The sequence below is a fragment of the Phyllostomus discolor genome, chromosome 4 (assembly GCF_004126475.2).
Source record: "Phyllostomus discolor isolate MPI-MPIP mPhyDis1 chromosome 4, mPhyDis1.pri.v3, whole genome shotgun sequence".
Taxonomy (NCBI): domain Eukaryota; kingdom Metazoa; phylum Chordata; class Mammalia; order Chiroptera; family Phyllostomidae; genus Phyllostomus; species Phyllostomus discolor.
In genome coordinates this window covers 114183056-114304081 of record NC_040906.2, presented here as the reverse complement: position 1 = coordinate 114304081, position 121026 = coordinate 114183056, and the positions used below count along the sequence as shown (strand labels likewise).

General features: G+C 42.2%; 6 protein-coding genes across 22 annotated transcripts; 2 read left to right on the top strand and 4 right to left on the bottom strand.

The window, feature by feature from the left end:
- Window positions 1-5739: 5739 nt before the first annotated feature.
- Window positions 5740-51623, bottom strand: LOC114495487 (adenylate cyclase type 10-like). 4 transcript variants are annotated; one of them, XM_028510780.2, is made up of 32 exons: window positions 49875-51623; window positions 48886-48990; window positions 46181-46219; window positions 45107-45250; window positions 40876-41081; window positions 40497-40587; window positions 40316-40404; window positions 39497-39688; window positions 38695-38816; window positions 34778-34854; window positions 34485-34674; window positions 33958-34013; window positions 33051-33204; window positions 32699-32888; window positions 31472-31558; window positions 29886-30157; window positions 29276-29412; window positions 28472-28600; window positions 25663-25932; window positions 24492-24821; window positions 22069-22132; window positions 20034-20253; window positions 19508-19633; window positions 12460-12632; window positions 11711-11867; window positions 9309-9513; window positions 9133-9229; window positions 8552-8670; window positions 8170-8287; window positions 7591-7789; window positions 6867-7072; window positions 5740-6360 (listed from the first exon to the last, which is right to left on the bottom strand). In XM_028510780.2, exons 1-32 carry the CDS (start codon window positions 50083-50085, stop codon window positions 6354-6356), a joined length of 4782 nt encoding a protein of 1593 aa, XP_028366581.2. In that variant the 5' UTR covers window positions 50086-51623; the 3' UTR covers window positions 5740-6353. The 4 variants fall into 4 exon arrangements, 3 of the variants coding, with proteins under 3 accessions (XP_028366581.2, XP_028366582.2, XP_028366583.2); XM_028510781.2 differs by lacking the exon at window positions 33958-34013 and having other exon boundaries at window positions 34489-34674; XM_028510782.2 differs by lacking the exon at window positions 48886-48990.
- Window positions 51624-52133: 510 nt separating this feature from the next.
- Window positions 52134-77679, bottom strand: NFYA (nuclear transcription factor Y subunit alpha). 9 transcript variants are annotated; one of them, XM_028509637.2, is made up of 10 exons: window positions 77528-77643; window positions 71135-71282; window positions 69498-69578; window positions 66587-66733; window positions 62348-62479; window positions 62042-62147; window positions 60537-60703; window positions 59270-59443; window positions 58369-58470; window positions 52134-53788 (listed from the first exon to the last, which is right to left on the bottom strand). In XM_028509637.2, exons 2-10 carry the CDS (start codon window positions 71207-71209, stop codon window positions 53735-53737), a joined length of 1038 nt encoding a protein of 345 aa, XP_028365438.1. In that variant the 5' UTR covers window positions 71210-71282; window positions 77528-77643; the 3' UTR covers window positions 52134-53734. The 9 variants fall into 9 exon arrangements, with proteins under 9 accessions (XP_028365438.1, XP_028365437.1, XP_035879971.1 ...); XM_028509636.2 differs by having other exon boundaries at window positions 52759-53788; window positions 69495-69581; window positions 77528-77679; XM_036024078.1 differs by having other exon boundaries at window positions 52759-53788; window positions 60537-60685; window positions 69495-69581; window positions 77528-77679.
- Window positions 77680-77846: 167 nt separating this feature from the next.
- OARD1 (O-acyl-ADP-ribose deacylase 1) lies at window positions 77847-83765 on the top strand. 5 transcript variants are annotated; one of them, XM_036024083.1, is made up of 6 exons: window positions 77847-78049; window positions 78862-78941; window positions 79255-79399; window positions 80304-80362; window positions 81377-81489; window positions 83060-83765. In XM_036024083.1, the coding sequence occupies exons 2-6, from the start codon at window positions 78903-78905 to the stop codon at window positions 83160-83162; spliced, it is 459 nt and encodes a 152-aa protein (XP_035879976.1). In that variant the 5' UTR covers window positions 77847-78049; window positions 78862-78902; the 3' UTR covers window positions 83163-83765. The 5 variants fall into 5 exon arrangements, with proteins under 5 accessions (XP_035879976.1, XP_028366671.1, XP_028366673.1 ...); XM_028510870.2 differs by having other exon boundaries at window positions 78047-78158; XM_028510872.2 differs by lacking the exon at window positions 77847-78049 and adding an exon at window positions 78141-78284.
- Window positions 83766-84743: 978 nt separating this feature from the next.
- APOBEC2 (apolipoprotein B mRNA editing enzyme catalytic subunit 2) lies at window positions 84744-95911 on the bottom strand. Its single transcript, XM_028510269.2, has 3 exons — window positions 95618-95911; window positions 88292-88855; window positions 84744-85956 (listed from the first exon to the last, which is right to left on the bottom strand). Exons 1-2 carry the CDS (start codon window positions 95746-95748, stop codon window positions 88312-88314), a joined length of 675 nt encoding a protein of 224 aa, XP_028366070.1. The 5' UTR covers window positions 95749-95911; the 3' UTR covers window positions 84744-85956; window positions 88292-88311.
- Window positions 95912-105845: 9934 nt separating this feature from the next.
- TSPO2 (translocator protein 2) lies at window positions 105846-108505 on the bottom strand. Of its 2 annotated transcripts, XM_036024073.1 has the most exons (4): window positions 108470-108505; window positions 107052-107244; window positions 106531-106672; window positions 105846-106293 (listed from the first exon to the last, which is right to left on the bottom strand). In XM_036024073.1, the coding sequence occupies exons 2-4, from the start codon at window positions 107222-107224 to the stop codon at window positions 106093-106095; spliced, it is 516 nt and encodes a 171-aa protein (XP_035879966.1). In that variant the 5' UTR covers window positions 107225-107244; window positions 108470-108505; the 3' UTR covers window positions 105846-106092. The 2 variants fall into 2 exon arrangements, with proteins under 2 accessions (XP_035879966.1, XP_028365990.2); XM_028510189.2 differs by lacking the exon at window positions 108470-108505 and having other exon boundaries at window positions 107052-107358.
- Window positions 108506-114163: 5658 nt separating this feature from the next.
- UNC5CL (unc-5 family C-terminal like) lies at window positions 114164-120656 on the top strand. The gene is made up of 8 exons (XM_028510188.2): window positions 114164-114953; window positions 115444-115744; window positions 116489-116751; window positions 117429-117530; window positions 117795-117862; window positions 118637-118737; window positions 118879-118992; window positions 120383-120656. The coding sequence occupies exons 1-8, from the start codon at window positions 114569-114571 to the stop codon at window positions 120612-120614; spliced, it is 1566 nt and encodes a 521-aa protein (XP_028365989.1). The 5' UTR covers window positions 114164-114568; the 3' UTR covers window positions 120615-120656.
- Window positions 120657-121026: the final 370 nt, after the last annotated feature.

Sequence of the window (121026 nt, the reverse complement as noted above, 5' to 3'; positions counted from 1 at the left end):
CAGCAACCGCACATTGATGTTTCTCTCTCTCTCCCTCTCCCTCTCCCTCCCTCCCTTCCCTCTCTAAAAATAAATAAATAAAAAATCTTAAAAAAAAATTCTCTCATCCATAAAAGCAACAAGAAAATTGGTTAAAATAGTCAGATTCAACTTTTTCAGAATTCTGGAAATTAAGCAATGGCTTGCATCAATTCAATGTGTATTTACTCAAGAAAAATGTGTTTTCCTCCTCTTATATGATTTTAAAACACAACTTCATAAAGCACAACTGATGCAAACACCAATTATTAAGATGTAACTTTTATGGCAGTAACAATATAAAATGGAGGGAGGGAATGGGCTATATAAGAGAAAAGTTTTTGTATGTTACTGAAATTAAGTTGGTATTAATCTGAACTAGATTGTTTTAAATTAGAATGCTAATTGTAATCTCCACAGCAACCACTAAGAAAATAACTCAAAATTATATATTAAAAAAACAATAAAGAAATTAAAAATAAAATAAAGCAAAAATTACCTATTTAATACAGGGTCTGGCACAAATAATGCCCCACTTTTGTTACAAAATCATAAGCATGTAATTCTGTAACATAACAATATCACAGTCAAGCACACCATATGACATTTCAGGTAAAATGTTCAAATTAAAAGTATGAATTATTACACTCATATTATTGCCCAGCAACCACACTTAGGCAGGTGTTACTTCTGCCAGGACACTGTATAATAAAAGATAGCAGTGGAATAGAGGGAAAAACATTAGATAAGTAGAAAACAAGATGGCAGACATTAATCCTATGTTATCAGTAATTACATTGAATGTAAATAGATTAAAGGCAGAGATTGGCAGAACGGATTAAAAAAATGCACAATCCAACTATATGCTGCTTATATGAGACAAACTTCAGATTCAAAACACAAGTTATGTTGAAAGTAAAAGGATGGCAAAATATGTATCATGCAAACTAGCTAAAGAGAGTTGCAGTGGCTACATTATTATCAGACAAAATAGATTTTAAGATGAAAACTTAACCATGACCCCCCCTCAAAAAAAAGGACAGTTTCTAATGATTAAAGAGTCAATCCATCAAGAAGCTATAACAATCATAAATACATGTGTACCTAACAATACAGTTTCAAAATACATGAAGCAAAAACCGACAGAAGGGAGGGGAAAATAAACACTTAAACAGTAATAGTTGTAGACTTCAATATCCTATTTTCAAGAATGGATAGAACAAGTAGACAGAATATCAATAAGGAACTAGTACACATTATAACATTATAACAACATTATAAATCAACTAGACCTGACAGATATCTGTAGAACACTCTGCCCAACAAGAGCATGTATGCACAACATTCTCCAACCAAATCTCAATAAATTTAAAAACAACTGAAATCATACAAAGTATGTTTTCTGACCATAATGGAATGAAATTATAAATGACAGAAGTAAATTTTGAAAACTCACAAATATATGGAAATTAAACAACACACTACTAAATAACAAATGGGTCAAAGAAGAAATACAAGAGAAATTAGACATACATTGAGATGAATACAAAAACATGATATATCAACACACAGAGGATGCAGCAAAGTCAGAGCCTAGAGGGAAATTCATAGCTGTAAACACCTCTATTAAGAAAGAAGAAAGATCTCAAATCAATAACCTAAACTTCCACTTGAAGAAACTAGAAACAGAAGAAAAAGCTAAACCCAAAACAAGCAGAAGGAAGAAAAGAATAAAGATTAGAGCAGAAATTAATGTACTAGAGACTAGAAAATGAATGAAATAGAAAGCAATAGAAAAAAAATAAACAAAACCAAGATTTGGTTCTTTGAAAAGATCAACAAAATTGATCACTTCTGCCCAAGATGGAGGCATAGGTGGACACACTTTGCCTCCTCGCACAACCAAAATGGGAACGACAACAATTTAGAAACAGAATAACAATCAGAACTGACAGAAAATTGATCTGAATGGGAGTCAGACAACCAAGAAGTTGAAATTGACCCATTCACTCAGACCAGTAGGAGGGGCAGAGTCGGGCAGCTGGGAGTGGGTCACGGTGCAGAGAGCATTGGGACCGGCGCATGAGGCATCCGGGGGTGCAGCGGGTGGACCCTGAGTGAGCAACCAGCAGCTGGCAGACCCCAGCTGAGGGGTGGCAACTGGCAGACCCAGTGAGGCAGCAACTGTGAAGCAAGTCACTGCGTGAAACCCAGGATCCCAGCACTGGGAAATAGAGCCTTGGGACACTGACTGAGGACACCTGTAGGTGTTGAGGCACACAAAGAGGAGACACCTCGCCTCACAGGAGAGGTCCTTAGAGGGTCCCACGGAGTGCACAAGCCCACCCACATGGGAATTGGCACCAGAGGGGATCACTTTGTGCAGGGGAAGCAGCAGAAGGGACTGAGGTCCCACGGAGAACGGAGAAAGCACCATTGCTCCCTCTTGGACCCCTGCCCCACATACAGTGTTACAACCCAATGACTGGGGTGCCCAGCCCTAGTGAGCACCTAAGGCTCCGCCCCTCACCATAACAGGTGCGACCAGACCCTCCCCCCCCAAAAGAAGAGAGATAGCTCAAACAGAAGACCAAATAAAAGCCCCAGAATCCATCCTTTTAAGCGACTGAGAGATAGCTAACCTATTAGATGCACAGCTCAAAACACTGGTGATCAGGAAGCTCACAGAATTGGTTGATTTTGGTCACAAATTAGATAAACAAATGCAGGCTACAATAAGTGAAATTAAGATAAATACACAGGCAGCCCTGGCTGGTGTATTGGCGTAGCTCATTGGATTGAGCGTGGACTGGGAACCAAAGTGTCCCAGGTTCGATTCCCAGCCAGGGTACATGCCTGGGTTGCAGGCCATAACCCCCAGCAACTGCACATTGATGTTTCTCTCTCTCTCTCTGTCTATCTCCTTCCCTTCCCCTCTAAAAATAAACAAATAAAATCTTTAAAAAAAAGATAAATACACAGGGAACTAATACTGATGGAAAGACAGCTGGGTCTCACATCAATGGAGTGGACCAGAAGGAAGAAAGACACAACCACACAGAAAAGAATGAAGAAATAAGAATTCAAAAAAAGGAGGAGGGGCTTAGGAACCTCCAGGACATCTTTAAACGTTCCAACATCCGAATTATAGGGGTACCAGAAGGAAAAGAAGAAGAGCAACAAGTGGAAAAGTTATTTGAACAAATAATAAAGGAGAACTTCCCCAATCTGGCAAAGGGAATAGACTTCCAGGAAGTCCAGGAAGCTCAGAGAGTCCCAAAGAAGTTGGACCCAAGGAGGAACACGCCAAGGCACATCATAATTACACTACCCAAGATTAAAGATAAAGAGAGAATCCTAGAATCAGTAAGAGAAAAGGAGGCAGTTACCTACAAAGGAGTTCCCATCAGATTGTCAGCTGATTTCTCAAAAGAGACCTTGCAGGCAAGAAGGGGCTGGAAAGAAGTATTCCAAGTCATGAAAGGCAAGGACCTCCATCCAAGATTGCTCTATCCAGCAAACCTTTCATTTAGAATGGAAAGGCAGATAAAGGGCTTCTCAGATAAGGTCAAGTTAAAGGAGTACATCATCACCAAGCCCTTATTATATGAAGTGTTAAAGGGACTTATCTAAGAAAAAGAAGATAAAAAATATAAACGGTAAAATGACAGCAAACTCACAGTTAATAACAACCACACCTAAAACAAAAGCAAAAGCAAACTAAGCAAACAACTAGAACAGGAACAGAATCACAGAAATGGAGATCACATGGAGGGTTGGCAACAGGGGAGTGAGAGGAGAGAAGGGGAAAAGGTACAGAGAATAAGTAGCATAGATGGTAGGTAGAAAATAGACAGGGGGAAGGCAAGAATAGTATGGGAAATGTAGAAGCTGAAGAACTTATGACACATGGACATGAACTAAAGGGGGAGAATGTGGGTGGGAGAGGGTGTCCAGGGTGGAGGGGAATGAAGGGGGGAAAATGGGACAACTGTAATAACATAATCAATAAAATAAAATAAAATTCAAAAAGTTTTAAAAAGAAAGTTAATAAGATTTAAAAAAAGAATGCTCTGGAGGTAGTGGTGATGCTTGCACAACTTTGTGATATACAAAAAGCCACTGAATTGCTGCTCACCATAGAAGGGTGAATTTTATCTCAATAAAATTCTTTAAAAATTGCCCAAAGGAAAATAAATGCAATAAGGGAGCAACACAGTATGTCTTATTAGTACCATTCTGGGAAAAGAAAGGTACAGTGAACGCTCATATTACAGCTTGCAGGTGCACAGAATAATTTTGCAGGGACACACAAGGAAGTGGTAACATGGATTGACTCTGACGAGGGAAACTGGTGGCTGGAAGACAGAAATGGGAAAGACTTTCATTGTTATACACTTTTGCACTTTGAATTTTGTACCACATAAATGTATTATCTATTTTTAAATATAAAAATTCAATTGATAATAACAGCTAACATTTACTAAGTGCTTACTGTGTGCCAGGTACTGCTCTAGCACTTTATATTTATTATTCTTCACAATGACAATCTTTTGTTCTATTTGTAATCCTCATTTACAGAAAAAGGAAAGTGAAGTATAAAGATATATTATATAATGAAAGTAACACAGCTAATACATAGCGGAATTAGAATTTGAGCCCCAGCTGGCTGGCCCTGAGTCCTTGCTCCTGATCACTACTCTATATGGCCTCTCAGAAATTTAAAGGAGTAGAGGAGGAGAAAGGAGGGCTTAAGAAATGGAGGAATGGAAGGGAGACAAGAGGGGAGTGGAGGAGGAGGAAAAAGGATTACAAGAGGTGGGATAAAAGGGGGTTGGGGGGAGAGGGGAGGAGGGAATGTGCAAACCAAACAGGATGATTTAAATGGCAAGTACAGGCCTCCCTTTCCCAAATATCTCCCTGCAGGCCCTTCAAAGTCTGATCTTGGTTGTTTGAACAAAATATTGAAGATGGGGTAAGGGATAGCCTATTATAGGCTAGGTCCCACGAAAGCCTGCATAGCCTAGTGGTTAAGAGCATAAGCTCTAGAATTAAATTGGAGTTGGAATCCCAGCTCCATTTTGTGGCTGTGTTTCTTGGAAAACCTTTCTAAGCTTCAGCTTCTTCATCTGTAATATAAGGATAATAAAAATACTTGCTTCACAGAGTTGACCTAAGGATTTAAAGGATGTATTTCAAGCATGGAGTGAAGGTTAAATGATATGGCTATCATAACATTAGTTAACTGACTTTATGAACACTAAATGAGTTATAAAGTGTAAAAATCAGTGGGAAGGTCATACTACATGTAAGAAAGACCATCAAACAGATAAAGGCCAAAGACAGCAGCTCCAAAAGGGGGAGATAAAGAAGAGAGCTGGAGTCATACACTCTGGCAATTTCAGTTTTACATGGAAATGTCAAAATCACATACTGCAAAGGAGAAACCAATTCCCACTATGTACCTCTCAAAAGATTCCTTGACTTTTTAAATAAATTTAAAAATTTTTTTATTGTGGCCCTGGCCAGTTAGCTAGGTTGGTTAGAGCGTTGTCCCAATATGCCAAGGTTGTGGGTTCAATCACTGGTCAGGGCACATGCAAAAATCAACCAATGAATGCATAAATAAGTGGAACAACAAATTGATGTTTCGCTCTCTGTGTTCCTCCCTCCCTTCCTCTCTGTCTCAAATCTATAAATAGAAAGAAAAAATTAAAAAAATTATTGTTTATTCTATTACAGTTGTCCCAATTCTTTTCCCTTTTGTCCCCCTCCACCCTGCCCATCCCTCTCTCCCATAGTCAATACTCTCTCCATTGTCCCTGCCCATGGGTCATTCACACATGTTCTTTGACTAAGCAGTCCGTTTCCACATCTGTGCCAAAAGAGAGCAATGCCAAAGTGCTTGCACTGTCAGCCTGCCTTTATCTGATAACAACCTCTTTATGGGGATCTTGTTTCCTGTCTGCTAATGGATCCCACCTTATATAAGATGGAATCAGTTCACCTCAAACTCCCCCAGATCTCTGGTCAACCCCTGGTTTTAATTTTTCTACAGTTGTGCAAATGATAGCACAGAGTTAAGAAAGATCTAAGTATCATGCTTCACAAACATAGGCTTTTATTTTGACAAAGATATAGACAGTTGTGACTGTAAAAGGCTAGTATATTAAATATGTAAACTACACAGTATCTTAAGAAGGAGAACTTGGGGTATTTCTTTGTGTTATATACAATAAGAGAATCATGATCCCGTCAGATGATTTTTTTTGTTTTAACATTTACATTCTTGAATTTCTTCTTTATCCCTATTCTCCTTGACATCAGCCACTCTGTCAAATTCTGAAAACAGGAACATAAAAGATATCACAAACACAAAGAATATGCTCAGCCATTACAGAGTTAACTTGAGACCCTGAAAAGGGAGATTTGCTGGGTCCTGAGGCAAGAAACTAGATCCTTTCCTTTCTTTTTCTTGCCTGCATCTTAATTTACCTTTGTAGACATTACGTTGTTATTTTAAGGCTCTTTCTCACTTAATGGTTATCCAGCTACTTAGAGGGAATGATCTAGTTATTTAAACTTGGACCAAGTGGGAACTTTCTACACTTAAGGATTCTACATAGTGAAATGAGGGTCTGGCAGAGGCTCTTGCAATATTTAGCATTCTGTCTAGGCTGGATCCAGTACTAGTGAGGGGGGAGTAATTATCTCTGGAGCAAGGACTAACTCCTTATATCTGTGTGTCCCTTCTTACTTTGGAGGTGAAGCCTTTGGCTGCTTCTGAGTAAGAATCTGAGACTGTTCTTAATGTCTCTCAGACAATGGTTCCAGGAAGGAATGCTTACTCCGTATTTCCTTCAAAGGACTTGTTTTCCTCCAGGAATTCTCCATCTATCCAAATCCTGGTCAAGCAGGTGTCAAAAGGCCTGATGATGTTAGTCAAAGACATGAATTCTCTCTTTCCATATCTCATTACAGATGCTTTAAGCTCAGAAACCCACTGGTGATAGACAGGGCAGGTCACACATCGAGAGAAAAACTCCTTAAAGTACTGAAAGGAAAGGAAGGTCCATTAGTTCATGGGTTAGTGTACTTTTTTCCTTCCACTTGACTCTATCAGAACTTATAACAGTTCTCACTCAGCACACTCACTCAGGGTTAGGGGAACAAGGAGGAGTTACTGGTGGCAAAGTAGGGCGAGAAAGTTGTTTTGAAATACACAGGAACTAGAATGTATTAGACTCAAAAGACAAGACTGTAGAGAGATTTATCAAATTATAGACTTGCCAGAGTGGGTCTAAATGTTAACGTTTTAATGGTACTGGGTGGTAGCTGTGCAGAGGCTTCTGCTGTCTTTGGATACAGTCCTGACTTACATGCAAGAATATCTGGGAGGGCACGTGAGTTCGGTGGAAAGAATGCCTAGATGGGAAAAAAAAGATTCAAGGGGTAAAAAGAGACAGAGGCTACAAAGAGAAGAGTAAGGGACAGATGCAGGTGGCAGAAAGAGTACCACAGGGTCAAACTGCAACTTAGGTGTTAGCTGAAGGACAGTAGAGAAACAGCTACCTTTATGACTTGACCCTGAGTCTCTGGGCGAATGTGCATGAAGACACCCTCTGGCATTTTCTGCAACATTAGCACGTGACACTCCAGGAAGCGGACAAAGCCATGTGAACCAAAAAGTGAGGCATTGGTTCTTTTCACCAACTGGCGAGCCTTGGAGAAGTGGTGCTCAAACAGGTTCCATTGTGAGTCCTGGGCAAACCTGGAAGAAAAAAAATCACAGCTCTCAGCCCTGTCTCCTGCTCACCAACCATGGCTCTTCCATAGACACATTATTTCTTTAAGGCTCTAAAATCTCCCTGATAGTGAGAATTGTGATGCCAGAAAGCAGCCAAGGCTACTAACTTGCATGCAAGGAGACAAATGATATTCAGCCTTGCCATGGGTTATCTAGCACTGAAATGTAACCCTAAACTTAATCTTCAACCTATAGGCTTAACACTGTTAATGAAAAAGAAGAAAAGAGCCCTTCTAATAAGATGGGGGTGGGAAGTGAATGGTATTTAGAAGTAGGTTAGAGATGTGAAATAATGCCTTCATGATGTCCTTAAATTCTACCCTTTTTCATAGTCCCCACATTACCACATGGCCAGAGAGGAGTGGATCCCCAGCATGACATTGCTCTGAGAAGTTAGAATGCAGCTATGCTCATAGTATTGAAAGAAACGCAGACACTCTTCGAAGGGCCGATACAGTAGTCCTGTGGACAGAGAAGGTAACCAGGCTACTAGAAGTTGTCCATGTAGGAACTGGTTTCGAAGGTGTGTGGTGCAAGGGAGGAGACAATATCTGAAAGGCAGACCCCCCTGAATCACAATGTGGTTCCTAGACTTTATGGAGCCAGGGAATGGGAGCAGAGGCCATGCCAGAAGGACAGGTTCATGACTGCCTGTGTTCCAAACCTAGGGCCCCATCTAAGGTCTGAATCCTGCAGGAGTACAACAGGTCCCTGCACAAGATTTACCTTTTCCGTAGAGCAGCAGATCTAAGCAAGCAGAATAGAAGCAAGCCAGGCCAAGGATATCATGACCCTGGGAAATGAGTGCCCACTGATTGTCCAGCACACGGACACATAGATCAAATCTGCCAAGAGACAGAGCCACTGGGTTCAGCTAGGAAGAGGGGACCATGGTACAGGACAGCAGGGGATCTTACAACTTCAAAGTAGCCTAACATCCATTACACCTCTTCTCCACAGCTCTATTTATAGAGAGAGCATCTATGCTTGGGATCAGAGCTGTCTCTAAGCAAAGGAAGTAGGAAAATACCTCTAAGAGAGTTTCCAGGGTCTATACCTACTACAATTCTCTATCTCCCTAAAGAAAAATGCAAAAAAAAAAAATAAAAGAGTATGTAGCAGCCCAGAATCTATACTTTCCATTCCTGACCCCCACACTTAAGATGATGCTTTCTGCAGTGACTAGAGAAGAGGCAGCCCTGGCTGTGGAAACGAACATCATCTCCCTCTCCTCTATAAACTTCTCTGGGAGATCATACCCTCCCTTCTCAGGAACAAATAAAAATGGCAAAAAATGATCTTAATACTTCTTTTTCAGAAATGCAGATCTGAAGAGAACTGAGAGAACCAGATTCTCCAGAGCTGGTTTCTTGAGATGTCTGCATATCTCATGAGCTTGAAAACCTAAGGAGGTAAAAGAACATTGTGTGAGGTCTAGTTGTGAACCTGGCCTCTAAAGTCTTAGGCCCACCAACCCAATTACCCAGCTTGATGGAGAAGTCAAGATGGCCGAGGCAGAGCTTGGTGAAGGCCAAGGCCTGCATGAGCTGGGCTGTGGCCAACAATCCCTCCCTGGAGAACCAACATAGGCTGCTTTTCTGAATGGCCATTCGTTCACAGTGCAGCCACTTCTCCCTGTCACCCACGTTCTGGGAGAACTGGGATAGGGCCACATAGGTGGAGACAACCTGCAGGGCAACAAACACAGGGAAAAATATTCTGACTGTACATTCACACTACATTTCTATCTTGTTCCTCTTCTGCACGAGTGCCCTGCTGCTCATTCTATCCAGATTCTACTCTCCCTACCACTCACCTCCACTCTAGCTATGAAAACATACTTACACTTCTAATGTGATTATTCTCACTGCCTGTTCTTAAAACAAACCACTTTCTCAACCTACCCCTCTTCTTTTCCTCTAATCCAAGACTTTCCCTTTTAAAACAGTGGCCAAACCTTATCTGTGTTTCCTCTAATTAAGGTCTCTGATTTTTATTCTTCACAGCTCTTCAGAATTGCTACTAGATCTGTCATAAATATGTGCACTTTTGACATAGTTGATGAGTCACTTCTCAGAATCATCTTTACTAGGTTCCTAGGACATCATGATCTCTTGGTTTTTCTCCTGCTTCTCTGGCAACTTCTCAGGTTCTTGTGCTGGTTTTTCCTTATGACCCTGAACCCTTAAGGCTGGAGCTGTTAACTCAGTCTTTGGACCTTTTCTCATTCTCTTGGTGATCTCACTAAGTTTTATGGTTTTAAATCCCATTTACACACTGATTATTCCATATTTCTATTTCCAGGCCAGAACTCTCTCATGAACCTCCAGACCTCTCTCATGAACCCCACACTTGTATATTCAACTGCCCACTCAGCATCTCCACCTGGATGTCTAATGCGTACCTCAAATTAAATCTGTCCTTGTGACCAATCTTCCCCTAAATCTGTTCCTTCTACAGACTTCCCCATCCCATTTAAGAGCATTTCTAGCCCTTTAGTAGTCCGCATTGAAAATCTTGGATTATCCTTTACTCTTTTCTTTCTTTCACATCCTGGAATTAATCCATGAGTGAAACCTGCTGGCTCTCTCTTGACAAAAACCACTTCTCCTCTCTTCCTCTGCCACCACAATCCAAGCCAACTATAGCTTGCCTGCATTATTATAATAGCCTCCTAACTGGTCTCCCTGCTTCCTCTCTTGCCCCCTTCAGTTTATTCTAAATATAGTCACCAGAATAATCTTTTTTAAAAAGATTTTATTTGTTTATTTTTAGAGAGAGGGGAAGGGAAGGGAGAAAGAGAGGGAGAGAAACATCAAAGTATGGTTGCCTCTTGCATGCCCCCTACTGGGGACCTGGCCTGCAACACAGGCATGTGCCCTGACTGGGAATCAAACCTGCAACCCTTTGGTTCACAGCTGGCACTGAATCCACTGAGCCTCACCAGCCAGGGCAAGAATAATCTTATTGAAATGTAAGTAGACACTGTCATTCTCTTCTAAGAAGCCACCAAAGGCTTCCAATATTTAGAGAAAAGGATGAACCCCCTACAGTGGTCTACAAGGCCTGTATAATCTGCCATCCCCCCAATCCCAGTCCCTCTGACTTGTCTCCTGCCTCTCTCCTCCCCTTCTTCCCATCTAGTCACACTGGTTTCCTCTCTGTTCCTCAAACACAGAGGGCATGCCTTATGTATTCACTGTGCCCTCTGCCTGTACACTCTTCAACCAGTTAGCCATGTGGCTTACTTTCTCACCTTCTTCAGATATTCATCCAAATGTCACATGCTCAGTGAGGCTTTCTCTGACCACCTTGGAACCCATCAGCTCCTAGAACCCCATGTTCCGCTGCCTCCATTTAGTTTTTCTCTATGGCATTTATTATCACCTAACATACTATATATTTCACTTATTTATTTTCTATTTCCCTGAAACTGAGATCAGTGCCTGGCATATAATAGGTATTCATTAGTTATTATTTGTTGAACAAATGGACGAGACAGACAAACAGACTAAAATTAGGAAGACACGTTTCTCTTCTTTCTGTTTTTATAAGTCAGCAATTTGAATTCTATTTTTAGATCATGAACATCTTTGAGAATCTGATGAAAGCTATGACTCCTTCCTGACCTCCCACCAGTCCCAGATGCTCTTGTAAACACACACATAAAGTTCCACATTTAATTCAGGGAGTTCACAAGTAGCCTCATGCCTGGAAAACCCATCTATAAACTATAAGCTGAGAAACCCCTGCTCAAACCCATGGTGTGTTGTTAAATCTGGTGATTGTGGAAGCATGGGAACCAGGAAGTTGGCAGTGTTTCTCTCCCTAGCATTTTAGGTTTCTGAGTGAGGTCTGGAGGTAAATAAGAACTTTTTTTTTTACCTGGGCTTCATTTGCAAACTCCTCAGCTGAATTCTTCTGCATCAGAGTGGCCAGGCAGGCAAACCTGCGGCTGCTGGCTGTGGCCTCCAGGTTATAGAGCTGCCAGAGCAGGGAGAGGCAGTGTACCTGCTGTTGCAGGACTGCCAACCTCTTCTTGCTGTTGTGAACGCAGGGTGGTTAGCATACTTTGTTCTTTAACAATGCCCAACTATCCCTCCCCACAGGAAATCCAAGTCTACTCATTGGTGGGCCATGTACAGACTTCCAAACTTAGAAATATTTCTGGGATACCACTACTTTAAATCCCATTGACCTTTTTAACTCATCCCTCTTGACCAGGAAAAGTTCAAAGAGGTTTTTATAAAGGTTCATTCTTTGAATTGTTCTTTTGGTTAAATATATTTCCTATAAATTATTAGAGCTCAATAACTAGGAAGAAATTTAATATTTTTATATCAGAGAAATAACATTAAATTGCTACCTAGTTATATATCTATGTATGTACACACACACACACACACACACACCCCTATCTTTATTTGAAAGAGGCAGGGTAACACCACATTCCAAACACACAAGTCCTCATTCTGTTACATGTAACTGGCTGGGTCAGTAAGGCACACTAGAACTGTCTGTGATATGCTTGGACAGAGCAGTCTCAGGTCAATGTGGCAAAACTTTAGGCTGGGGCCTACTTTAGTCCTCTGTGGCCCTAAAGGGGACCAGGGCAACTTGGCCAATCTTCTCACTTCTCACTAGGGTTGTTTGGATGTTGGTTCAGGGAGCAGGAATGCCAATATTTTTCCAGGAATGTTTGGAAAAGAACACCAAACCAGGTCCAAGGGAAATTCCTTTTTAGCAGTCGAAGGGCTTGCCTAGCCAGTTTTTTGGCCAAGGTGATCTGTCCCATGTTGAAACAGACCTGGACATAAGAAAATAAGAAAGAGTAATGTAAATATGGGTAGAATACTATGGATATAGCACACTGACTCTTTCATTTTGGGATGTGTACTTGGGGCCAATGAGGTGCTTGAGTGAGCAGAGCTGGAGCAGAGCCTGGCCACACTAACAAGCATGGGTAGGGCCATGAACAAGTAAAGGAGTGATTAAGGAGAAAGCACCCTCATTTCTCATCTCCCATACACTTGTCAGTGAGCAGTAGAGAAAGACTGTGATTTAGAAACGGATGCTGCCACACTGAGGTGGGATTGTCATTTAGGCAGGGATTCAGATGCTTCACATGCATCTGGGATGCATCACCACATCCCATATCTCTTTTCCTAAACAGATTGCACCACCATAGTCACTGTGGAGTAGGAACTGGGGACCTCCCTGAAATTATCATATACCTTCATGTTCTAAGGCTAAACCCTTCAAAAAAGAGATCAAATCTATGGTGATTCTAGAATAATTGTGGGAAGACTGAACAATAACTTCTTATAAAGGAAAGAAATAATTATTTCACTTTGCTCCCAAGACACCTTGGTTAAAACACAAATAATGCAATACCATGGACAACTCTAACATTTTCTTTGGCGTTCAAAGGCGTTATACACATTAGCTTTATTCTCCTAACCAGATTATCTTAAGGTTCACACGAAAATTTGTTTTTATATTTTCTTTTTTTTACTTTTTAAAAATATATTTTATTGATTATGCTATTACAGTTGTCCCATTTCCCCCTTCACTTCCCTCCACCCTGTACACCCTCTACCATGTCCATGTCCATGAGTCATACTTATAAGTTCTTTAGCTTCTACATTTCCCATACTATTCTTACCCTCCCCCTATCTATTTTCAACCTACAATCTATGCTACTTATTCTCTGTACCTTTTCCCCGTCTCTCCTCCTCCCATTCCCCTGTTGCTAATCCTCCATGTGATTTCCATTTCCGTGATTCTATTCCTGTTCTAGTTGTTTGCTTAGTTTCTTTTGGTTTTGCTTTAGGTGTGGTTGTTAATAATTGTGAGTTTGCTGTCCTTTTACTATACATGTTTTTTCTTTATCTTCTTTTCTTAGATAAGTCCCTTTAACATTTCATAAAATAAGGGCTTGGTGAGGATGAACTCCTTTAACTTGACCTTATCTGAAAAGCACTTTATTTGTCCTTCCATTCTAAATGAAAGATTTGCTGGATAGAGTAATCTGGGATATAGGTCCTTGTCTTTCATGACTTGGAATATTTCTTTCCAGCCCCTTCTTGTCTGTAAGGTCTCTTTTGAGAAATCAGCTGACAGTATGATGGGAACTCCTTTGTAGGTTACTGTCCCCTTATCTCTTGCTGCTTCTAGGATTCTCTCCTTCATTTTTACCTTGGCTAATGTAATTATGATGTGCCTTGGTGTGTTTCTTCTTGGGTCCAACTTCTTTGGGGCTCTCTGAGCTTCCTGGATTTCCTGGAAGTCTATTTACTTTGCCAGGATGGGGAAGTTCTCCTTTATTATTTGTTCATATACATGTTCAATCTGTTGCTTTTCCTCTTCCCCTTCTGGTGCCCCTATAATTTGGATGTTGGAACGTTTAAAGATGTCCTGGAGGTTCCTAAGCTTCTCCTCGTTTTTTTGAATTCTTATTTCTTCATTATTTCCTGTTTGGTTTTTTTTTTTCCTTCCTTCTGGTCCACTCTATTGTTTTGAGTCCCAGTTTCCTTCCCATCACTGTTGGTTCTCTGTGCATCTTCCTTCATCTCTTTTATGGTAACCTGCATTTTTTCATGTAATTTGTGCCCAAAATCAACCAATTCTGTGAACTTCCTGATCACCAGTGTTTTGAACTGTGCATCTGATAGATTGGCTATTTCTTGGTCACTCAAAAGGATGCGTTCTGGGGCACTGATTTGTTTTCTATTTGAGCCATCGCTCTTTTTTTCCCGGTCTGGTCGCTCTCGTTATGGTGAGGGGCGGAGCCTTAGGTGTTCACCGGGGCTGGGCACCCCAGTCGCTAGATTATGACGTGGTATGTGGGGGTGGGAGGGAACAATGGCGGCAGCCCCACTCTCCTGGGATCTCAGTCCCTTCCCTGGGATCCTGGGCTGTGTGCTCTGCCCTGGTCAACAATTGCAGCCTCACTGGGTCCGCCAGTTGCTGCTGCGTACTCAGGGTCCACCCGCTGCGCGCCCCGGATGGCTCACTTGCTTCCGGTTGCCTTAGGTGCCCAGCTCTCCCTGCACTCCTTGCAGTGTGACCCGCGCTTGTCTCTGCCCCTCCTACCGGTCTGGATGAATGGGTCTACTTCAACTTCTTGGCTGTCCGACTTCCATTCAGATAAATTCTTTGTCAGTTCTGGGTGTTATTCTGCCTCTAAATTGTTGTTGTTCTAATCTTGGTTGTGCGTGGAGGTACAGTGTGTCCACCTATGCCTCCATCTTGCCGGAAGTCTGTTTTTATATTTTTAACTTAAAAAAAATTTAAAGCTCAGCTCTCTAACAAAACATCTCCTATGGTTTTATGGAGCCATTATTTATAAACTGTTAAATAATTATCCCAACACATTATATTCTGTTCAGTTTCACAGTAATAAGGCTGTGAGAAGTTGCTGAGCTGTCCTAAGTTACTTGTATACAATGAACAAGTTTACTCCTATGTGTCCTTTAAAGATGGAGTATCTCATAGTGTGCTTTCCACAGAGTTTCTTTTTGTTACAAAGTCTCATTCCCAGGTGAAATTTGTAATACTATAGAATGATAAAACTTTTTTTAAAAAGCAAGATAAAAAAAGAAGGGGAAGCCTATATATATTTATGTATGCTGAGCCCCTCTGATGGAACACGTAAAGACACATAGCACTTGGGAAGGGACACAGACTGAGTGACAGGGTTGGGGAGACTTTCAACTGTATGGTTCTTTTCTTCTAGCTTTACTTATATTTTTGACATATAATATTGTAACATCAGTTTAATGTGGGCAATGTGACTTTTAAACTGAGATATAATTGGCATATAACACTTTTTTTTAAGATTTTATTTATTTATTTTCAGAGAGGGAAGGGAGGGGGAGAGAGAGAGAGAGAGAGAGAGAGAGAGAGAGAAATATCAATGTGCGGTTGCTGGGGGTCATGGCCTGCAACCCAGGCATGTACCCTGACTGGGAATCGAACCTGCGACACTTTGGTTCGCAGCCCACGCTCAATCCACTGAGCTACGCCAGCCAGGGCCCGGCATATAACACTTTTAATTTTAGTTGTACAACATAATGATTTGTTATATTTATATATTGTAAAATACTCACCACAATAAGTTTAGTTAACATCCATCACCTCGCATAGTTACAATTTTTTTCTTGTGATGAGAACTTTTAAGATCTACTCTTTTCACAACTTTCAAATACACACTATAGTTTTATTAACTATACTCATTATACTATACATTACATCCCCATGACTTACTTATCTTATAACTTGAAGTTTATATCTTTTTACCACCCTTACTCATTTTTTCCCACTCCACCCCAACACATATATGCCATATATATTAGTTTATGTATACGGCAATGAGCAAAGGGCATTACTAGGTAATTCATGGAAAAATAAAGGACCATTAAACATATAAAAATAATGCATCATACTAATAAAAATAGATACTAAAATATAAATTTCATCTATGTATTAGCAAGTTTTAAAAAGGCTAATATCTGATGTTGGTAAGGATGTAAAGAAATGGAAAATACTTGAATTGATACATTTTTGGTGGACAATTTGGCAGTATATTTACTAAATGTAAAATCATTCATATTTCCTGCCTTATTATTTCCACATCTGGAAATGTCTCTCCATTTGTGAGAGTGTTATAGAAACACTCTCACAAAAAAAGAAAGAGATATTTATAAGGATATTCACTGTAGCAATGTTTATAATAATAAAAAAATTAGAGACAACCTAAATGCACATGAAGAAGGGAATGGCTGATACATGCATACAATGTAGTACCTGGCAGCAGTAACTATAATTAGATGTATATCAATGTGCACATACATTCAATCTGCACTATTAAGAATCAAAGCCAGCTACAGAAGAGAGTAAGCAATAGGACTCTATTTTAAAAATAGCAAAACAGGACTTCCTGTCAAGATGGCAGCAGAGGCAGATATAGCTCACTTCTTTGCACAACTACATCAAAATTACAATGAAAATAGAGAACAACCATCACCCAGAACCATCAAAAATTGAGTTGAATGGAAGTCTGACAATTATGGAATTAAAGAAACCACATCCATCCACACTGGTAGAAGGGGTGCAGACATGGAACGGTCTGATCCCACACCTATGTGTGATAGATAAAAATCTCGGAGGGCTGTCTTGGGAGCAAGGAGTCCCATTCCCACACCAGGGCCCCCAACCCAGGGTTTCCAGTGCCAGGATGATAAGTCCCCACAACTTCTGGCTACAAAACCCAGCAGGGATTGAATCAGTGGAAAAATCTTCTGGAGCCCCAAGCAGTTCCTCTTAAAGAACCTGCACATGGACTCAACTATGCAGGCTCACTCCCTCTGAGCGCCAGCACTGGAGTAACAGCTTGAAAGGCACCAGTGGTATACAGGGAGGAACTAAAGTGTCTAGCATCAAGGTAAGCAGAGGCCATTGTCCCTTTTTAAACCTTTCCCCAACACAGCTGGCAAGCTGGTGCCATATCTGAGACTCCACCAAACCTGGCTAACACTGTTTGACCTGCCTTGGAGATCCTCAGAGACTCCACCCCATCCAACTTATGAGCCCACTGAAGCTGTTTTTCCATATGAATGGCTGGTCTTGGCTCATGCTTCACAACTTCCTAAATCCTATCAAATAAACAACAGCTGGCTTCAGTAAGCCCCAGGTCAGGCACTAGTAGTAGCCAGCCTACATTCACAGCTTGGCTTCCCCTAGGAATCTCCAAGCCCAGGACAAATAGTAGTCATCTCAGATTGCTTTGTAGCTTAGGCAGGGCGCCTCAGGCAAAACCTTGGCCTGCACCACCATGGAAACCCCAGGACCAGCACACCCAATGGACAGCTACAGATCACACTTCAGTGATCCTCCATGGAGGTCCTCCACAGAGGACAGAGGTTGGTGGTCAGTGGTCACAGCCAGTCTTTGCAGCTGACTGACCTGGGTAAATCTCTCCCATTGACATGCCAACAGCAACCAAGGCTCAATTACAAGAGGGTGTACTCAGCCCACATGAAGGGCACACTTCGAGTACCCAGTCTGGGTGATAGGGGAGGATGTGTACTGGACCCTACAGGACATCTACTACATTAGGCCACACTACCAATTCATGGAGTCAAAGCAGCTCTACCTAACACATAGAAACAAATACAGGGAGGCTACCAAAATAAGGAGACAGAGAAACATGGACCATATGAAAGAACAGATCAAAACTCCAGAAAAAGAACTAAACAAAATGGAGAAAAACAATCTATCAGATGCAGAGTTCAAAACACTGTTATAAGGATGCTCAAGGAACTCAGTGAGGACCTCAGCAGCATAAAAAAGATCCAGTCAGAAACAAAGGATACACTAGCTGAAATAAAGAAAAATTTACAGGGAAACAACAGTAGAGTAGATGAAGCTGAGAATCAAACCAATGATTTGGACATAAGGAAGCAAAAAACAACCAATTAGAACAACAAGAAGAAAAAAGAATCCAAAAACATGGGGATAGTATAAGCAACCTCTAGGATAACTTCAAGAGGTCCAACATTCACATCATAGGGGTGCCTAAAGGAGAAGAGAAAGGGCAAGAAATTGGAAATCTGTTTGAAAAAAATAATGGAAGAAACCTTAGCTCATATGGTGAAGGAAATAGACATGCAAGTCCAGGAAGCAGAGAGAGTCCCAAACAAGATGGATGCAAAGAGGCCCACTCCAAGACATATCATAATTAAAAAGCCAAAGGTTAAAGATAAAGAGAATCTTAAAAGCAGCAAGAGAAAAGAAGTTACCTACAGGGGGGTTCCTTTAAGATCGCCATATGATTTCTCAAAAGAAACTTTGCAGGAAATAGAAGGGACTGGCAAGAAATACTCTAAGTCATGAAATGCAGGGACCTGCAGCCAACATTGCTCTACCCAGCATTGAAGGACAGATAAAGAGCTTCCCAGTCAGGAAACAACTAAAGGAGTTTATCATCACCAAACCATTATTATATGAAATGTTAAAGGGACTTATTTAAGAAAAATATGATCAAAACTATAAGCAATAAAATGGAAAAAATATGTGTCTATCAACAATTGAATCTTAAAAACAAATGAAACAAACAAGAAGAGCAGAGACAGAATCACGGATATGGAGAATGTTTTGATGGTTGCCAGATGGGAGGGGGATGGGAGAGAATCGGTGAAGAGGTGAGGGGATTAAGAAGCACAAATAGGTAGTTACAGAATAGCCACGGGGATGTAAAGTACAGTATAGGAAATGGAGTAGTCAAAGAATTTATATAAGACCCATTGACATGAACAATGGTGGAGGGATTGCCTGAGGGAGTGGGGAGAGCTGGGAGGAAGGGGGAAAAGGGGGAAAAATCAGAACAACTGTAATAGCATAATCAATATAATATAATTAAAAAATAACAAAACAATCATGATCTGACTATATGTATATAGCCAGTGGAATCTGCACCAGATTATTAACTATGCTGGGGGTAGCATGAGATTAGTGAGGGCTGTTTCACTTTCAACATATGTATTTTTATGTTTTGAATCTGTATACCTTTTATCACATTATCACATTTATAACTGCACACACAAAAGGGATTTTTAAAAGAAATACTAGGGTAACCCTAAATGAGAAATAATCTGGACTTCAAGATCACCCTGTCCTCACCTCTGATCGAAGACAGCAGAAAGTGGCCTCCTCAAACTGACAGATCTTCACTTTGTGCTTTTTAAAAAATGAGAGTGCTGAGGGCTGGCCCAGAAGACTGCTTGCCTTCCTCAAATAAAAGAAGGCCTCCAAATGAGACAAGAGATAGAGAAACTGGATTAGGACTCAGATGACGCTAGCTGTACGATAAGGGTGAATGAAGGCTGCAGTAAGGTTATAATGAGGGTCAAGATTTGCACTCGACTCTGGTTGGATTTCAAGTTAGAAACGATGAGCTGGACTGCATGTGCGAGGCAGAGGCAGGGCCGCCAGTTGGTGCTCTTTCACTGCCTCATCCCCACTCATGTTTTCTGCTAGCTCCTTTCTCTCCTTCTAGCTCCTTTCTAGCTCCTTCTCTCCTTCTAGCTCCTTTCTCCCTCCCACTTTCTTTCACTCTTCTCTCCAGGTAACTTGATAGTAAGAAATTCCAGTTGAACTCCCCAAGTGAAAGGGCTCAGCTCAGGGACAGACAGCAGAGCCTGCTCACCATGTAATTATCTGACAGGTCCAAGGAGGCCGCAGCAGCCTCCAGCAGGTAATAAAATGCACAAGTGTTTTCTCCGATGACCAGGCAGTGCTGGGTAAGGGGCAGGAGCACTAACTTCAGAATTTCCTCACAGTGACAGGGCTTCATGGTCAGCATGTCTTTCTCTGGGCTGGTCTGAGCCAGCTTCCTGCTCACTTGATCCAGGAACTCTTCCTCTGTTCTTTGTGGAGAGAAGATGAAGAAATGAGAGTGATTAGGCAGCAGCCACTTTTGTTGGGGCATTACCAGGTCCCTGACCTGCTTTTTCCAGGATGTTTTCCTTTATAATTTATTAATTCTATGCCTACCCTTTTCCTCCATCACTCCATAACTTTTTGAAAGTCAGGGACCTGATCTTACAATGGTCAAGTCCTATTTCAGATTTTTAAAAAACCTAAAGCCAATCTAGGTACCTCACAAACTAAATGGATAAATGACCACACCTGGAGAGTAAACTAACAATGTGTGAATAAAAATGTAAAAGTAATACAAAGCAACAACCATACCTTTATCTATTAATATATCTGAACTTTGTCACAGCATAATTGAATATTAGTTTATATACCACCATTAACTTATCCTGCAACAACCCTGTCCTTCTGGCAGGCAAAAGTCACTGCCCTTTTGTAGAGAAAAAAATTGAGGCTCAGAGAGCTTAAGTAACATATTTGGCCTCACAGCTACTGAATAAAACCAAAACTAGAGCTCACCTCTCAGATTACTAGTCCAATGAACTTTCCACAGGTACCATGAGTTCAAAAGAGGTCAGATCTCTCTGAGATAGAATAATCGAAAAAAGTGAGCACTGAGGAGGGCTTTGAAGGATGGTGAACATTCTGGTAAGTGGAAGGATATGGAGGTTACTTAGTATTTTAAAAAGGGAGAATTATGTGAGCCATACACATAGATGAATTTGAAGGTGAATCGTGCCAAGTATAGACAGATTTCTGCTTGAAAAGTAGGATAGCCCTGGCTGGTGTGGCTCAGTGGATTGAGTGTCAGCCTGCAAACTGAAAGGTTGTTGGTTTGATTCCCAGTCAGGGCATATGCCTGGATTGTGGGCCAGGTCCCCGGTTGGGGGTGTGCGAGAGGCAACCAATGGATGTATCTCTCACACATTACTGTTTCTCTCCTTCTCTTTCTCTATCCTTTCCCCTCTCTGTAAAAGTAAATAAGTAAAGTGTTTTTTTTAAAGAAAGAAAAATAGGATATCAAGTTGGATAAGAGATAGGAAACTATAGCGTGTCTGGTGAACTCAAAGTAGGGACATTTAAAATTGATGGGATAGGCATTCGAAAACCAGAAGGTACATGACTGGGAAGTGTAAGTTCATTTTAATACCAGTTGGGATAAAAAATAACTGAGAAGGCAAATTTATATCTGAAAAAAATCCTGCTATGTGTACAATACACTTGAGAGCTATTAAAGCTTTTCTTAGCCACTAAGAAATAATTTCTCCAAACACCATATGATCTCACCTATAAGTGGAGCCTTATGAACAAAACAAACAAGTAAGCAAAATAGAACCAGAGACACGGAAATAAAGAACTGACAGTGACCAGAGGGGCAAGGGGAGAGGGGTAATGGAGGAAAGAAGGGGAAGGGTCAAGCCGAGAAACATGTACAAAGGACTCATGGACAAGGACAATGGGGTAGGGTTGGATGGGGCAGAGGAGAGCAACAGGGGGGAAATGGGGACAACTGTAACTGAATAACAATAAAAAATATATAAAACTAGGATGAGAACTAAAGCCACTTTATGGAACATAAAAGTATTTTTATCATTTGACCAAAAAAATAATTTCTCTACAAAGTATTGGAATTGCCTTTAAAAATCTCTATATAAACTTGAATTTTAGGCTGACTACAAGAGTCACTACTTCTGGGTGGTCAGATGCTTTCCTGTTCTGCAGATGAGGAGAGTGCCCCAGTTGGACAGTCGGCTGTGCCTCACTTTCTGGGCCCCTGCATGCCTGCTCCAAGCATCTCCACCTACCTGCAGTGTTCACCTGTGAAGGCCTCCTGACTTCTGGATGGTTTTGTTTGGAACTGAAAATAATCTGTAGGGAGAAAAAGATGATTATCTTTATTTATCCATGTTTATTTAACTGAGGACATTTTAAATCCCTAAGTACCTTTCCTTTGCAGCTTAGTTTATGACATTATTGCCTCTCCCACTATAATAATGATAAATTTAGATTTAGTATTTGCCTACACCCAAAATTAGTATGGTAGCTTGCAAATTTCTTAATGGCATCTATTTGTGATTCAAATAGTAACTCCTTTTAATCTCATTCCCCCCAAACCAGTTCCTAATTTGCAGAAGGCAACTAGATATTTGGTAAATAACTAACTAAATAAATAAATATGTCCATTTGGTCTAATGGCTATTTCTAATAGTAGAAATCCCTGGAAATGTACAAATCAGATTTGTGAACAGATCAGAGTGAACCACAGAACCTAAGACCTAGTGAAGAAAATCATGAGAGCACAGAATGCCACAGTCCAATAGAGTGCTGCTGGCCGGCAGGGGTTTTCAACTTTACCTAGTTGGCCTTAAATAGCCCTATCCTCTACAGCTGCCTTCTCAAAGATCAAAAAGCAAAACCGGGAATAAGGTTGACATGTTACCTATTAGGGCTCAGAAGCATGGGTGGGTGGATTGAAAAAGAGTCTAAGAGAACTGCCATAGGGAGGACTTGTGTTCAGGACTGGCTCTCTGATAATTTAATGATGTCAAATGAGGTCAGGTAAGGATAAAATAAAGACACTGGAGATTGGCAGCACAATTGCAATGCACAATTCCTAGAGCACCATAACATCACGGCCTATGTGAATAGCACCCTCTAGATTGTGCAGTACCTGTTGTGTATATCTAAGCACAGAGATCCTGGATCTGAGAAGCCTCCTCAGGTTTCAGCTTTGTTGGGAAGGTCTTGAGCCTGTCTCAGACAGATTGATCAGGCTGTCTGATCTAAAGCTGACACTGACCTCTTAGAAACAAAGGCCATATAGGAAATGTGAATGATAGCACAATTGCATCACAGTAACAGACTAGGACATTCACTGTTATCGTCAGAAAGTGCAAAAGTACAAATGCTCACAATGTTCCTCAATCAATGACCAATTCTCCAAGTTACTAGTCTACTTTCACAGAGTCATCAGACTGTTACAGCTAGAAGAGGTATTAGGATCATAGATCAGATCTTTCATTTTAGTCCTTTACCACCAATCTTCATCATCTCTCTCATATCCCTTTCCCCTGCCAACACCAATACCAACTTCTCTTCTATTTTGACAGCTGTCTTCAGCTATAGAGGAAGGCTCAACTCTGAAAAAATAGGTGATGTTGTAAGAAGGTAGATTTCATACTGATAAAAAGATGAAAGAAGAAACTTTCTAATAGTTGTTTGCAATGAAATGGGATGTTCTGTAAGGTAAACTAACTAAAAAAGTTAAAACAAAGGTGAATAAACTCCTATATGGGATGTGGTAGAAGGGTTATCAGCTTTGGGGACCACCCATCCACTAATCCAACCTTTTTCAAGTAGCCAAATCCTACTTACCCTTCAAGTCTAACTCCTGGCAGTATCCTCTTAAAGGGAGAATCCTTTCCTACTCATCCCTCAGGATGACTTAATGGACCCTTCTCGAGATACCCACCCTCCATGTATGCCATTTTCATAAACTTTTCCATGTTATACTGGAATTCTCTATGTCTCTGTATCACCCCGTAAAACTGATCATTTTAGGCACCAAGGCTCATTCATTTTGTATTTTTTGTTTATTTATTTAGAGAGAGAGGAAAGTGGGGAGAGAGGGAGAGAAACATTGATGTGAGAGAGAAACATCAGTTGCCTCCTGCACGTGCCCCAACTGGGGACCAGGCCTGCGGCCCAGGCATGCGCCCTGACTAGGAACTGAATTGGTGACCTTCTGCTTTGCGGGAGGATGCCCAACCAAATGAGATGCACCAGCCAGAGCTGATTTTGTATTCTTAACACATAGTTGCAGCATCTGAAACACACAAATTCCATATATTTGTGCTGAGTGGAATAATTATAATAAAAAACAATAACTAAAATGGATTGTGTATTAACCATGTGCCTAGCACTATTCAAAGCACGTTATATATTTTAACTCATTTAATCCTCACAACGACCCTATCAAGGTGATATTGTCATTTTTCTCAATGAATTGAGGTTAAGGAATTTGCCTAAGATTGCCAACCAAAACAAGTATGACTTCTAAAGTTCCTTTTAACTCGGAGATTACATTTTTTTTTTAAACCTCAGGGCTAGATGGCTCTTTCTACCTATTTTTTTTCTCAAATGTGATTTCACTTTTTGGATGAAGAGCTCCAAATTAATGACTAAAGAGAAGTGCTGTCCACATGCCTTTCTGCCTCACTGGGTTTACCTTGGGGAGAAGGCAGCAGCAATTTGTCTGTGATCACTTGTGTTAGCACCGAGCCAGTATCTTTGTAACTACAGAATCGGGATGTCCCTCTGGAGCTCTTAATAGAACAGATGGCAAAACGATGGAAGGGGACAAAGTCCCCACCATGGCAGCTCCCACAGCGGCAGGCCAAATCTCGGAGAAAGCAGGCACATTCAAGATGCAGGGCTATTTGCTGTGCCTTGGGCCACAACTCCCAAGCAGCTTCCCGTAATAAAGGCACTCCAAATTCTAGCACTTCAGGTTGAGGTAGAAATGGTTCCTGTTTTAGCCTGAGAGGAAAGCCAGCATCTGAAATATAGAAAAATCCAAGTGAGAGTCACCCTTAAAGCCTTTGGACGCTACTATGTAGCAAACTCCCAAGCACATGCTGCTAGTTTTTAAGAAATTTCATTTATAATTCCAGTTTATATTATTGCCTACTTTATAGAAAGAATTTTACACCAACCTGAGAGTGATACTGACTATATCTAGTACAAAGTACCAGGGAGAAGGAATGATCATGGGTACAAAAGTACACTTGGATAGATTTCTTAGTTCCTTCTAAAATGAGCTTTTGTACTACAATCATAAATGTTAAACCATCAGAAATGCTCTACTCAAATATAAGACCCAAACATATTTCAAAGTCAAAAGGAAATTATTTGTGGACTACATGCACTTTGGGTATTCTATGCTCAATTTTATTCTTCCATGTGGAGAATTTGAGATTGCAAACTCTTTAATGTATACCTTGCTTTCTTCATGTCTATTTCAGTACCACATGTATTTATCTGCTTGTGAATTTCTAAAATTAGAAATAGTTTATCCTTATTTCTTATTATTTATACATAGACACCAATAAAGGATTATGGCAGTATTTTATGAACCAAAAATCAAAACACAAATACTTAACAAAGAGCTAGAATTCTTGAAATTAATACAATTCTGAAAAATACAAGTTATTCATTCAATATAACCATGGTTCCTTCATGATAAAATAACTGTTTTTCCTGATTTCTTAGCTATAAGCTTTAAGGGACTGAGGCCCTTGATGTATGATATTGATGCTCTTTCTCAACACAGATTCCTTCCAATCCTCACTCAAAGCTCTCCATTTGGGCCTGAGAACAAGGGAGCAGCTCTTCCTTACCTGATTTTTTCTTTTCCTCTTTTGATTTTTCAATAATATCAATAGAAGAAGGCACTAGTATTGGCTTAGCAAGCTCCTGGGTCTTGTTACACCAGCAGAGCACGTGTATATCTACAAGAGCCCTCAGCACCCGAAGTAGCATACGTTTATCCCAGCCAGGCAGCAGGTGCTGCAGCAGATCTATGTGGAAGGAGTGACCAATGACTGCGGCACACTTAACCAGCAACTGTTCTTCTGGGCTCAACTGATCCAGTTGGTTTATTGCTATTTCTGGAGAAAAAAATCAGTAGTGAACAAGCATTCTATAAACACAGAATACACTGTGTTGATAATCTGTTCATTTAAAAAATATATGTAAAGGCTTGCTTTGTTCCCACCCCTTCTTCACTCAGCCAACCCTCTTCAAAGAGACTTATCTCCATGTCCTCATTCCTCATTCATCGTTTAACCAACAACAATCAGATTTTCACATCACTGAAACTCTTCATCCTTGTCACCAAAACCTTTTGTTTGTAAACCCAAAACTATGCTCTGAATCATTTAGCTGTACTAACAATTCTTCCCATTGACTAGTAAGTACTCAGACTTCTTCCCAATTCATGACTAGTAAGTACTCAGACTCTTTGCTTCAGACTAAACAGGGAGGGCCAGGCTCCTGGTCCTGGAACTCTAATAATTATAAAGATCTCAATAACTTCTAAGCATTATAGTAAACCTCTCCATATTATGACACATACATTAAAGCAGTCTGTATTGAACCAGTAAATCACCAAGCCCAAAATCTTGGAATAATTCTAAACCTTTTCCTTTCCCTGACAACCACTGGTTACCTCACTCACTCATCCTTCTTCTAAATTCTCTTGCATATATTCCCTCCTCATAAGCAGTCATTTTCACCAGGACCACTATACCACCCTGTTTTGAACATCTTAAATTTCCTCTCATTCTTATCCCAATAACATATTAGCTATTGGCAGAATTATATACTAAAAGTACAAGTATAATCATGTCAGTCTCCTTCTTAAATACTTTTATAACTTATGTGGCCTTTCACAATCTAACTTTGGCCTTTCATTTAGACCAAGGGTTTGCAGACTGAGCCATTAATTTTAGCTTTGAGTTAACATAACTTTTTTCCTTCTCTGTGGACTATGCTGAACTTGGGTTAACCTTCTAGTGCTTTCTCAGGATCCTGATGAAATGAGAATGCCAGCTGAGTTACCAGGTAATAGTACTTACACTAAAAATGATCTCTCATTGGAAACTGAACTTGGATTAAGAAACTGTGAATAAGCTATAAACACCTAGGGGTAAGCCACAGCTTTGGGATTCCTTGGGTATAGTAAATCCTATAACAGGTCATGTCCCTTGCAGGGCCTGGAAGTTATGCTGTTATAAGAGACACAACTTTTTATCTGGGTCATGGGGCTTCTATGTACCTATCCATCATTGTCTCATTCTATCACACCTAAGCTATTCCTTGAAGCTCCAGAGAAGAGCAGTAGAAACTGTTGTGAGGACACCCATTGAAGAAAACCAGCAGCTGCTGTTCTGCTATCATGCTGTATTTCCTGGCTTATGTCCTTCTAAGTTAATAAAGCCATTGCCAAGTGTGGCCTGTCATAGTTGTAGGAGTATGCACTGTCTAGATGGACTTAAAATGCCCAGAATGAATAGCTTTTAAAAGTTAATATTCACTGAATATTTACTATGTATCATGATTTATTTCATTTAATCTTTAGCTAACTCTATGAATTAGGAGCTATCATTACCTTCACTTGAATGATGAGAAGACTAAAACTTACATAAGTTAATCAATTTATCTAAGGTTCCACAGCCAGTAAGTAGAGAAGCCAACAGTCTCCTCCACTGAGTCTAACTCCAGAGCCCTGGCTTTTTTTTCTTTCTTTTTTTTTTTTTTTTTTTTTTTTAGAGAGGGGGAAAAGGGGAGAGCGGGAAAAAAAGAGAGAGAAAGAAACATTGATGTGAAAAAGAAACATCAATGGCTGCTTCCCATATGTGCCCCAACTGGGGATGGAACTTGCAACCTAGGCATGTTCCTTGACTGGGAATTGAACCAGTGACTCTTTCAGTACAGGGGACAAGACTCCAATCAACAGAGCCATACCAGTCATGGTCAGAGACCTGGCTCTTAACTACCATGGTGTCTGTACTGCTATTTTATATGTATGTCACATATTTTCAGCAAGACCATCTGTGACTTGAAGTATGCTTATTCATCATCATATCCCTCCCAAGGGCTTAATATAGTACACTGCCCACTTGAATATTTAAAAAAACTCATCTCTAAAAAGAAGAACATCCCTGATCAATTATGCCTACATAATTCTAATGGCTTCTTTATCTCACAAATCATTATAAACTTACTTTGCACTCTTTTTATTAAACTACTGCTATATGCATAACACTGCCCCTTTACTAGTACCATGAATTTTCTTAAGTTTCACCAACATTATCTCCTTTGCTTACTGTTTCCTCCAGTACAGGAATATGTACAAAAGGAAGCACAGGATGTAATTTTTATTAAACAACTAAAAACTTTCCCAGGTCACCAGTCAGCCCCAAAGAGAACAGTGTGCTCACTTAAGTAAACCATTACTCGAGTAACATTACAAGTCTTTAAAGGGTCCTCTGGGTAGTACCTGAACTTATTTCTGGAGGGCAGGTTTCTTTTTTAAAAGAAAATGAAGCTGGCATGATAATAAGAGAGCTATATTCAATCACCCACCAAATGCCTAATCACAATGACATCTGTCATCGGTTCATTTGAGTCTTTCAAGGGACCTGCCTTTTAACAGTGGTGGGAGAAGCACTGTATCCAAGTTCACATCATCCTTGATGATGCAGACGTAAAGTTCCTCGTCTTCTTCAGAGCTGGCGGGAGAAATATTATGCATCGTGGATTTCATGGCACTGGCTGTAGAGAAAGAAAACAATGACTGAGGAAAACACCATGCTCAGTGACTATAGTTTTAAAGGAACAAAAATACAAGAATTTAGTCAAGAAACAAATGATGAAGAGGCATGGAACAAATCCCATTTAAAGTGGTTAAACCCACCTATCCTGCCTGTTCTCTAATTTTTTCCTAGAAACTAACATTTTCTGTACCATATGGTATGACATTTTTACTCTTCCTATTTACCTTCCAATAGCCCTCACTTCTATTATATTACAACTCTAGGATGCCTTTCTAGATTTACACATACTTCCTTTCTCCTCTTCCACTCTCCTTCCTTCTCCCATTTCAGCCATCCAAATAAATCTTCAAGTCATCCTTCTCTTAAGCAATGTGACATGCTCTATTGAGTTTTCATGTTTATAAATCCCCTCTAGTGACTGTCATGTTTCTAGGTCCTATTTTCCCATTCTCACCTTTTGCACTGCCCAAAAAGGAATTATAATAGGTTAATAGGCTCAAGTTATCTGAGGCAGGTATTTAGTATTTTCACCATAGCTGTGAATTATTTATATAGTTTCCTTAGCTAGGAAAGTGTAATCCTACCTATAATGTCAGAAGAGAATAGGCATGTACTTTATAAGGGTGGGGTGATGCAGCTGGACCAGGGTAGAACCCTGGGAAGCTAGGCTTACCTGAGAGGTTCTCCCACTTGCTGTTCTCATCCTCCTCCTTTTGTAGGTCATAAAAGAGCAGTATGTCCTTTGAGAGAAGGTCCTGGCATAGGACCTCACAGTAGAGAGGGTTCCCCAAGCACCTGCGGAGAAGGTAGCTGTAGAGACATAAGTATGGGAGCACTGACTATAGACACCCACTTGAAGAGAGCCCAGCATAAGGGTATTTCACAGTAGGACTTTCTTCTTTTGTTGAAGTCAGCTTTTGATATACACTAACAGAGAGAAGCAGCAACGCAGAAATATAAAAAAAAATTCTGATTGGCTTTAAAATGTATTTTGGCAGTAACTTTTCTTTATTAACTATTTTGCTTCTATTGATGTTAAAACAACCTAACATCTACTTGCTAAATGGCCTGGAAAAAACTGGCCTGATTACATATAACTGACATATTAAATAAGCCATCCAAGTCCTAACTGCCCTGTGAAAGCCTGGTGGATAGCCCAGAGAAGTAGCCCCTTGTTGGTTTAGTGGGACACTGTCTACCCTTACATCTAGTCTTGGGTCTCACCATGGTTACTAATGCCATTTCTCCCTTAATGAAGTGTCCAGCTAGCCCTAGCCACTCACATTTGCAGCTCTTGGGGGATGCTCACCACCCCCAGTTCCCAACATGCCATTCTCAACAGTGAGTTCGCTGCTAACTTCGAAATGGGCATCAGTGTAGCCTGAGGGCTCTGCAGGAAGTGCTGGGCCCCACCACACAGGGAGAAGGTAGGCGTCAATGTCATCACCATGATGATAGGCACGCTGGAGAGCAATGTTCCCAAAAACTCCCAGGAAGCTGTATCCATATGCTGTGCCTCGTCAATGAGGAAAATCAGTGGTGTTTCCCTTACTGCCTGGAAATAATAGAAAAGAGGCAATGACAACCTCTGATTAGAGCTGAAGTCACCCAATTTGCAAATCCACTGTGAATTTCCCATCAACAATTTAAATAAAATGTCAACACAGGCTGGGATTTTCAGAGTAAAATGTATCAAGTCCAGGTAATATTTTACTTTATAAATATAAAATATAGCCTGTATAATTAATTCCTAAAGAAATGTACTGAGTTCCTTGGACAAGAAAATACTCTAACAAAAAAGTAAAATAAGCATCAAAATATTCTCCAAATCAAACTTAAAGCTTTCAAATATTTCATTTGCAAAGGCTTCAAACTGTGTGGGAATTCACACTTTAAATCAGTAATTTCCAAAGCAGGCTGCAAATCAGAATTTCCTGGGAGTGCTTGCTAAAACTACCAATTACCAGGCCCTACTCATGCAGACTTCTAAAAAATGTATTTACTTTTATCCACATTCCCCATTTAATGAAGTGTCCATTTTCCAGACTGCCACAGGTAACCATTTTAATGTGTTTATCATTTAACCTTATGTTTGTATTTTGTTCTTATAAGTGTGCATGGTTGTTTTGTCAAGAATATTGTTTTTATATAAATGGTAGTGTTACAGATCCCATTATTTGTCTCTCTTTGTTAAGGACTGTATGATCACCCTGTGTTACTATGTTATCAGCTATTCCCTTACTTCTAACTTCCACATTTAGTCCACAGTGTTCATCCATGAGTTCATGCCAATGCCTCCCTAGCCACCACAAGCATTGTAATAAACAGACTTCCTGGAATATATATCTAGGAATGGAACTGCTGGATCTAGAGAATGTGTGTTCTTAAAAATTGACTTATTACTTCTACGTTGCTTTCCAGAATGGCTAAATCAGTTTCTGCTCTTATAGATTCTGCAATCCTCAGCTGGGAGCCTGAGTACCTGCATTTTTAATAGCTATCAATCTGTATTTAGAAACTACTGTTTTAAATTATTAGAATTTCATTAAGAAGCAGGGTAAAAAACCAAAGGGGGGTAGGATCAAGGGTGGGAAATAGGGATGGCTAGGGTCGGGGGAAAATGGAGACAACTGTACTTGAACAACAATAAAAAAAAGTTAAAAAGAAAAAAGAAATGGTCAGAAAATAGCAAAGACCTTTATTGTATGCTATGCTATATGATAGAGTCAAGGTTAAAGACAGAAACAATGAAGAAGATATCAAAAATAGGTGAAGAAATGCCTAAATCCAGTGTGATATGGATAGATTAAAATAAGCATAAACCATTTCCATATATTAAGAGTTAATGGTAAGTAACAAAAGTACCCACCTTCTGTAGCACTTGAAAAAAACATGCTTTAATTTTCTTCTCTTTGGCCAGGTCATCCATGTGTGAAACTTTGAAGGATAAGGAAAACTGACCAGGAAAATTATTCATATATTAGCATTCAAAATGGCAATCTAATAAAAATATACAGGTTCCCCAAAGAGAATAGAAAATGATTATATTTTGAGTGAGAATGGGTTTCAATAGTACTAGGCATAGTGTTACAAACACCAATATGTATTTCAGAGGGTAAGACTGGAAGTCCACTGGTGATGAGAGACAGATGGCTCCTTTCCATATCAGACTGGCAAACCCTTTAAGGTCATGACTAATGAATGAAATAATAGGTGGGACTTAGCAATGTCACTTTGGACAGCTCCAGTACCCCAATTATTCCAAGTAAACCAGGATGAATGTGTAGATGAGACTTGTCAGAAACAACTGCAATGGACATCACCTAACATTGTTTCATGTACTAGGCCGAGGCACAGTGGCTACCATGAACCTGAGAGCCAATGTAGGACTACTCCTTAACCACTTTGGCCAGGGCCAGAGCCCTAGGCAAGGCCTATGTTAAAACAGGGCTATGCTGAGGGATTGGAAAGATTTTAGTTTTCTCTATTTGCTATTAAATATAGTGCCTTGCAGCCTGGGTAGATCAGGAGAAGTGATGGAGGATGAAAAAATGAAAATTGTGGACCAGGGAGCTCTTAGCCTACTCTCTAATGGGTTCCACATACACTCTAGACCACTGGAAGCTTTTGAGATTCAGCTGCCAGTTTAAGTGCCATACTCCATGGCTAGGGAAAGTAAAGGTAGATTTAAAGAACAAACATTGCAAACTGACTAGAGAATGCATGGACACAATTGCTGGGGATGCTTGACTGGTCAGGATCATCTTGATGGATTTAGCACTTTCACCTTTACAATGCAATCTCTCATATACCATCTTCTTTAAAATCCATGCAAAAACCATATAAATACTATACTTGTCATTTCCACAGGTGAAAAAAATTGAGGCTCAGAGAGGCAAAGTGATTTGTGCCAAGACATACAACTAGCAAGTGTCAGAGTCAGTCCTGGAATTTACTCTCCTCAAAAAAGAGAAAGCCTAGACTTGGGTGTCTAGGGAATTTCAAATCTCACTCCTGCCACTGCTAACCATGTGTTTTTAGGCCATATACACATCAACATCAGTAATCCAATTCAGAAAGCCACTGCTTTCATTACCTTTACAAAGAAGAGCTCATTGAAAAGGCAGTGAAGTGGTTCCTCCACTATCCCATGGAGCTGTTTGTGTAGGCACTCTTGCCGGTAGTAGGCTGGGCATATGTCGATCTCAAAGAAGATGGCCATGAGGGTCTGGATGGCATAGAAGCGCTGCTTGGAATCTGCCTCCTTCAGCTTCAATGACAACACCCTGGTGAATGTTACTACAGTCACAGAGAGTCTGCTGACCCATAAAGAGGTTACTCACTCTACCAGCCCAAGGATGCTAAATCTAATGATACAAGGGTCTCACCAACAAAGGAAAGAAGCCCCAAGAGAAGCACTTGTTAAATGAGAAAGCAGGAGTCTTTACCTGTGCCCTTCCTTCTGGGCCAGTAAGTTTATTTCAGCCAATAGCTGGCTTTTTCCATAGCCCTTTCCACCTTCATACAGAACTGCTTGTCCCTTCTTCTGGTGCAAGCATCCCTGCTGTGCAATTCGGAAGGCTTCCAGTTCTTTCTCCCGGTCTGTACAGAGACAGGCAGCACCTAACACTCCAGTGCTTTTTTTAGTAGACACTCTATTTATTTAAATTAATTTGAAAAAATTAGCCTCAGAATGTGTTCCTGCCCCCCACTGAATCCTTGGCAAAGAATCCCATTCTTTGGTGAGGCTTCAGATATCTTTCTAGAAAATTAACTCTGATCTATACAGACATGCGTGGTGGGCTTGGTGGTTTGCTACAGAGCCTAAGTAATGACATTCCAGATAGTTAGGTACCACACGGACATATGGCTACTCTATCTTCTTAGCTTTTCATAAAAGTTTCTGTATTAACAATTTTTAGTCGAAGTCCATTATTGCCATATACAGATAGTTAATGATCTAATAGATATAGGTAAATAAATATAAAGGTAGAAAATTTATAGTGTAAGTGGCAACAATTTCGGTTCTATCTTCACTATCTAAGGGCAAAGAATTTTGTCTAAAGGTGCGCCACAACAAGCTGGTCGGATCTCAATAGCTGAACTCTGACTCACAAAGATTCTCACTAAATGCTGGTACTTCTCAGGCAAAGTGATTGGGATCTACCTAATATTTAAAGAGTCATTATGGAAAATAAATGGCAAGTCCTCTTCAAAATGACCATGAATTCACTAAGAAGGCTGCTTTCTATTTTTAATACAGTTTAGAAGCATTCAGTCTTGAATTTTGTTTTTTAATCACATTAATCATCTATAGCTGAAAAAATACAATTTAAGGTAGAAAAGAAAACGCACCTAACAAAGGGTGATTTTTATTTCTCTCTCTGACCAAATGTCTCTTCCCAAACATTCTAGGGAAAAAGACAAAGGGAAATGTATCTATTAAAAATAGACTGGAATAAATAGATAATACTCATATCTCTAAATAGACAGAGGAAAAATTGTCCTTATATGCAAATACTTTCAGATCACTCAAGAGGTGCAGAATTCTGTATAAAAGGGTTTTTAAAAACTAAAAAATTTTGGGATAAGGGAAGAAGTATTATTGATTGTTCTAGGTTCAGGGAAGTATGAAGTACACAAAGAAAAAACAACATCTAGATTAATGAACTATTGTTATTCTCTTCCTATTGGATAGCAAGAAGTTCACTAGTTGAGGAACTAGCTAAAAGCTAAACATAAATGAAGATCTCAGACACAAAGCTCTCCTCTTATGTCTCTTATTTCAGCAGGCTAGTACTAGAAGCATCTTTCTAATTTCATACCATCACTGATTACTCCTATGCCCTGATCTGAATGAACTATCACACAATGACACTCACATACATCTTCTATGGCCAAGATATTCATACATCTTCCCAGGGTTGGAGATGTTTTTCATCATCTTCTCTGGGAGTTTCTTGAAGTTGTAAGCAGGTAGCATGGATCTTAGGTAAGTTACTTCATCACAAGACACCAAACCTGGATAAGCAGTTATCATTCTGGCCACAAGGCTTACTTTTGGGCCAATAACTGTGTCAAGGAGACAGAAAAGAAAAGGATGCAGAATTTTGGATCGCCTCCCCCATCTTTACCCCCTAAGTCATGGCACTAATAGTCCAGTGTCCTGTTCTACCTGTATATTCATGTCTTGCTATTGCCCCAACCATGCCACAGAACACTGGTCCATTGGTGATACTGATGGAAACAAGCCTGGGGATCAGAAAAGCAATAATGGGTAAATACACAGTCAGATGCCTACAGGTCAGGCACTAGATCTGCCACTATCTAGATCCTGAAGACTAGTTTTAGAGCCCAGAATGGAAAAGGCCAGAGGATGCTGTTAGTCTTCAGCACATCATGGGTACGAAGTACTGAATATTAGGGAGATAACCAAAAGGAACAAAATGGTCCCTCTATTCCAGGAGTTCTAGTTGGGGAGTAATTATTAGTAAGAAAAAAAAACCCTAAAAATACTTTATATCTGTCAGATATTTTATATGCTTTTTGAAGTACTTTCAAATTGATTACTTCATCTGATTCTTTAAGGGATAATGAGCAACAAACATATGAGTTGTGTAAGGCACATATTTGAACCCCATTTGACAAAAAAGAAAAAAAGAACCCACAGGAGCAACAAGAAGCTAATTTACTTTCCCAGAGTTACACAGCAAAAGTCGAGAGTAGAATCAGAATGAGAATCCAGGCCTCCTGACTCCTGGACCAATGTTATTTCTACTATACCACACTGCCTCAGATAAAACCCCCAAATTAAATAGATCAACAAATGTTAGAACAAGGTTAATGTATTGAATAATGTTAGAATGTCAGAGTAAGGAATAGCCAGAAGGTCACACTTCTGATGGAAGGCTTCCTAAAGCAAATTAGACATTAAAATTAATTAAAAAAATTAAGTAATCATTTTTAATCCATTCATACATGCATACATTCATTCATTTAACAAGCATTGAGAAGTATGTACAGTACCAAGCACTGGGCTGGGTGTGTAAACAATGAGACCTACACAAAAATATGCTTCCCTGGAGAAGTTCAGTCGGGTGAGGAGGGTGGTAGGGAATGAGGAAAATGAAAAGGTATATTTATAGTTTAACAAGACAAATACTACAAGTTAGTGACCAGTACAGCAAATTAACGGAGCAAATAGGAGGGAAGCATTACCTGCAGAGTAAAAAAAGTATTTCATAAAGGAGAGGATGTGATCAGACCTTGAAAGTGCCAAAGTGGGGCAACAGCATTCTGTCTAGTGGAAAAAGGCATAGGCTTTTGAAGAGTCTGGCATGCTTCTGCAAAACTAAATACTGTATTTTGCTTTGTATAATGAGCTCCCATGTACAATGTGCACCCTCATTTTTGGCCCAAAATTTCAAGAAAAAAATCTTTTATTTTAAGTTTTAAATTCAATTATTTATTTATTTATATTTAGAAACAAAATCGATGATCATATTCTAGGGTATTATTTTTGCATACAGATATCATTTTTGCTTACTAGAATTATACTTTTAATGCATAAGCATATGTAAAAGAATTAAAAACATTTATATAGATTCACAATTAGCACTACCCATGTATAATGCGCATCCTTATTTTTCACTCAAAAATTTGGGCAAAAATGTGTGCATTATACATGGCTAAATACAGTAGTTCAATAAGGCAAGAGCACAAAAGGTGTTTAGAGTAGGGAAACAGAATGGAGAGGTGGTTCTATATCAGCCATGGACGGAAAAGCACTGGAAATATGTGAATTATTTTTAAAAAGGGCATATACAGTTCTAGGTGAGGCAAAGGCTCAAAAGTGGCAATGGACAGAGAATAGATTTACTTGACTGATGTGAAAATTTCCTGTGACAGATAACAAGATATATGGATGGAGAATGAGGGTGCAGTGAGCAATTTGAAGTTAAATCTACAAATAAACAATTTTCAGTTGTTCATAAAGCATGAATAGTGACAACAATCCTAGCATTACTGTTTTCTGAGACATTAAAATTCTCTTGCAGAATTTACAAGAAAGATAGGATTGAAGACTCTTACCATTCATTCACTGGGCCCATTGCCCAGGATGACTACAAGAGATACTCAAGACAAGAACCAGGCAGTTGGTTCTGCTACCATACCAAAGACAAGACTAAAAATCTTCTAAAGTTTCATCATGCTTCCTTTGTCTAAAACACCTTTTCCTACTTTCTCCACCTACTGAACTCATTTTCTTCTCAACCTGGCTCAAAAGTTATTTCTATAGTCAAGACATTTCTGGCATCTCTGGTGAGAATTAACTATTTCTTCCCATAGCAGTTTGTTGCAGCTCCTACAGCATTTTATTCCTGCAGTTCTATTTCTTTTTTCCTTTTAAATTAAATTTATTGGGGTAACATTGGTTGATAACATTATGCAAGTTTCACATGCGCATCATCATCTGCATATTCCACTGTGTGCTCACTGCAGTTATATTTCAATGTATTAAAGGTAGTTGTTTACTTGGCTGAGGTAGTGTCTCATTTTTCTATGTCCATGAAACCTAGCACAATAAATGGTTCATAGTTGTGCTCAACCAATGTTTGTTGAATGAATATAGTTATGCATGCAAGAACCTCAGCTATTCACAGGACGCTGATAATGAAACAAATAATACTTTTGTCACTTGGTTACTTATTTCTTTTTTTGTATTTTATAATCCCTCTGGCAGTCCATGTTCCTTCCTTTTTTAAAAAAATGTTCTTCATTGATGAAGAATATATTCTTTCTTCATTATATATAAATATACAAGTCAATGCAAAATTTAATAGCAGAATAGCCCATCACTGGATGGGATGGCCCAGCACACCCACAGTGGAGATAAGATTTGAAAGTAGGCTGTAGTAGCATCTGCAGATCCCACATGCCTGAAAGAAGTGCCAACACATATCTGTCTTGGGCTAAGAGTCTGAGTATATAGAAGCAACTGTAGCATCTCTTTTATCTGTAAAATAAGGAGTTGGATCAGATAATCTAAATTTTTTCAGTTCTAACATTCTATGAGTATGTCTTTACAATTATATCACATTGGTAATATATGTTATCCTTTTGGGGGAGTATATGCATTTTATAAGAGGCAGTTGTGGGATAATGAAAATGACAGAACTGGAGAACAGAAGATCTGGGTCTCATTACCAGCTCTGCTACATGCTAGTAATTTCTCTTCTGTGGTCTTAGTTTCCTCATGTGTAAAAGAGGAATAAAAATTTTCATGTGAGTAGTATATATAAAAGCATTCTGTAAATTTTAAAGCACTATATAAATGTGTGATATAATTTTATTTATCTTAAATAAGTATGACAAGCAAATAAATCTTTAACTCAATGTTAACAGTAGAAATAACTGTTTTTCAAATCCATTCATGTTACACTTTCCCCATAGTTTTCTGGTGGGGGAAAAAAGTTATTTGAGAAATTTCAACCAACCTTGTCATTGTGCAACTAGTGGGAAAATGGAATTTTCTCTACCTTTATTAGGACTAGGAGTTTATAGAAGGTGGGAGGGTGAGGTAGATGCAGAGGAGGGTGATCAAATCAGTTTGAATTCCAGAAAAGTTAATGGGTCTGGAAAAGACCAAGAGTGAAAGCCAGAAGGAGAGCATTAGCCAGCTGGTTCCTTCCTACCTGGGTAATTGCCCCTCCCTCCCCTCCCTAGTAGGTAGACTAGCAGCCTTTGTCCTACATTCCCTCCACATAGATATATTTTTTATATTATATTAATTTACACATTTGCTTATTCCTTTGCAGTGCTCTTGAATCTTGCTATGTGTATTCTGTTCCTCCACCTCTCCCACCCCAGTGGATGGAAACTAATCTTCATTTACCGTGGATTTCTAGTATACTGTTCTGTAACTAGTGATTTCTTAATAGATCTTGTTTTCTGACTTCCCTTGGCAGATTCTCTCCCCTTTAGGAAGATTCTGGATATCCTCAAACCCTGCTACTTGTTACTGCCTCCTACCCTGACTGAAGAGCCCCCTGGGACCTAAGAAGCTCCCCTCTGCCCCACCTTCCTCCTCACTTGGTCTCAGCAAGATTCTCCCAGCAGAAGCTAAAGATGCTGAAGGAGCTCTCCAGAGCATGTGCACACTCATCTGGCTTCTTATCTCCAGGAAGGCCAAAAACACAGAGGAACATGCAGCCCTGGGACAGAGGACAAAGAAAGAAAAGAGAGTTTACCTGGGGAAGGAATATGGCTTGCCACAAATGAATCATCTCCTCTGAATGAAGCCAGACCCTTTCTTCACTGGTCTTCTGTTAGGAATGTAGGATTCTATAAGATTCATGAAATGACCACTCTAGGTCACACCAACATGGAGACTTTAAGAAATAAAATCTTAATTTAACTATTCAAAAATTTAAAATTTAAAACACAAGAAAAATTAATGCCAAGAACCTTTTCAAAACTTCAATCTCTAGTGTATACTTTAAGCTAAATCAATGTGCCCACATTGTCTTCATTCATTCTATAATGTCAAATACTGATACTGCCCGTTTTCAAGCTCTTTAATTAACTTAGAAAGAGCTGATTATATTTACTCTACTATTAGAGCCAGAAAAACATTCTTTATGCTTTCACAATGATTTTCAACAAGAATTGAATAAAAAAGATGCAGAGAACAGCCCTCGATTACCCTGACAATTAACTAGAATATCCCATTCCTTAGCTATTATTAGTTATATTCTTAATGTAAAATAGCTTGTCACAAAATAAGTACCAGGGAATCTGACTTATGCCTGTGTTATGTGAGAGGTAAACTGGTTATATAAGACTATTCTTCACTCACCATTACTGTTGATGGGTCAGGTTCCCTTATACTTACTTTCTCAAACATAAAGATCCGGCACAGCTGGCCACCCCCTTTTTCTATGACTTTGGAGATGTATAATGTAGCCTTCTGGATAAGATGACACAAATACAACATCCGTGCTGTCTTGTGGAACTGTAGGCTGACCAAAACCACAGTCACAGTACGAAATTCGGATATATACTCCACAGGTTGGCCTTCATCAATCTATAAAGACAGTGAGTTACCTTGCCTGTATCTTCAACTGTCAGTATTGTGTTTAGGAATTTTAATTCTATATTCCATGGTGAGTATGAAAAGATAGGTTAGGGGTGTCAGACCAAATCTTAAAAGAAAATTCAGGTTTGAGAGATATAGAAGATATACAAACCAGTGCACAGAATGAAAACTGCTTGACTTTAAACCTAATTCACTGAGGAAACTTGTCAATATTTTATATTTTCTAAGAGTTAGTTTGATAACTCTTAGAAAAGCATCTCCATTAGTCATTACATCACTTACAAAGGGATTCACATATGTTTATATATAAACAATCAATCAACACATATTTACCAAGCATATATGTACTCTATACCCTACTATACAGTATACTAGTTTCTTGAGGGACAAACTGAAAAACAAATACAGCTTTTACTTTCTAGGATTGAGAAATCTAACTAAAATTATGAGAGATGTCATCACAGTAATTGGTACAGATGGGGAAATCTGTTTGTACACACTGGGGTGCAGGAGACAAACTGGATCAATATAAATAAGGTCATCACATATAAATGTACACCTGTTTACATAAATACATGCACAGTTTACACAATGACTCAAGAACTAGGAAATAACCTTCTTCAAAAGATTTTTCATTATGTGCTTCCGCAGAGTTTGCTCAAGTGCAGAGTCTGGATCCAGTTCCAGGGCATTTCTTAGAGTGTCTGAGAAAAGGAAAACAAACAAAATGTCTCCAGTCATGTTGAAAATTAATCTTTAAATTTTGAGCTTGGGTAGAAAGGACAAAGTAACTTACCAGAATTTGTCTGGTAATGTGGCAGATAATCGAGGCACTTGTCAAAATGCTCATCAAAATCAAATGGGTCAATGATCCGCATATCTCTTAACTATGAAAAGAAAACTATTCAATTCTGTGCCTACCCACCAACAGGATTACCTTTGTTTTTTTTAACAGAGGGGCTGAGGATGTCATCCCTGATTATAATTTATCTTTCCAGCCTTACTGTTCTGCCTTGTCTATCTTTCTGGGAGAATATCCCCCACCTCCTTCCAAAATAGAGTTCCAATGGTTGTTGTTTCAGTCAGGCAATATATGACCACCACCAGAGCACTGACTGCCGTGTGTAATAGAATGGCCTTTTCAGAATGGGCAATGGATGGGACCAGGCCCCTACCTTTACAGCTTCATCCTCCTTCATGATTTCCACTTCAAACATATACTGCTCACAGAGCATCCAACAGTGCCAGGACAAGACAATCTCATTTGCTTGAGCCAAACGCTGAGCTAACTGGACATCATCTACATCCCTCCCAATCACCAAGAGGTACTGTCGCTGCTCATCTCCAACAATAACCTGGGAAATCCGACCTGCAGACAGACCTATCCAGAAAAAAGGGGAGAAGTGGTGAATAGCCAAACTCAATTAACTATGCAAAGGAAGGGGTCTGGAGTCTTCATATTGCTCTCTGTATTATGCCAATCTTGTTATTTGCCCACAGTTGCAGAAGTATTTGGTGAATTCACCTTGGAAAATAATATCTTGCCTCAGATTTCCTTCTGTCTCAAACACACCTAGAGATAGATATTCAAACAAGTCTGGGTTGTATAGAGGAAGAAACAAGAGATTCTAGGCTTCTAAGAGTATTGTCTCTAAGCTGCTCTTTTAATGGACAGCTAGGTGCTGCTGGCAGAGACCTAATGGTTATGCTCAGAAACTGTCGTCATGGTGATCACACCATCCCTTCTTACATGTAACCAAGGCCGATGAGCAGAAAATCAGTATTTTAATGGACATGGTCTAAGTCACCCAATCCAAGCTAAAAACAAGGGAAGAAAGTTTTAAGAGAATGGCAGAGACATCCTTGGCCAAGATAGAAAACAGATAATGAGTTTTCCATAAGGCTTGGAACAATGCATAAACTGATAAATACACAAAATAATTTTCAAGATATTGGCATGTCTAGCAATGGAGCACAATAATGCCTGAGAAACGGAAAAAACAAGGTGAATCCTCTGATACCCCAGCTACTGTCTGGAGAGTTTCCAGGACACATCTCAGGGAGTAGACACCCAGGCACAACCCAGAAGACTTCCTGAGTTGAAAACACAAAGCTAGGAGTGAGTCTGAGGAGGCCAAGGTGTCTAGGGGTCACAGGGAACTGTGAATACTGAAGAGAAGTATATACAGGCAGGACTCCAGCAATCTGTACAAGACCCCCCTCAAGTTTTTAGCTGAATACTAATAAGTGCATAGATGTGAGGAAACTACCTCAGTCCAGGGGGGAAAAAACGTGTGAAAAGATTAGAAGGGACAATCCCCAATATCACACAAGGCTAGAAATTGTTCCTGTTCCCACTGGCCAGAGTGTCAAACTTAATAATTCACAGAACTTTGAAGGGGTTTGCCTCAGGAATGGGCCAGAATAGCCTTAGATTAAACACACTCTTGTCTCATACAAGAAAGTTTAAGAGCAAAACCTGAAAGGATCAAGATGCCCAGATCTCAGAATGAAGTTCAAGAGTATCATGACAATATTTTATAAATCTGGCACTCAGCAACATAGAATGCATAATGCCTAGCACCCACCAAAAGTTACCAGGCATGTAAAGAATAAAGAAAATGTGATCCACAGTGAGGAGAAAAACAATCAATGAAACCAGCCCAGAATAATACAAATGATAAAATTAGTAGACAAGAACATTAAAAAAGTAGTAACCACATTCCATATATTCAAGAACCTAGAGAAAACACTGAACAGATAGAGATATGGGAGATTAAAAAAAAAAGACCCAAATCAACCTTCCAAGGGTAAAAATCACAAGGCTTGAGGTGAAAAACACACTAAACAGGAATGAAGCTAACTACAAAAGCAAAGGTTTGTAAAAATGAAAAAGTACAGTAAGAGAAACTATCCAAAATGAAAAACAGAAAGAAAAAAAAACAGTGAATATTGCACCAGTCAGTCATGGGACAATTTCAAGCAGCCTAATGTGCGCAACTGGATGGAGGAAGAGGAATATAGAAAAAATTGTTTGAAGAAGTAATGGTAGAACATTTCTTAAATTTGATTAAAAAAACCTAGAAACCTAGAGATCAAAGAAGATACCTAAGCACAAGAAAAATGAAAAATACAAACAACAAAAAACAAAAAAACAAACCCAAACAAACTGTACCTAGGCACATCATAAACAGATGACCTAAAACCACTGATAAAGAAAAAATTCTTAATAAGAAAACTCCCAGCACACAAAAGCCCTGGACTGGATGGCTTTGCAGGTGAATTTTACCAAACATTTAAAGAAGAAATAACTCCTATTCTTTTTTAACTATTCCAAAAATTCAACAGGAGGGAAGACTCGCAAACTCTTTTTATGACGCCAGTATTATCCTAATTCCAAAACTAAGTAAAGACACAAGAAAGAAAGAAAATTACAGACCAATATCTGATAAACATAGATGTTAAAATCCTCAAAAAATATTGGCAATCTGCATCCAGCAATACATTAAAAGGATAATATACCACGATCAAGTGGGACTTATCTCAGGGATGTAATCCTGGGTTGCCCTACCCTGGCGAATACCCAGGGCTCCTCCTCTTACTATGTAACAGGCATACTGAGATGCAAAAATATGGCCCAAATGAAAGAACAGATCAAAGCTCCAGAAAAAATACAACTAAGTGATTAAGAGATAGCCAACCTATCAGATGCACAGTTCAAAACACTGGTAATCAGGAAGCTCACAGAATTCGTTGAGTATGGTTGCAAAGTAGAGGAAAAAGTGAAGGCAATGCAAAGTGAAATAAAGGGAACCAACAGTGAAGGGAAGGAAACCAGGACTTAAATCAACAATTTGGAGCAGAAAGAAGAAAGAAACATTCGACCAGAACAGAATGGAAAAACAAGAATTCAAAAAAAAAAATGTGGAGAGGCTTAGGAACCTCTAGGACTTCCTTAAATGTTGCAACATCCAAATCATAGGAATGCCAGAAGGAGAAGAACAGCAAGAAATTGAAAACTTATTTGAAAAATAATGGAGAACTTCCCCAATCTGGCAAAGGAAATAGACTTCCAGGAAGTCTAGGAAGCTCAGAGAGTCCTAAAGAAGTTGGACCCAAAGAGAAACACACCAAGGCACATCATAATTATAATACCCAAGATGAAAGATAAGGAAAGAATACTAAAAGCAGCAAGAGAAAAGGACAGAGTTACCTACAAAGGAGTTTCCATAAGACTATCAGCTGATTTCTCCAAAGAAACCTTGCAGGCAAGAAGGGGCTGGAAAGAAATATTCCAAGTCATGAAAGGCAAGGACCTACATCCAAGATGACTCTATCCAGCAAAGCTATCATTTAGAATGGGAGGGCAGATAAAGTGCTTCCCAGATAAGGTCAACTTAAAGGAGTTCATCATCACCAAGCCCTTATTATATGAAATATTAAAGGGACTTATCTAAGAAAAAGATCAAAACTAGGAACAGTAAAATGACAATAATCTTTATTAATAACTGAACCTAAAATAAAAAAAAAAAACAAAAATAAAAACAAACTAAGCAAACAACCACAACAGGAACAGAATCACAGAAATGGAGATCACATGGAGGTTTATCAGTGGGGTAGTGGGAGGGGGAGAGAGAGGGAAAAGTGCAGAGAATAAGTAGCATAAATGGTAGTTACAAAACAGACAGGGGTGGGGGGTTAAGAATAGTATAGGAAATGTAGAAGCCAAAGAACTTATATGTACCATCCATGGACATGAACTAAAGTGGGGGGGAGGATGCTGATGGGGGGGGGTGTGCACAAGGAGGGGAATAAAGGGGGGACAATGGGACAACTGTAATAGCATAATCAATAAAGTATATTTAAAAAATAATCTTGTACATATGACATTTCATATATCCTCAGGTATAGCAATAGGATAAATGTTCAGAAGTGGGATTGCTGGGATAAAGAATAAATGCTTTTGTAATCTTCATAGAAATTACTGAATTACCCTCCATAAAAGTTGTATCATTATTGATTCTCATCAGTACCCCATGAGGAGGCTTACTCTTCACAGCCTCAGCATCTTTAATATGTTTAGCAACTGAGTATTTGGGTTATCTATAGGTAAGAAATTATCTCAGTTGTCATTTTTCTTATTATGAAGTTGACAATCTGATAAATTTCTTTGTGTATTATTTATTCATGTCCTTTGCCCATTTTTCTTAGAATGTTAGTCTTTTCTTGATTTCTTTGTGTTTCTAAAATATTTCTGTATATTCTTTCTATATTAGAAAAATTCAGCCTTTGTCTACGTGATATAAGCTGTGAATTTTTTACCCATTTTGTCATTTATCTTTTGAAAATTGTTATAGTGTTTTTTTGTTTTTGCTATTAAATTGGATCTCTTTTAGTAGTTACTACCTATCTTTAGCTGCAGGTCTTGGCCTTCTCTGGTATGGTAGATCCCAAATTTCTCCTGTATCTCCAGACTGCATTTTGCCACCAGGGTAATGATGTCCCTCAGTTGATTCTGTTCTACTGTCCACAGTGCCAGGAGCACATTCCCTGCAAAAACAAAGACAGGCTGACAGACGTCAAATATCTGGAATCACTTGGCCAGCGTAAGGTTCCCAATAAAGCAGAAGATATGCAAGGTGTCAGGCAAGGTTTCTTGGCCTTACACATTATCATAGGTTAAAATATTGCTTTAGGTTCTCAAAACTGTTGAGCATATAAAAACATGACTAGGTAGCTCTGTTGGTGTGGCTCAGTGGATTGAGCACTGGCCTTTGGACCAAAAGGTTGCTGGTTCGATTCCCAGTCAGGGCATGTGTCTGGGCTGCAGGCCAGTTCCCCAGTTGGGGGCGTGTGAAAGGCAACTGATCTCATTCTCTCGCTCATTGATACATTCTCTTGCACTTCGTTTTTCTCCCTCTCTTTTTCCCTCCCCTCTCTCTAAAAATAAGTAAATAAAATATTTTTTAAAAGTGAAAAAACATGACTAGGTAGAAGCTGTCATATTACTAAGGTTTAAGAGTTGTTTTGGTAATCTTCCAGTATCCTCCACCAGTATACTAAAAGAAGGGCAGGGGTACTAGCAAAGAGGTTTGTGTTCAAATCTAATTTTATGGCTAGTTTAAGTTTAAATAAAAATATGAGCCAACTCTGTGGCATAAAGCTGTTAATGATCCTCTGAGTTTTCCAGATAGGAGACTTTTGATTCCTCCCTATCTTATATTTAGCTCCTGCTACTAATGACCAAGTTTCTCATTAGTTTTCTCATGAATGCTTCAATGTGAGCTTAATATGGGCAATGCTTTTCCATTAGACCAGGAGACCTTTTGAGGCAGAGACTGGTCTTCCTCATCTTTGTTTCCTCAGGCCCAGAACATATTAATAGCCAAACAATGCTGAATAAACAAGTATGTCAAACTCCACCTAATATAGTTTTTCTCACTTATAGTCCTTTAAATATTGAGAAAAACTGAAACATACCTGTAATATTTAGGATATCCCCTCCAAAACAGAGTACGTCTGAAATTGAGTAAGGGAGAGAGAAGAAAACAAGTCAAAATCAGAAGTATACCAGATCACAGAAGAATCATAGATGATAAAAAAAAGTGACCTACTGAGTTTTCCTCATATCTTTTCTGGTCTATTTGTACACTCTAAGGCTTAGGTTCCTTCTTCCTTCCTTCTAACTTCTTCCCAGATTGGTTTGTACTTAGATCATCTCTAAAATGGCAGAATCTGTTCTCATCAAAGCCACCCCCTGACTTGTGCTCTGGATCCTAGGCCTACTCACCCCCTCAAGAACTTCACTCCCTCCCTTATCTTCTTCCTATAAATATTTTAAAAAACAAAAACAAAACACAACAAAATTAACCTACCTATTCTTAACTTTACCTTCTTCTTATTTTTTTTCCTACATTTCCAGCAAAAAAATTCTCAAGAGTTGATTATATACAATTTTCTCCTCAAAACCTATTCACTCAAATATTTTCTCTACCATTCTCTTCTCAGGTTACTGACTTCCATCTCTGCCAGTTCACTAAAATTATCATGATAATCAACAGCATTCATCTTGCTAACTTCAGTATTTTCTGACTTCACTCTATGACATCTTTCATTTTCAACCCAGCAAGCTACCATCCTCTTCTAGACGGACTACTTTCCCTTTGGTGTTATGAACACCACAATATCCTACCTCATTGGCTGTCTTACAGTCTCTTTTGTAGGTTATTTCTCCCTAATCATAATCCTCCCTTAGTATTCCTCAAGCCTTAGTCTTAGGCTCTCTTTATTTATACTCTTTCCATCGGCTCACACTTTCATTCCTCCATTTGGATGCTTATTGATACCTCAAGCTCAAAATATTCAAAACAGAATCTGATTTTCATTCTCAAAGCTCAGACTTTCCCATTTTGGTAAGTGATGCCACCATCAATTCACTTATGAAAGCTGAAAACTTGAGCGTCCGTTTCCTTACCACTTTCTACTGAAATTCAATACATTAGCAAATCCTGTCTTAAACCTGAAAAATATATTTCAAATCAATCCATCTCCATACAGATCCACTGCCATATCTTGAGACCAATGGTTCCCATCTTGACTGCACACTGGAGTTGCCTGTAAAACTTTTAAAAATCCAATTCCTGAGCATGCCTCAAAATATTCTGATTTCATTGGTCTGGACATCAGGATTTTTAAAAGCTCTCCAAGTGGTTATCTAATGTGCTGCCAAGGTGAGAACCATAACCCTAGACCAAATCTCTATCATCTTTCCACAACTGTTCCAGTGATCTCTTCCAGCTTCCATTCTTACTACCTACACTTCATCAGCTCCTTATAACCCAATCTCCATGAGGCAGCTAAAATGAGCTTTTAAAAAATGTAAGTCAATCACACCACTGCCTTACTAGAACCCTTCCACAGTTTCCTTCTGTACAAACATGTCTAATCCAAACTCCTTACTATGGCCTATATAGCTGATATTCTCTAACCTCGCCTCCAACCTCTCTTCCTCCACTAGCTATGCTCTCGCCACTCTGGCTTCTCAGTTCCTAAAACATGTCAAGCTTTCTCTCACTTCAGAACCTTTGTACTTGGCATACTTCCATCTGAAATGCCTTACCCTTGGCTCTTCACAAGGTGTTCCTCTTATCATTTACATCTCAGCTTAAATACCACCTATGACAACCCTAATATAGAAACTACCACCCTACAATTTTCCTTTTTTTAGCAACACATCCTATGTACTTCCTTTGTAGAATGTATAATTGATAATCATCTTATCTATTGTCTTTCCCACTAAAATGAAAACTCTACAAAGGCAGGAACTGTGTCTTATTTCCCCTTGTATTTCTAATATATAGCAGTTCCCGGTGTTACAATTCCTACCTAGTACATAATTTCTATCACCCCCTTTCATCTAAACTTGGTGAGAAAAATGGAAAGATCATTTATACTTGTTCCTCAGGGGTAAGGGGTGAGTCTAATAATTGTTTCTAAAGGAGGATGCTACAAAGTAAGTATTCTGATGAATCTAAGAATGATGGACAAAACCGTATGAGGCACTGTCAGTAAAGAATGGGAATGTTCTGTAAGTACTACAGAGTATAAGGCCAGAGTGATTTCTGTTGGGTGGTCCCAACTAGACTGAAAGGTACCAAAGAGTAGGTTTTTGCATTCTCTGCACTATTACAGTGCATGTCACAGAGTAGGTACTTAAAACATGTTTACTGCACAAATAAGGAGCTTCTTTTCCAGATTACACAAATATGCACAAGCTTGATACATGGCAGAAAATAAAGGAAATACTTATTCCTACTCAGAGGATCAAAATGCAATACCAGTGTGGAGAGATATTTTGTAAATTATATCTAATACACACACATGAGGCACATTACATCTTTGTTAGAAGAGACACCCCGAGGAATACTTTATTTTGAAATACAAACATACAAAGTTAAAATTAACTTTTTCCCTATTTCTGGACATTGAGTCAACAGGATGTGAGACTGGGTAGAATGGCAGCTACAGGCAAAGATTGAGCTCGTCAGTGGCAACCTGAAGAACGAAGATGAGTAACACTGAAAGAATGACCCTTTCGTATCCCTTTTAAAGGACCTCAGGCCCTGTTCTGCTGCAAACCCTCAGGAGCCCAGACCACACCTTCCTTGCCCTCTATGGTCACTCACGCTCCACGATGTCACTAATGTAATAACTGAAGATGTGGGCCAGTTTGTCCATGTCATGTTCCGACTTGCAGGTCAGGCTGAACCTGTCCATTAATGCTGTAAACCCTGACCAACAAAGCAGAAATTACTAAATTAGCTGTGCATCCCACTTTTAGGCCCTCTTCCCTCCATGTATCAATCCGACTAGGGTAAAAGAAGCACATCTCCTGGGCGAGCAATTCCATTATCCTTTAGCATGGTTGGGGGGCCAGGCTGGTTGCTGCTGCCTCTGGCAGAATTCAGAGGGCCACACTGTCCATGTTTCCAGGGGGTGCAGGTGGTGGAGCTCCCCACAAGCCCCTTTTCACCTGAAGCCAGCTACCTTTTTCCCATCACCCTCTGAGGCTCCCTGGCCAAGGGAACCGTAGGATTTCTCCCCATGTGATTGATAGAGACACCGCTGACAAGGGGAACAGATTAATGCTTTTTAGAGAACACATATTTTGAGCTCCTTGAGGAAGGCACCTTGTATCACTCGTCTTCGTATCCATGACACATAGACTTCATAACTATTTGTTAAACGACTCTCAACTAGCTGCTAATTCTCTAACTTCTGGAACAATGGCGGGCTCTTAATTGTAGACCCAAAGAATGAATTAACTGAACGAATACAATAAGCAGATGAGGAAAAATACTTATTGGAAAATGCTCGGTTTGGGGACAAACTTGGATTCAAAGTCTGCCGTGTGGTCCGGGAGTTCTTTCCCGTTTATGAGTCACAATTTCATCATTTCTGAGGGAACTCGAGGGCTTAGCCAGATTACTCCTAAAGGCGTCCTCCTGCTCTGAAAACGGCTCTCAAAGTTTCCTGTGGCCGGAGGCCTAGAGTCAAACAGCGTCTTAGCTTGCCCGGGGCCACGACGGTAAACGCCACGGCCTCCCGGAGCTGAGGCTCAACAGCCGCCCCGCTCGGCAGGTGCGGGCAGCGACGCACCTCCCCTCGCCCTCACCCGTCACGTGGACGCTAAGGAGGACGCCTGGGGTCGTGGCCAGCTCGGGTTCCGATGCCTGGGGCGTCCTGAAGACCAGCAGGTCGGGAAGCAGCGCCGCCAACCGGGCTCCCACAGGCCACAGAAGCGGTGCCGTGACCGAATCGCCGGACGCCATGACGGTGGCGGGGCTGCCCGCCCGTGCGCCCTCAGTGTAGTAGCCAATCCGCATCCAGGGCCCTCCCGCGAACCAATGAGTGTAGGCTTCCTTGTGGTATCACTAATTGAAAGCGGACTTAGGCCCTGCCCCACCTGCTTCTGCCCACCATCATCCTGGCCCTGGACTCCGGGGCGGGGGCAGACGTGGCAAGGAAGCGCTGGGCGTTCAGAGGTGAAGTTCACGTTTTTCTCATCTTGAAATGTGATAGTGAAGATGCTTTCAGGACAAAACGGATCACCTGCGATAAATATCAATAGGGCGGTTTTTGTGCCCTATTGTGGGTAAAAACGGGTCATATCTGAATTTCTAAGGACAAACTCTACTTGCATCCGGCGAAACTCAGGATGGTCTTATTTAAACAGACTAAGACTATTTTATCGTAAGTCCGTTTCAGTTGTTAGGGTAGAATTTCTTGTTTCTGTTGTCTGCCAGGACAGATCTATTGGGTTGCCTATGCGAGGGTGCCATGTGGCTGGTTTTCTCTCAATTTCTGGTTCTGACTTTTGTATATCGGCACACTTTAGGTTGCCAGCTTGTTCCTCAGATTCAGGAAGAAATAAAAAATCTGAAAACTTGATCTTCACTGCCTGTGAGTATACACCACCTAGTAAGTCAATGCCGTTTTGGTGGGCTGATTTTACTAAAGGAATTACTTCTTTGCATTTTGATTAACACTTCCCATAGTAAGACCAAATATATGATAAGCCCACAGGTGGCAGACACCACTTTGTTAGTCGGGTGGGAGGGCCCAACAGAAAGGAAGAGATTAAGAGGCAAGATAACTAGGGTCTGGGTACTGCAAGTTTGACACTACACAGAGTTCACATGTCTACAGAGAACACAATTTCAACATTATAAACAACTAAAACCCAGGGGATGTAGACTTCTCAAAATTCAAATGAACTTTTTAGTATTTTAATAAATTTATTTAAAAAAATAACAATTGCAATGACATCAATGATCAAATCACCTGTAGTCCCCCTGCCGCTGAGGGTAAAAGATATATAATTGGAGTCCCAAAGGAAAAGCAAGACATTATCATCAGGCACTCAATAGCCATAAAATGTTGGTCCAGTGGTATAGACACTGACCTGTTCAATGTACCAGTACAATGAAAATATATTCATTTACAATTATCCTGGGGAAAAAAAAGCACTCAAGAAGTGGAATAACTATTCATTAAACCAATTATTCACGCATCCATTCACTCTTTCTGCATCTAGAAGTCATCACTACAGTCACAAGGACAAACGAATATAAGAACTTGTAGCAACAAATAAAGAAAAAACCCAAAGCTCAACCCCCCACTACATGGGATATTATGGTGCACTAAATTGACAATAAAAGGGCCAAGAGTTAGCCGAAATGCAATGACAAAATAACAACTGAAGCATTTGATTTTAAACAAAACTCAAATGCATGAAAAAGTAATTCTGCAACATTGAAGCTGGCATCACTATGTACAAACTTACAAAACACAAATAAATAGCATTTTAGAATTGCTATTGGCCTAAGTACTAGAAATTAAATCCGAGGAATTTCCTTCTGAACTCTGCATCTTAAAGATTCCTAAACACAAAGTATATAAATTCTCCATTTTTTTTTTTTTACTATTTTATTTTTTTAAAAAGAGGGGAAGGGAAAAAGAGAAACAATGTGTGGTTGCCTTTTGACCTCCCCCTACTGGGGACCTGTCCTGCAACCCAGGCATGTGCCCTCACTGGGGAACAAACTGGCAACCCCTTGGTTTGCAGCCCCCACTCAATCCACTGAGCTACACCAGTGAGGAAATTCCATATTGTTGTTAGTAATCTATCATCTGAAAAATTTGGGGCTTACTGACTAAAGTTAACATCCGAAACTCATATAAAGAGCCAGATATTTCTAGTGAGCCTACTAAAGAATCATGTCCCCAACCCCCACTGGAAGCCAAGAGATAATTTGATTCCAGAAACCAGAAATACTTCACTTCCTGCTTCCTTTGCATAGCTCTGTACCTCTTTTCTACCATTACAATAATTTCCCTTTGTGATGGTTTCTTCAGAGTTAAATTTATCTTTTCTCTTAATATAGAGTAAAATAGAAAAGCCAATCTTTACTCTTGGTATTTAAATCAAACCCAAATATTCCTCAAAAGAATTAAGTTTTCCTTCTTTGTTTCCAGAGTAGGCAGAAACTCTTCTGAAACATCTTATTTCTATCAGGGTATAATGTCTAGAAAAGAAGCGAGGCACATAACTCATCACAGAAATCGTGGCCCAGTTTCTTATACTGCAGGCATCTCTATTTCCAGTATGTAACCTGTCCCCAGGATGTGTGGATGCAATGTGAAAACCTTCTTGCACAAGGCCTGTGAAGGAGGCGGGGGGTGAACAAATAAAAACTGGAACCAAAGAGTCAGCTGCCATGGGAAGAATGAGAATGTCTGTTTTCTGGGGCCAGCACAAAGTGCTGCAGGACTGAAGTCGACATCCACCTCAAGTTCTAGCAGGTAACCTGGAGAACACCCAGAACAGCTTGACTGAATAGTGCTTTCCAGAAATTGTCAAGGACAAAATCTCATAGTTCTCCCTTTCTGTTCTTAGTAAAATGCTATAGTGTCAATGTAAATTATTCTCTTCATCTTAATGAATCCATCCCAGGCATCCATCCACTGAAAAATCACGCCAAATGACAACACATGGATATATATACTACTCTCTTCCTCTAGACTGAAACACACACAAACCCTTCTGTTTTCCAAATGCTGTCACCAAGCCTATGATTGAAAAATCTCTAGTTTGTCTCTCTGCTTAGGAGTTACAACCATTGTCTTCAGCACTTCAGCACACAAGATGTTATTGTTTTGTTCTCTACTTAGTTAGGAAAGGAAGTTTTCAGTTCCAAAACCTTCTAAATTGTCTTAAAAGTAGCTATAGTAGGAACTATAGTCCAGATGACCTGTCAACAGATGGACAAGAAGACAACAACTGGTCAAAGCTAAAAAGGATTCAGCAATTATTACTTTTAGTGCTTGATTTTTTTTATCATTCTATCCCCAGAATTAGCTTTTTCTTGGCTGGAGTCCAAAAATACCAACCTATCATCTGGGCAGACAGAAATTCTTATTATTACCACAGATTAGATGAATGTATCTCAGAATTTATTATTTCCACATTATGAGATAGAGCTTCCTCGCCTGGAAGTCATCTCTGAATACAAAGTGTCCATTTACTTAGCCTGAGATCCCTCACCAGAGGGATGGATGGTGTTTAGATTCCATGGGAGGGAGTGGGCTCCAGCTTCCCTGAATTCAGTTTAGCTTGAGAAGGTTATTCTCCTCTGCCGAGATTAGTTGGCTGGCTTCACCAGTCAACTTAAGTGCTGTGTGTGGTACTGCTGGGCTGGCATGAGTCCCTTGCATCATCCTAATCCATGAAATGTCAATGTCATCAACGGTCTAAAACAGGTCCTGACTGAAGGGGTGAGAAAGGCTTGCCACTTCAATTTGCCAGACATTGCTGCAATTATAATACTGAGCCACTTATTAAAAACTAAGTGGGTTTCTGTCCCATAAAAAGGGCAGAATGTGATCATCAGTGTCCCATTGGAAGAACTGATCAATTTCCTGGAACAATGGTGAGGAACATGACCTTAATCAGGCCCATCACATGGCCTGGGGTTAGGACACTCGGATGATCTGTGTCATTGCTTCTTCATCTGCTTGGTTTGGATCCTAGAGACAAAGAAAGAATAATAATGAGGAAAAATCCTTTACAAAAGCAACAGAAACTTGAGGCTATCACCACTTTATCACCAAGGGCATAGATACAGTTTTACCAAGTAAACCAAAGGCCTACATACAAGTCTGAATACATAGATTAAAATGCAGCTCCTTTAGGAATCAAAGAGATAATAAACCTTATTCTTTTTTTTAAGATTTTATTTATTTATTTTTAGAGAGAGAGAAGGGAAGGAGAAAGAGAGGGAGAAAAACATCAATGTGTAGTTGCTTCTCACAAGACCCCTGATGGGGACCTGGGCCTGCAAACCCAGGCATGTGCCCTGACTGAGAATCAAAGCAGTGACCCTTTGGTTCACAGGCCAGCACTCAATCCACTGGGCAACTCTAGCCATGGCAACCTTACTCTTAAAAGGATTAAAAATGTGGCCTGGCACTCCATTACTAAACATTCCAGAGTGGATAGCATACCCATGTGCTCTACCATAATGTTTAAGGTTTCTTAGGGGTAGCTAAGCAAAAGACCATGAGAAGCTATTATGCTGTATTTTTGTGTCATTATTTTCTGACCATCATATTTAAATGCTGAGCACTTAGCAGAGCTAAGTGACATCAGAATTTAGTTACTTTAATACATTCACTTTGTTAAGAGGTTATAGTATAGCCTAAAGGTTCTAGATAAACCTGATGCCCAGATGGGAAAACTGATTTACTAGGACCACAGTCAAAAAGTTAGGAGCCCAGCAAGGACCAACTTCTAAATCTCTTGGTACCCACTCAATATTCCTGCCACTAAACTCTGCCTGCTGTCTCATACTTAAAACTTGCAGTGTTAAGACAAGGATTTGTCGGTGGAATCTTTTTGCAATTGTCCATAATAACCCATCTTCAGTTCTTCCACACCAAGGCATAGATACAGTTTTGGGAAAACTGATTTATTATGTTTAGAGTCAAAATGTTAGGAGCCCAGCAAGGACCAACTCCTAAATCTCTTGGTACCCACTCAATATTCCTGCCACTAAACTCTGCCTGCTGTCTCATACTTAAAACTTGCAGTGTTAAGACAAGGATTTGTCGGTGGAATCTTTTTGCAACTGTCCACAGTAACCCATCTTCAGTTCTTCCACACCAAGGCTCTAAAGGCTGATTTGGCATGATCCAAGGAGATGAAAGATTTCTGTAGGTGGTAGGACTGGAACATGGTCTTGATCAATGAGTGAGAACAACAATAGCATTTACTGAGCTCTCACTATGCACTAGGCTAAGCAGGTGCCTAATGTGACTTACTGCATGAAATTCCCACAACATTCCTGTGAAGTAACATTAGCATCCACTTTAAGGTGAATTAAGGCTAAAAGAGGCTAAGTAACTTGACTGAGGTCATATTATTAGTTCATGGAATTAGGAGAGTTCCTAGCACAATGCCCATAGCTGGCATCTCTATATATATATCCTGCAGGAAAAAGTAATGAGAAAGGAGAGTAGGAATTACTACAGATAGTAATTAATAGCACAGAAGGTATGAATTAATAGCATAGAAGGAATCAGTGCTCATGTGTGGGGATACTGAGAAATCCCACTATGACTATTGAGAGGCATGATGAAGGGCAATAGCTTAGATGTCACACAGAAATAGTTTTGAGATGTGATGCAGTAAGAAATGAGAAACCAGCATGCATCCTTGAGCAGGGGCCTGACATCATTATAAAAGCATTATCTTACAAAGACCAATATGACAATAGTGCAGGTGCAATGTGATAGTCATACAGAATGAAGCGTCAGTAAATGCGAGGAATCCATTAGTTCAACATTTACTGAGTGCTTGTTTTGGATGGGGCATTAGACTAAAAGCAAAACAATCCTCTACTCTTTACATAGCTGATAGCCTCGTGAAGGAGACAACCACTACACAATTATACAAATAAAACACTTCAATTATTATTACACTCTAAAGAAGATGAGGGGAAATAATGGGATAGGAAAGACCTATTCTGGATAGGATGGGCTAGGGACAGCCTCTCAGATTTAAACCAAAACCTAAATAATGAGGAGAAAGCCATGCAAAAAGGTGCAGAGTGAAAAGCTTTACAGATCAGCTATTTTAAAGATAAAGGTTCTAATGGCAGGAGAGAAACCAATAAACAGTGTAGCGAGAGCATAAAGACCAAAGAGGAAGAGAAAATAAAACCAGAGCTAGATCATGCAAGATCTTGTTTGTCAAGGAATGCAGCCAAGGGCAGGAGTAGAAGGGGTTTAAACAATACAGTGATGTGATACGATACAGATTTAAAAAAGATCACACTAAAATGTGAATAATGGACAAGCAGGGCACAAGAATGGAAGAAGAGAGATCAGTAGGCAGCTGTTACACTAATTGAACCAAAAGATAGAAGATTAGACTAAGCTGACAGCAATGGGAGGGAAAAAGGTAAACTGATTCAAATTTTATTTGAGACAAAACCAAGACAATTCTAGTTTTAGTGACTGGGTGGATGGACATGTCACTTGTGAGATGAGTGGGATGAGGCATTAAAAAGAAAAAAATCAAGCGTTTTATTTTGGATATATTGACTCAGAAATGCCAATATAATAAAACCAGTGGAATCAGATTACGAACCAGTATAATACAGCAGTTACAGAATAAGGTCTGGAATTATGAGGTCTGTCCAGAAAGTATCTAGCCATGTAATATGAAAAACATGCTTATTGAAGAAGATCTGAGACAAGAAACACTGTACACAGGACAATGATGTCTTAGTCCCCTTCAAAGCAGGGACCTTAGGACCTTAATAGTTCTCTCAGCATCTCTTCAACTGTTCAAAACACTCTGCAAAATTCTTTGTTGGAATTGCCATCAGCTGCCCTGTCGTATTTTCCTGAATCTCATCGATGGTCTGAAATCTCTTCCCTTTAAAGGTGATTTTAATTTTGGGAAAAGCCAGAAGTTGCAGAGTGCCAAATCTGTTTTGTAGGGAGGCTGAATCACCTAGGTGATTTGATGTTTTGTTAAAAAACTGTACAAGACATGATGCACAAGTGGACATGTTGTTGTGATAAAGCTGCCAATCACCAGTTGCCCACAGCTGTGGCCATTTTTGTTGTACTGCATTTATCAACTGATGGGAAACATTGAGGTAGTACTCTATTAATTGTTTGGCCTGGAGGGGCATACTCATGATGGGCAATACCTTCCCAATAATAAAAAAAAGACAACAACAAAATACCAACAGTTAAGATGGTCTTGATCTTGTGGAAACTTGACCACACCTTCCTTCTTTGGCTATGGAGAACCAGGCGACTTCCACTAGGATGACCTGGCCTTGGTTTCTGGACCATAGCTGTAGACCCACCATTCATCTCTGGTTATGACCTTCTTGAGGAGATGTGGTTCATTGGTAGTGGTTTGAATCAAGTCATTAGCAACTGAGGCACAACGTTCCCTCTGCTCTGGTAGCAGAAGCTGTGGAATGAATTTTGCCACGACACATTTCATGCCAAGATCCTGTGCCAAAATCTCAGACACAGTTTTTGGAATCCCCAGATCAGCTTCTAGCTCTCACACAGTCAGTCACCAGTCCTTGTTGATTGCAGCCCATACATGTTCAATATTCTCAGGTGTTCTGTTTGTTGCGAACCTTCCAGAACATGGATCACTCAAGAGATTCTTGACCATTCATTGAAGTGTTTGTGCCACACTTGTTGCTGTACTCAGTCATTTTGAATGTGACAGCCACACAGTACATATGCTCATTCAATGGCATCTACCGCCTCCACTGACTACTACAGTCAAGTTGTCAGTGTTCATGCATGTACATTCCAGCCCACTCTCTGTGGCTGCCAGGTTTCATCAATGTCGCACAAACTGTTCTCACTGTATTAACAATGGCTGGACTTTTTCCAGAGAGACCTCATATACTGCCTGGGTTTAAATTTCAGTTGTACCATTTTACTAAGTATTTTACCTAAGGCAAATTATTTAACCTGTCTGAACCTCAGATTCAACTCTAAAATGGAAAGGTAATTCTTTTTTTGTTTTTAAAGATTTTATTTATTTATTTTTAGAGAGAGAAGGGAGGGAGATAGAGAAACATCAATGTGCAGTTGCTGAGGGTTATGGCCTGCAACCCAGGCATGTACCCTGGTTGGGAATCGAACCTGCGACACTTTGGTTCGCAGCCCTCGCTCAATCCACTGAGCTACGCCAGCCAGGGCGGAAAGGTAATTCTTAACTCATGGGGCTTGAGGTTGCTGTAAAGATTCAGTGAGAAAAGGTGCTTATAAAAGTACTTAACATAATGACTGGCACATGGCAGTGAAGTGTTAGCTGCTATTGTTCTTTGAAAATCAAGACAAGTGAAAATTTCAAGAAAAAATTAACATTAATAACTGACAAAAATGGGGAGAAAAGGCCACTGGGTTGAAGACCTTTAGTGCTTTAAGCTGAAGGTACACAATGTTGCATTCAATTTAGAGAATATGATTAGTCCTTACTGTCAAAATAGTAGAGGATAATGCCAAGGCTTCCACCCAAGAAAATACAAAGTAATAAGGATGAAAGGTGTAAGTCTTCTTACCTGCATATGAGGACTATCTTTTTCCTTTGGAGAGAAAAATCGTCCGCCTTCACCACGCTTCCGTGCCATGGCATGACGGTGCCGAGACTCATGCAGGTATTTCTAAAACAAGAGAAATAAAACCATTTAACTACTAGCTGGAACCAACATAGTTATCTAATACAAAGATTCCAAATTTAATAGTTTAGAAAAGCAGCGATCAAAGCCACCAGGGGTAATTATGACTTTGAATTATGAAGAAAACTTTGGAAAAAAATGAGATAGCTGCTAACCATATATAACTACCACGAAACTGTGAATGCTACATGATTATAATAATAATAATAGACTCCCCAATGATATCACAGAAATCACTACCTTCCTCCCAGTAGACATATCTTTCTCCTTTGCTTTAACAGACCAAATTTTAGTTGGGCAAATGGTTACTCAGTAAACACTCAGTTCCTACTCTTATTGACAGGTAAGTGTGGCCATGTAATTAAACATTTGCTAATGAGATACATAAAGCTTCCTGAAAGTTTTCTTGAAAGAGAGCTGCCTTTTTTGTTCCATTTGCTCCTAGGCTGGAGCCCAAGCAGCTATCCTGGCCTACAATGAGCTCACTAAGAGTATTAGATAGAACAGAATAGGAGAATGGGTCTTGAGGACTGTGGAAATGTGCTACTAGCCTATGACAATTTATTTCTGGACTTTTTTTCTATAATAAAAGATCTGTTTAAGCCACTGTTATTTTGTTTTTACATTTGCGGCTGCATATAGTAACAGCAAATGCTAACTAGCTATCTATCTACCTTTAATTGTTTTAGAAGGTACTCAAGGAAACAAACCATATAAAAGGTAATTAATTCCCAAAGGAGAACCCTGGTATTCTTTTCCTACAGGCTTCTCAATGTTATATTACCCTTCTTTCCTTTGGAATTTTCCCTTCTGCCTCTAGTTTGGCCCGGGCTTGCCTCCTCTTAAGTATGCGGTGGTACTGTTTGGCATTCACATAGAGAGGCTCTTCTTCAAGCATCTCTGCTCCAGGTAGAGGGATCCTTTGAATAGCAGGCACAGAGCCAGCACCAGGCACCATCTGTGTGAAGAGAAAACCAGTTTATTAAGTAGTTACATGAAGTAAGGACATAGGAAACAGTTTCTTATCCCTGAATACTACCAACAGTAGCTTTTACACGGCACTCAGTTAAATGCATTTCCTGGAGAAGAATTACACTAAATGCATTTTAAACAAACATTACACATGATTGTCATAGGGGACCCAGGAGCTAAGAAATGATATAGCCTGGTCCAAATTCTTGTCCACGTATGACTCCATTTTCTAGGAATGTCTGCTGCCATCTAATGTCCAGAACAATAATCATAAGACAATAAAGCAGTACAAAGAAAAATAGGTACAAGTTTTTACGTGCTATTCAATGTCTATAATTATACAGCCAATTTAATTAAGTTACTATATGATTCTAATTTTTCAAAGCAAACAAAAACAAAATACTGTACTATATGTATGAAGAAACAAGTCTCTTTGGCCTCACTCCCTCCCCAATTGTAATAACTTTGAGTGTCTATATTGTTTCTTCCAGTTGTTTCCTTTACCTCTGTGTAAGCTTCTACTACTCAATTCTTAACTTACTCATTTTTGGTACTATGTACTGACATCCTATTTTGATAGATGAGGATTTATCTTTCACACACACCACCCAACTCTCCTCCCCTATCTTTCCTATATATTTATGTCACACACTTTTCCGTTTCTCTGATACAATCTTTCTAATTTTTAGTTTATTTCTTGTTTCATCCTAGGAACAATGTATTTTCCAATTGCCAAAGACTAGTAATCTAACTGTCCCTTCATTATTTGAATTCTGAATAAGATCACATAAAAGCAGACATTTATATCTGTTTAAAGGTGACTGTATCTCCAACACTAAGAATAATGCCTGGCATGCAGAAAGTCCTCAGAATAAATTATGGTTGGCTGTAATGTTTATTGTAAAAGTGAATGTCTGGAAGTGCCTTAAGGATCAATCTCAGTTCCAAGAGGTCAACATTATAAACAAGTTTTATAACAGACATCAAAATGCCAGTTCAAGAATTTCTCAAAGACAAAGAGATACATAGAAAAATAAATTACAGATGAGAACAGTGAGCTGAAGAACCAATATTCTTACCATTACCATCCCTCCTGAATTGACCACATTGCCTGCCACTGGTAGTGTCACAGTGACAGTCCCTTGTCCGCTGCTGGTTGTATTGGTGTTGGCTCCTGTCTGAACAATCTGTGCTCCTGCCAAACTGGCTGCTGGGATGGTGATCATGCCTGAAACAGGGACTGTAACTTTAAGAAAATAAAGCAAAAAAAAAAACAGGCACACAGAAAGAAGGGAACACAGTTAGTCCCTCTTCTATCTGGCACACACTCATTCACCCTGGAAAAACACATTAAACAACACAAAGTGGGGGGAAAAAAGCACTCATTCACTCTTTTCCTGGTTTACAATATAAAACCCGTGTAATCACAATCTTTGAAATTCTATTAACTGCCTGGGTTCTAGCTCTAAATAAATCTATCCTTAAAGTGGATACTTTCCTGGGCATTTCAGTAACTTTCAATGGGTGGTGAGGCAGTTTGGAGGCCTCCCCTTTTTTCATGGGTCAGTCTGACTATAGCTATACTCACTGTTTTTGTACATATGTACAATCTGTTTCAGGATGAAGATTTTATAAACTTACAAACTATTCCTCCTAATTGACAATGAACCAATCAGTTGCAGGTCTAAAACTTAAAATTAAATCAAGCATTCCAAGTCCCCAAACTATCAACAGCAGCACCTGAAGAGGTATTCACCATTCTTTTCTTGAGCTCCTGTCAGTGCTCAATCCAGTTCAGGCCCTCTTCTGAGTCATATGAGAGTGCATGGTCACTGCATTCACTGGATCTTGTATATCACTAAGTTTTGATCCCAAGTCAAACCTTTAGTCATGGAATCTGAGACATCCTTTTTAGATTCAACTATGATGAATGCTTCCAAAAGCTCTTAAATTCAGTTTGGGCCATCTCCTCCTCTCTGAAATATATTCCCCCCTCAAGCCACATTTCATCTCTCCCCTCTTTATGCATCATCTGGTCCTAGAACATACCTCTATCAGGGCTCTGCACTGTGTTTGTTCACTTGTATGCCTCCTTTATTAGACTACAGACTTTTGAGAAGAAAGCTCTTCTTTCTTAGCAAAGTTCTGCATACATAGTAGACATATGTTAAGTATTTTTTGGAATAAATTATGAATGAAGTGGCCCTGAAAAAAATACACCTAAGCAGCAATGATACGCCAAATGCCAAGCTGACTTCTGATCCATGTCTCCCTCTATCAACAAAGAAACTCCTATTTCCAATCTTCCTGCTTAAAAATATTTCTTCCCAGAGATGATTAAAAGCTTACATAATCCCTAGGACTAGTCTTTTAACAACCACTGTAGGGACTCCTACAAATGGAATCAATGTTGGTCATATATTGGTGACAAGGAACCAACAATCAATGGACACTTGAAGTCTTATTTTGTTGTTCAAAAATGTGTCATGTAGAGGTCATCACTAAATTTCTGAAGCATCATTTGCTCAAGGGATGAAAAAGATGCCCCCCCCAAAAGTAGACAAAAATGAACGGGCACACTTACCTTGCTGGAGAATGGTGCCGTCCGCATTAACTGGCTGATAGACGATAGTCTGCCCTTCAGCAGTCTGTGCTACCTGCTGCCCCTGGACAGCAATCTGTTGCTGTGTCTGTAGGAAATAAATCATGACACAATTTAACAGATTCTAAGACATCACATGCAAAAAAGACCATGTAGTCTTTTCCTTAAAAAATATTTTTGATAGTCCCCACCCCCACCACGTTTCTACTACATGTGAAATACTAGGCTGAGCCGTCTGAGCCTTACAAATCAGCTGTACTCCTGTGTTCACAGAGCTAGTGGAATCACCTGAGTCTGGCCCGCCGTGACAGCTGTCTGGGGCTGCTGGATGATGATCTGCTGCGTTTGGCCCTGCTGGCCCTGCACCTGCACAGCCTGCCCACCCTGGATCTGAATCTGTCCAGGAGGAACCAACTGAATCTGTGGAAGACAACAAAAAGAAAGATTAGTACTCCGCTGACACTGGCCTCTTTTGGCCCTGGAGTGTTAGTTACCCAAACTCCTCTACAGAGTGGAAAATGCTTTGGGGGGCGGAGGCAGAAGTCTTGTTCTGCTCTTATTTGTGAGAGATTAGCATGTTTTCCACTCATGAAACAATGGGGGAATTTTGACTACTGTCTGGATGATATTAAGGCATCAATGTCAGTTTTTTAAAGATGATAATGCTGACACGGTCATGTTATTTTTTTAAACCATGTTTATTTAATAATACATTCTGAAGTATTTCTTACAGGTGAAATGATGTATCATATATTCAAAATAATTCTTGAGAAAGTAGGTAAATGCAGATGAAATCAGAAAGACTGATTATATATTGGTAACTGTTGAAGATGGGTATGGTGATTTATCATACCATTCTCATTTTTTTTAAAGATTTTATTTATTTTATTTTTTTAGGGAGAGAAGGGAGGGAGGGAAAGAGAGAGAGAGACAGACAGACAGACATCAATGTGTGGTTGCTGGGGGGTTATGGCCTGCAAACCAGGGATGGACCCTGGCTGGGAATCGAACCTGGGATACTTTGGTTCCCAGCCCGCACTCAATCCACTGAGCTACGCCAGCCAGGGCAGCCATTCTCATTTTTGTCTAAGTTTTTTATAATAAAATGTTGAAAAAAATAAATTAAATCACTATACTAAAGCTGGTGACACTCCTTACAGATCATATTTTATAAATTTCATATAAATGGCACCATATTGTTTCTTGTTGTAAGTTATTTTAAAATATAATTTATTATTTTTCTAGTCAACATTATTTTCAAGATATAGCCAGTTGAAATAAAAGTAGTTCGTTCATTTCACTTGATGAAAAGTATCACATTAAATAATCACACTATAATACATTCATCCATTCCTGTCAATATTTGGGTTTGGTGCTATCCATGGTGTGTCGCATCCTCTAGGGATCCTGGAACATGTCCCCCATGAATAAGGGGGACTACTACAGTTAAATCAGTTTTCCAAAAAAGTATCTTTAAGAAACCCTTCTCTACTCCACAGCATAAAGAAAATTCTCCTATAATGAGAATCTAAAAGTTTCCCAGTATGCTTTTCTTACATTTAGGTATTTAATCTACTAACAAGTTGTTATTATTATTTTTAATTCTCATCTTATGATATGTTTATTGATTGTAGAGCTGGGGGAGGGAAGGAAGGAAGGGCAGAGAGAAACAGAGAGAGAAACATCGATTGGCTGCCTCACACATGTACCCTGACCAAGGATTGAACATGCAACCCACGTATGTGCCCTGACCAGGGATCGAACCTGCAATCTTCTGGTGTATGGGATAATGCTCCAACAGAGCCACCCAGGCAGGGAAATCTAACAAGTAGTTTTGTATCTAGTCTGAGGTAGAGATTAATTTTCTTTTTCTGTATCATTCTTTTTTTAAAGAAAAAAAATTAGAGTTCATATACATTATATTAGTTTCAGGTGTATAACACAGTGATTTGACAGGAGTATGTAGCTTATGAAGTGATCACCACAAATCAATCTAGTCATTATCTGTCACCATAAAGTTATCACGATACTGACTGTATTTCCTATGCCATACATGACATACCCATGACTTATTTTATAACTTAAAGTTTGTAATTCTCAACCCTCTTCATCTTTTTTGTCCTCCCCCTGCTGCCCTCCTTTTAACAACCATCAGTTTGTTTTCTGTACCTATATCTTTTTCTGTTTTTTAGATTCCACATATAACTGAAATCGTATTTGTCCTCCTCTGACTTATTTCACTTAGCATAATACCCTCTAAGTCCATCTGTGTTATACATGTGTATCATTCTAAAACCACTTCTTCACTATTATTTTATATTATTTTCCAATATTCTTCAATCTATTTCTTGGCTCTCTACTCCAGTTCCATTGTTTATATCAAGCCAGGGATCGTCACCTAAAATTGTATGCAAAATTTTCCATGTATCTGGACATCTACACCTTTTTCTAAGAGAGCATACGGTCTCACTAGAATTCTAAAATAGAGAATGCAATATAAAAAAAGGTTAACAAGTATTCTTCTAAAATAAATGGTTATTTAAAAACAATGAGAAGCAACCTCTTACAAAAAAAATGGGTATCTTAAGTATTCTAAGAAAGGCTATGGAATCTTACCTAGATAGAGGCTTATATATGTTACAAGAAAGCAATTTTACCAAGATGGCTTGATTAGTTACAGTCCTGCTTAGAGGGAAGAGAATATAATAAATCACCCTGTCAGAGACTCTTAGAGTCAAATAAATAAGTGCATACATATATTAATTAATCAAATTCCATAAATTCATAGAATTTAGAGCTGAAATAAACCCTTGGAATCACCTGATATAAACTTCATTTTCAGATGAGAAAACTGACCATCAAATGACTTGGCCAAGATCCAAAAGCTTGTCTAATGGCAGACCTGGGAATGAAAAGTCAGGTCACTGTACCTCGAGCACACTGTTGCAAGCCCTGTATCACACTGTCTCCATTCAAGAGTGAAAAGGCAGGCATGACAAGGGAGGGCCAAAGAGGAGACAATGAGAGGAACAACAGAAATGAAACAGCAGTGTAAAACAGAGTAAAGCACACATACTGAAAATATATTTAAAGCCTCATACACTCATTCATGGAAAAATGTGGAAACTATTTTTAATCCTAACCACAATTCTACTGTGGCAAAAATACACCAACTTTAAAAATTCTCCTACCCTTTATCCCAACAATCCCTCAACTCCAAAGAAACTGCTCTAAGAACTAATTCAACTGAAAAATAAAACTATCATGCTCAAGTAAATTTGCAGCAACCTTACCTCTAAAAGCAAAAGTAAATACATAAATGAAAACAAAGGAAAAAACCTTAAATATACTTTTTAAGTTGCAAATCTGATTCTTCAAATTGATTGACCATTATGAAGGAATTTAAAATAAGAAAATTAGCCCTGGCTGGTGTGGCTCAGTGGACTGAGTGCTGGCCTGTGAACCAAAGGGTTGCCAGTTTGATTTCCAGTCAGGGAACTAGGTTGCAGGTTGGGTCCCCAGTTGGGGGCATGCCAAGAGGCAATGCATCCATGAATCTCTCCCATACTAATGTTTCTCTCCCTCTCTTCCCTCCTCTCTAAAGATATATAAATAAAATCTAAAAAATAAATAAACTTACTTTAAAAAATTAGGTGGAAATACAGTAAATTAAGAAAACAAAACAAAATACAACTACATGCATGGTACAACCAGGCTCAAAAAGTATGCATAAAAATAAACTGCAAGGAAAAAGAGTGGGGCAAGAATTTATAAATTAAAAATATTCAAGGGACATTTCATCCAATTTCCATTTGTGAACATTACTGGAGTCTTGGCTAGTACGTTGCAAGTTAATTGTATTACTTATCTATTTGCGTATCTGTTTGAGGTTTTCATGGAAAATAAAGAAGTCTGAAAAAAAGTATGCATAAAAACTACAAGAGAATATGGAAAACTTTAACATTTGATTTATGAACCTATTTTTTGTTCATTTTCTTTTCCTAACTTCCTATGAAAAATACCATTCATTTTTTTTAAAAATTAAGTATTTAAGGTTATAAATTTTGCTCCAAATATAGTATTAGGTGTGTGTGATGGATATGGACAGAAATATTTTCTTTTTCATTACTTTCTGGATAACTCAATTATTATTTACATGGAAAGAAAAGAGTAACATTTCTGAGCAAAAACAGGAACCTCTAAAACAGACTGTAAATTCCCTTCCTCCCTGACTAGAAATGCCAACATAGGTGACCCAGTGAATTATTTTCATTAAACTAGATTCCCATCTTTTTATACTCTTTACATTGATTCAAAATCATGCCTAACATAGTCCTTACCAGACTACAATTTCTGTCTAGTCTTGCTTTATTGGAGTACAATACAGGTGGAATATCAACTAAATGCAAATAGAAGGTAGGAAGCAATTAAATGCAACAGTACCAACTGTCAAACAGTTTGTAATAAATTATTCTTTAAAAACCTCTATACTAATGTTCTGTCTGAACATGTTTTCATACGACTCACCTGCTGTAAACCCTGTGTCCCAGATACAGGTACTTGCATGATGGTTTGACCTTGTCCACTAGGGACAGCCTGGACCATGATGGGTTGGCCAGTTGATGTGATTAACTGGCCTCCACTGACCTGTACCATTAATGGTTGCCCCTGGACCTGGAAGGAAATAAAATAAGAACAATGAAATAACATAAGACACAAAATGGGTTTTACAAATGTTAAAAGACAATCGCTGGAACTATTTTGCTGCCTTGCTAGAGGGGTAGGGGAAAAAGGTAGGAGATCCTAAGATAATAAGTCTCAAGTCCTTGTCCTCAAATTCATTCTTCTTCAAGCATCTACGGTATCTTTGACTGAAGGCCAAGTTGAATGCTTTAAAGTCAGATATAATGGAGTACAACTAGTCTTTGTAAGTCTCTATACATATAAGGCATTTACCACTAAATACAGGCTAAGTCCACAACAAGCATTTAATAAAAATGTCAAGACTATTTGCCTTTTTAGACTAATATCCAGCAATGGTCTCTAGTAAGTGCTGAAGAGGAGGCAATGAGAAAGGTAGGTGATGGTGGTGATGATAGTTAAGCACAAATTCTAAATAACCTGAGGGGAATAAATCAAACTGTATCCAGCAATGACTCCAGGAGGCAGGGTAGCAAGCTGCTTTAGAATCTTACGTAGAAGACCCTTTCTCCCCAGCTTCTCAAGAATAAGTGAAATGTACATCCTTTGCCCTCTTCACCTTACTCTGGGAATTCTAGTCTGGTAGTTGTTTAAGGAGCCCACTAGTAAAAACTGTCGAGAAATATTTTCTGGTCAGTTTGCAGTATCTGGTGGAATTCTCCACACTGGACCTTGCAACGCCTGCAGTTATTTTAACTTTCACAGAAGCAATGACAAATATGGAAATTAGAGCACTCAAATATACCAAAAAAAAACTCCCACCTTTCAAGTTCCCATAAACAGAATACTCTAGAAGCCAGGACATTGTAAGTGCTCTGTAACACCTTGAGTCCCAATATAAAAATACCTAATAACTAACAGAATGCTTTCTAGAAGCCACCCCCCGCCCAGGCCATTTTAAAAGTGAAATGGAATGTTCAACGGAATAGCTAAAAGTCAAAAACTTTCAGTTTCAGGTTCTATCTTTGTTTTGAGAAATTACTTGTAACATTACAAAAATAATTTATAAGACTAAAATACTCATTCTTAATGCTAGTAAAAGAATGTTCAAATAAAGTTAATCACAAGATCAATCAAGGAGCTCCTCTGAAGTGTACTAGAATCTTTGGAAATATTCAAACTCTTAGCTTTTGTTAAGCCATTCCTTGAGGAATTCCACTTCAGTATTAAGGATTTTACAATCCAATTCTCATGCTTTCTCCTTCCCTTACTTCTCTACCCCAAATTAAATCCCCTTTGCTACACCAATGTCTGCATGTGCTCCATCAGGAAAGATTTTTTCCAGAATATTTATTGCATGAATAACTGAAAGGACTACTTAAAATTCGCCAAAATAATAAGACCCTTAAGGAATGGTTTCCATTACTTCCACAGAGTATTTCCATTTCTTTTAAATAAAATCTACATAGGCAGGGAATACAAGTTTTAGGGCACAACTATTAATAATTTTCTGGCTATTCATCACAACTTCTCCCCTTGTTGACATGCTGTAAGTGCACATAATAAACCATTTGAGACTCCAAGGAACCCACTGAATTTACAACATATAAATGATTACAAAGACACATGCATCAAACAAAAAGCCATACAGTTAAGAGCATGTTACATTCCCATTCCACAAGTGGTTAATGACAATATTTTATATATCAATAAGGTGAAGCAAGCATGAAAAACATGAATTACAAGCTGCTGAACTCTGAGATACAAATATAGGTAGGGAAAACTTACGAGTTCAGGTTCTTTCAGCTAATTTATTTTAACAATTGGCTGTATATCATCAGTACACAGGATGGGTGGCAGATGTGGGGGTGGGCCCAAAAGGTAAAGTAAAACAATTATAATAAGGGGTAGTTAACTACAGAATGTTTAGCAGTACTAGTAATCAAGTGAGATGCTGGTTTTACATTCTATATCCGACTTTGAAACATTTCCTTTAAATGGAGGAAAAAATATAAAGCACTCAAGTCTTGTCAGTTTCTCAAAAATATGGTAATTTTAGTAAAAGTAACCTGGAGACACAGAAGAGACTAATGCTTCTACCCATAAATTTATGTAGGACCTGGTCAAAATATCAGCCCAATTTAAGATATTTAACTTGGACAACATAATGTTAGGGGACTGCCTTGTTTAAGTAAGAATTTTTAATAGTGGCTCTAACACCTAAGACCTACGGAAAGCAGACCCCACTTGTGTCCAACCTGGAGGGACAGTATAATCTTTGAAGATCTAATAAAGACAGGCCATCTTCTCCCCAAGGACCAGTAAAAGGCAGCAGTTAGGAGATTAACAGGATTTAGTCATTAGATAAAAGTTGCCAAGTACAAGGATTATTTTGCAGCTGACTTGTCCTTTTAGTGAAATGAAGCACAATCTAGCTTAGCTAATATGCATATATTTTCTTCTCTACTATTATAATTCATGAAATTTCACCATGCAATTTGATGCAGTTTGGGCTCTAAATAAATTCTAACATCACTTGTAACAATTCTTTCCAAGGCATTCCCAAAGAAACACCTAGCCAAATGCTGTTTCCAGAAAATTCATACTAGAATCACTACATAACTTGGCATGAAACGTTAGAAAATTGGCATGTTATAAGCCTCAAAGACAAGTTAGCATCAAAGACATGCAGCTGACTTTGCCATTCCTCCTTGAGATCCTACCACGAACAGCACCAGACATGAGGAAAGGAAAAGTTCATGCAGTGCTTACAGAGAATCAGAGAGGGCACCACTACCTGGAGGGTCTGGACTTGCTGGCCTGAGGCGGATGCCACCTGGGCCTCAGTCTGCAACTGGACAGCAGTGACACCACCCTGCTGCTGAGAACAGGAACAGGAAGAGCTTGAAATGTGTCAGGAAGGAAATGTATGGTTCAAGACAGGAGATCGCCTTACCTCTTATAGTAGAGGGAGTTTCTTTCAACAGCCCCACCCTACACAGGACTTTCAAATTGTACAGACTCCCTACCTGAAGCTGTTTTGTAGGAGGTAATGGGATTAAAGATATTAGATAAAGATATTTGTCCCCAGAGTGGAATTCAAAACACACTTCCACAACTCAAAAAGGTCAAGAACAGTTGTCATCATTAACACAAATTTTTTAATGTAGACCTTCCCTCTAGAAATAGGCATTTGGTCCTTTTGCCTACAAAGTTATTTTAATGCTCTTTTTATTCCTTTAAATGAGTTCACAAGAACAAAGGTTTTAACAGCTTTGAAGCTACAATAAAGAATTTCTGGGGCTCAAATGCAATCACTAGAAAGGAAGAACAAAGCAATCACTGTGAACCAAAATCATTTTCATGAAGTCACTGCTTCCATGTCCTAAAACTAAGATTACTTATACTTAGTTGGACTACCTTACAAGCAATTTCCAACCTAATTTTTATGTCCTGTAATGGTAAGTTCTAACAGGACAATAATTCACCCACGAGGGCATTGGTGTGAATGGAGGGCCCTTTGTGGAATCCCCTTTACAAAGAGGGTAGCTGAAGGAAGCTGCCAGAGCCACAGCAGGTGTGCTGAAGGAAAGTCAGCAAAGGAGTTTAATTACTCTCTTTATCAAGAGTAGCTCCTTCCCTTGATCATTAGATTAGACAACTCACCATCCAAACTTCCTTTGACCTCCCTGCTAACTACTTTTCTATATTATCTAAATTCCATTTTAGAAACAAAATATTCCCAATCTTGGCCTAAGATTAAATTGATACCTAACAATTTATTTTATTCGAGGGAGAAAAACAAGAGAAGTTTCACTAAAATCAGATATAAGCACCAGAAAATGTAAGTTTTGCATAAATTAAGAAAGCAACCCATTTAATTAGTAGTAAACCAGCAGCAGAGAATTCCTTTCTAATGTGTGCTTATCCAGAAGAGTGGCTGTCTAAATATCATCCTTATGGTAAAGTAGAACTTTACAGAGTAAGCCTATGGTGGATCAAATCAAAGAACAGTGAATTTCTTAGAAGCTGACTATCTTGGTTTGTATACTGTGTCCAAAGCCTTACTAGATCACACACTAGCTTGATCAAGAAGAGAAACAACCAAACTGAATCCAGAAAAAAACAAAAACTCCCAATTTCCATCTGAAATAGACTAGGTGTTTTGAGTTTTAAAAAGATCAAAGGGGCAACTTACTATTAAACCAGGCTCCTATGAAGAGCAAATTCTCAGTAGTCATGAACTGGATGCAAAGTTCTGAACACAGAAAATGGGAGAGAACTCACAACAAATTCAATCTTCAAAAAGCACTTCAGCACAAATCATCAGGCCCATTATTTATAAGATCTGGTACCTCTCAAATAATATCCCAATTGAGTAGTGCTATTATCAGCTCCACTGCTGTCATATTTAAAGCAATCTTACTTTCATACCTGCTGCTGAATCTGTCCAGCCTGTACAACAATCTGCTCTGTTGAACTATTGCTGTTCGTTGTATACTGCTCCATGGTCCCTCCAAGTTGAAATCTGGTACACAGTGAGTTTCACTCCGGAGGGTATAGAAGACTGTGAGATGCACTCCTATTAGAAATGTTGAGAAAATAACAAGAGTGGGATTTGTCAATAAAGGCCTTGCCAAATGGTTAACCTTGATAATTTATCATTGTATTTTGCTATTTCTCATGTTTTAAAAATGCTTTTAGTCACTTCACTGGCAACCTAACCTTTCAATACTAAAAGAGCAACACTTGCACCTTAGAAATACTCATTATGTTGTGATGTCACTTTGTTGCAAGGCTCACTTAACAGATTTTTAAGTCTGCACATGTCTTTAGAGAACAGACAGTTTAATTTATAACACATATTTATTGCCTGCCACATGTTACTCTAGTTCCCTACTATAGTAAGCAATTTAAAACTCCAGGGTTTATTATTTAATAAGTAAATTACTCAATCTGAAGCCAAATGTTTATTTTGTTTACCAAAATCTCCATTAAGTGGAGCTAAGAAAGAAAGCACTAGCATAGATTTAGGATCTGCATTTTAATCCAGAGCTAGAAATAACAAGGAATTGCCATATACTAATGCTGATAATAATTATTTACAGATTAAATATAATGAAACATTTTAAATGGCTACAATTTTCTCTAAAAAGAACTAGTTTTCCCAGTCTTGAATTTGAATGCTTAATAATATGCTACCCTTTACTGTGTAATTTTAACTTTTTATAGCAATTTTCAAATATATACAACAGTAATGATCATTATAATGAATCTCCAGAGTCATCATCCGTCTTCAACCATTCTCAACCCACAGTCAATCGAGTTTCACACGTATCTCAACCACTTTCCACCCACCCCTGGATTTCTTTAAAGAAATCCCAGGCACCATATTATCCCTACCAAGTCCACAAATACTTTAGCATCTATCTCTATAGAGTAAAGACTCTTTTGTCTTTATCATTCTACCATAATGATATTGTGTCTCTATAGGATCACTGATAATAGTAAGAACCCATTAAATTAATATCAAATAGTCAATGTCCAAATTTACCATTCTTATACACTTTAACAACTGAATACTCCTTTCTGAAATAAGGACACAATTAAGTAAATCGAAGTGATATTTGAGAACCTTGAATAATGACTTGATTTAAAAAATGTAAGGGTAATCACTTTGGAAATATGGGGGAGGTACAGGTATATAAACAAAATGTAAATATTTTCCCTCAATTTTTCTCTAGAACTTTATAAACTCTAAAATTAGAATGATAAAATTATGTGAGCTAACTAAGCTGCCATTTAAAATTATAGCAGCAAAGCATGGCACCCCTCTCCATAAATCCACACATGGTGAATGACATTAATCACTTATAAGGTGTCTCAATATTGTGTGAAAGAAGACAAAATATATTCAAGTGCATGTCCAAATATTTAGGAGTAAGTGTACTGATGTCGAAAACTTACTTGAAAATAAATTAATTAAAAAAAAAAAGATTGATGAATGAATGGGTGTAAGAATGAACAGATATCTGAAAAGGCGAGTATGTTACTGTACCATGTTAATGGTAGACTCCGGGTGGTGGGTACACTGATGTTTATTGTAAAATTATTTTAACTTTACCATAGGTTTGAAACTTTTAAAACTAAAATGTTGGAAGAAAAAATTGAACAAAAATTAATTAAGCATATCACAACTAAAACGGTATGTGATGTATAAGTCATAAGTAAGTAACAGGATGACTATGTCATCACAGCATCGTGCATCTTGTTATATGGTTCTCTAATTCACTACCTTTGCTCTAATGGAAATACCAAACAAATACCTAGTTTTCATTTGGATTTACATATAGGTCAGCCAATCAGCAGCATACATGATCAGGAACACAAGTAAATTCAATAGTTACTTTCTCATTACACACTGACAAAGTGACACTCTGATCTCTACGTTAGTTTCTTCTGAATTGGTTGACTGAATAGCTCCAGGAGATAGCAGGAACAGGACAGATAATCAGGTTTTCAACCAGACTAAGTGACTGCCAGAGAAGTAAAAAATCTTCCCCAAATTCCATCTTGTCTCTAACTGCGGTACACGCGATACATATGTACAACTAAAGAACTAAGGGTCATGATACAAAAGAGTATATGTGATTTCATTTATACAAAACTCTGAAAGGACAATAGTAATCTAGAGACAGAAAGCAGATCGTTGTTCCCTGGGACTGGAGGGGGGGGGGGTGAGGGGAGGGAAAGTGGGAGGTTTACTGGGATAGAGACCCTGGACCTTTCTGGAGTGGTGGCAATGTTTTGGGTCTTCACTGTGGTGGTGATTCCATTGGTGTATAAATTTGTCAAAGTTCATCAAAATGTAAACTTAAAAATAATTACCCTTTGTATCTAAATTATATCTCAATAAAGCTGATTTGGAAATAAGGATCATGAAGGAACGTCTTCTATATTTCAATACCCCTTACTGAATGAGATTCTTTCCTTGACCATTAATTTCCAGAAATTTATCTTACTCAAATAGTACAGGAATTACTAATATATAGTTCATGCAGATTTTAACTAATTTATCCCATAACACAAATGTTCCAAATGAAAAACATTGAAACCCACTATACTTTGCAGGGTAAAAAAAGAAGGCAGCTTCAATCTTGCACCAGTTCTCTCTCACATTAATGTGAAAGCGATTCTGTCTGGAACGCAATACTGCTAATGGTGAATGCTGTAACACGACTGCCTTCAGTGGAGCCTTATGTTCCTACTACAGTGAGCTTCACTTAGCACAACTGCAATAAAACCTGACATTGTCTCTCCTCAAGTGCTTCTCTGCCCAAGATTCTGACAAAATAAAGTCATCCAGATTTAGTCTATTTCTTGCTTCTAACTCAAAGTTTTGAACCTTTTCCCCCTCACAGTATGTGTTTATTCTGGCTAGTGGGAAAATTTGCTTCTTTCCACTTCAAGGCATAGGTCCTGAAATGTAGCTAATTACTAGGAATCCATTTTATGTGGACTCACATACATTTTAGAGCTAGAACTTCCAGAAAGTCAACTATAAGCATGTGAAAATCCCTTAAAATCACTATATTTGATAATCACTATGAGGTAAAGCCTAGAATAGTGGCCTTTGAATTTCTTTGACTACAATTCATAGTAAGAAACAGATTTTATTACAAGTCACTATACACATAACATTAAAAAGGTAACTGAAACAAGTTTCATGAATACTTATCTTTTATAAGATACTTTGACATTTTCCAATTTATTACAAAAAATCACCATCATTAGCCCACTAAGTTGCCAACTTAACAAATGGGTCCTGATCTCTGATTAAAGACTGTAGAGCTGTCCAGCTTCCTCGCTGTCTAAGGGGTTTCTGGATTAGCGTTCCTAATTTGCTCCTTTTCTCCACTAATGATGTGCCATGCTCCAGACATGGTTCTAAAGGTTTTAGAAATACCTTTAGAAATCTGACAAAGATCCTGACTTCAGAGTCTTTGAGTTTAGTAAAGAAGTAAAAATCTATACTGGAACTTATGAAAAACAAAGTAAGAAGGAAATCTGGAGAACAGAGATTTCTTCCAGCTAGGAATAGGTAAATCAAGGAAGTCTTTAGGAAAAGGTGGCAAGAAAGATTTATACGTGAAGTTGAGTGAGGGGGTGGAGTACTTCCAATGAAGAACCAGCACAGAAACAAGGACACAGGCCCTGGTTGGGTAGCTCAGTTGGTCAGCATGTCATCCTGGTACATCAGTGTGTTGGGTTTGATCCCCAGTCAGGGTACATACAATTAACAAATGAATGCATAAATAATTGGGACAACAAATTGATGGGTTTTTTTCTTTAAAAATCAATAAAGATTTAAAAAATAAGGCACAAACATTTCAGCATATGAATAGCAGACTAAAAAACCCCATATGTCAAGTGAAAGGTAAGAGGCTGGATGCCTGTTTCAAAATTCCAAGCAAAGTTCTTCTGCAGACAGGTGGGAGCTCTAGGTGTTTGGCAAACAAGTAACCAGACTATAACTGTCTTTTAGAAAGTCTAGCAAAAGTGCTTGCCCCGTCTATAAGTGTGGATAGTAAGATTTGAAGAACACTGGATTAGTAGTTTACTGAAACCTACCAGTTGTATGACCTTAATAAATGTGATTAGAAACACAGGCACCATATACACTAAAGACCTACTCCATATGCTAGGGACTGCACTAGATGTTTCACATAGGTAAAAACTTTATTTTTTTGTCACTATTTTTTATTTTGAGAGTATGTTTGTTAAAGCTTGGGACAGTGAAGGACAAAGGGCGGGCTTGAGGCAGAAGAAGCATCAGGAGAGAGACTGGGTGGTGCTCTGCTTTGGCTCCCTAGAAATATTATAGGAAAGAAGCAAGTCATGCTGGGCTGCTGTTAGCTCACTGCAAAGTCAGAAAAAAGGGGGCCTTGGAGACAGATTCAGGGGGTAAGTGCGGGATGAGAGGCTGCCTGTTTCAAGTCTCACCGGCACCCTTAGAGTTTAGGAGAGAAAAATAAAGATGCACATCTGAGAGGGAAGAAAGGCAAGGGTATGCTCCAAAGAGCCCGCTAAGTAAAAAATTTTCAAGTCCTAGGGACATCTCCCTTTCTCCCCCGACAAAAAGCCACTGTTATGGGACAAGACCCCACCAGTCAGAAACTTGTTTTTCAAACCTTACAAAATATTCTTTAAGATGTACAAGTGCTTTTATCAACTAGGCTGTCCAGCCTAAACTCTTACCCCTACTGTCCACTGCCTTTGTTCTATCTTCCCCCTCACAGACACAGCACAATCTGGTGCCTCTGTCCGAGTTCTTCTTTCTAAGCAAAGTTCTTTCCTGTTAAAAGGAAATCCTATCATCCTGATGTCAATCAAATAAGCATGGCTGCATTATTAAGCCTTCCACCGGGCTGTTGGTAGTTCATGTATCAGTACCATACTTCACAAAACTGAACTTGGCCCCATTATAGCACTAACCATTAGGTATTGATTAGTGTTCACCTGTCAATCTCCCCCAGGCAGGGAAGGTTCTTATTTACATCCATCCACTCCCTCCCCGTCACATAGATTGATGGCCTGGTACATGCTAACTGCTCTATACCTGGTTGTCAACAGATTTCTTATCACCCTAAGGAAGACCCCACAATAAAAAAGTTAATATGGAATTAGAAAGTGTACTAGAAAAATATAAACCAAGAAACAGTTGTGAACTGAGCCAATGAATCAAGCTTGCCACGTTCAAAATTAACACAGACAGGTGAAAGAAAAACGAATTGTACATTCTCAAGGGAGGGAGAGTTCACAGGATAAGCAATGGATAGAACACGAAAAAGCAAGTCGTGCAGCTTCCAGGAAAAGGATCGGCAAAACCTTGCAAGCTTCTAAGAGTGAGATTCCAAGCACGTGTGGACTGGCTTTAGCGCCCGGGCAAGAAAGGGGAGGCCGCCTGCTTGGACTCCAAGACTGAGGTGTGCGGTCCTGCCTGGCAAGCTGGGCGGGGAGGAGAGGAAATGACGAGCCAAAAGGGGGTGGTAACGGCGCCGGCCCGGGAACCCGGGCTGAGCCTGATGTAAGGAGGGGTCCGGCGGAGCAAGGGGGAGTGGGCACAGTGGCTCACTCCCAATTCCCCTCCAGGGAGACTGCAGGGACGGCCCAGCAAAGCGCCGAAGCGGGGACGGGCCATCTCCCTCTCCTCACTGCCCTAGGGGCCCTACGGCCGAGGAGCGCATCTTTTCCAGGCCTCCCTGCAGCCCCAGGAGGGCTGTGGACAGACCGACAGGGCTCACAGAGGGCTGGGGGACGCGGGCCCCCTCGCGGGGGAGGTTTCCCGTCCCGAGGGTCGGAGCATGGAGAATGGAAGGGCAGATTTTTGGGCTTAAATACGAGGCTGGAACGCCCAGGAGGATACTACCGAGGGGGGCGCGTGTGTGTACCTGAGTGTAGGGGTATTCGTGGCAGACAGGCCAATCATTCCTGAGCCTGAAGCCTGAGAACCTTGGTCTAAGGGTCGGAGAAACCGGGACACATCCCCAACTGGCACTAGCACCCTGTAGGAATCTGGACCCCAAGGTGCCTGCCCCGGGGGACGCCATTCCCGCGCGGAGCAGCCCCCTACAGGCCTTGGTCGGGAGTGCCCCGCGGAGCTCGCAAGCTCTCAGCCGGGGCCACCTGCCACCCTACTCGGCTAGGTTCAGCTCGACTCCCCGGGCTCGACGGGCATCTGGGCCTCTCCTGAGTGGTCAGCGAGACCCGCCAATCGGGGCGCTGGGGCCGGCTCTGGGCCGCTGGATATTGGCTCCTCACACTCACCGTGCCTCGCTCCCCCGGTTCGCTGCCCGCGCTGATTGGCTCCAGTACCGGACTCCGAAACCCAATCAGAGGCTCCAGCCACCGCTGCCGCCGCCACTGCCGCTGCCTCGCAAAATGGCGAACCTGAACAAAGGGGAATCGGGCCTCCCTCCAACCGCCTCCGCGCAGGCGTCTCTGCGACCACGCCCCCTAATCCCCCCACCCCCGCTCTGGGCTTGCCCCACTCCCGTTGGATGAGCACTGCGCAGGCGTCCGGTGAAGTCACGCCCACTGCCTTGATTAGCTAGCACTCCCGACGGAAGGAATACGCAGGCGCCTTCTTGACGCGTCGGACGCCTCGGTTCAAACACCTCCCAGATCATATTACTACGCAGGCGCTAACTGGCTTTTTTGCCAACTTCCCTCCCACTTCTATGCGGCTACTGGAGGCACACCCCTGGGCTAATGCGCAGGCGCCGTCCCTCCTCGCTCGTGGTTGGCTAGCTCGTTACGCAAGCTCGGGTCGCGGCGGGAGACTCCACGGTATTTACCGCCGGAAGTTTGGCGGCCGTCACCAAAGAGTGCAGGTTCCGCTAGCTAGCTAGAGAGGCTTGTTTCCTTGTCGCCTCGGGGTGGTGGGCGGCCATGTTAGGTGCGTGTTTTTAAGGGCTATGGCGGGATTGGCTTCGCGGCTGGTCTCGTCGGTTGCTCCCCACCTACCAGGGCGGGATTTGGAGCCTTTCCCCGCGGGGTGGGTTCTCTTAACGACCGACTTCAGGTGAAGGGTAACCCCGGTACAGTGGGCCTTTGAGCGAGCTTCCCCGCTCCTTCCCACGGGACGGCGGGACAGGCAGGCTCCACACCCTCGCTGACCCCCCCTAGGGTATCAGACAGAGTGGGAGGCTTCTGTAGATTCCTCCCTTACACACCCCCTCCCTCCTAAAAAGAGGGGAGGAAGCTTTTCTTGTGGGTCCACCTTTTTTCTGCGCCGGGCGGCACACTCCCTACTTGCGGTTTCAAGTCCCTCCTTTTTTTCTTCTAGGCCAAACCCACCGAGTTTAAGAACTGTCCTAAACCCGCCGGGCACGGAGAAAGGCGGTGTGTGTTAGGGCCGCCTTTAGTTTGCCAGTGGAGCTAGCGCTCCGGGAGAGCGCGAAATACGAGCGGGGCACGTTTTTTTGTGAACCTAAGGCTTTTTTCCTCTTCCTTGCCTCAGAAGAGTTTTGTATTACTGCTTACAGGCTGGACGAACTCACATTTATTGATAAACGTTGGGAGGAAAAATAAAGTGGGTGGTCAGGGCGATCTGAATGTAGTCTGCCTAAGCATTTTTCCTTCCTTTTTCTTTCTCCTAGCTGAGGAAACATTTAAATTTTGGAGGTAGCAACTCGATATCATGGCCGGCAGCCCTAGTGAAGATGGAGAAGGAAGCAGAGTGCGTAATAACTATTAATTTATGGTGAACTGAAATAAGAGTAATTGAGATCAAACGCATAAACACTTTTTAATTAAACCAATAATTGAATTGTCTTTTCTCTAGCTGTTTTATAATACAACCTAGGCAGACACCGGCCATCACTTTTCTTTTTACACATGCTTTAATTTGTAATGGTTAACTCCTTAAATTCTGACGGTTTGGCTTTAAATCAAGAAGGTGGGGAGGGGTGGCAGACCGTAAAGGAAAACAAAGAAATAGTTTAGTATTTTTCTGTATCTAATAAAAATTTTCTTTCCTTTGCACATTTTAGATCACTTATGTGAAAGGAGACCTTTTTGCATGCCCCAAAACAGACTCTCTGGCCCACTGTATCAGTGAGGATTGTCGAATGGGCGCTGGGATAGCTGTACTCTTTAAGAAGAAATTTGGAGGGCTGCAGGAACTGTTAAATCAACGTGAGTTCTGGAGACAACTTTTATGCCTCAGAGCATCTTTTGACGTCCTGTTATACTTTAATTATTAAACAAGGCATACATGTAAAGAAGGTGTTCTTAACCACTGAGTACTTTTAATTCATCAGATTTTTTTTTTTCTCCACAAAAATAACCTCTAGTTTGGGTCCCTGTCACACTAAGCTTGACTTCTAAATGCTTCTTATTTCTTCCTCTACCATAAAGCCCAATTGATAATTCTCCACTTCTCTGAAAACCTTAATAACTCTGAAGTGCTTTGCAAATCCACAGGTATTAGCTTGGCATTCAAGATCCTTTGTTCATCCGTATTGTATTTAGTAGTTCAGAATCCTTTGTTACAGACCCTCTTCCATCACTTTCTACCAGTGATTTTAAACGAGAGATGTGTATCAGAATCACGTGGAGCTTCTCAAACAGCTGCTGAGACCACAGTCCAGGCTGAATCAGGATCTCCACTGGTGATTTCGATTCCAGCCTTTAAAAAACAATTTCTATTTTGTATTGTAGTTAGTAGTTATATGTAAACATAACCCCTTCTCTTGATTGGAAACTTATGATTAGGAACCTTTCTCTATACCTATGTCCCCCATAATTATGCTTAAACATTAACTCTTTGTATGTACAAAGATTATTGTTGAATGAACACAACTGGCAAAGGAAAAATGTGAGGAAAACATGGTTGAGAAAATGATTAAGAACGTGGGAAGCTAAGGAATACAGTATTTAGGAAGGCTGATAAAGAGCAAAGTGTTCATAGGAGACAATAGGTTTCTTGAGAGTTGAAAATGTTCTGAGGTAAACATCTGTAAAGATTTTTTAAAATCTAAGAATGGAGATCTGTTTTGATTTTCTTTTTTCTTTCTACTATTAAATAACTTTTTCTTAGAAAAGAAATCTGGAGAAGTGGCTGTTCTGGAGAGAGATGGGCGATATATATATTACTTGGTAAGATGGGGCCAATTCTCAATAAGTTTTAAGGATTGGTGATCAGATAGGCTACACTGAATTTGTGTTGATTATGATATTCCATTCTAGACAACCAAAGATGTTGAAAAGTTTCTGATCTCATACCAACTCATGTCCAGTGTTGATGGCTCTTTGGACCTTTGGGTTAGAAAGGAAATTGCATCCTAGCTCTATGGGAAAGAGTGCTATGATATCTACTAAAAGCCTTTGTTCTAAGACTTGCAAAAGTTAGGGAGGTCTTCCATACTTTAGTTTCTTCCTTAACATAGTGAGATAGAAAAACAATAATGTGTCAAGAGACGGATTGCCCAACGGAGTTTTTCCCATTCTTCCCTATCAAATGCACTCCATTGCTTTTGTGCCTTCTGCCTCAATGTGGGATTCTTCCACCATCCAAATGGTCTTCAGTCCTGGAAAGAGTGTGGCTTATTGGTGATGGTGCTGGGTAGCTTACAGGTAACCCATTACAAGGATTTGGATAGCAGACTAAGTGGGGTCATTTGAATGCTGTCTTTAAGGCTGATGTGACTCCAGTATTATTTGTAATGCTACCAGTGTATCTCTGTTCTTTTAAAGAGAAACAGAAAGCAAGCAAGCATAATTTCTAAATAAATAGGCTTAACAGGAAATTTTCAGGTGGTTTGGGTTCTTCCTTATTAGATATGTAGCAGCTTATCTCTTGAAAGAGGCATAAAGACTTGTACCTACTTTGCTTACAAACAATACACAATAGGCACAGTCTGTAAGCCTCCTGGTCTTGAGAAAAGGAAAGATTATGTACAAGGCAGTATCTGGGTTTCTCCAACCCTATTTAGTTGATTTTCCTGAGGGCCTCCCATAACTGGAAGGAACATTATGACATTTGTCATCACTGCTATAGACTATTCTGTAAAAATACATTTCTTGTATTTAGGATGTTGGGACAATGTGATGACTTTTCTTGGGCTATCATTTTGGACTAATAGAAGTTTGAATTTTTTTCTTTGTACTCAGATTACAAAGAAAAGGGCTTCACACAAGCCAACTTATGAAAACTTACAGAAGAGTTTAGAGGCCATGAAGTCCCATTGTCTGAAGAATGGAGTCACGGATCTCTCCATGCCCAGGCAAGGAAATACAGGGCCCTAAATGAAGATTTAATTGATTGGTGGGGCTTATTTTCTTACCCAAAGACAAATGATTTAAAAGCTTAACCTAAAACATAGACTGAAAGGTAAACAAATTTCAGAACTTTAAAAAATCACCAGTGAGTCCTAGTTGGGTAGCTCATTTGGTTAGAGCAGTGTCTCAATACACAAAAGTTGCAGGTTCTATTCCTGGTCAGGGGCCATGAAAGAATCGCCAGTGAATGCATAAATAAGGGGAACAAGAAAATTATGTTTCTCTCCCCCCCCCCCTTCCTCTCTCTCTAAAAATCAATAAATTAAATTTTTAAAAAATCACCAATGAACCAGTTGTCAGACCTTAGGCCAAGGCATACCATGGGTCTTAGCCTGGGTTGAATGAATGAGGATAACTAACTTAAAATACACACTTGCCTCAACCTACGCAGTAGAGGGGAACTGTTGTTCAATCACATTTGTTAAATTTCTAGTATCCTCTGCTTGAAGCTTAGCCTTTTTTTCTGAAGCAATGTAAGTTTAAGAACCAAGACCAAGCAAGTGTGATTTCCCTCTGGGCCACTTCAGGTGTCCCAAACCTGTTAATTTTGTGCAAAGAAAGTTGTAAATGATCACTGTCTTTTAAACTTCATGCTTGTTGGTGGTCACCTTGGGCAGTAGCTAGAGAATATGTTGCTGATGTAATGTCTTAGACTCTGTTGGGAACTTAAAGAAGGATGGGGTTTCAGTATCCCCTTTGCTGTGTCTTAGGAAATAGGCTTGGGCTTACCTTTCCCTGTCAGCCTAGATTTGAGTCAGTGCTGACTATACATACAGGTTTATTCGAAGCTCCAAGTTACTTATGTGGCTACAGGGTCCCTCATCTTACATTGGTCCTTTATGTACTTACAGATTACATATCAGAAATTTTTTTTGATTACAGTTTTTTTCAGGGACTTACCACATTATATGCAGTTAGCAATTTTAATCCTCTCTTTTTCCCCTAGGGATGTTGAGGATCAGTCAAGTAATATCTTAGAAGAAAGGTGCTAGGTAGTAGAGTTTTGTGGGTCGAGTAAGGTTTTTTACCAGGGTATTTCAAAGACCTGAATTGCAATAATCTTGGCATTTCTCAACATTCCATCTTGACTTCTTTTTTTTTGCAGAGTTTCTGCTCCTTGACTGTCTTATCTTCCATAAATTTCTATTATAAGTGTGTTTTTTAAATGCCAGCCTTTCCCTGCCTATCCACAGCTAGTTTTTGTAAGTAGACATAGAAGGATAGTGAGTCTCCCATGTCACAGCAGTTATACATTTATAAATGTTGCCTGAAATAATTGGGAAGTGGTAACCAGTAGGCAAAAAAGAAGTGACAGCTTTGGAATATTAGAGCTGTTTAGAAACAGCCTTGGGTGACTCAACAGGAATTAACTTCCAAATTCCCACCATGGCTGCCGGTAAGTGAAATCAGATAATGTGTTCTTATGCTTTGGTGAATGTAGTCTAAAGGAGGAGGGAAAGAGTGATTTCCTAGATACCTTCATCACAACCAATGGAGATGTTTTGTCTTTTTCAGGATTGGGTGTGGTCTTGATCGTCTGAAATGGGAAAACGTATCTGCAATAATTGAAGAAGTGTTTGACGCAACAGACATCAGAATCACTGTGTATACACTCTGAACAGATGAGTGTTTTGGATGTGTCCGTGTTTTCCTGTATCATCCCTACTGGGCTATGTGACTGGGCAAACTGACCTAAAAAAATTGTCAGAGGAAAGTTTCATTTGAAGTTGCCTGTGTTACAGGCAATGGTTAGGTTTCTGTATTCCCATGAGTGGACTGAGACTCTGGAGGAGAGATTGCTTGGGAAATGTTACTGTGACTTTCCTCTTTTCTTTTTTTTTCTTTTTAGGAAGGTAGGTAATAAATAGCCTAATAATAGTTGGGGAACCAGATGTTGGGCCAGAGGACCTCTGTTTTGTTCCAGGATGCTACCTGATTTGTTTGGCTTGTCACTAGGTGGCAGCATTGCTTCTACTCTACTGTTATCAGAGAAATTTCAGGAAGGATGCACATTTCAGTTAATTTTGCATCTTTTGGCATTCGTGCATTTACTTAGTATTATCCTTATGTCATCAAATTTATCCTAGGAGAGAATTTTGAGGGTTTTTTGTTTGTTTAAATTACAAAAGTGGACTGTTTCAACATTGTTAATAAGGAATTCATAGAGACCAAAAAATTGTAAAATAAATATTTTTTTCTTGGGCTACAGTGAGGTTCTGTACACATGTCTGTCTTGTTCTGGACTTGGATAATGGAGAATTCACCCATAACTTGGAAAAGTCAGAGAGGGGGTCCAATGGGAAGAGTGGCCAGGTGAGAAGAGTGGACAGCAATGATGGGTCAACATACTGAAAAGGCAGGTTTTTAGAATCTCCTCATGGGAAACTCTTATGTCTACTACACAGTGTCTGTGATTGAACCTGTCTGAATTTAATTATGAAACAAGTAATACATGTTAATGCCTGGCAGAATGCTTAGTGCAGAGATGACTCAGTTCTCAACAAAATCCATATGAATCTTCTAAAAAAAAAAAAAAGACCCACTTTCCCCCAAATTTTATTTTGGTACTTGGGGGGTTAGGGAAAATGAGTACGTTTCTTTGTGTTTTTAAGCTGGGGGGGGTATGCTTATGTGTAACCAGCTAAGAGAGCAACACTTTGCTTGTGTTTTTGCAGCGAGAGAAACAGGTTCATGGATTTATCCAGTGGTTCAGTAGCAGAGGTATTGGGAAAGGTAGTGGTATTTTTCTCCCCCACCCCAACCCTCTTACTGTGGTGTTACGAGTTAAAACAGCCAGACCTAATACTGATTTTTCTCCCTTGAGTGAATTCCTGGCCTTCATGGGACTTGCTTTTCCAAGTGTGAAAGAACTAGATTTTAGAATGGGCTTGTTGAAACACTAGGAGAGCAGTGGTTAAATATAACCTTTGTACTTCAGACTTATGTTCTTATCTCACATTGCATCCTGATATGAGGCAGCAGTTTCAAAAATGCATTTCATGTATTTTGTGCCTTTGTGTGGAACAAACAGGTTCTTCATGTTACTGGGGTGGGGTAGTGCAAGAGCAAGTTCATTTTCAAACTTTCAGATTAAAGCTTTTCTTGAAGTTTTGCTTCTGTGCATTATTAATAAAATTGAAGGGGAAAAGAATGTCTGAATACACAAAACTGAAAATGAGAGTGAATGATGAGAGGAAACTTAGAATTAAAGTATTTTACTAATTATGTAAAACGTTGGTATGGAAGGCTCCTATACTGAAAGGAATTAGGGTGAATTTTTATATGGAGTATGAACCTTGATGACTCTAATAACAGAGCTTAGTCTTGTGGAGGACTGGCTGTAAGGAATTCTGGGAGTCAGCGGGGATGTGATAACATGCTTTGTCGTTTGCAGATAGTCTTGGGGTCAAATTCCGATGACTTATCACACTCAAAGCCTGGGGGAAGGCATTGCCTTGATAGTCAGAATGAACACGTTATTCCTGGAAACCAAGTTAGAGTTTGGCAAACACCCAGAAATTCACATGTGAAATTTTACTTTTATAGGACTGAAACCTCTTAAGAAATGAGACTTTTACATCAGCCTGCCATCACTATCAAGTACCACATGTTGTCTACCCTTAAATTGTGTATCTGAACATTGAAATGCTCCTACTTCTCACCTCTGATTAATTAAGAGGCTAATTGTTTATTAATTGGATGTTGGGACATGGATATTTTATATACAGATTTTCCATACCTTTTGTCTTACCCTCTATCATATACTTTGTCTTTAGAGAAGGCAAAAGGCACTCAAGGAATCTCAGAAGAAAACATTTTGCGGAGGTCAAGACCAGGATGAGAAGTCTACATGAGAGAGCACCCTGGGTTGCCTAAACAAGTCCCGGTTTAAATCTCCCTCCATTTTATGTGTGGCTTGGTTCCTGGCTTGGGAAACCCTATTCTTGGGACTTGATCACTGTCCAGAGTTCTAAATGTCCAAGTTCCTTAAAAAACCTGGTCGCAGAAAAAGCACACCATTTCTTTTATTGTTGCTGCTTATTTTTCTTTAGAAAAAACACAAATGCATTTCCGGACATATTTCAAAGATCTGCACAGATCTTGGGTCTGAGGCTCTGCCTTAAGCAGCCCATTTTGGGGAATGGTTGGAACCCTCAGCCCCATGATGCCTGGTGCTCATCTTTGGTTGCTATTTCTCCTCGCAGCTCACTTTTTTTCCTGAGAGCAGCCTTAGAGAAAGATGCACAGCTAAGGTGATTTACACCATGAGAAGTGTATTTTGAATCCTCATAGGGTCTTGGGCAGCAGGATTGGTTGGTGTCGAATGGTGTCCAGCTCCAAGTGGTATTAGGAGGTCAGGCATGTCCCAGATGGCCATACCTGTCACTGCTGTCTCCTGGCAGCAGGCAAACCTTGATGAGAAAACAGAAAACATGTTACTGAGAGCCCTGCTGGCCCCAAACAGTGAATAGTTCTCTTGTTGAATTAGGGTTTCTGTGTGCCCTCTCCAAGTTCCTGAATTTCTCCATAGTCTGTGACTACTGGTTTACCCGGAGTTGGATTTGTTCCATTTATATTTTGGTATGGTTCGCCCAGAGAAATCCCCAGAACAGGTCTGCTTGACTGTCGGAGTTGAATACATGGTTAAATGCTCGTCTGTTGTGTTTTTAAAGAGATGGAATAAGAAATAGGAAATCTTTCTCTAATGAATGCCCATTTCTTGGGAGTATTTTAATTAAACAGAGTTGTTCTTTTGGGCTTTTAGATAACAGCTCTTTTTCATGCCAGTTTTTTTTTTTTTTTTTAACTTGGTACATTTTAACCTTTTCCTTCAGTAACATGAGCAACTCAAATAGAATACAGGAAGTATGTTAACAATGGGTCCAGAAAATACAGTTATGTACACTAATGGAAAGAGGTTTATAATGTGGAACATGTCCAATGATATTAAGAATGATTTGACTTAGAAATGGACTTTTCTATCAAACCAATTTATCTATTTTATTTCTGTTTAGATTAGCATAAGGTACAACCCTCAATTATCCAAAATTGAAAGCTCTTTTAATTCTTGAAATGTTTATTTTTATAGCAGATTTAGCTATCTAATTTGATTTAATGGGGAAAAAAACAAAAACAGCACAAATCCCCGAGGACTTGCTAGTTAGGCAGCTCGGAGAAGTGGCCCATGACTCTGAAAGATGTTTAAGAAGCAAGTACACTAGGGTTACAATTAAGCTACCAGTTATCACTCTGTAGAATCTATGTAGGGTTTATAATTACAGTGATGGTACTGACACTAATAAAATCTTCAAGGAATTTAAAAGCTAATTTTGAATCTTCAGAGGTCACCTTGAGAAATCTGTTTTTATTATCACTCAGAGTGGCGTTTTATTTTATAGGAGCAGAGTACCACGAGACATTACCTGACCAGTCTCACTGAAGTCAACGAATGGGTCCTGCTATTTGTAAGAAATGGCTGAGAATCCTGCCTTCATGGACTGGCACATGCTCAGCTAGAGAATTATCGGGCTCCCTGAGTGCATGTCTAATAGCAAACACCTCTGCCAACATCAAGCTCCAGAACATTGATATTTTCAAAACATGTTTATGAAGTGACATCTCTTAAGAATAATAGTGAGAGACCAAACATAAATTGAATCTTCACAGAAGCATGCTACTTTTGTGTTTTAGTAATATGTGAGTTATTCCAGTATTAAGGTGGTGAAGACCCTTTCTCTGTTACTGGAGGACTTTGAACAGCAACTCACGCCTTGTAAAGGGACTTCGTCATAGCATTGTTGGGGGGGAGCAAAGTAGATTAGACCAAACTCAAAAGAAGGTAGTAAAGGATTCCTTACCCTCTTTCCTGAGGGTGATTGGCCTGTTTCCGTAAGAATCTAATTTACCCTCAGCAAGAGGCCAAATTGGCCTTAATTGTGCCCTAATTATTTAAATAGCTAATTTTTTACTTCCAGTTCTATCCCATCTTGATATCTGCAGGAGGCTACTTCTGAACTGCTGCCTAATTTACAAACATCTTTTTAACCCTTTAAACATTCCTGCATAGAAGAACTTGTTGCTGTATTATCCCCATTCCCGCACTTGGCATTGTTCTGAGTTCCGAGGTCTCCTCAACATAAGAAAAATGTTCTTACATTATACATTCATGCAGCAATTATTGGTCTCCCTCAAAGAGGAATCATTTATTTGAAAACATGAAAGCTTCTCTGGCCAAAAAAAGTTGAGGAATCTCAAAGGTATCAAAAGGGAAAAAAAAAGGCCCACCCCCAGGAATGAAACACCCGATTTAGAGGAAAAATGGAATGGTGGGGTTGCAAATAGGGATGGGAGCAAGGTATCACCAACGTGTCCAGAGTTAGTGATTCTGGAAACACGTACATGGGGGCATGGTTAGGGGATTGGAATACATTTGAAGCTGTTGTTCAATAGCAGGCTCTCCCACCATCAAATATTTCACTACAGTAAGTCCCATCGAATCAAGGCTTTCAGATTCCTGTTAACCTTAAGTATTGCATGTTATGGGGAAAGTTTATCTGATATGAAAGTGTAGGAGGGAAAGGATTTAGGGAGAGGAATTTCAAGGAAATAAAAGGAGACAGGATCTAAAATATTTTTACAGTCATCCCAAAGCAGAAAAATGAAATCCTTCCTTGTGAAAATCCGACACCACTGGTTCCACCTAATCTCAAACGACCCAATTAATGGAGTAATGGTACCATGACTCACGTGAGGCTGTGCCCAATTGCCTACTTCAGGATGTCAGCCAACTTTTCCTCGTAGTACAGGAAGTTCTCCTGAATGTCCTCCCAGGGCTCAAAGGCCTTGGATTCGCCCTCTTCCTGCTCTACAAAATTCTGCCAGATGTACTCGAAGTCCTGGGGCTTCATGATGCGCAGTTTGCAGCCAGCCTCCTTCAGCTTCTTCAGAGCAGCCTGGATCTCGGGCTCCTCCCACATGAAGAGGCGCCCCACCAGAATGAGCAGGCGCAGGTTCTTGGTCTTGTTAAGGGTTTTGATGATGCGGTCAGCACAAGCTGCGCAGGGGCTGGAGGACACGTACCAGGTGACGTTGTACCGCAGGGCCGGGTCTAGGGTTGGCATGACGGTGTTGAAGAAGGCTTCCTCTGCATGGGCAGTTGCATGCTCGTCCTCTAGGTATCCCCGGGATGCCTGCACTTGGCCTCCCTTGTCCTGCACTTCAATCACATAGCAGAGGAAGGTCTTGTTCCTGCCAGAACTGTACTCCACATTCCGAAACTGGAACTTGAAGTAGTTGACAGGCAGCCGCTCCCTGTGTCAAGAGACAAAGGGACAATGATGAGTTGTTTCTAGGGCCAGCTTGGAGTGTGTAGCTATCCAAGATCTCAACATCAGTGACAAAAGGGCATAAAAGATCCCAAAGGGTTTGTAGGAAAGAGAATTTGGAGTGAGGCGTGCATTCTAGTTACCCCACTAGGAGGGGTCTCTAAGCACTCCACCATCTCAATGCAAAACACATACCTACATTTCTAAATCAATGACTAACCTGGCTCTACATTAGAATCACCTAGAAGACCCTACAAACAATGTCTGGGCCCCACACGAAACCAATTAGAACATCTAGTGGGGGCCCAGGCATGAGCATTGCTCTCCAGATGATTCTAATCTGTGCCTAGGTTTGGAAAGCAGTGTTTAAACAGTAACTTTACAAAGTAGCAAGCATGTAAAATTTCTCACAACAGACCAAGACAAAGATTTCATAGAACATTTCATGCTTTCATTCCTTCTCCTTGTCACTCATTTATGTTATATCTTTGGCATGGAATAGCCTACAGTTTGCAGTGCCATGTCCTCCTGGTGACTTTCTCAAGCCTATTGTTTCCCTCATGTGAAGGAAGGGTGGTCACATAAGTGTCCAAAAATTTTTTTTTATCTTTGAGGCCACACTATCTAAAGGTATCTTGATGTGATGGAGCTTGCATATAGTATTGAATCATTTCAAAGTCATGAAAGATTTGGCCTCTGCCCTCCAGATGCTTATAATCTAGCTGGATTCTAGCTGGACAGAGATGATATAAATAAGATGGCTGAAAACAATAGAAAACTTCTACAAATGAGTAGGTAGAGTGAAGGATATATGAAGGCTCTTGAAAGTTTAGCCTTGATTCAGGAGGCAATAGAGAATCGCTACACGTTCTTGAGTAAAAAAATCACGTAATAAATAAAAGTCATGTCCATGGAAGAGGACTGTGGTGCTTTGAGTAGGCAGTGACACTGGGGAAAGCCTGAAATGAAGACAACCCACTTGGTGTCTGAGGAAACCAGACTTGGTGATGAATATGTCCAGTGCCTTCAAGGAGAAGATGCATGATGAGAAAATGAAAGCAGAAGAAAAAGGTCAGGTTTTTTTCTGAAAAGTTTAGTAGTAAGAAGAAGGGGAGGGAAAAGCAGAGGGACTAGAGAGAGCATCAGAGGTAAAGATTGTTTTCATTTTTATGTATATGCATATGTTTTTCTAAAGTAGGAGGATATGTGCAGGCTTGAAGGTCAAGGAGAATAGGGAGGCTTCAACAGGAGAGACTGACAATGCTGGAAGGATCCCTGGCTAGGTGGCTCAGTTGGTCGGAGCATTGTCCTGTACACCAAAAGGGTGCAGGCTGATTCCCCGTCAGGACACATACCTAGGTTGTGGATTCACTTCCTGCTGGGAGCACATAAGGGAGGTAACCGATTGATGTTTCTCTCTCATGTTGATGTTTTTCTTTCTCTCTTTCCCTTTCTTTCTTTCTAAAATGAATTAACAAACAATTCCACCATATCCTCTGGTAAGGATTAAAAAAGAAAGGAAGAAAATGCTAGAAGGGGAGCAGGGGATGAGTACCAAGCCAGACAGGCTGAATGTTCTCTTTTTTAAAAATGTATTTCTGGGGAGCATTTGAGATCTTGCTCTTCAGCATATCTGTTTAGCTCAAATAAGTTCTTATAAAAATAAAAATGTAATCTTTGTGGCTGCCCCAGAAGATACCCTGTGGCAACCATTAACTTTGCTGTTTCTTCTCTCCCTGCTTTCTGTTTCCCCAAAAAGGTCAAAGAGGTCACCTAACTCCCAGGGTTGCGGGGGAGTCCCTGGTATCCCAGGGCCTTGGCTTCTTAATGGTAAGCAGCAGGTGCCAAAGAGCTGAGTAAACCTGAGCTATTTCCCTGCAGTGTTCCCTTCCCCCATCACCAATTCTTCTCTATCCAGGTTCCCATGTCCCTTGCTGACAAGTTAAGTTTCCACTGCAGAGATGGATGTGTTTGAGGATCCAGCCCCAGGGATTCCATCAGGTACTATACTTAGCTCTCTAAGCCCCCTCTGTCTCTGGTTGGATGTGTTTATTATTTACTTAACATTTTGGGAGAATGGATTCCTGATGATTCCCCTTTCCTCTTTCAATTTCTGCTGAAATTAGCTCTGTCTAATTAATCTCGCCTCCCCACAGTCTCCCCACCCCAGACCACTCCTGAACTTTCCTGGTTGCTAAGTGATCCCTTATTTCCCTGGAGTTTTTTTTTTCTTTCCAGGAAGCACAGAGCCTATCTTTCTTGCCCAAACCCTTTTTTGCTTTCAAGACCGTCCAGACCACCCTACCTCACCCCAAGTCTAACCCAGAGTCACTTGTTTGATGGATTCTCAAAAGTCTTCACTAATGTGGTCGATAAGTTCTATGGCTTTAAACAAAACAATGTATAAGGAAACCAATTTTACCATAGGCTAATTAATATAAACAAAACTTAAATTCCTATGGCATCCTTTCAGCATTATAATGAAACGTCATTGAAAGAAACATGGTTATTGGAGGACCTGCTATATTCATGATTGCATGATTGGCTTGGAGGCTTCAGCAATGACTATCTGTGGTCCCCCCGGTTTCCTTCTGGAACCCCCAAAACTATTGCTCTGACTTGGCCAAGTACAGTCTCATAGAGTATAAATTTGGCCCAGTGTGCAATTGTAAGTTGGCTGGGTAGTCTGAGACTGCTGCTTTTCTCTGCCCCTCTTAAGCTATGATGTTTTCCCTCCTCCTCTCCCCTGGGAGGACCCAGAGAAATGTAAAACCCAAGGGAGAGGAAGAAATTTTACCTCTATAAATGCTGTTTTCCAACCCCTCTTGCCAGTAGCCACATGGTCTACCCTGTCCCCCAGCAGAGACAGCAGAGTAAGACAAAAGGGATGCCTCAGGAAGGGCAGTGCTTTCAAAGGCGCAAAGGAAAGTCAGGGATGGTCTTGGCTCTCATCTTTCCTTTGGGCTTCCTCAGGGACTGAGTTTGCTTGGCTTCTCCTTTTAGGTCTTCTGGAAGGAGCAGAAAGATCGAATGAAGTTCTTTGGGAATTCCTACGGGCTGAAACAGCTAGGCCCTTCAGGGGAAGCAGGGGGAACAGCGCTGGCAGAGGCCTGAAAATTCCCCCAGGAGCTAAGCCAACATGGTTGTCTCTGGTGATATTACAGAATCACAAAATAAGTCAAGGCTATTATGCCCACTAGTAGAAGGAAGGAAATAGTGACACTTTTTAGATAATCACATTTTTTTTCTAGTAGCGTGACATGATATGCGTGAGGACCATATTCACTTATACTCTCAACCTCAGCAGATATTTTATGGCCAAAGTGGGAGGTGTGTGTGTGGACGTTGGAGTGGTGGACAGGACAGAGATGAGGTTGACAGATTTTTATGCCTGGGCTCAGTCACTTCTTCAGACACCAAAACCAACTTCATTATTCCTACTCCTAGCCTCAGACAACACCACTTTAAGCACCACTTCCTCATACTTCATGCAGACAGGGCCACTCACACTTCATCGGCTTAGACCCAGGTTACTGGGCACTGCAATTCTGTAGGCAGGAAACTGAGACTCCAAATATCTAAAAAAAATTGGGACGATGGTCTGCTTGGTGGAGGGGAAGGGATGTGAATAAAACTGTATGTGTATACACCCCCCCCCCACACATACAGACACAGATTTCATACATCCTGAATTTCTCTCCTCATGAAGTTCTCCCTGCAATGAATTCCCTATCCCAACACCTGGCAGAGAGCCCAATGCAATAGGTGCTCATCATTAGTTCATTCCTTTATTCAAAAATATTTATTGAGTACCTCTTAGGAGCTGGGTACTATTCTTGGTAATAGGGATAAAGGAGTTAAAAGGCAAAATCCCTATCCTTGTGGAAGTTAAATACTAGTAAAGGAAATGGGCAGTAAAGAAATGATTCCTATTCAGTAAATATTGGTCAACTTAAAATACTCCTCCTTATGTTGTTTTAGACACAGTGTAATGATACGGAGTCAGACAGTCCTGGGGGTTCATGGTCTGCTCCATCCACTAGCTTTGCACAAATTATTCATCCTTCCAAGATTTGGTTTCCTCATCTGAAATATAGGTTGAGTAATCCAGTCCCTCAGATTTTGAACAACTGTTAACACTCAAGAAGTTAAACCTAGTATTGATGGATGGTGTCCTTTGGGGCTCCAAATCTTATCCCTCAGAGCACTCTCTTAGGTACTACTGAAACTCATCCCTTCTCTACTCTTCCTCATTTTCAGAGGGTCCTCTCAGTGGTGTTCTAGTTTAGCACCTGGCAAGTTGAAAGAAAGAGAAACTGCCCCCTTCCGATTTCTAACTTTGCTGACTTCTGTAAACACTCTCATTATGGAGACTTCAAGAACAAGAGCCGGAAAGAGAGATGGACAATGGCCTCTTTGCCAACGTGAGCTGGCTTGAGCACACCAACTGCAGCTTGAGACCCTTCTTTAACACTGTCTACCATGTTGTTTGTTAATGTTCTTAGGTCTGCCTCTATCCTGAGTGCCTATCCAAATGTGAATCATGACAAGCAGGATATGTGTCTCTCTTTATTCCTACTTGGTACTATCTCCTCCCTTCAGAATGCTGAAAAGCCACCTGCTTTTCTGCTAGTTTGTGGCCCAAGTCTAAGGAGCAGTATGGACAGACCCGTCCCTGTGAAGTCCAGCCAGGAGACCTGCTTGGGACTGACTCCTTTGACTCCAGGGCATCTGGAGAGGGAAGGAGAGGAAAGCCGGCTCTTCATCCTGTCCCTGCACAGACACAGCCACACCTCTGAGCTATTTTAAGCCATCTGTTTACCCCAAGGGGCCCAGGAGGCAGATCTACACAGCTTTTACTTGTGGCCAGAAAACACTCAGGGCCCCACCTCCCTCCTGATCTGCTCTCAGAGCGCCCAGAAAGCTGCCTCTCCCCCAGGCTTCTTTTCTGAGCCTTGGGTCAGGGAAAGCCTCTGAACCACACTACCCTGTAGACAGAGACAGATGGAGCTCTGTCTGGTAAACCTGGGAACCAGAATGAAGAAGAGAGCAGTGGAAAGGGTACTTGGCTGGAATCAGAAGACCTGTCATTTACTGGTTCTGAGGTCTTGAACAGGTCACTCCCTCTCCCTGACTCTCAGTTTCCCCATGGAGAGTGGCAATACTATGTATCCCTCTCCCAGCAGTGTGCTGAGGGTTGAGTGAGCTCAGGCATGTGAAAGTATGCCATGATTACAAAGACCTGGACAGATGTAACCCTTTAGTATCTACCACACTGGGACTCCAAGGCCTATTCGACTCAACAGTCTAATTCTGTTATGGACCTACACTGCCCCTGTGCTGAGGAGATCACAACACCGCACAGAGTGTGTGTGTGTGTGTGTGTGTCTGTGACTCGGACAGCATGGTGGACCAATGTGCTCAGGTGTTAGAAACAGAATTTCCTTCCACAGAGAGCTCCTGGAATCAAGGACTCTCTGGCCTGGTGGCTCCAGGCTCTCCCTATGTTTCTGTTAATCTGTGCCCGTAGCTTTTTGATCCCAAGTTGAGGGCGACATTAGTTGGTTGGACATGGGAGAACACAAGTTCAGAGGCTTTATCCTGAACTCTTGCTTTCAGAATTCGGGAGCATTTTCCCTCAGGTCCTCTTAGATATCGGAAAATATCTGAGCTGGAAGGGATTTTAGGAATCGGCTAGTGTAAACTGGTCATGTTACAAATGAGAAAAAGGAGGCCAGGACCGGAAAGCCACTTGCCAAGCTTAAGGCAGCAGGTCCAAATTGCCCCCCAGGGCTCCTCCTGCCTCTTGAAGGCAACACACCTCTATTCTTTCTGAGATTTTCAGTGCCTGTGGGTACTGCTGGGCTCCTGGGAAGAAAACCTTGGGGCTCAGGAGGAAATGTGGCCCCACATATCCCCTTTTTGTTCTTTTTGCTTAGGATCTTAGCAGAGTCTTCTCTGGAAGGGGCACAGAGGAGAAAGACCTCTGGAAGGGGCACAAGAGGAGAAAGACCACTTGGTGTTATTCCTGGAGATGGCACGATGTGGACAAGACGGAGGGACCCTGTATGCAGCCCCCTCCTTGTGGCCTCGAGACCCTTTGCTCTGGGTTCTGGTTCCCACAGGCTGTGGCTGCAGAGGTCAGAACACCTCCTCTGTCCAGAAGCTCCTGGCCCTGGCCTGTTACCTGTGCTGTGACCTCCCTGTTTCCCTGGGGGTGGATGTGGACAGTCCCTGGGGACACTCAGAAAAGATCGAACAAGGACAAAGCTGCTCCTCACTCAGGCTTAGAAAAGAATGAGTCTGTCTTCCCTGCTTTAGGATCTTCTCCTGAGAGGCTCTGAAAGGAACGGCAAGAGACATGCAGATAGAGGAGAGTCCCACTCAGGAGCAGAGAGAGAAGTGGAGAGAGGAGGCCCTTTGGGGCCATATTTAAATGTGCCAGTGTCATCCTATGTCCTTACCAGGTTCCCTGGGACCAAAAATCTCTACCCACAGAGGCAGGTGATGTCCCAAGACCAAGAGGCCTCAGGGGAGGTTTCATTTCCTCCAAGGAGCTACTCCTATCTCCCCTGATGAGAGGGTCTGTGGTGTCACCCCAAGAAGCCAAGCAAGATTTGCTGTGTCCCTGTGCATTCTTACAGTTTGACCCTGACTCCTGCTATTACCATCCTAAATTGGTAATACCAGCCTGTCCCCAGCCTGTGCTCTTCTAGGGAGGATGACCCCAGGCCACACTGGCTCTCACCCTGTGACGATCTCAAAGGGTGGCAGTTCAATCAGCTCCTTCAGCTTCTCTGGGTCATCCAGGTTCTCCAGATCCTCGCCATTCTGGGAGGCAGGCGCAGAAGCCTCAGCGTCCTCTGTTTTCTGGGCCATGGAGGGGCTGTGGCTGGGGAGTCACTGAAAGAGAGAAGAGGCAGCAGTCTGGGCCAGGGCTTGGCAGCAAAGTCCCAAGCAGCTGTCAGCAGCTAAATCTGCTGGGGGATGGCAGGAAGAGGACTGGGCAGGCCAGGCTGAATGTGCTTACCCTTCACCACAGGCTTTATAAGCAAAGGCCTCCCGCCCCTCCCCCAGGCCCTCTCCCTCCCTCTTTTTATAATTGAGTGACAGCAGGCGCCAGGATAGGGGAATGGAAAATCTGGCCATGAGTATCCCCTATTTATCAGTAGGCAAAGACAGGAAGCTGGCAGGTGGGGATGGCTTGACCTGCTCTCCCTCCCCACACATATTTATATTCTCTCACTCCTCTTCTCTCACCTTATATCCTTCTCTTTGTTTCCCACCCAATTTCCCCAGCTCCTTGTTGGGGATGGGTGTTGTGGAAGGGGCCTCAGGGCAGGACCCTGAGATTTAGGAGGGAAGCGCTCTCAGAGGTTTAAGCAGGATGAGGCTGGTGCTGAGGTGGTTGCAGACACCCAGGCCAATGTGCTTGAGGAAAGCTGGGCTCAGGGGGGGCGGGATAAGGAGTGTCAATGTGGAAAGAAAATGTGAACCGATACCCAAAAGGATTAGATGCAAATTTGCCTGTTACGGATGCACAATGCGATGACAAATTTGGGAGCCTCCAGTAGTAACAATGCTGCCTGCCATTTACTACATTTAGAGTTTTTGAAATAGGCCAGACCATGGGTTTAGTGGTTTACATGTGAAATTGGACTTAATGCTCTCAGGTGCCCTGAGAGGCAATGCATATTATCCCCATGTTATACACGAGGAAACTAAGACACACAAAAGATTAAGGGCCTTGCTTGAGTCATAGGCTCATAAGTGGCAGAGCCAGGATTAAAACACAGGCTTTATTTTTATTATTATTAAATTTATTGGGGTGACATCGGCTAATATGATTATTTAAATTTCAAGTATATAATTCTATAATACATCATGTGTACAGGGTGGGGCAAAAGTGGGTCTACACTTGTTCATGTGGAAATAATGCAATGATTAAAATAATAATACAAGAATAAAAATCTGTTTCACATACTCAAAACAGGAAACCTACTTTCGCCCCACCCTGTATATTGCCTTGTGTGCTCCCCTCCCAGAACCTCGTCCCCTGCCGCCATGTATTTATCTACCCTCTTTAACCTCCCTCTCCCCTACCCTCTGGTAAGCACCGTACTGTTGTCTGTGCCTATGAGGGTATTTGTTGTTGTTTTTGCTTGTTTGTTTTCTTTTCTTTTGTTGCTTTCTGTTTTATATCTCACATATGAGTGAAATCATATGGTTCTGATCCTCTTCCATCTGACTTACATCACTTAGATTGACAGCCTTAAGATCCATCTGTGTTGTCAAAAATGACAGTACTTCATCCTTTCTCATGGCTGAGTAGTATTCCACAAATTACATGTTCCACATCTTCTTCATCTGATCATCCACTGGAGGACACTTACGTTGTTTCCATGTCTTGGCCACTGTGAATAATGCTGCAGTGAACATAGGGGCCCATATATCCTTACAAACAAATGTTTTCAAATTTTTTGGGTAGATACCCGGAAGAGGAATTGCTGCTCATATGGTAGCTCTAGTCTTATTTTTTGAGGCATCTCCATACTGTTTTCACTAGTGGCTGTATCAATTTACATTCCCACTAGTAGTATATAAGGATTCCCTTTTCTCTACATCTTCTGCAACACTTACTGCTTTTCTTACTGATAACAACCATTCTAAAAGGTGTCAGGTGGTATTTCATTGTGGCTTGGATTTGCATTTTCCTGGTAGCTAGTACAGTTGAGTGTCTTTTCATATATTTGTATGTCTTCTTGGGAAGTGTCTGATCATGTCCTCTGCCCATTTTTTAATTGGATTAGTTGGGTTCGTTTTTGTTGTTGAGTTGTATGAGTTATTTCTGTAATTTGGATGTTAGCTCTTTATCAGAGGCATTATTTGCAAATATCTTTTCCCATTTAGTTGGTTGCTTTTTTGTTTGTTGAAAGTTTCTTTTGCTGTGCAGAAGCTTTTTAGTTTGATGCAGTCTTATTCATTTATTTTTGCTTTTACTTCCCTTGCCTTTGGGGTCAAATTCACAAAACCCTCTCTGGGACCAAGGTTGATAAGTTTAGTACCTATAGTTTCTCCTATGTATTTTACTAAAACCCAGGCTTTTTATTCCAGAGGCCAAACATTCAACTACAATGCTGTTTCCTCTTAGTCAGTTTTTAAATTCATTTGACAAATATTTATTGAGCATCTACTGTATGCCAGGTGCTGTTTCAGATAGCAGGGACATAGCAAAGAACAAAAACAAATGAAAGTCTGCTCTTACAGAGACTGAAGGGGTTGGACAATAAACAGGATAAGATCATATCACCAAATATGATCTATTTGGTGGAGCTAAGTGCTAAGGAAAAAGATAGGGAAGGGGGACAGAGTGATGATGGAGGGGTGTTCAATTTTTGTAGGAGAGTCAGGGAAGGACTTTGAATAGGAGACAATTGAGAAAAGATCTGAAGGAGGTGAAGGAAAAAATAATATGGCTGTCTAAGGGGAAAGGGCTTCAAGTAGGAGAACAGCAGATGCAAAGGCCCTGATGTGGGAGCAAGCAAGGACACCTATGTGTCTGCAGAGTCCTAAGAGATGAGGCTAATCTCTTAGGAGATTAGCCCTAAATAAGGGCTAAATAGGCTGGGGCCTTATGGGCTCTTTTTCTCTGAGTGAGATGGGAAGCCACTGTCTTTGAACAGATGAGACACACAATCTGACTGAAGTTTTTACAGAATTGCTCAGGCTGCTTGGTTGAGAATAGACCAAAGGTGAGAAAGAGCAGAAGCAGAGGCACTAGTTATAAGCCTCTTGAAACTAATGACAGATGGGGTCCCTAGAGAAATCCCTGAGCTGGCACAGAGCAGAAGATGGATGGATGGTTTACGTAGTTCACATGAGAGGTCCTTAGCAGGGACAGAGGTTTTCATGTTTGGGGCAGTGCAAACACTCTAGAATACTCTTAGGGCTACAGAAGGGTGGGGTCAGGGTCACCCAGAGGTTGAACACAGGAAGGGAAGAACAATGAGGGACTGGGCTGAACGTAGGTCCCAGTGGGATTGGCTGGGAGAGACAAGAAAGTAGAGGACCTTTCTGTGGCCTGGCTAGAGAGTAGGAGTCAGGGTGGTCTGGAGGATTTTGGGCTCTCTTCTCCAGAGAATTCCGAGCAGCCTGGTGCCCAAAGATGCCCAGGTATTTTTGTTTGCCTGGAATGTTTATACCTGTTGTCCAGGCATCATTACTACTACTGCCCCTCACACCCTGAATTTGGTCTAGTATAGACAAAAACTATATGGTCACCCTACCTATTGGGTTTATTACTAAAAACATTCTTATCCAGAGGCTTTTTTTCAGGCATATTTCCAGGGCATAAAGCACAGAATAATGGTAGGAGAGCCTGTGTCCACAAAGAAAAGGCAGCGTTAGCTGATAAACAGCAAGCACACATTATTATTATCATCACACGAACACCCAGCATTTAAATGCAAAAGTTGGCTTCATTCTTTTACTTGATCCACATTTATTGAGCGCCCCTATGTGCCAGGCACTATAGTAAATACCAAGAATACAGAGATGAAGAAGACACTGCCTCACCAGGAGCTCCCAGTCTTTATGACGTTTGCAGCACCATCAAGCAGTCCATGTGCATTATCTCATTTAGTCCTCACACCTGTCTCACACCATTGTGTATTATGGGCCTTGTTTTGCAAGTTAGGGACCTGCAGCTCGGAAAGGTGAAGGGATTTGCGCAAGATTACACAAGGAGGTAAGTCCAGGTCTTCTGAGCTTAAGTTCTTATTTCCAGAGCTGCACCCAGCTAGCTCTGATGAATTATCTGTATACTATTATCAATGTCACAGCTACAGTGATGTGCTCAGTTCAAGAGAGGAAGAGTAAAATGTCTGGGTGGTGGGGAGGGGTCCTTTCAGTTTGCTGTTTCCCTATGGGAAAGACTTCTTCCCTTGGCTATCACGTGTAACTCTGGATTGGGGGGAAAAGAAGAAAATTCCATGTTTATATCTCCACCTCAGCACTTGATTCACTGAGTGATTTTGGCCAAATCAGTTAGCACCTCTGGGCCTCAGTATTTGCACCTGTGACACAGGTTGAGCTATTGCTCTCTATCCCAGCGTAGTCAAAGGGGTGGAAATGAGGAAGCAGGGCTGGCTCCCGGGGACCTGCAGGGAAAAGATGAATAATATGGTGAAAATGTTTTGACTGCATGGTGTTGGGAGGTGGTGCAGAAGTGGTCCCAGGCTGGTCCTCTCTGAGGAGGTGACCTCTCACTCCCACCATACCTGTATATAGTTTTTCCTTTGACACTTGAGTGAGTGCCCTAGACCTTCCCCTGGACTGATGACTGACAGCTTCCTTTTTTTTTCCATTGCTCCTTTCCAGTCCCCCTCCCCCCATCACTGGAGGCCCTCTGACAGCTCTGGCTATTTATGGCACCTCCTGGGGACCTGAATTCCTGGCTGGCCCTTGTCTCTTCTTTCCAAGTAAGACCAGTTTCCCTTGCTGGGCCCAGAATGCAGCAGCTAATATGGGGGATCAGATACCAGGAGGAGCCAGACTCCTCCTCCTGCAGCTGCCACCAGACTCTTTTTAGGGCAGGCATTCCCAAACCCCCGCCCTCAACCCCCGCAGTGGTAGCACTACTGAGTAAGTTTCTATCAATATCAGCTTCCCGAAAAAAAGGGAACTGGGAAATAAGGTATCTAAGAGCTTATAAAGAGTCAGTGGGATGCTGGGATTTGAGCCCAGGTCAACCTCCAAGTTCTATGCTTTTGCCACTGTGTTATCCTGCCTGGAATTCAGTCACAGTGAGAGCTGTCACTAGCACAGCCATAACTGAGAACCTGACACTGGTCGAAGCAGGTCACACAGATTAACTCATTTCATCCTCACAAGGATGTCAGGGTGGGTTGTAGTATTATCCTCATTTGTGTGTGTGTGTGTGTGTGTGTGTGTGTGAGGATATTGAGACCAGAGAGGTTAAGAGACTTGCCCAAGGTCATATAGCTAGTAAGAGCTTTGTGCTTCCATAGTCATGCTAACCCCCTCACCATTTAGTCCCTACTGCTACCAGGACTCAGGGAGGCCAAGCTCTGAGGGAAGAGGGACAAGAAGGGGACTTGGAGAGAAGTTCTTGCAAGCAGATTGGGCTCTGGAAGCAATTGGTAAATGAGGGAGGGGGTGTGTAGGGGGTATAGGCATAGAGACACCAGACAGCTGGTGAGTGGGGATGGAAACCAAGAAGGGAATTCTCCCAATCTGTCCCTGTGGGCACTAGTGCCCTCTGTCCAGGTGGCAGTGGCTGGAAGGAGCTTGGTTAGGCCAAGAAGAAGCCACAACCTGCCTCTCCCTGTCCCATTTCCCATGGTCATTTCAGGAAATATTTGGAGGTGCTTGGAGGGGGTGGAGGAGGAGGGAACAGGGCCAGGCACAGCTATTTCTTGGGTCTGGGCTAGATGCCGAGCTGCCCTCATGGGGAAGGCAGTAGAGAGGCCAGGAGGGGGCCGGTGGAAAATAGTATCCTCACCAAGGGAAGGTTTAAATTCTCACCCTGTGAAATAAGACACCTCGGGAGCATGCTGTTGGAGTGGGCGCTTTATGTGCAGGAACAGCTGGGACCCCAACAGCACGTTGCCCCAGAAACCCAGCTCGAGAATGCCAATTCCTTGGTCACTACTGAGACGAGGTACACAAACAACAGGCTGGACACCTCCTGGCGGACAGGAGCCTGCCGCTTCCAGCAACCGCTCTGTTGACATAAACATGGGAGTGTCCAAAGCTTTGGCTGGGTAGGGGGAGGGGCCAAGGGTCTCCCAGAGTCTGAGGCTGAGATCAGAGAAAGCGCTAGAATTACATGGGAGGTCAGGATTTTCATTATCCTCTTACGCAGGACACAGCGCTTGGCTTGCCATGCAGAGCACATTACTCTGAGCCAAATGGTGACACCCAGGACTTTAGTCCTGGTTACCTTGGTTCTCCATTCTGGTGGCAACTCCCAGAACTGCCTGGCTCCCTTTTCGGTGTCTTTGAAGAAAGTAACCTGATAAGAATCATACACATTATGGTGACTAATAGTGTTCCTCTTTGAAGGGGTGTTTGCAGAGTACAAGAACCTGCTGGGAGAAAGCGAGAAACTTAACAATCAACTTTTGACTCAGAGAATTTCCTCCTTGCTTGTACATTAGGAAAGAGCCTTAAGTGTGTAAAGGGTCCTTGTGAGCCAGGAAGGGGGCAGGGGTCTCCGTGGACTCTACCAGAAGATGAAAGAGGGCATCCAAACGACAGGGGCTCCCATCCAAAGCTAGGCTTTGTTTGAATGGGTAACTGTGAGACACTATGGAGGATCATCAATAAACCCTTAAAAAGGCCTTGTGCTTGCTTTTTGGAGCTACAAGAAAGGGGACCTCTGGAAAGACCAAAATTGGGCTTGGTGTGCAGGGGAACCCTACGTGATAAAATGGATGGTGGCCACCACAGAGGAAGATAGACTTTGGAGTCCTGGCTGGGACTGACATTACAAGGTGTGGTGGGGGGCTTACCTTCCACCATAGCATCACTCAACCGGCCTGTAGAGAGGTGGGGCCAGGGATGCACAGAGAAAACCCTTCTTGCACTCTGCCCCACTCTCAGCCCCACCAGCCTTTGTCCACTGGACATGTCCCCATCAGTTTGCTCTCCTCACCTCGCCTGTGGGTGTCTGTATCCTGCAGATGTTGGCAAAGGGATGAAAAATGAAGGGTTCAGGGAAGGAAAAGAGAAACTAGAATACAGTAGAATGAGACATACCACCTCCAGGGCTGCTATTTTACCTGGTGCTGCCCCCCACCTCTCGAGACATTGGGTGGGACAGCTGCATGGTGGGAGAAGAGCTGTCTCTCCCCTCCCCACCCAATAAATCATCTTCAGACTCATGTGCCCACTCAGGGGCAAATGGAAAACACTGCCCAAGGACAGAGAAACACACACACATGATTTGGATTGTGGAGTCCTGGGACACGTTTGGCAAAGACAGGAGGCAGCTCTGACTCTATTTAGGCACAACTCGAGGTAACAAGAGAGGAGGGGCTGAGGACAGTGTGTGCTCCAGGCCAGGTTCAGGACTGGGAGGTGGGGTAGAGGAGGAGGCCCAGGCAGGCTGGAAGACTGGGGGATTAAAGCCTCCCACCCAGGAAACAAGGCAATGGTGCAGAGGAGGATTTTAAGAATGACTTTGGGGTTAGATGTTGAGAGTTTGGGGTTGAAATCCTGCCCTTTCCAGCTGTTCCTGCACAAAGTCAGGAAGTCCTTTAGTTTGGCTCAAGCCATGTCAGGTAGTCATGCTATTCCAGGGCTTGGGACACGGCCCAAATCAAGCTTCCTTCTAGGGCCAACTTTCTGAAACTGGAGGCCTCCAGCACCCTGGCTTTGTGACATGAGCTCACCCTGTAGAGGTCAAAGTCACATGATAGGCATGGTACATCTTCTTGGAGGGTCAGTTTAACTTTTAGACTTAGTTGATAACATGAATAAAATTGGTAGCACATATTTATGATGCCTATGTGAGATGATGATGATAATGATAATGACAAATACCTCTAGAATGTTCACTTGTCTGAGATCACACAGCAATAGTAGAGCCAGGATAAGAACCCATGCAGTGTGGCTCCCAAACCGCCCTCAATCAATATTTATAGATTACATGAATAAATGGAGTTATAAATTCAACTAACACTAACTGAGGTGAACATGTAAGAAAAAGAACCAGTGATGCTGTATGTTTGGCACTGGCCAGGCTGGTCCCCAGATCTGAGGGCAGCTTACTCACTCTACAGGCTCTTAGAAGTTTGGAAGTACTGCAGGGTCTTGAAGCAGGGTGGGTCTCCAAGTGTCATATGAATCAGGACCATGTGTGCCTTATAAAAGGGTGGCCTCCTGGGTTCCCCTCCTAGAAGAGCTAACATTTGTTAAGCACTTTCTCTGTGCCAGACATCTTTTTACTCATTATCTCATTTATTTTTCCCAACAATTTTGTGAGGTCCCCATTTTACAGATGAGGAGAATAAAGCACAGGCAGTGAAGTAAGTTGCACCAGGTTCTAGTTAATAAATGACAGTATTAACTCCAAGCCCGGATTTTTCTGTCTCCAGGGCCAGAACTGCAAACCACTGCATCCCAAGGGCCTCATTACCCCAGATGATCTGCTTCCCTGGGTCTGCAGTCCAGGTCTCAGCAAGGGTCCCAGGAAGTCACTGGGCCACACTTTGAGAAGCTACATCCTGTGGTAGCTGTTCTCAGTCTGGCTGTACTTTAGGACCACCTGAGAAATTTCAAAAACTATTAATGCCCTTTCCTTCCCCAAAGAGAGGCTTTGTTAATTGGCCCAGAGTGGGGTGCAGGTCAGCATTTTCTTTTAATGGAACAAGGTCTTCATTTAATTAATTAATCAACTAACCAACCAACCAATCACTAAATGAATCAGCAAAGATGTGTGAAAACCTGCTCTGTGCCCTGTGCCACACTGGGGCTGAAGATACAAAGGTTGGAGGGACCCTGCACGTGTGTGTGCCCTAGGAGTGCAGGTGACCAGCCTGCCGGCTGGGCAGAGCATGCCCTAAGTGTGGAGGTGGGGTGGGTGCAGATTCTTTCCAGCTGTTCTTCCTTGTCAAGGTCCACAAAGAGCCAGGCTCTCCAGATGATGACATCCTTCTGACTTCTCTTTCTGTGGGGTCCTTGACCCCTGTCTGAAAAGACATGGTTGGGTCCAACCCCAGAACTCAGGTTACAGAAACAGGTTGTCAAAGCAAAAAGGGCTCCAAGAGACCCTCTATGCCTGGAGCTCTCAAATTTCAATGAGCGGCTGACTAAAATGCTGGGAGCTTGTTAAATCTAAAGATGCCGGGAGCCCATCCCAAAGTTCTCACTCCTAGGTCTTGGGTGGGGTCTGAGGAATCTGCATTTTTAATAAGCTCCCCAAAGGCTCTGATTCATGCTCAGCAGTGGTTCTCAGGGGGCCCACCCTTGGAAAACCTGGTCAATATTTTTATTTTTATTTTATATATACATCTTAATCCTCACCTGAGGATATATTTATTGATTTGAGAGAGGGAGAGAAAGAGAGAGAGAGAGAGAGAGAGAGAGAGAGACATCATTAGTTGCCTCTTGTATGTGCCCTAAGCAGGGACCAAACCCGCAACCTTTTGGGGAACAGGATGATGCTTCAGCCAGTTGAGCCACCTGGCCGGGGCCTGGTCAGTATTTTTAAAAGCTCCCAGGGCAAGGTGTGTGGGCCTTCCAGCTGGCCTTGTTTAGGCTTTGGGTAGGCAGCCACAGGGGCAGTCACCGCTAGCTACCATTAGGGCTTTGAAACAAGAAGAGATGAAAACGAGAGGCAGGAAAGACTGAAATGAAAATGCCAATGAGCAGGTTTACAAAGAAAGAAGCAAGAGAGAAGGCTGGACAAGAAGTTCCTACTGAATTCACTTGTCAGCACTGAACCTTAAATCTCCCTATTCACAACATTTTTCCCCATTATAATAGTTATTAATTGATGTAAAGAATTAATAGTATAAGTATATGAAAACAAAAAAATCTATAATATTACTTATAATAATTACATAAAGCCTTAGTATGGCATATATAATGTATAATATATCTTATAACCATATTATATGGTAAATATGGTGATTAATATGATTAATGTAATATTAATTGGGGCGAGGTTTGAAAGGGCATGTGAGCAGAGTGGAGATGGTGCATGACTCTCCTCAGACATGTGTCCACACATTCCTCCTCATGTGCACACTTACATGAACATTCACACACACTTGCACCCATGCACACTCACACCCATGCACACTTACACCCATGCACACTTACACACATGCACTTATGCCCCCACTCTGTGGCCCTGGACGTCATATACTTAAACTCAGACATATCCTTCATATCACATCCTCAAAATTATTTTCAGGGTTTTATTAATTGATATTACTAAATTAATATTTATTAATACAGAATTTATTAACTCAAATTAAGTGTAAAATAATTTTCCTTCCTCTTTCCCATTTCTCTATATTCTAATGAAGAGTGGCACCAGGGGACCCAGGACAGTGGCCACATTGGGGTGAGTCACCTTCATGACTTATCAATCCCCAGCCCCCCCCCCCACCCCCCAGAGCCTCACAGCCTGCCTGCAGTCTCTTCCATCCTTCCCTGGCCTTCCTCCTCCTTTTACTGCATCCTGGTGCCTCAGCCACTCTTCTCCCCCGTGGGCTGCAGCTGGTGCTCTGGACAAAGGCTGTCCCTCCACAGGCGGTAGGCGATGGAGGCGGTGACAGTGAGCCAGGCCAGGTAGGGCAGCAGAAGAAGGGCGGCCAGTTTGTTGATGGGGTGCCAGATCAGCGCCATGCTCACAACCAGCCCGTAGAGCAGCAGCAGGTGCAGCAGGGCCTGGGCAAGGGCAGGGCAATCAGGCAGGCTGGCCTGAGAGCCAGACCCCTGACCTTTCTGCAGCACCCTGGACCCCATGAGCCAAGTTCCTGGGACTCCCTGCACTCCACTGGAGTTCAGAAGTCTGCCCACCCAACACCTGACTGCCCCTGATTGAGCTGCTGTGTTATCTGCTTCTGAGGCCTGGTGGTCTCACCGGCTCCAACATTACCTCCACTGCTGAACACTGTACCTTACCAGACCAGGGGTGTGGACTGTGAAAAAGAGAATCAGGGCAGTCCAGCTGATAGCGAGCTGCACAATGTAGAGACCGAGAGGAAGGGCCAGGGGCCGCCCGAAGCCCCCTCCCATGTTCTTCCACACCAGGTAGGAGGCATAGCTGTGAAGAGATGGTGGTGGGAATGTTCAGAGGGAGGGTGTTCCATGGCAAATGGAGGAAGCCCTCTGGCATAAGGACTCCTGGTTACAAAGAGAGAACCCTTGTGGGCTGAAATGAGGGCAAATGTGAAATGAGCCCTCAGCATTTGAGGGCTGAGAGCAGATGGTGGGAGCAGTTGGGCATGGCGAAGTGGGGGAGGGGTGGGAAAACTTGGAGAGGACTGGCTGGAAGCCTGGTCAGACACAGAAGGAACCCACCATACAAGGCAAGATGGGGTGCCACTCCTTTGGAGGTCAGTATGCAGCAGTAGTTCAGGTATGGGGGACTTGTTCCCACTCCACTGAGTACCAAGGCCATGGCATGGGAAACGGATGCTCACCCCATGACAGAGTAGATGGCTGTCCACACAAGCAACAAAACCTTGTAGGGTGGGCACCAGGGCAGCTTCCTCAGGCTGTCACACCAACCAGACAACCTATGTGGGGCAAGCAGCCCGACCAGGATGGGCCCCATCTGGGGCAGGGCCACAAAGATGACCCCTTGAGGCCACATTCTCTTCAAGGAGGCAAAATCTGGGTGGAGGGCAGAGAACATGCTCATGGTGCACCTTCCCCTTCATCCTTTCCTTGTGTCTCCTCATCTGTCTCCTGCTCTCTGACACTATGCCCTGGTCTGAGCACCCCATCCCCCCATATAGATTGGTCTGGGCATATAGACCATCTCCCTACTTGGGCCACTCCTGTCCCACTCCTTGCCCCTTTTCTGGTTTCTATGGACTTATTTTTCCCACACTTCTCATTTGGCACTCAGAGGATACTGTCTGGTATTGATAACTGCTTCTGAGGTAAAGGCTCTTCTCCCCCAATGAATATACAAATCCTGTAGCTCACATCCACATAGGACCATCTTTTTTTACTTCCCACAGCAGGTGGCACTTGGCAGGCACTCGACAGGGACAGTGTCTTAGGCTGAACTCAACAAGGTGACATCACTGACCTAGAAGGACCATGTTCAAAAGGTAGGAGCCTGAGATCCCTGAGGGTCTTTTCTTGTCAACAGTGGGCCAGCCCATCTGTCCAGGGCTTATCTTACTACACCAGACTGGCAAACCCCAGGGGCCCAGCCTGCCTGAGCTTCTGCCTGAATTCAAACTCAGCTGAGTGACGCTGTGGGTTCTTTTCTCTGAAGCCTTAGGTCTCATCAACCCCTCAGGGCCTGTGGCAAGTTCTTCCTATGCCTATCCACTTCCAGAGGTTAGGTGCCACAAACATACAGGCCCAGATTGCTCATGGCCTGATTTTTCAAGGAAACAAATGCCTGATCTTTGATTAAGAAGCTGCATGCTCATTTGCATGTTGCTGTGCATGCCATTCCCATGTGGGTCAATGCACAGCCCCTCCTCCAGCCAAGGCCCCCAACCTGTATCATTCTTCTCATTTGCACATGACAGGTCAGCCTCCTCCTCATGATTGACAGGATTGGAATTAAAAAAAGGTAGTTATTCTCAGGGTTCTGAAGTGACTGATTGCCTACTGCATGCTTGCCTGTCAAGGGCCCCTGAACATGTCTTGGAAGTTCCGGGGACAGTGCTGATCCACCTGCCTGCCTGTGCATCCTTCTATTGATTTTTTCTGCTCTTCACTGTTTATTGGTTCATCTTCTGTCTTTCTGTCTCTGCTTTTTCTATTATTCTATCCAGTGTTGGAATTCCACCTCACCTTCCCACCCCCATCCTCTTTTCTCCTGTTCTCCACCATTCCCAGTGCCTCCTTATTCCCAGGCCTGTGCTCCCCTTACCTCAGACAGCACACCTCCCAGACTGGGTACCTGAGGACATATGGTATGTGAAAGGCAGAGGAGGGTGGGGGAGGAGAAAAGGGTGGAGTGGAGCTCCCAGCTGGCCTGCCCTTCTCCAATGACAAAGGTGGTATTTGCTTGAGAGCCCAGGTTGCTGCCTGCATGACCCTGAGGGGCTCTCTCAGACCAGAGTCCCTGGTCTGCTGGTTGTGACCCCTGGAGAAGCCCCTTGATGGATGGTTGAGACTTCGGCATTGTGAGACCTAGATGTCCTGAGACAGCTCAGCCCCAGGTTGCAGGGCCACTCAGAGCTTTGGTCTCTGCATCCTGTGAGTTAGCTTTGTGTCTACAGGGGTGCTGAGGGACCCTCAGATTTCTGTAGACCTTTCCTGTAATTGGGATTGTACCCAAGCACCAGCTTTAAAAATGAGTTTATAATATATGGACATGGCCCCTGGTTATAGCTTGCTAGTCAGCATGGCCTTTTCTGGCTTGAAACTCAAGCTTGGCATCTTTTACAAACCCCTAGAACTTGATGACTCAGAGGAAAACAGCCTTCTGTGTGACTCAGACAGAACTTTCCCCAGGAAAGACTAACCTCTCCCCTCTTGGTCCCCATCAAAGTCCCGAGTACTCTCCCTTGCATGTATTTTGGCATGAGATCCCCTTCCAGGTTGGCTGCTCTCCACCATTCCTTTGCCCACCTCTCCATTTTGTGAACCCTGGGAGATGTTTATCCCACTCTCTGGCCTCTACTCTGGGGAAGACAGCAAGAGGGAGGGGTTGCAGTCAGGCACAAGAGGCTAGAGAATCATTAACTGAGATGAAAGCAGTGGCGGTTCCTCAGTTCCTTATGTTTTAGGGGAGATATAACTGGGGGGATGGGAGAGTTCACCACGGTTTCTCAACTGCAGGAGGCCAGACCATGGAGATAACCACTTACTGTGCACCATTTTTGCAGTGAGTGCTTTATATTTATTAGCTGAATAATGACAGTGATTATCCCTCACAAGGTAGATATTATCTGCATTTGACAGACAAGGGAAATGAGGCTCAGGCAGGTTGAGTTACCCATTAAGAGTACCTAGCTGACAGGTGGGTCACCTGGGTTCAATGTTGGCAGTCTGAATCCAAAGTGCATCTTTTCTCTTAGCTAGTCCACACATTCATTCAACAAGTCTTTGTGGAACACCTACTCTGGACCAGGCTGTATCAGGAGCTGAGGATACAGCAGCAAATAGCTAAAAAATAATCCCTTTTCATTGGAAGCTTTCATTCCAGTGTCAGTATCTTTCCTAGAGAGAGTTTCTAAAGAAGGACTAGGGCTGGCAAATGGCCTGAAGTTCAGCTCTTCCTCCGTGTCCCTGCCAGCTCGGAGTATGGGCAGAGGAAAGAACACTGAGTGGGGGGCAGATATGCCCTCTCAGTGCCTCTCGTCATCTCTGTGCAGGAATGGGGTAGAACTAGGCACAAAGTTCCCTGGCCTTTGCCCCACTGGCAGCATCCAGGAACTTCTTAGAGATGCAGAAGCTAAGGCCCCACTCCCTACCTATGGGGCCAGAACCCACATTTTAACAAGATGCCTAGGTGGTTTCTTGCACATTATAGTTCGAGAGGCTTTGGTTAAGTTTCCCTCCTTTTACATTCTGCCATTTCAATAGCCTTTGGTGGGGGAAAGTCTCTCACCAGCAGAGGGCACTGTAGGGAGGGCATTCTCCTGTACCTGGGGCTGCACCTGTACCCAGGTTGTCTCCTCTCTGTCCCCGCCCTTCCAAATATACACTGGCAAGTTCACTGACTTCTGGGATCCTCGGCTACTCCCCCACCTTGGTTGGACTTTGCTAACAGACAGGGACTGGCTTCCCCACACCAATGTGGGTCAGCTGGGAGGAGGTCTCTGCCGGGAAGCCCTGGGCCACTCCTGTCTGATTCTCCGCTCACCTGCACTGGTCTGCTGGCCTGGTGACGGGGCTGGCTGACCTCTCTTTTTCTCAGAGAAGAAACTACTGTTCCCAAACAAGCAGGCAGCCTCTGGGAGCACCTGCATGGTAAGGTAAGCACGCCCCCTAGGGCAGCTGAGGTTGGGGTGGGCATTGTGTTGGGACCACCTGCGGCTTACAGGAAGAGTCAGGCCAGCTCAGCCAAGGCTGCCAGAGAGTGGAGACCCTGTGCTGGAGGAGAGGCAGAGGGGCTTGGGAGACTGCCACTGCCCAGTGGGTGCGAGGACCAGGGGTGTAAATCTATGCACTGTGGACATGTATGCCATGCTGATGAATGCTGCCCTTGACTGAGGTTTGGACTCCTCCATCTTGGTACTTTTCACGTCCTTCAGTCAGTGGGGATCTATTAGGGTTGAGTAGGCAGTGATGTGGGAGATGAGTTGAGAATTTCCTCAAAGAAGATGAGCAGAGCTTTGCAGCAGGAGCCTAAATCTTTTTTTTTTTAAAGATTTTATTTATTTATTTTTAGAGAGGGAAGGGGGGGAGAGAGAGAGAGAGAGAGAGAGAGAGAGAGAGAGGAGAGAGAGAGAGAGAGGAGAGAGAGAGAGAGAGAGGGAGAAACATCAATGTGCGGTTGCTGGGGGTTATGGCCTGCAACCCAGGAATGTACCATGGCTGGGAATCGAACCTGGGACACTTTGGTTCCCAGCCCGAACTCAATCCACTGAGCTACGCCAGCCAGGGCAGGAGCCTAAATCTTTGTGCTAGAGGAGGTGACTCCCTAGGGACAGGAAATGGCAGCATTCCAAAGGACCCTCATCTTGGGAACTGGGGTCTGACACACGGGACACATGGGTAATAAGGGGTCAGGCATGGGGTTGGGAAGTTCCCATCTACATTGAGCTGGTGGACATGCTGTCAATTCAGGACCCTGCTGGGGCACGGGGGAGGATGGAGCAAGGGCCAAGGCAGCCTGGAGAGAACAACAGTCAGTGTGGGAGAATGGGGGCTGAGCTGGGGGAGGAGTTGCCCTGATCCAGGACAGGTAGTGAATGGGGTCTGTTTGAAAAGCCCCGTGAGGCTTTGGGGAGCAGTATATACCAACTGCTCCAGGGTGGGAGGCTGGGCAAAGGGACTCTGCTGTGCCACATAGTGGGGTGGAAGGGATTTGGACTCTGGTCTTTGGAGCCCAAGGAAGGTGGTTGCTGTAAAGCCAGAGTGGAGCTGTACCTTTCTTTCACTTGGGCTGGTGCATCCCTGCCGCCGGTACCTCGGTGGGCCGGGGTGGGGGTTGTCTCTCACTGTGGAACCAAGGATGTACCTTTAGTTTCTTCTATTTATTTTTACTTTATGTTTGTTTCTTTCTCTTCCAACTTCATTTCTACTAAAAGTGGAAAAGTAGAGACCTGGGGAAAAACAAGGGGTGGGAAGAGGAAGGGAGTGTTTCTAGAAGTCCTTGTCATCCCTGCTCATTCTCTCGTTTTCAGTTGTGGTTTAATAATCTCCCATCTGTCCTCACCATGGGGAGAGAAGTTGGCTTCCTTATCTGTGAAGTGGGAGTCTAAGTAACACCTAGCCTATAAGGCTGAAGTGAGGATCGAATGACAGAGGCCACATAGAATGCTTCAACACTGAGGTGCAGAGTAAAGCCCCGTAAATGTTAGTTCTTATTATTACAGTTATAATTCCAATTATCTTTAAGGTGGAAGAACTCAAAGGCATGGATGGGATGGAAAAAGAAGTTTCTCATCTCTTTCAGCCCCGCTCCCACCAGATGTGGGGCATTGCCAACTCACCCACTTCACTTGTGTGCCTGGAAAAGGCCGGCAGCACCATCTGCACAGCTGGGTCCTACGACAAAGGGAACAATGCCCAGCCTTTCCTTCCTGTCTTCATTTTCAGGGAGGACACAGGGAGACAGATCCTGCCCCAGTCCTGAATCCTCAGGATACAGAGGAGCTTCTGCCCTGTCTGGGAGGAGCTAGGAAGGGGGCTTAGGCTCTCGATGGGTCCCAAGGAAGGAAGGAAGGAAGGAAGGAAGGAAGGAAGGAAGGAAGGAAGGAAGCAGATGGGCAGTGAAGGAGTGGGAGGCTGGGGCAAGGCCTCAGCTCCCTGTGGGTGGTTTGAGTGAAGGGAGTGGGGAGCAACAGATGCCAGGCCCTTGTGAATCTGCCATGGAGTGAATGAGTCCCATTCCCCCGGAAGCTTTTTTGGAGCTGAAAAGGATGCCATAATCCGCAAAACTAAACTCGCAGTGCCTGGTACGCAGCTGGTCCTCAGAAAATGTTCATTTGAGGGGAAAAACACCCGTGACCAAGTTTAATACAGAGTTACTGAGTCTGATGGGATGGCAGCGGAGGGAGATTTTGGAGGCATGAGGTTGTCTAGGGCTGCTGAGCCAGGGGTGGGGGTGGGGCTGGGGCTTTATTGAGCAGGAGGGGTCCAGGTGAGGAGAAAAGGCAGGTGGTGGGGAACACAGGTGAGGGGTGAAAGAGAGCAGTATGAACAAAAGCCAGAGGCAAAAATTAATGAGATGTGAGGAGCTCAGTCTGGCTGGCGTGGAGAGTATTGCAAATCAAGGGAAGGAGAGGCAGGAGCTTCCGGAGGGCTTCAGGAAGAGCTGACATGTGTGCAGGAGGCTGCTGGAAGGCCCAGGTCCCAGTTTAGGCCCCCCACTGCTGGTGGGTGGCTGGGAAGCCAGGTAGTCAGGTAGCCAGGTGAGCAGATGGTCAGTTTGTGCTTTAGCCCTGCCTCATTCCAGCCTCACTGGAGGCCCCCACCTTTGTTTTTCTCTTTTTGCTTTCACTTTTTAACTTTTGTTACTTCTATATTTTCATGTATCCCTGTGGGCTCCCTTCCGGGCTTTCTGCAGAAGGAGGGGCATAAATGAGCAAGCATGTTTGGATAGGGCTTTATCACTTACACATGCTTTTCACATGATCTCACACTATCCTCGGAATCACCCTGAAAGGTAAATTTTTTTCCACTTGTAACAGCTTTTAAAAAGAATTGCAAAGTTAATATAAAATACATGACTAGTGTTAAAAATTCAAAGGATACAGATAAAAGAGAGTTTTAAAAAACTGGTTTACACCTCCCACCCTCTCAATTTTCTGGTCTCTTTCGGTAAGGACCACGCTGGGAATAGGTTGGGGTTTGTCCTCTCAGATCTGCATGTCTGAGACAGGAATCACTAGCATGTGTGGCTATTGAGCACTTGAAATCGAGCAAGTCCCAACTGTGATGTGCTGTAAGTGTGAAATGCACACAGCATTCAAAAACTTACTGTGAAAAAAGGATGTAAAATCTTTCATGAATAATTCGATATTGATTACTTGTCACAGTAATACTATTTTGAATATATTGAGTAAAATATATCGTTAAAATTAATTTCTCCTGTTTTAACCTTTTAAAATTGGCTGCTAGGAAGTTTAAACTTACATATGTGGCTCACATTGTATTTGCATCACACAGCACTACTCCAGGCCTTTCTCTGCAATGTATTATCTGGGGTTGGCAAAAGTCGGTTTACAGCTGTGAGTATGCAAAACAATTTATTCTTGTATTATTTATTTATTAATTATTGTATGATTTATTTGTATTATGTAAACTTACTTTTGCCACCCCATATATACACTTATCAATATGTATCTATACATATATATAGTTTTGTTATTTACATTAATGAGATCAGAGGATTCTAGCTCCTTGTGAATTGCTTTTCCACTTAAAGATTTTTTTCTATATTGGCACATGTAGATCAAGGTAGATAGTTTGACAGATGAGGAAACCGAGGTACATTAAGGAATATGACAAGCACACTCAGCCAGTGACCAAGGTGGCATTTGAATTCACATCCTCTAACTCTAAGCTCTTTCTGCCTCAGGGGAGTTTAATTTGATGTTTAGGTCATGAAGAGCTATGGTAGGTTCTTGAGTAAGAGAGAAATAGGTGAAGTTCCATTAAAGGAATTCATCTGACTGGGTGTTCGGGGTGTACTGGAATAGAGGCAAATTCACTCTCTCATTGCAGTCATTTGGAAGCCAAGTCTTGGCCTCTATGACATTGAAAAGTCTTAGCCTGGCACTGACCTCCTTCCCCGTCCTGACCTTGGCCCTGGCTGTTACAGGGGAGCTGGCTGCATCCAGTGACCAGGCAGATGTGCTTGCAGCAGAGTTCCTTCCAACCTGCCCAGTTCCTACTGCTGGTGGGGGTTCTGGTGGCAAGTGTCCTCCTTCTGGTCCAGTGCCTTCGACGGCATTGTCCTTGCTGGATGCTGCAGGCCTTCTGGAAGCTGGATAGGCAAGAGGAGCCAGTGTCTGAACCCCCACCCCTACCAGAAAATGAGTCCTCAAGGCCGTGCCCACCAGCCTCCCTGTCGGAGATGGCTGCCTTCTATCAGGAACTGCACATGCCCACCAAGGGCCACACCGTCATCCGTCAGCTGATGCACAAGCTGTTGGTGTTTTCGGCTCGAGAGGTGGATCATCGTGGCGGCTGCCTGATACTCCAGGACACGGGCATCTCTCTGCTCATCCCGCCAGGTAACAGTGCCCCGGCCTGCTTCTACCATGTAGCTGTTCAGACTGAGTGTTGTACATTGGAGGGTGTATCATTCACAGACATCTTCCTAATTTTGAAAATTGTTTATATTTTTAGTATGACTTTATTGACTCCAAAGATGAATATGTTATATATTTTTGTGACAACTTCTTGGCAGGTGGAAGTAAAGTGCCTTGTTCTAATGAACAGTATGTTATGACAGTCCTCCAATAAAGGGAAATAAAGTGGAGGAAGAGCATTTTTTTGCAAATTCACACAAGCTCTGGATGGGCTAGTGGCAGTCCTGTAAGAGGGGCAGGTGACTTGTCAGCTCACAGCTCACAGCTCTTGATCTCCACCTGTACTGCCTTCCCGTGTGGGCACCGTGTACCCTGGGCTCCTGCCCCTCCTCCCCTCCACCTCTGGCCTGGCCTCCCCTGGGGCATGGGTGTGCCTGCTTGTCAGGCCCCTCTCAGGTCTCCTTCTCCCCAGGTGCTGTGGCTGTGGGCCGCCAGGAGCGGGTGTCATTGATTCTGGTGTGGGACCTGTCGGATGCCCCATCACTGTCCCGAGCCCAGGCCCTGGTGAGCCCTGTGGTGGCATGTGGACCCCATGGGGCCTCCTTCCTGAAGCCCTGCACCCTCACCTTCAAGCACTGTGCGCAGCAGCCTGGCCACACCCGCACCTACAGCAGCAACACGAACCTGCTTGAAGCTAAGGCCTGGAAGCCCCTGGAACAGTCAGGGGTCCACACCTCCCTGGACGAGTGTCGCATCAACCTCTCCCACTTCAGGTAGGCACGAGCCTATTGGTCTGTCCTTCTGCCCTCCCCTTTTTTTCTGTTTGCTCCATCCTTATTTCTCTGTGTGGATTTTCCCCTTTATCTGTCCCAGATGGCCTGCAAATCCCTTGTCCTGAGGTGTCCCTTCTTGATCCCTCTGTCCTAGAGTCTCTGACAGCTTGTGTCTTTCCAATCCTGTCCAGGACTGCACACCCACCATGGTCTCTGCCCGTCTAGAAGGGCCTGACTTACCCCCAGCCCTCTTTCTGGAGGGTCCCTGTCCTATCCCCACCTTTGTCTCCCTAAGGTTGTCTGTCTATGCCCTGTGCCCTTGTTCAGGATTATCCCCCAACTGTCTAGGGCAGTTTTCCTCCTCCAGTTCTCTAAGAAGCCATCCTATCTCTTGTCTGTCTTTAGCTCTGTCTTTCTAGGATCTTAGGCCCTTCTTCCTCTCACCTCCTTGCCACTCATGAACCAGAGCAGGACCAGCCATCTGTGGGACTCTTCCAAAGCATGGTGGCCCTGAGCCCTCCTTCCCACTGTCCTGTGCTGGAGGATATTTACTGGCTCTTCTCCCACACTCTGTGATGGTCACTGAATGTGACTCATTTTTTGTCTCCTTACCAACTCCCCACCTCTACTTCCTCCCTATACATACCCTGGCCTGCTCTCCTAGGCTCCTTGAAGAGCCACACAGAGGCCTCTGGCACAGCAGGAGCTGGGTGGCTCTGTCACTCTCTCTCATCTACTCTGCAGCCTCTACACCTGTGTGCTGGAGGCACCGGCAGGACGAGAAGCTCGAAAGTGGCTACAGCTGGCGGTGTTTTGCTCACCACTGGCACCAGGGCAGACCCACCTGCAGCTGCGTGTCTACTTCCTCAACAACACCCCCTGCGCCCTGCAGTGGGCCTTGACCAATGAGCAGCCCCATGGCGGCCGCCTACGTGGGCCATGCCAGCTCTTCGACTTCACTGGGGCTCGAGGGGACCAGTATCTAAAGCTCAAGTACATCTCTGAGGGTGAGGGTGAGGTCTGGGCCTCCCACTGGGGTGGAAATCTAGGAGCCTCAGGTTCCTTTCAGAGACCACTGGGCAGACTCTAAGGGGAGCCCTCTGGCTTCTGCTGCTGCCTCCAGGGGCCCCAGGCTCTGCCCACTTCCTCCACCTCTCTGTGGCTCACTCGGCCCTGCCTCCTCCATGGGAGGCCAAGGTGATGCAGAGTGGGCGGAGGGGAGGAGAGGCATGGCACTGTCAGGAAGGAGGAGGGTGCTTTTATTGTTCCACCTGGGTGGAGCTCATGTGGAGGAGGAGTCCCAGTCTTCCCTGCATGGGCCCTTTCCTGTGTGGCATGGGCTATGGGAAATGCCCCTGGGACCTAGGGCATCTGTATGGGCACACATGCATGGAGTTTCTGGGGCTGGTGGATGAGGAGGAATTTGGAGGGCAGGGTGCAAGGGTGGGGGGGTCTGCATGCTGTGTGTGTGTAGGAAGTGTGTGGGGGTAGAAGGAAGACCACTCACAGGGTCTCCTGCCCAGGCTCTGTGGACTCCCATTCACTGGAGACCCCCCTCTTGACTTTGCTTCCTCTTCATCCCTCAGCCCAGCACCCTGCATAGTACCTGCCACAGAGCAGGCTTCCTTAAACTCTGTGGAAGGCCCTGCCCTCTGAGACCTTCTGCTCTCTGTCACCTCCCCAGGTTGGGAGAATGTGGATGACAGCAGTTGCCAGCTGGTTCCCCATCTCCACATCTGGCACGGAAAGTGCCCTTTCCGCTCCTTCTGCTTCCGGAGAAAAGCAGGTAGTCTAGGCACCTAAGCCCACTTCCTCGCCTCTCCTTTCCTCTCCCTACCTGGGCACCTTGGAGCTCTGCAGCTCCGCATTGGGCCATGCACACAGACCTGTTCGAGGAGAGGAGCCACAACAGGTCTTCTCAGAGAGAAGATGAAGTGTCCTGCCCAGCTTCTTCAGCTTTCCAAAGCCTCACTGTAGAGCGCTTTCAGGTCTCCTGCTCTTATGCCAGGACTTTTCCTTTGTCACCTGCCACATCCTTTCCTTTTTGTAGCCAATGAGAACGAGGACTGCTCAGCACTAACCAATGAGATCATCGTCACTATGCACACCTTCCAAGATGTGAGTTGGAGCTGAGGGCAATGGAAGGTTAGGGCCTGGGGGGAGTGCTGCACAAGGTGAGAGAGGAGTCTGGTGCCCAGTAAGTATGGCCCTAATCACATAATCGAGCAGGTGAAGATGGTACCTGGCCTCCAAGTTACTCCCCATCCTTGACTCTTGTCTGTTCATGGATGATTCCAGTAGGAGGGTAAAAGAACCAAACCTCTTCTCAACTCAGGGGAATCTGGGCATAAAAATGAGATGTGGTTTCTTTCTAAGCTGATTGTCTTCACCTCCAGGAAGGGGTCTGCAGTAGGTGGGACTGGAGTTGAGACATCCCACTCCCTCCAGGGAAGATATGAAGAAATCAGGGTTGAGAATCTTTGGGGAACCATGGTGGCATCTCAGTAGAGAGCAGACAGATACCCCTCAGGGGTGTCAGCTGGGGAGGAGCAATCAAGGAAAGGAGGAGTGGAGGGAAGGGGACACGTATGCCTGAGTTCAGTGCCCCAGGATCCCACCCAGGACTTCTGGCATCTTAGGATGCACTCTATTTGGTCTTTATGTCCCAGGTCCCAAAAACCTCAGCACACAGACTTACAGCTGAAGGTTCTGGGAACCTCAGACAGAGAAGCAGAGGTTGGGGGTCCTGTGTGGGTAGGGCTGCATCCACTGATAAAGTAGCTCTGAGTGACAGGCTGAGGGACGACGTGAGAAATAGAGGTAGGTTCCCCAGCTTCTTGCTTAGATGTCTTCTGACCCCTGAGTGTGTCCCTGGCACTTCTGTTGGCGCAGGGCTTGGAGACGAAGTACATGGAAATCCTCAGATTCCAGGCATCAGAGGAGGAAACCTGGGCAGCGCCACCCCCTGTCTCCCAGCCACCTCCATGCAATAGGTGAGGTAGGGGTTGCTTGGGCTGCTGACTGCAGGGTGTTTGGGATTCCCTCCCTAGTGCCTAAGGCATTTGGGAATGTGTAGAACCAGACTGGGAGTCTTTGATCCTCCCCTCTGAGAACACCCTTTCCTGGGGCCTCAGGTTACCTCCCGAGCTCTTTGAGCAGCTACAGATGTTGCTGGAGCCAAACAGCATCACAGGCAATGACTGGAGGAAACTGGCTACTCACCTGGGGCTCTGTGGCATGAAGATTCGGTAAGAAGGGCAAGTTCTGTGGATGAGACAGAAGTGGGGTTCTTAGGATGCCATCTGATAAGGGAGAAACTTAAAAGGCAGAGAATGGCTACTCCTACCCTATTGCCCATAAGAAGGCAGCTCTTTCCCTTTACCACTATATTTTCAGCCTAGAGTGATGCCTAGCTCCTAATAGGTGCTCAGTGAAAACTTAAACATGAATCAATTAACATGTAAGTTACATATGAGTGCTTAACATGCTGTACCCTGAGGTGTAGACTGGCAGACTATAAGATAATGTGTATAAGACATGTAGTCGAGTGCCTGGCACATGTTAACAAATGTTGGCAGTAATGGGGGCAATGCAGCCATGGTCTCTGTCAAGAGAAATCAGTAGAACAATTTCGAGCTAAGCCCCAGAACCCAGACTGTGAGTGCAGTGCTCAGGGAAGAATTCACCCAGGAGATGGAACTAGAGCTGGGTCCAGCTGAAAATGGGGTGGATTCTAAAATCATTCATTTATTAAACATGTATCAAGTACCTACAATGTCCTGGAGAACTACGCTAAACTTTAGGACACAAGATGAATGGTCCTAGCCCCCAGGAGCTCACACTCTAATAAGGGATACAAATTGCTTAACAGAATAAAGGCAAGTGTTCCTTGTGCCTTACTTATTGCATGTATCCTATATTGCAGAGCAAGTTGAAAACAGATAGAGGCACAAAATAGTTAAAGGAAGTTGTGAGAGCAGAATGGTCTCCTTCGCCTGGGAGATGGGAAGGGAGGTTGGCCATTCTATTTGCCAGGAGCAGTAGGAGTTTGTGGGCGGACTGTGTGCAAAGTGGTAAATGGTTAGCCTGAAGAAGGAAGGTTCAGGACTGGAGCAGGAAGGAGAAGTCAGAAAAAAAACAAAAACAAAAACAGGGTGAGGCCAAGTGGTGGACGAGTGGGAAAATCAGGGGTGTGAGCTTGGTGAGTAGGCAAAGGAGACTCTGGAAGGTTTTTGAGCAGGGGAGGGTGTTGGTAAAAGCCATGGTTTAGAACAACTCCTTCCCCAGTGGTGGGCAGAATGCTGTGGCCTGGGAGAGAGGAAGGAGAGCAGAGTGTGTTGGGGGGGGGGGGTCGCAGTTGAAGGTAGAAAGGACAACTACAGGAGATCAGAGCTGGCAGCCACCTCTGGTCCTCTCATCCAAGCTCTGGGGTAAGAAGGGGAAACTGAGGCTTAGAGAGGAGTGACCTTTGAGCCACGGCAATCTCAGATTTCAAAGGCCTGGGCCCTCCCTCCCTGCCACCACCTTGAGTCTCCTGGAAGGCAGTAAGAGCAAGATGAGGACGAGAGCTGGGGGCAGGGTGTGGGTCTCACTGCAGTGCTCCTGGCTCCTTTCCTTTCCTCCCACACCTGTGGCCAGGTTCCTGTCCTGTCAACGAAGCCCCGCGGCGGCCATCCTAGAGCTTTTTGAGGAGCAGAACGGCAGCCTACAGGAGCTGCATTACCTCATGACCGTCATGGAGCGGCTGGACTGTGCTTCTGTCATCCAGAACTACCTGAGCCAGACGAGTGTCAACAGCCCAGCCCCGGTCCGCGGGGGCGCCCAGGAGAACCAGGGCCTGGAGCTGGAGCTGCAGCTGGAGAAGCTCTGAGTGCCCCACCACCTGGGGTGGGGCGCAGTCTGCAGCCTTCTACAAACATAGCCGCTGCTCCTGGCTGCGCCCACCAACCTTATTAGAATCCCCAGACCGTGCCTAGGGTCACTGTGAGGCTGGACTGCCATGGCCAGCCTCTCAGGATCAGGACCACCCTTGTAACCTGCTTTGTCCTGCGTGCAGATCACCTACTGGACGGCAGGGGGCGCAGGAGGCCGAGAGATGGCCCCGCTTGGCCACACTTCAGGGAAGCTATTTAGTAGACCAACGGACTACTGGGTTGCGGTATTGGCACGCCTTGGGGACTGGTCAGCCCACAGTGCTCACCGAGCACTTAGTGATACCCAGAATTGGACTGGGTATCACGCAGAATCTTGGAATATATGAGAGATTTTGGAGACTTGACCAG

Bases quoted from the DNA above. Each gene is read 5' to 3' on its own strand.
- TSPO2 (XM_028510189.2), bottom strand. From the start codon at position 107,272: ATGAGCATGTTCTCTGCCCTCCACCCAGATTTTGCCTCCTTGAAGAGA. The intron at 106,673-107,051 runs GTGAGCATCCGT...ATCTCTTCACAG, and splicing joins GCCATCTACTCTGTCATGGG to CTATGCCTCCTACCTGGTGT. The intron at 106,294-106,530 runs GTAAGGTACAGT...GCCCTTGCCCAG, and splicing joins CAGTCCACACCCCTGGTCTG to GCCCTGCTGCACCTGCTGCT.
- APOBEC2 (XM_028510269.2), bottom strand. From the start codon at position 95,748: ATGGCCCAGAAAACAGAGGACGCTGAGGCTTCTGCGCCTGCCTCCCAG. The intron at 88,856-95,617 runs GTGAGAGCCAGT...CTCTTGACACAG, and splicing joins CCCTTTGAGATCGTCACAGG to GGAGCGGCTGCCTGTCAACT.
- UNC5CL (XM_028510188.2), top strand. From the start codon at position 114,569: ATGTGCTTGCAGCAGAGTTCCTTCCAACCTGCCCAGTTCCTACTGCTG. The intron at 117,531-117,794 runs GTAGTCTAGGCA...TCCTTTTTGTAG, and splicing joins CTGCTTCCGGAGAAAAGCAG to CCAATGAGAACGAGGACTGC. The intron at 118,993-120,382 runs GTAAGAAGGGCA...ACCTGTGGCCAG, and splicing joins CTCTGTGGCATGAAGATTCG to GTTCCTGTCCTGTCAACGAA.
- OARD1 (XM_036024083.1), top strand. From the start codon at position 78,903: ATGGCCGGCAGCCCTAGTGAAGATGGAGAAGGAAGCAGA. The intron at 80,363-81,376 runs GTAAGATGGGGC...CTTTGTACTCAG, and splicing joins GGCGATATATATATTACTTG to ATTACAAAGAAAAGGGCTTC. The intron at 81,490-83,059 runs GCAAGGAAATAC...TGTCTTTTTCAG, and splicing joins ACGGATCTCTCCATGCCCAG to GATTGGGTGTGGTCTTGATC.
- NFYA (XM_028509636.2), bottom strand. From the start codon at position 71,209: ATGGAGCAGTATACAACGAACAGCAATAGTTCAACAGAGCAGATTGTT. The intron at 62,148-62,347 runs GTGATTCCACTA...TATTTCCTACAG, and splicing joins TCACGGCGGGCCAGACTCAG to ACACAGCAACAGATTGCTGT. The intron at 60,704-62,041 runs GTAAGTGTGCCC...ATTTTCTTAAAG, and splicing joins CGGCACCATTCTCCAGCAAG to TTACAGTCCCTGTTTCAGGC.
- LOC114495487 (XM_028510780.2), bottom strand. From the start codon at position 50,085: ATGCGGATTGGCTACTACACTGAGGGCGCACGGGCGGGCAGCCCCGCC. The intron at 11,868-12,459 runs GTGAGAAGATTG...CGTTCACAACAG, and splicing joins CCAAACAACCCTAGTGAGAA to CAAGAAGAGGTTGGCAGTCC. The intron at 7,790-8,169 runs GTAATGTGGGGA...TTTTTCTTCCAG, and splicing joins CACTCCTCTCTGGCCATGTG to GTTTGCCCAGGACTCACAAT.